The sequence below is a fragment of the Podarcis filfolensis genome (genome assembly GCF_964270895.1).
Source record: "Podarcis filfolensis genome assembly, chromosome: 7".
Lineage (NCBI taxonomy): Eukaryota > Metazoa > Chordata > Lepidosauria > Squamata > Lacertidae > Podarcis > Podarcis filfolensis.
This window is the reverse complement of record NC_139603.1, coordinates 24801391-24932010: the sequence shown is the minus strand read 5'-3', so window position 1 is coordinate 24932010 and position 130620 is coordinate 24801391. Positions and strand designations below refer to the sequence as shown.

General features: G+C 44.3%; 2 protein-coding genes and 1 long non-coding RNA gene across 3 annotated transcripts; all 3 read right to left on the bottom strand.

Moving 5' to 3' along the window:
* Positions 1-50993: 50993 nt before the first annotated feature.
* LOC310767189 lies at positions 50994-54605 on the bottom strand. The gene is made up of 3 exons (XR_014550689.1): positions 53868-54605; positions 52490-52538; positions 50994-51333 (listed from the first exon to the last, which is right to left on the bottom strand). It is a non-coding gene; the product is annotated as an uncharacterized lncRNA (long non-coding RNA).
* Positions 54606-56964: 2359 nt separating this feature from the next.
* Positions 56965-83192, bottom strand: ZCCHC2 (zinc finger CCHC-type containing 2). The gene is made up of 14 exons (XM_083623698.1): positions 81354-83192; positions 78156-78261; positions 75846-75922; positions 74964-75035; positions 73225-73337; positions 71673-71767; positions 70579-70662; positions 70318-70375; positions 67909-68038; positions 66986-67050; positions 66046-66137; positions 62927-63055; positions 59794-61245; positions 56965-58837 (listed from the first exon to the last, which is right to left on the bottom strand). The coding sequence occupies exons 1-14, from the start codon at positions 82923-82925 to the stop codon at positions 58770-58772; spliced, it is 4113 nt and encodes a 1370-aa protein (XP_083479824.1). The 5' UTR covers positions 82926-83192; the 3' UTR covers positions 56965-58769.
* A 5160-nt stretch (positions 83193-88352) lies between these two features.
* Positions 88353-130337, bottom strand: TNFRSF11A (TNF receptor superfamily member 11a). The gene is made up of 10 exons (XM_083623866.1): positions 129873-130337; positions 113911-113992; positions 111617-111742; positions 109290-109433; positions 107331-107424; positions 106370-106458; positions 103212-103316; positions 98848-98900; positions 97310-98132; positions 88353-92630 (listed from the first exon to the last, which is right to left on the bottom strand). The coding sequence occupies exons 1-10, from the start codon at positions 129933-129935 to the stop codon at positions 92224-92226; spliced, it is 1986 nt and encodes a 661-aa protein (XP_083479992.1). The 5' UTR covers positions 129936-130337; the 3' UTR covers positions 88353-92223.
* Positions 130338-130620: the final 283 nt, after the last annotated feature.

Here is a 130620-nt window from a genome sequence, read left to right as displayed (position 1 = left end):
CCTGTTTCGAAAACAACAACCGTAATATTTTCCTGTTATCCCCAGTAACTTATTTATCACACTTAAAACTATAAAAATATTGTCTAAACATAGAAACAACCATTATTTGTCTTTTTCATATTTAAGTGGGTTATTGCCCACAATCCTCATGTTCTTGTCCTATATCCCCTGCTTTGCTATCTCCTCCTTGTCTTATTTTTAGATTATAAGCTCCTTGGGGCAGGGAGACGTGCTTGCTTTATTTTTGTGAAATTGTCGTTTTGTGGGGCACTCTTTAAACAAGTAACGACAGCACTACAACAGTGTCATATAGGCAGATAATACTGCTAATGTTTGACATCTGGGATGGGTGCTGTGCTGAGATCTGGAATTGTCTCAATAAACCTTGCACAACCGCCCTGTGAGTTTAGGCAGTATTACTATCCCCAATAACCCAGACTGGGGAGGATTGCTGACTAAGATAATGGTGGCTCCTTTAAGACCACATTCTGTGTTTGGGTCTGAACCGAGATTTGGAATCAAGGACTAGCCGGCTCACATTCGCACACACCCGACTCAGCCTCTGCAGAGATGCTGCCCAATAGGGACTCCGCTGATGTAAGCAAGCTCTGATGTTTGTGACATTTCAGGGGTGCAACACTGGATCAGTCCACCACCAAAACAAGTTGAAGGTGTTCAGTTGCGGTTTCGATTTAGTTCAGTAGTTTCAGTCGTGTTACGGTAGTATTAATTTCAATACAGATGATTCAAACCTGGGGTGTGTAAAGTTCAGTTGAGAACCAGAGATGAAATACTTCTGTGGTTATTACTGCACAATCCTACATGTGTCCACTCAGAAGTTAAGTCCCACAGAGTTTGGCTGTATATGCCTCATATATTAAAAGCGCACAGACACACACAGAGAGAAAGAGTTTATCCCTTACAGAGCTAAAATTACCAGCAGCCTTATCAAACCACAGTTCCAGTCATTATTATTATTAATTGCGGGGGAGAATGCTTTAAATGTGCTCCCAGGTAAGTGGGTGCAGGATTGCAGTCTTTGCCATTGTGCAATACCAGTTCACTGGACCAATGAATAAATATTCCCTGTTGCTCTTTTCCCTGCACTACAGGATCAGTCTTTTATTAATGACTCTCTCAGTGCAGTCTTTCCAATACTAGCTGATCATAGAATCATAGAATCATAGAATCATAGAGTTGGAAGAGACCACAAGGGCCATCGAGTCCAACCCCCTGCCAAGCATGAATGAATGAAGGAAAATTGCACAAACTGCGCCAATGCTAAAAAGAAAGGCAGATAGACTTACTTAGGTTTAGCTCACAGATTAGAATAAGCCCCGTGTCACATGAGCCTGAATGTTATGACAGGCTTTTTGGTGGTATGTCATATCTTTACCCAACTCTATTTTCTGTATCAGCATCACCACAAATACCCCTCAGGACTATCCCTATCATTAGGCGGAGTCAGGCCGCTGGTTTTAGATGTCATAAAAGGGCAGCAAATTCTATTCCATTCATAGTTGTTGCATTCTTACTCGCATGGTTCTTGTGCCAAACTCGGGTGCTGTGCTACTTGACTGACAAGGAATTTGCCTCAGGGAGCAGAATGTCTCAGGCATTTTGATACGTTTTGTTTCGCTTTTAAGCACCTTATTCTGTATTCACTCAGAAATCTGGCATTGTTCTAGGAAAGGGGTAGGCAACCTAAGGCCCTTCTAAATCCGGCTCGCGGACGGTCCGGGAATCAGGGTGTTTTTACATGAGTAGAATGTTTCCTTTTATTTAAAATGCTTCTCTGGGTTATTTGTGGGGCCTGCCTGGTGTTTTTACATGAGTAGAATGTGTGCTTTTATTTAAAATGCATCTCTGGGTTACTTGTGGGGCATAGGAATTCGTTCATTCCCCCCCCCCAAAAAAAATAGTCTGACCCACCACATGGTCTGAGGGACGGTGGACCGGCTCGCAGCTGAAAAAGGTTGCTGACCCCTGTTCTAAGGTCATTTCAACCATTCCCATTTTCCCCCCTAGTCTGAAGTACAAAGCACATATCATCCCAAATTGTTTTCTGCTGTGAGACCGACAAATTCGCACCTTGTGCTCATGCATCTCACTTCAGGGAGATTCTTGTCTTCTGCCTCTGGGCAGAGTATATACCAGAAGTGCAAGAAGTGTTGAGTTCCTCCACATCCCCCCACCATCTGCAGAAGATTCATATGGAATAAGTTATTCATTCATTCATTCATTCCCAGTGGAGTGTTTTTTTCGGCCCAACGGTCACATTTCCTTGTAGGCCACAAGCCATCACCTTTGTACAGTGGAATATATTCCATCAAAACACAACAGCCAGCCGTTTCTACACCAGTGGAAGGAACAGAGATGGATGCCAGGGAAAAGACAAGCAGGTTGTCAGAGGAGAACTCGGCCCTGGTGAAACCAGATAGCCCAAGCTGGACACCACCAGATGGAGCGGCACTTCTGGTGCCTGCCTTTGTTAGCAAGGAGGCCTCCCTCCCAGAGAGGCATCTGGGGAACAATCTGGCTTCAAGCCATCTATACTTCCAATGACGTTATGACAACCACACCAGCCACAAACAAACTTTGCAGGGCATTCTCTGCGGAGGAGTAGCTGCTTGCTGGCCCAGTCCAGAGGTTTGGGATGTAAAACCTGTGATTAGTGGTGCCCACCCTACTCTTCCAAAGGAGAGTTCATGGGGTGTGCCAGCGTCTTAGCTATACCAAGTATTGCTATTACCCTGGCTTGCTTCACCGACTTGTAACCTGCAGTCCCGCACTGGGATGCTGTAGTGATTTGCTCAATAAAGCTTTCAAAGCTGCTAGACGTGGTAACAAGTCCAGTTTCAAGCTGGGTGAGGAGAGCCAGGACACTCTGCCAGAACTGGTCCATGGCGCCTTCCTGTCCAAGATCAAACAGTGCCACCTCTCAGTCACAGCCCAACTCACGTTGCCCCATTCAGACACACAATCCTGCCTTCATCTGTTCCCCTCTCCTCCCACCTCACCTAGATGCCTTCCTGTACGGCATGTGCAGCTCTGCACACTGTTAGGGGGCATTCAACCTACACAGGACTTGACTGGTGGGAGGTAGGATGAAGGCATCGCCTGTCACAGAAAATGGCTGATGTGTTAACCAAACTAAACCTGTAGACACACCAATGACAACAGGTTATCAAGTAGATGATACTGAAGAAGCATTTTCTGACACTATATTGTACAGACGTGTGCTAGGCAAACTAAACTTCATTGCCAGATGTTCAAGACCTATCCCTCCTTGGATTTTCACACACATCCTCTCAGAGCTTTGCCACCGGTCCCTCTCTGTCCCAGAGGCAGATCTGGGCAGCAGAAAAGCCTTGCTGCTCCTTGTGGGGCGCTGCCTGAGGTGGCCGCCACATGTCACTTAATGGGCCTGGAGCTGATGGGAGTTGGCATCGAATGACATGTGGAAGGCCACAGGTCCCCCATCTCTGGGATGACCCAATTTTATGGGCTTTTCCCTTGACCAAGATACCCCTGGTTCATTAGCTCAAACTACGTCTTGAAATACTGGAGGGCATCACAGAGCCTTTTCAGATCTTCCTCCAGAGGAAGCCGGAGGGTTTCACTGTTCACAGATTGATTAATAACTGCAGCTTCTGCTTGTAGCTGCGTGCATCTCCTCCCGCCGACGATCATTGTGTAAGGCTGCAGCAAAACATTCTGCCAAATGTTTGTTCGAAAATGCTACGTTCTGTCCTAAAGTGAGAGATATTGGCAACAGGCGAGAGACATCATCATTACAGCAGACAGAAAAGAACCTTTTTCTCCAACAAGCCTTCTGAATGCATTTTCAGCCAGCAAAGCAAAGCTGACTGTTATAACAGTTAATGCAAAGGTTGGCTGCAAGGCTGAAGTCACTTACTTGCAGAAGTAGTAGCGGCATTGAAATTGTAGGAACCTCAAAGTTTGCTGCCAGAAAGAAGAAAAATACATCACCACCTCTCCAGTTTCACACTTTGGTTATTAGGGCTGCAAGCTTTATCCATCAGTTGGCTGGAGCATGGGGCTGATAGCACCAAGGTTGCAGGTTCAATCCCATAAGGGATAGCTGCATATTCTTGCATTGCAGCGGGTTCAACTAGATGATCCTCAGGGTCCCAACTCTTTGATTCTATGGCTCTATCTAAAGCTTTATTTGATTAATCACTTTTATCAGTGGGACTGAACTTTCCAAGCACACTTGTTTATATTTTGGTCTGAGTGTGTTAACATCACGAATGATTCAGAATGGTATGTTAAAACCAACCTTCTATCAACTGACCACCTAGTAATCAAAAGTTGTTCCAAAAAGGCACCGGAAACAGTTTTTATAATGACACATAAATGCATTTCGATTTAAGGATTAACTGATGAAAAGGCAATTGATTGGTGTACAGGGGGAATTAACCACAGACAACCATGGTAATTATCCTTATGTGTCCTAAACATCGAAGAGTCTCATGGCACCTTAAAGACTAACAACTTTTTAAAAATGACATATGCTTTCTCTTCAGGTCCATGAAGCATCCTCCTTAGTTGCGGGTACAGAGGACAGGGGTGGAACTGTAAGCAGTGAGGTCAGAGGGAAATGAAATGCAAAAAGTATAGACAGAGAGAATTCAATTAGAGCTTGAAGGGTGAGGAGCAGAGTGAATGTTAAGAACAGAATGAATGTTAAGTTGATTGTACAACCACACCTATCCACTGCTCTTGCAAAGGGTATGTGAGCTTTCTTTGCATAAATGCTAGCTCTAATTTAATTGCCACTTTCTCTATTTGTTGCATTTCATTTCTCTCTGACCTTACTGCTTACAGTCCACCTTCCAGATATATATACTTGGAACTTAAGATTATTTATATATACAGAGGCAAATTTAGAAATAATTCCTCAAATTTAAATAGAAATAGTTTTTTAAGTTGGACTTAGACCAGGAAGGCTTTCAAACAGAAGACACCTTAAAACAAAGGAATGGCATCTAAAAATTGGGACACTTGGCAACCCATCAATGTTTTGTGCACCTGTTGTGGGTTCTGTCCCCCCCCCAAAAAAGCATATGACACAATAAATCTGTTAGTCTTTAAGGTGTCAGTTCTGCTATAACAGACTCAAAGGCATCTATCCACCATAACAATTAAATTGGGATAAATAAATAAAATGTTTAGTGGCACCTTAGAGACCAACTAAGTTTGTTCTGGGTATAAGCTTTCGTGTGCATGCACGCATCTTCAGATACCAAATAAATTGGTAATTAAATTGGAAATACTGATATTTAACTGGATTTTGTGTTGATTTGTGAACTGCCTAAGTACTATGACACACCTACCGCTAATAGCTTGACTTTTTGGCCTCACTTTGTAAAATTAGTTTCTTCTTCTCTCAGGGTAGATCTATCTATCTACCAACCCATTTTGATTATCACTTTCTATTTCTGATGAAGTGGGCTCTGGGCCCATGAAACCTGACACTCCAATAAATCTGTTAGTCTTAAAGGCGCCACAAAACTCCTTTTTATTCATGTAGGCAACTGGTCAGCAATTTTCAGAATGGAAAACACACAAGCGCCAGCAAACGTTAAGCAAACAACTTCTAGCAGAGTAAAATAAAGATTGCAAGTGTTTGTGAAAGACTCACAAAGCAATACAGGGATGTAAACCCATCTAAAGATACCAGTGGCCAATGCTAACATTAGAGTCCACAGAAGGAATAATTTGCTGCCTTCACTGCATCCTTACTGTGGTACCCAGCAGAATTTTCCCAGGTAATAGGGGACCTTTTGCAGTCTATTCCAAAGAAGAAGGGAGAGGCAACAGTTGGCTCACTGTGACCTGTTGGCAAAGCAACCTGAAGATAAAATTGCCTGCATCCACCAGGACCTTGACTCCAGTTGAATCATTTGGATCTCAAGTGTCTAGTCCTGTTGTGTTGGATGCATTTCAGTTAGTAAGGCTCAAGGAAGTGGACAAGCTGCTTGATTCAGTCCAGGTGATCTTCTGTGTTCTTGCCCCTTGCCCCTCAATGCTGATAAAGACTCAGTTACTGTTATGTACTGAAGTTCTCACCCTGGGCCAGCAGGGGGATACTGTAGATAGTTCAGGTCCACATATGCAAATCAGGGATCGAAAGTGACGTTCAGTGATTGGCTAGTTACAGAAAATGGTTACTGTTCCGTTCTAGTGGAGCTCTATATAAGCAGGCTGGCTGAACTCTTCAGTTCAGTTCTGTTCTGGCCTGTGAATAAACAAGAGCTGTTTGAAGAATCGCTGTGTCGTCTGATATGTTCACCCACAACTTAACAGTTACAATGCTTGTTAGGTTATTATGAGTTCTCATCAATTATACACACACACACACACACACACACACACACACTCCTATATATCTATATATATATAGAGAGAGCAAGCTAGTATTCTCATTCCTTAGCACAGCTGAGCTTGACAACTATCCTAAGTAAGCAATTTTTGTAACCCTGGATTCCGTCCCATGGAGTAATTTTGCAAATGCGTTTTAGATGCAACTAAATATAAAACATTGCCTAGGTGCGCCATTGCCTATATGGTCAGGATGCAGCTAAATATAAAGCAGCCTTTGGCTGTGTGATCATTGGCACAAATCCTCAGGCCCACAGCTCACTGGCTTCACAACAGAATACCTTAACTTGCCTCAGCAACACTCTGCTCCAGCAGGCCACTTCACACCCGACATGCAAAGAACTCTGCGGGAGTTGACCTACAGGGATTTCTCTATGAGTAGGGAGAATTTCACTGGTGTAATAATCGTATCTGCACTGTGATAGAAGTGGTGTCTGGACAGCATTGTATGTCTTTTGGTAAAAGGATTGTTCATCATGCAGTGAGTTCTGAGGGTCAGGTTGAGAGGCCACGTTCAACCTCAAGGAACATCACCTGTGGTAATTGTTACGAGGCACTCAGTTTCTGATCCTTGTGGTTATCGGGATAACCTGAAAAGCGTATTTGTTTCTCAAGCCAGAGGGAGAAGTCTGAGAGAGAGAAAAGGGAAAGGAAAGGAAATACAGTGGTACCTCAGGTTACAGACACTTCAGGTTACAGACTCCATTAACCCAGAAATAGTACCTCGGGTTAAGAACTTTGCTTCAGGATGAGAACAGAAATCGCACGGCGGCAGCGGGAGGTCCCATTAGCTAAAGTGGTACCTCAGGTTAAGAACAGTTTCAGGTTAATAACGGACCTCCAGAACGAATTAAGTTCTTAACCCGAGGTACCACTGTAGCTAGAAAGGAGAGCTTTACATAACCAGGAACTGCAGAGATTAGGCAATTTCATGTCACGATTAGCAATTATCTACATCTAGGTCCGTAGGCCTCTAGTCAAAACATACATTGGGCGGAGAAAGCAAATTTGTGAAATCAGAATGATATATACTAAGGAGGTTTATGCAGATTTCCACAAACATTCAAACAGAAAACATTTATTTACTTTTATTTTATGGTCACAAAGTATTTCTTTCTTCAAAGCACAAGATGCTAGCCCTCCTGTACGGGGCAAACAGAGGCCTGCCACCTTCTTCTAGACATACAATCTTCAACATTACCTGCAAATGCCCCCACTACACAAAGGCATAGTAAAGATTGCTATCTGTTAGGAGAGTAGTGTTGAATTATTAGGTTATTTAATCAAAAGGAGAAGCCTTCCCTGGAGATCACTTTGCTTGCTTCGTTTCCATTTGTAATCTAATGAGAGTTGGAACGGCATTGCACTCGCCCACAGCTCTGCAAATAAATGAGCTGGACAAGAAGACTCCAGCTTTTTGCAAAACATTTCAAAATCCTCTCTCTCTCTCTCTCTCTCTCTCTCACACACACACACACACACACACACACACAGGTTGTGCACTCCCAAAACTGGGGTCTGAATCCAAGGAGACAGAAGCCGCACAATCCATCAGTTTTTTGTAATTTCTTGAGAAATGCTGCAGATTCATATGATTTCCTTGAAACCAGCTTCCATCCAATTTAAAAAGGTAAGGTGCAGATAAGCAGAGGTGTGTACACTTCAGGCATCCATTGCAATTCCACAGATGAAAGCTTAATCGAATAGGATTTTTTTGGGGGGGGGGATACAGGTGAGGAAAACAAATCAGGTAGTGATGTGTACAGCAACGTAAGATGCAACTTGAAACACAGTCAGGAGTGTTAGGAGAAGAGTAGTAAAGGTAAAAAGGTAAAGGACCCCTGGACAATTAAGTCCAGTCAAAGGCGACTATGGGGTTGCGGCGCTCATCTCGCTTCAGGCTGAGTGAGCCAGCGTTTGTCCACAGACAGCTTTCCAGGTTATGTGGCCAGCATGACTAAACCACTTATGGCGCAATAGAACACTGTGACGGAAACCAGAGCGCATGGAAACACCGTTTACTTTCCTGCTGCAGCAGTACCTATTAATCTACTTGCACTGGCATGCTTTCGAACAGAAGCTGGGACAGAGCAATGGGAGCTCACCCCATCAAGCGGATTCGAACCACTGACATTCTGATCAGCAAGCCCAAGAGGCTCAGTTGTTTAGACCACAGCGCCACCTGCCTAGCACCCACCTAGCACAGCCTTAAGCACTGCCATAGCAGTCAGAGGTGACTGAAAATTGCTTGCAGGTGAGTCCATGGAATTCCATGCAGGCAGGGGTGGGCTTTGGTCATCTTTTGAAATATTTGTGCCTTGTGCGAGGCCAAAGTTTGCACGCCCAAATGGATCTTCTCAATTTTGCGCCCCTGCAGTGGCGTAGCGTGGGGGGTGCAGGGGGGGCCGGCCGCACCGGGCGCAACATCTGGGGTTAGGGCAAATCCATGGGTTAGGGGGCGCAAATCCACGGGTTAGGGGGCGCAAATTACTTGCCTTGCCCCGGGTGCTGACAACCCACGCTACGCCACTGAGCCCCTGGGCTTGGTGCCCTGTGCGGGGAACTTCCTGCATCACCCTAAATCTGGTGTCAATGCACTCTAGTGGAGGGGAGATGAGGTACTCTGCCTGTCATCATCACCAAGTAAAACAACAATAATTACAATAGCAGCAGCAACAAGAAGGCTACTGCAGCTGAGACAGAGTTCTCCCCTCTTCTTCCACCAGCTCAGCAGGCTGGTAACTTTTGTGGGTTTATTTACTAGGCTGATCTAACAACGGGTTTTGTAATTACAAAGTGCATGAGTTGAGGCTTTGCCTTTAAAATCCAAGAGAGATTCTGAAATGGACATAGGACAGTTCAACCACCACCCCATTTTTGTATGAGTGAAACGGCAGGGAAGCATTTATCTTCACCTTGGTTAAAATTAGGTGGAACTACCACAACCCAAGGGGACATGGGTGGCGCTGTGGGTTAAACCACAGAGCCTAGGACTTGCCGATCCGAAGGTCAGCAGTTCGAATCCCCAAGACGGGGTGAGCTCCCGTTGCTCGGTCCCTGCTCCTGCCAACCTAGCAGTTCAAAAGCACAAAGTGCAAGTAGATAAATAGGTACCGCTCCAGTGGGAAGGTAAATGGCGTTTCCGTGCACTGCTCTGGTTCGCCAGAAGCGGCTTAGTCATGCTGGCCACATGACCCGGAAGCTGTCTGCGGACAAACGCCAGCTCCCTCGGCCAATAAAGTGAGATGAGCACCGCAACCCCAGAGTCGGTCACGACTGGACCTAATGGTAGGGGGTCCTTTACCTTACCACAAGCCAAACGAAATTCCTTTGGGGTTGCGGATTTGATCCACAGACTACTGGATGACCATCCTCTTGAAAACAGAGTGAATAGATGTGGAGGCAATGAAGGAAAATATTTCACTCTCCACCAGGCTGAAACCCAATTTGAATATGGTTAATACTGTTTGCATCGGAAGCAATGCAAATGCCTTTTAAATATCGGGTAGCTACAAATAACCCATTTTTGTTACATAATCAAGTGCCAAGACTGCCAAGCTTTCATTGTGTACTCAGAGCTGAATATATTTACTTGGAGGAAAACCAGATTGATTTCATTTTCCGGCATATTTATTAATGCCTGAGCAAATGAATCTAGGGCACACCAAGTCAAGATCAATATTTATGCAGCCTACTTTAGGGAAAGAGAGATGCTTCTGAACAGCAGGGGGGGTCTTAGCATTATGATTATTATTTTCCTGCGATTTTTTCCCTCTGTCTTAGATTTGGTTTCATGTGCACCATTTAAACTACTTAGGTACTCACTGTAAGCTAAAGAGAGCTCTGCTGCTGACACAGAGAAAATAGATGGGCGCTTGAACCACCAACTACTAAACCACTATTTCTTACTAGCAATATTCTATCCATTTAAGGTAAGTCGTTTCCTCTGCAGTGGACTCCAGAAAAAACCTTGCATCAGGCTTATAATACTTGGTGGCTATTTCTAAAATAGCCTGAAACCACTCCAAGCTGTAGTGAGGGTGGCGCTGTGGTCTAAACCACTGACCCTTTTGGGCTTGCTGATCAGGAGGGCAGCAGTTCGAATCTGTGCAACGGGGTGAGCTCCCGTTGCTCTGTTGCAGCTCCTGCCAACCTAGCAGTTCAAAAGCACGCCAGTGCAAGTAGATGAATAGGTACCACTGTGGCGGGAAGGTAAACGGCATTTCCGTGCGCTCTGGTTTCCATCACTGTGTTCCGTTGCGCCAGAAGCGGTTTAGTACTGCTGGCCACATGACCAGGAAAGATGTGTGGACAAATGCCAGTTCCCCCGGCCTGAAAGCGAGATGAGTGCTGCAAACCCCTAGTTGCCTTTGACTGGACTTAACCATGCTGGGGTCCTTTGCAGATCCTAACATGCCCATTTCCAAGAATTTCCTGTGCATTTGCCAAGATACACAAGTTCCATTGGTTGCTTATTCCTTCCCCTCCCTGTCAAGAGTAAGACACCAACTTGGCCTCTGCTTTAGCTTCACCCTTAAGTCCCAGTACTGTAGTAGCTTTGTGAATGCAGATCAGACAGAGTTTGCAAATGAGGCCAGACTACAAGTTAGGTTAGTCATGTGTTTTGCTCTTGAGTGTAAGATTTTTATCTCACAGATAATGGGCACAATGAAGATCAGGATCCTGGTGTAAGTGGGGAGGGTTTTAAGCCTCTCCCTGCCCCCATCCCAAGACAAATCAGGTCCCCACATCTGCTATTTGCACAGAGGGAGGGAAGCTCCCATTGGAGAAAATATGAATGTTTTTCCCATGCTATTTTTTATCTAGCTATTGTGCATTTGGCTACTAGATGAAGTTCCTTTCCTATTCTGTTTTATAATTCTTGTGCTAACCTATTTATTTAGTTGAGAAACAAATGGAGAATATGAATATGAAATAAATGAAGAAATATATAAGCTCCCCTTTCAGCAGTGGTCTCTCACTAGACATTTCGTTTTCCAGAGGCAGAAAATCCAAATATTCACAAGGCTGCTGAAAAAGTAATGTGCGTAGCCTTTTTGAGTAAAATCAGTTCCAGAAAACTCTGATATCTTCAGATGAATTCACTACTGTGGTGGTATACCTGTATCTGGATCATGCCACTTCAGACTGATTGAATGCCCATCTTACAAAACAAAGAAACAAATCACAGCAGATAGAAAACTATACGTTAAGAGAGAAGGCTATGTTAGAATTCTCTCCCCTGATGCCTGGCATTCTACAAGAATGAACTCCAACTCTGAGTAGCCTCTGCCAACATAGTCAGTGTTCAGGGAGGATGTGAGTTGATATCTGACAACATCGGGGGGGGGGGTGGCGGCTACAGTTTCCTCATTACTTTTTTATATATAGACATTTCAAATGCTTTTCATTACGTAAGTTGCACAACAAACATAACCCATCAAAAATTGAACAGAAGAGAAAAAGGACATTACAAAATCTGGAGCGTGAGCCACCGGGCAAAATCAGAAACAAAAATACCAAGAGTCTCCTATATGCAGACCCTGCAGAAAATTTTATAATAAATGCAGTATTTGAATTAATACAAAGAGAAAAGAAACATTTAACAAATCCATACATTGGAGCACACCCTAAGGACTTGCCTTCTGTTATCTGAAATACTTGCATAAGCAATAAAGCTCCACCAATCTCTTGCAAATGTGCCTCTGTGCTTATTTCCTCTAGCTATTCTTTGTTTACATTTAACTTTCCCTGTTAGGGCTATCTGCCAAAACCTTTTACAGCGTGCTGTTAAGTTAGCTCCTTTAAGAACCTTCCAAAAAGGGGCAACAGTTATACACGCAGCTGCCAGTCAGCATCATGTCAGGGGGTTCATCTATAAAGCCCATAAAAAGGTAAAAGTAAAGGACCCCTGACAGTTAAGTCCAGTCGCAAACGACTCTGGGGTTGCGGCGCTCATCTATCTTTACCGGCCGAGGGAGCCGACGTTTGTCCGCAGACAGTTTTTCCGGGTCATGTGGCCAGCATGACTAAGCCGCTTCTGGTGAAACCAGAGCAGCGCACGGAAACGCCTTTTACCTTCCCGCCGGAGCGGTACCTATTTATCTACTTGCACTTTGACGTGCTTTTGAACTGCTAGGTTGGCAGGAGCTGGGACTGAGCAACGGGAGCTCACCCGGTCGTGGGGAATTGAACCGCCGACCTTCCGATCGGCAAGCCCAAGGCTCAGTGGTTTGCACCACAGCGTCACCCACGTCAAGCCCATACAGATGACAAATCTGTAAACAGTTTCCCCATTCCACTGGTACACCAGCAACAGTGGGATGTGAGTATGTATATGTTTGTGATGGTAGTGGTACCCTCTTGGAGCTGCAACCATTGCTCACCAGGACAGGGTGGGTGGGACTAGGCAGCAGTGAGGTCAGGGATGCTCCTGGCTGATGATGGCCTCAAAGCTGTGTGCACACCTGTGGTACAGCAAAGGCAAAAGCCCCCCTGAGCTTGCCACTGCCATAATAGGGTGACGCTATTGTTCCAACCCGCCCACAGACCCTCCAAGTGCCCCAATTTTCCAGGGACAGCTCTGGATTTACAGAAACCGTCCCAGTTTCTGATTTGATCCTGGAATGTCCCTCTTTTCCCTAGGACATCCCTATTTTCATCAGATAAATGTTGGAGGCTATGGAATTATGTGACCCCCCGAGCCAAGGAGATAAGTAACTATACAACCTTTCGAAGACACTGTATAGGGAGGTTTTTGAAATTTTCAATGTTTTGCTATATTTTCATATACAGTGGTACCTCAGGTTACATACGCTTCAGGTTACATACGCTTCAGGTTACAGACTCCGCTAACCCAGAAATAGTACCTCAGGTTAAGAACTTTGCTTCAGGATGAGAACAAAAATCGTGCTCCGGCAGCGAGGCGGCAGTGGGAGGCCCCATTAGCTAAAGTGGTACCTCAGGTTAAGAACAGTTTCAGGTTAAGAATGGACCTCCGGAATGAATTAAGTACTTAACCCGAGGTACCACTGTATGATGGAAACTGCCCAGAGTGTCTGGAGCAACCCAGTCAGAGGGGTGGGGTATAAATAATAAAATTATTATTACAGTGGTACCTTGGGTTAAGTACTTAATTCTTTCCGGAGGTCTGTTCTTAACCTGAAACAGTACTTAACCTGAAGCACCATTTTTGCTAATGAGGCCTCCCACTGCCACGCGATTTCTGTTCTCATCCTGAAGCAAAGTTCTTAACCCGAGGTATTATTTCTGGGTTAGCGGAGTCTAACCTGAAGCGTCTGTATCCTGAAGCATATGTAACCCAAGGTACCACTGTATTAGGAATGGGACATCCCTATTTTCACTGGAGAAATGTTGGAGGGTATGCACTGCAAAGAGGAGACACACCTTTCTGGGTAATGAATTCAGTGCCTCATGTTGTTTTCCTTAATTCATGTGAGGGCAGTTTAATAAAATGACAGGAACAGGTAGGATCAACGAGACTGTAAGGCCTGCAGAATATTTCAACACTTTGCCAACACTGTCAAAAGAGCTTCAAGCAACCACAGCCCCTTATCTAACAAAGCTGAGAAGAGGGTGAAGACTTCCTGAGGGAAAGCCGGGAGGGGAAGCTGAATGGAGCTGAATGAATTATTGTTCTTAGGTGACTCAACGGCAGTCATCAGAGGCTTAATTCCTCCCTGATATTAGCAATCCGGAGTTAAACCGATCTGAGTAATAACAAAAGAATTTGGTTCAGATCCAAATGCCTTTCCCCTCTGAGTTGCTCAAGTTTCCTTTAATATTAATTCTGTAACTGCAGGAACGGAAATTGTTGGAATTCAATATGGTCCCCTTCTTAGTTGACCACTGGCTCTCCTGCACAGAGGTGGCTGGCAACCTTGGAAAATAGTGAACAGGCTTGAACCAGAAGCATCCTTCCTCCTCCCCCATCAGTGTCAGCACAGCAGCAAACTTATGAAGAGCCTGGGAAGATCTCAGAGCGGCAAAACTAGTGGGCTCTCTAGGATATTCCAGCTGTTTCACGATCTTTTGCTGCAACAATTAACACCTTTTCCTAAGAGACTGTGTGACTTCCAGAAGGAAGAGTGGTAATCCCACCTTGTTTTTCCTCCTCACAGAACTTCCTGCAGCTGTTCTTTGCTCTTGCAGATTGCCCCATTATATTTTGTTTAATGCTGTGTGTTATGATTGGTAGGTTTCTTCGTGTAGTGGTTTTATTTATTTATTTATTTATACATACCCCGCCCATCTGGCTGAGTTTCCCCAGCTACTCTGGGCGGCTTCCAATCAAGTGTTAAAAACAATACAGCATTAAATATAAAAAACTTCCCTAAACAGGGCTGCCTTCAGATGTCTTTTAAAGATAAGATAGCTGCTTATTTCCTTCACAATTGGGGGGAGGGCGTTCCACAGGGTGGGTGCCACAACCGAGAAGGCCCTCTGCCTGGTTCCCTGTAACTTGGCTTCTCGCAATGAGGGAACCGCCAGAAGGCCCTCAGTTCTGGACCTCAGTGTCCTGGCTGAACGATGGGGGTGGAGATGCTCCTTCAGGTATACAGAATGATACCAAATTGTATGGGAAACAGCCCTACTAGAAAAATTAACCAATAAACTGAAACTGACACGGGGACAAATAGAAGAAGACACCTTCACCCCGTTACGGCTCCCTTTTATCACATACACAGCCCAACAAGGCAACGACAAAAATCCACCAACAGCATACAAATCAGTATGGCTAACCTGACCCAAAACGCACACCCCCCCCCACTCACACATGAAAACAAAGACCACCACAGCCAACCACAAATGAACAACCACACCCTAGGCCAACCCCAACCTCTCTCACCACCAAAGGAACACAAGTGAACAGCAAAGAACCTGCACAAGCAATGCTGACACCAAATCCTAAATATAGTAAGTAAAATAGAAACATCGCCACCCAACCCCCTCATCTTCCCCCCCACCTCTTTCCCCCTTTTCTTCCTAATGTCTCAACAAATGAAACTGATTTGTAAAAATGTTACATGGGGGGGGGGGGAAATATGAAAGAGAGACATTGCACAAACTTTTGTAAATCAAGAAAATCTTTAATTAAAAAAATAATAATCATAGAGTTGGAAGGGACCCCCAAGGGTAATCTAGGCCAACCCCCTGCAATGCAGGAATCTTAGCAATAGCGTCCATGACAGATGGCTGTGTTAATAGTTGTGAAACGATTTGCTAGACCCCACCCCATGATTCCAGTGACATTGTTCTTTTTGGTGTCCCCACCAAAGATCTCTCACCTGTGGCTCCTAGAAGCTGTCAGCATGCGACAGCAGCCACACCCAGGAAATGGCTGACTAAATTAGGTGAGGGTAGTTGTGGTGTTTGCCTGTTCGTTTGAAAATGTCTATACAGGGGGAGAGAAAGAGTTAATAGGTAGACCAATAGAAAAGCCAGAGGCGGAGCCTACCTGTTTATAAGAGAGTTTAGCCCGAGGTTTGGTTGGTTGGTTGGTTGGGAAAAGGCAGTTGGGAAAGCAGTTGGCAGACAGATGGAAATAGAGAGACAGTTAGTGCAGTTGGTTCTTGTGTGAGGGGAGGTAGAACAGTTAGAGACAAGATAGAAATAAGACTAAGAAGGTAAAGAGTAACAACGTTTTGAATGCAGTTAAAGTTTATTTGTGTCTGCAATAAACTACACTCTTCTTTGTTAATTTAAGAATCTGACTGAGACTAAGTGATTTACCGGGGAGGACCTGGTTGGTGGCAGCGGATTAGTGGTGTACAGGTCAATAGTCCGTGAGACGACCGGGGGCTCCGTACGAACGCCACAGCAGCCGATTGAGACCTATGAGTTTGGGACTTCGTCTACATGCAAAGACAGACCCCAGCAGACTGAGCAGACAAGACCAGCAGTAGGTCCAGTGATCATAAAGGCTATTTCTGCACATGCTGTAGAGGGAAGCGTGAGGCAGATGGGACTCATCAATCTGGGAAGGTAGCTTATCTAGGATAAGGAAAACTCTGATCCTCAACTTCTGCTGCCTTGTGGAATATCTTTGGGAGAAGGAAAGGCTAAGAAGTAAACCCTGTGCAAATCTGGAGTGGAATCCCTAAGAAGGTTGGATGGTGCCTTGTATACCTCCTTTGGACATCTCCTGCAGCAAGGCTGGTACCAAATGTACTGCTCTCATGAGTGTAGCCAAGGGGGTCAGGGGGGCAGCTGTCCCTCCTCCTACATCAAGTAAAACAATAGGAATACTTAACTAACTGACCAATCAGACACCGTGTTTTGTTATAATAATAATAATAATAATAATAATAATAATAATAATAATAATAATAATTTATTATTTATACCCCGCCCATCTGGCTGGGCCTCCCCAGCCACTCTGGGCGGCTTCCATAGAAACCAAAAATACAGTAAAATATCACACGTTAAAAACTTCCCCGAACAGGGCTGCCTTAAGATGTCTTCTGAATGTCAGGTAGTTGTTTATCGCTTTGACATCTGCTGGAAGGGCGTTCCACAGGGGGAGAGGACAGAACCCTGAGGCACCCCACAAGTGAGAGCCCAGGGGTCTGAACACTCATCCCCCACCACCACTTTCTGAACACAGCCCAGGAGGAAGGAGCGGAACCACCGTATGACAGTGCCCCCAGCTCCCAGCCCCTCAAGACGGTCCAGAAGGATGTTATGCTCAATGGTATCAAACGCCGCTGAGAGATCCAGCAGAACTAGGAAACAGCTCTCACCTTTGTCCCTAGCCCGCCGGAGATCATCAACCAGTGCGACCAAGGCAGTTTCAGTCCCATGATGAGGCCTGAATCCCGACTGGAAGGGATCCAAATGGTCCGCTTCTTCCAGGCGTGCCTGGAGTTGTTCGGCAACCGCCCGCTCAATCACCTTGCCCAAGAATGGAAGATTTGAGACTGGGCGATAGTTAGCCATCGTGGCCATATCTAAAGATGGTTTTTTAAGAAGCGGTTTAATAACCGCCTCTTTCAGCGGGTCTGGGAAGGCTCCCTCACGGAGGGAAGCATTCACCACCCCACGAAGCCCATCGCCCAGTCCTTCCCAGCTAGCTTTTATAAGCCAGGATGGGCAAGGATCCAGGAGACAGGTGGTTGGTTTCACTCGTCCAAGCAGCCTGTCCACATCCTCGGAGGTAACAGATTGGAATTGATCCCACTCAACTTGACTAGACAGAACTCTAGCACTCTCCCGCCCCGGCCCTGCTCCCACGGTGGAGTCTACTTCTTCCCAAATCTGAGCGATTTTATCTGCAAAAAACTTTGCAAAATCATTGCAGGAGAACATGTGGCCCGTACTGGGCCCCGATGTTGCAGGTGGTTCCGCTAAATTGTGAACCACCTGAAAAAGTCTCCTGCTACTGTTTTCTGCAGATGCAATAGAGGCGGTGAAGAAATTCTTCTTCGCCGTCGCTATCGCCACTTGGTAGGCTCGACGTTGAGCTCTAACCTGTGTCCGGTCAGATTCGGAATGAGTTATCCGCCACCGGCGCTCTAGCCGTCTCAACGATTGTTTCATTGCCCTCAGATCCATGGAAAACCACGGGGCTGTCCGGGCTCCATGCAATCGGAGAGGGCGCTTCGGAGCCAAACAGTCAATAGCCCTGGTCAACTCCACATTCCAGCGGGCCACCAGGGAATCAGCTGAAAGGCCATCAACATGGGATAAAGCATCCCCTACCACTCTCTGGAAACCATTTGGATCCATTAAGTGGCGGGGGCGGACCATCCGAATTGGTCCCACCTCCCTGCAGAGGGGATGGGTCGCAGAGAAGTCCAGTTGCACCAGGAAGTGATCTGACCATGGCACTTCTTTCGTTTCGCTTTTACTTAGTGTCAGATCACCAACATCCATAGAGGTAAACACCAGGTCCAAGGCATGTCCGCGGCTATGGGTTGGGCCAGACGTATTCAGGGACAGCCCCATGGAGGCCATGCTTTCCACAAAGTCCCGAGCGGCCCCTTGTAAGGTCGTGTCGGCATGGATGTTAAAATCCCCTAGGACGACCAAGCTAGGTGTCTCCAGGAGAACAACCGCCACGACCCAAAATGTTAGCCCCAAAATGGAAAAGGAGCGAGGTCCCAACTAAAGAAGAATGGCAACTTAAGTTGATGGAATATGCACAATTTGCAGAGTTAACATATAGAATAAGAGAACAAGAAGAACATACGTTCAGAGAAGATTGGAAAGTGTTTACTGAATACATGGGAAATAATTGTGTACAGCTGAAAATGCTGGCAGCATTAAGATGAATTCAACAGTGTAAACAAGTTTTGATGGATGTAATAATGGAATACTGAATGGTATAAAGGTAAAGGTAAAGGGACCCCTGACCATTAGGTCCAGTCGTGACCGACTCTGGGGTTGCGGCTCTCATCTCACTTTATTGGCCGAGGGAGCCAGAGTATAGCTTCCGGGTCATGTGGCCAGCATGACCATGCCACTTCTGGCGAACCAGAGCAGCACACGGAAACGCCGTTTACCTTCCCGCTGGAACGGCACCTATTTATCTACTTGCGCTTTGATGTGCTTTTGAACTGCTAGGTTGGCAGGAGCAGGGACCGAGCAACGGGAGTTCACCCCGCCACGGGTATTTGAACCGCCGACTTTCTGATTGGCAAGTCCTAGGCTCTGTGGTTTAACCCACAGTGCCACCCGCATCCCACTGAATAGTATAGTTTTTGTAAAATATGCAGGGATTTATGATATGCAAAATGAACCATGGAAAGAGAAGAAGGCAAGTCACTGATATCTTAAAGATGTAAAATGGGTATTGTTCTGCTTTCTTTGGACCACATCAGCGAGTCTGGGCAGTCCAGGACCTCCATACACAGCAGTCTTAACGCCCCAGGGAGGTAACTTCGGTGTTCCTAATGCAGCTGTTTGGCTTCACCCCCCAGAAGCACACCCCATTGTCTCTTGAGACAGACGGATAGCAGCAACAATAACAGCAATTCTCATTGGGGGTCTTCTTTTACGTACAATAATTTGTTAGTAGGAAGGTATTGATTTTAGGATCAAACTCCTAATTACATATGCCTCTGAATTTTCATCCGGTAGCCCAAGGGTAGCCAATGTGGTACCCTAGAGATGTTTGGGACTCCAACTCCCATCAACCCCAGACAGCATGGTCAATACAGGGTGATGGGAGTCGTAGTTCCGGACACCAGGAGAGCACCGCTTTGACTATACCTGCAATAAACCACTCAGCTCTGCCCACCTTTATGGCGCAAACACAAAGGCACAGCACAATTTCAGTTGGATGTAAATGTGCACTCGATAGAGGCCATAGTGCTTGTAGGCGTGAGTCCACAGGGACCGATGCAAAGGGTTGAGTTATTAATCATTCTTGTGAAAGTGAAATTAAACACAGAGACTATGTGGCAGAAAATTTGGCGCACGGTTCATTTTTTTACTTTGCAAATATGTAACTAGGAAATAACAAGCCTGTCACAGTTATGTTGACAAAGAGCTTTCCATTACAGAATAACCCGAGGACTGGCTCATTTCTGTTTGAAATAGATTATATAATGCTTCTCATTAGAAACTGAAAATGTTAGGGCTCCGAGTATAATTACAGTACATAGCTCAGGTCAGCAATAGAAGATATGGCATTGTACAACCTATACGCCATGTGAAATAGCTATGCAATGTCACACAGAGGTCTTTCATTTACCTGGTGACACTATCGTAGGTGAAAGTCAAAACATGCCTTTATATAGTGCCCATATTTCCATTTCAATTATGTGAGTGAAAACACGGCTGCTAAATTATATTTAATATATAATCTGCAATGTGTTAATTTGGTTACTAACAGCTTACTGCCTCCACTGTTAGAAGTATATTTCTAGGAACCACAGGAGTGAAAAATGGGACTCTGTTTTCCCAAACGTATGAATAAAATAAAATAAACTGTAGCAGTCCCGAAGAGGTCTGGGCAGTTGCAGTACAGTGGTACCTCAGGTTACAGACGCTTCAGCTTACAGACGCTTCAGGTTACAGACTCCGCTAACCCAGAAATAGTACCTTGGGTTAAGAACTTTACCTTAAGATGAGAACAGAAATTGCACGGCGGCAGCAGGAGGCCCCATTAGCTAAAGTGGTAGCTCAGGTTAAGAACAGTTTCAGGTTAAGAACAGACCTCCAGAACGAATTAAGTTCTTAACCCGAGGTACCGCTGTATTGATAATCCCGGTGCATTTTTTTGGGGGGGGGAACGCAGGGGTACACATACCCCTAAACATTTTTGTGAATCTAATGGGAGGAGAAACTAAATTTTAAAAACAATTTAGTTTCTTCTCTAGCACAGTGAATCCTCAGTTCTGCTGCTACCCCCAATGGCGGCCTCATTCCCTGTCACAGTGTTTCTCGAGTCTCAGACAGAAACAAGCATTTAATGTGTGAAGCTGGAGTTGGACTCTAGCATGGTGATTGGTCAGTTTCGTTGTATTTATGGTATTTATTTTTCCAGGTTTGAACTATAAAATTGTGATTTTCTTGAGTCAAAATGAGAGTAGTCCTAGAGATTTTTTTTAGAAAAAAAGCACTGGATAGTCTAGTCCAGTTTTCAGAATGAAATTGAATGTTGACATAAGAATACCTTTACTGAAAGACCTCCAGGTTTACACCTGAAATAAATTTGATCCCAAAATTCTCCTCTAGAAATTTATTACACCAAATATTCACTATAAAATATTTCATGTCATTTTCCCCCCTGAATATTTACAAGGTCCGGCATCCGAACTAGGTTTGATCTCAATATCTGACAGTTTATATTTTGGCTTTGTTTATAATGAATATGCCAAGACATCGCTGTTTCCCAACAAAAAACCAAGATCTCTGAAGCAGCAGCTCACAATATTGACAAGCAATGGTATATAGAATTTTGCATTTACAACTCTATGGACAAATATGGACAAATATGGAAGAAGAACAACAATATGCAAAATGGATAAAAACAATGTGAAAAAGTTAGATGTGATACAAAAAAACCAGAAGAAGGAAGGAAGGAAGTCAGCTCTCAGGAGCAAGTATAAATGTAAAATGTAATACAATATGTGTATGTGGGGTATGTAACTGAAAAACCAATAAAGATTATTAAAGAAAAAAGAAATATAGCAATTATTCACCAGCACAACTGGGGCTCAGCCAACTGAGCCGAGGACAGGTGAACTAATGTCAGTGTACTGGAAGAAGCAAAGATCACCAGTGTCAAAGCAACGATTCTTCAACATCAACTTCGTTGGACTGGTCATGTTGTTTGGATGCCTGATTATCGTCTTCCAAAGCAACTACTCTACTCCCAACTTAAGAATGGAAAGCGTATTGCCGGTGGACAGCAAAAGAGGTTTAAAGACGATCTCAAGGCAAATCTAAAAAAAATGTAGTATAAACACAGACAACTGGGAATTACTGGCCTGCGAGTGCTCCAATTGGAAAAGAGCCTACACCAAAGGCATCATGGACTTTGAAGAAGCATGAACTCAGGACGAAAGGGAGAAGCAAGCTAATAGGAAGGCACATTCGGCAAACCCTCACCATGATCAACTCCAACCCGGAAACCTATGTCCCCACTGTGGAAGGATGAGCGGATCCAGAATTGGCCTCCACAGTCACTTACGGACTCACTGCTAAGACCATATTCATGGAAGGCAATCTTACTCGGCAATGAGTGATCGCTAAAGAAGAAGAAAGATGTCCCCCAAAAGGAGAGTTTTTTTGGGGGGGAGGGGTACAAGAGATGCTGGATCCTAAAACCATTCAGCTCATTCACATGATCTGGCACAGAACACTATTTAAAAGCTTGTTTTCCCCCTGCTAGGCTTAGGCAGGGCGGCAGCAGCTGCGCCACTGCTGAGCAGATTTGTCTCTGATGGAACTTTACACCCAATTAACCTACACCAAGTTGCTTTGTTGTTGTTGTTTAATCGTTTAGTCATGTCCAACTCTTTGTGACCCCATGGACCAGAGCACGCCAGGCACTCCTGTCTTCCACTGCCTCCCACAGTTTGGTGAAACTCATGTTGGTAGCTTCAAGAACACTGTCCAACCATTTCGTCCTCTGTCGTCCCCTTCTCCTTGTGCCCTCCATCTTTCCCAACATCAGGGTCTTTTCCAGGGAGTCTTCTCTTCTCATGAGGTGGCCAAAGTATTGGAGCCTCAGCTTCAGGATCTGTCCTTCTAATGAGCACTCAGGGCTGATTTCCGTAAGAATGGATCGGTTTGATCTTCTTGCAGTCCATGGGACTCTCAAGAGTCTCCTCCAGCACCATAATTCAAAAGCATCAATTCTTCTGCTTTACATAAACATATTGTGTACAGGAATCTGTCCTGTGTCTCCCTTTCCCATTCTGAATCAGCTTATGCCTATTTAACAGTTCTTATTCGCCGAAATCCCCAGCCTGCAACCCCTACTACTATAAATCTCCGAAGTTACTTTTCTCTCTAATTATTGCTCTTCTTAGCTAAAAGCTAGCCTAGTCTTCTAGGCTAGTCTTCTAATGTTGAAGAGCGAACAACTGTAGCATGAAATCAGATCCCTAAACCCAAAATTATTTTTGTAATTTCAATATTGATATACCTCTGAACACTGAGAAGTGCTTGGGGTGTGTGTGTGCTGCTTACAGGTAAGATTTAAAAACCACAAAACACAAAACAGAAACCAGAATAAAACAAGCTGCAGGAGTCTAGGCCAAGGTCTTTATTACTTCTGCTGCAGCTAAAGCCATTACCAATAATATAGCGGCTGTGGCAAAATCTGAAAATGCTCCTGAAAGATGAATTTCATGCAGTAAAATCTGTGCAACTACTACCAGTTGGCAGGGTTAGAAATTGTGTCGATCCCAAAGGCCTAGTAATTTAAAAATATATTAAGTGGAGGGGGAGGGAAGGGAGCTTAGCACGAAAAAGCAAGAAAGTTAAACACCCACACACCCAAAACTAAAAAAAGGAAAGAATCTCAGTGGATGTTAAGATCACCCAGGGGCAGAGGAAGGGGGGTACAGTGGGTGCGGGCTGCCCCGGGTGTCACCACTGAGGAGGGTGACAAAATGCCAGGCAGCACTCACCGCAGGGCCTGCAGCGGACCTGAGCCATGCATCTCTCCTGGATGGCTTGGGCGCACACAGGCTCTGTGCTGCCCGGACGGTCTGCCTGCTGCCTCCCCTCCAAGCTGTAGGGCAGCTGAGTGGGAGGAGGCAGGCAGACTCCGGAGGCCCCATGGCATGCCCCAAGATCCTCTACCACTGATATCACCTCTTGTATTTTTTTTGATCAATATAGGAGAACACTGTCTGTTGACACCAGATTGTAAAAGAAGCAAATGAGGAAATTTGTTCCTGAAGGGGCACATGAAACCAAGCTGCAAAAATGTTGCATTGATTTAAATACGCTTTACCCCAGAGATTTGCAAACTGTGTGTCATGACGTTAGTGTGTCAACTGCAGTGTGTAGCTGCATTGCACAAATGCTCTCCACGCTCCTCCCAGGGCTGGGAAGGGGTTCTTTTAACCTCTGGTTTGCTACTAAAACTGAATTACTGTGTTGCAAAATGATGCATGTCCAAAAAGTTTGTCACCGACATGAAAAGTCTGGAAAATTCTGCTTTACCTTATTCTCTTTTGAGATTCCCTCTTCTCCCTCGCCCCAAATTATATTTAGGCAGGTCTACCTTCCTTTCACTTTTTAACCCCGTTTGTTTCCTGTTGCTCCCAATGCTTTGCCTTAAATGCCACTCATTTCACCCCTAAAACGGTGGAATTCCTTTTTTAAAAAATGCATCATTATGATACTTTGTTTTAAAATGTTACGCAATGTTATCACAGTTCTGATAATTCAGTGTTGGAGCAGTGTTCAGCTCCCAAAATAAAGTTAGTCAGTGCTTATATAGATCACGGGGCAAGAATTTGAAAAGCCCAAGGGTTGCAATGACCCAGTTCGTACATTTAGTGCAAAGTGAGCAAAAGTGCCAGGTTCCTGGAGCAAAAATTGCAATCCGAAAGTGTTATTTTGGCTCCATGTTGCATCCAAACCAGGCTCATGGTTTGTCTTGCTCCGTGCAAACCACAAGCTGTAACCCAGGTTTGTTTTTGGCAAGACAAACCATGAGCCCAGGTTTGGACGCAATGCTAAGCAAACAAATGTCTTAGTCTTGGCTGGTGCTGCAGCAACAACACTAGGAGAGGACAGCTGTGATCTTTGCTACTGGAGCCATTCACACATGGCTTGGCTTAGTAGTACATACAAACTGCGACATTTCTCCATGGACCACCTAGTGAAGGACACCTGTCAATGGTGGGCGGGGCCAGAGGCAAGAGTGGGTGGAGCAACAGGTATGACTCTTCCCTTCGTACAGTAGGCTACATTCCAGCCACACAAGAGTTAGAGTTTTTTACATATACAAAACATACACCTCTATGTTTCATGGTAGACACATTCCAGTCAACCAAAAGCACTCCAGGGACCTAGGGGCTTGTACATTGGTACCTTGGTTCTCAAACTTAATCCATTCCGGAAGTCAGTTCCAAAACCAAAGCATTCCAAAATGAAGGCACACGTTCCCATAGAAAGTAATGCAAAATGGATTAATCTGTTCCAGACTTTTAAAAACAATCCCTAAAACAGCAATTTAACCTGAATTTTGCTATCTAACGAGACCATTGATCCATAAAACGAAAGCAATAAACAATGCACTGCAGTCACACAATCAATCAATCAGTAGCTGGACTAGGTTCCACCCAGCCACAAAAAAAGCCACAAAAACAAAAACGCAAAATAAATAGCAAAAACAGACAGACCTCAGTGTAACACTCAAAACGGAAGTGTGGCACTCAAAACAGAAGTGTGGCACTCAAACCGGAAGCGTAACACTCAAAACAGAGCATGTTTGGCTTCCAAAAAACGTTTGCAAACCGGAACACTTACTTCCAGGTTTCCAGTGTTAGGGTTCCAAGTTGTTTGAGTACCAAGGCGTTTGAGAACCAAGGTACCACTGTATTTGGTCCCCCTCAGCCAGGGGTTCCCCAGCCCTGTTATAAAGCAACTTACTGATGCTTCCAGTAGTGCAGTTATTGGCCTAACTATGAACTGTGTGGCTTTCTATACAGCAGCAAAGAGCTGTGGCAAAAAACCAGGAACAGGTTAATGCAAGAGTAAGGAAGTAAGCTTTGGGGGTGGTGGCGAAATCATCCTGAGATGTTTTCAGCTGTTCAGTGCAAGGATATTGTCACAGTCGCAGCTCTAACAGCTGCAATGCTTGTCTATTCCATGGCTCCCAAGAGCTCCAAAATCCTGAGACTAAAGCCAAACTGGCTGCAGAGAAGGGAAGGGAGTATTATTGTTCCAAGTCCGTCCTGAGGGTGGTCTTCGTGGCAGCAGGCTGCCGTTTAAAATGTGTAAGCACTGGCTCCAGTGGGGGAAATAAAGAAAAAAGCACAAAGGGGACTATAACATCTGTTTGCGGCCTTCTCTTGGGAATTTCTGGTTGCCTAAATTGACTGGACCTGCATAGCATGATGGAGATGAACAAACACCTTCTGAAATTAATGTGCGTAAGAGTGTTGGGCTTGGACTTTATTTTATTTGTTTATTACATTTATATACCGCCCTTCATCCGAATATCTCAGGGTGGTTCACAGGATTAAGAATACAGGATAAATGCACAAAATAGATAGTTAAGACAAAAACAACAAAACAAAACAATAGCCTCCACTCCCTCAAAACATTTAAAAGGCTATAGAATATTAATCAGCCCAAGACCTGTTTGAAGAGGAACGTTTTTGCCTGGTGCCTAAAGGTGTATAATGAAGGCATCAGGCAAGCGTCCCCGGGGAGAGAATTCCACAAACAGGGAGCCACTGCAGAAAAGGCCCATTCTTGTGATGTCACCCTCCGGACCTCCCATGGAAGAGGCACATGAAGAAGGGCCTCAGAAGATGATGTCAGGGTCGGGGTAGGTTCATAATGGACATTTGAATATGGATGATCTGCTTCAAATCATCATGTAACCGTGAAGAGTAATGCTACTTATTTTATTTGCTTACTATAATCATACCCCCACATCTTCACTACAGTCTTCCTAAGGCACCTTACAATTAAAATAAGGTTCCCTCAGGCTCCTAAACCATGACCAATTAGCTCTCTTATCTCACACAGCTATTTGTTCACCAGAGCTGTAAATGTAAAAACATAAAAAGTATTTTACAAAGGGAAAATAGGGACAAGCATGGGACTGATTACCTGCCATAGGTATTTACCAAATGCCATAGCAAGCAGAAATTCTGATAAAGTGTTTGGTGCAGAAAAGGCCCATTTTGCCATTAATGATATGATTTGCCCTTGAAATGCTAGGGAAAGCATTCTAGTTAAAAATCCAATGTTCTTTTCCTTCATCAGTGGCGTGTAATGCTACCACTCGGGCGGGAAGCATCTTCCAATTTTCCCACCAACGATTCCCTTTCAGCTCTAATCACAGGCTGCAATCAGTTTCCTCACACGCAGCTCCTGCCATTTTGATTGCTTCTTTAGCTATGGTGGACCACATTATCATCCTTTCCCAACTTTATTAGGGTCAAAACAGAGCTGGCGTTCTGTGAAGTTATCTTTCTGTGGCGAAGTGATGTTTTTAGCCTAAGGGCCACATCCCCTAACGGGCAACCTCATGGAGGCCACATGCTAGGGGTGGGGTGACCAAGGCAAAAATAGGCCAAGCAATGGATGCGAATCTTGCCTTGTTACAGTAAGCTACATTGACAAGAATGAAACATCAGTGCCAACTGATAACCACAGAGCAAGATTATGAAGTTTAATCTTCATCATATGCAAGATGTACCACTGTGGGAAGGAAAGGAGCTGTGTCGTTCCATTTTACTTTTAATTTGTATACCGCCTTTCTAGTAATATGCAAGCTGAAGAAACAAAATAGACAGTAAAGATGGCTCACATGTAATGACAATCTGACTGAATACAAAAAGTCGCGAGAGCTTTAAAATAAACAGCTTATATCAAATAAAGCAATATTCAAAATCCATCAGAATGTAATAGTAAATGGAAAAATTAAATATTAGCAAATAACAATTAAACAGTTTACACTTATCAGTTGCAATAAAGAATTACTAAACTATAATCAATAAAAATTTCAAATCCCTGCGACAGGGTGAGCTCCCGTTGGTCGGTCCCTGCTCCTGCCCACCTAGCAGTTCGAAAGCATGAAGTGCAAGTAGATAAATAGGTACCATTCCGGCGGGAAGGTAAACGGCGTTTCCGTGCGCTGCTCTGGTTCGCCCGAAGCGGCTTAGTCAAGGGGTGAAGGGAGCTTTGGACAGCAATATTTGGCATGCTACGAGCTAACCCCATTTGCTGTAGATGACATAGCTATGGTCTAGACAGCTATCACAACCACCATGAAAATATTAGCATGTAAAAGGGGGTAGGAGGTAGGAGAGAAGCAAAATCACACTTCGCAGCAATAAAAATATTGTATTGGAGCACTGGGAAACTACTGTTCTCTCACAAGAGAAGCATTTGTGAAAAACACTCTGGATTTCCCACAATAACCTTATTAAAAAGAGAAACACGTGGGAAGGCCTCTCTCTCTCTCTTACCTAAAGAGAGGGTGAGAGTTTCCTTCTTTGGCTGTCAAGGAACACGTTTTGTTAATAATTCAGAGAAGAAAAATGGCTGTTTACTCAGGGAACCTTAGCTCCTAACTTAAGCAGGCATTTGTTCAATTGTGCTAAAGCGTGACTTTTGAAAGCTACACACATACAGAGATGCCATCGGGGCTGTTGTTTCATTTTAATAGGAGCGGCAGGTTAGAGCAAACGCTTTGGCCCCAATTCTGATAAGACCAAAACAATAGCATGACGCCGGCTGATCTGCATCATCTTTCATCCGCAAGACGGGAGAAAGGAACACTTGGCTGACCTTATGGAAGACAACGCAACTAAAAATTCTGGCCACCTGCAACGCTTCCTGCCCTTTTACCCCCAAGAGAAGAATTATGAATTATGAATAATGAAGTAAGTTCTGTATTATTTATTGTTGGGGGGGGGAGTTTAGTAGACAGCCAAGCTTTCTTTTCCTGTTTTTATTTCAGCTGTGCATTCGGTTGCTGTCCAACATACCATGTGGGGTTAAAAGAATAAGCTTATATAGTGCAAACTACTCCATTAAATTCACCTTAGAGGATTTGACCCATTAAACCCTCCCAAGCTCTCAGAATGGCGGGCGGGTCCGCAGCTGCTCATGGCTTTAGAGCATGGATGGGGAACCTGCTGCTATCCAGATGTGCAGGATTCCCAGCTCCCATCATCCCTGGCCATTGGCCATGCTGGCTGAGGCCAACGGGAACCGGATCCCAACAACATCTGGCGGGTGATGAGCTGTCCCCAACCCCCCTTTGTGAGAGACACTGTTGACCAGAGGATGAGAGATTTCAGCTAGAATCTGAGCTAGGAAGACTGATGTGACATGTTCAGTGTTGGTAGAGATGGATTCAAAATATCTCCGCTCCATTAAAAAGCACAAAAGGTTCCATTCTCTCAACGTTATGCTTGAAAATCTAGGCAGGTTCCCAGCTTACGGATACTCTCATAACAATCCTGAAGCCCAGAGTTTCTTCCAAATAACATCTCTGACAACTGAAAGAGAGGCTGATGGCTAAGAGCTTGTCCAATCTGCTCCCAGGAGGCAGAAGCTGGTTTCATACGCTAAGAGTTCATCCAGACTTCCTTTTGTACTGCGTTTCATGGCAAATTTCTGGATCTTCCAAGTTTGTGTCCAAGTGGGTTCCCCCCTCCTTAGGATTTGCCATATTTGAAAAAGTGAAAATCTGGACACAAAAATTGTTGAGCTTTTTTGGCAAAGTTGTTGGGCTGCCATATGCCTTGGTTTTCCCATATATTTTAGCTACTTGTAGAAAAATCCACCTGGACGCCATTTTCGATGGGCGAATCCCAGCTATGTCTGGGAAATTCTGGACATTTGAAATCCCCACCCCTCCTGGCACTTTCTCAGGAGCAAATGTCCTTTGTGGTTTTTTTGCAGATTACCATTTTCTCCATTTCAGCAGTAAAAAGCAAGTTTTTCCAGGGAAGGCACCAGGACAAAAAAACCCAGCCTGTTGGAAATGGAGCTTTGAAGTGCTGACCTGTGCCTGGAAAGCACAGCACAAAATGATTCTGGATGAGCCATTATTTTTTAAATTAATAATAATAATAATAATAATAATAATAATAATAATATGCTGCCCATCTGAGTGGGTTGCTGCAGCCACTCTGGGCGGCTTCCAACAAATTAAAACACAGTAAGACACTAAACATTAAAACAAAAGAGTTTACTACTATACGCCACCGCAGCAGCTAGAACTTTATTGGCACAAAGGTGGAGAACAAGTATAGTACCCACTAAGGAAGAATGGTCTGGAAAATGTTTGAATATGCTGAACTGACTGGTCTGACGAACAGGATAAGAGAAAATGAAGATAAAGAATATGAGGAGGAATGGATAATGTTTATTGACTATTTCAAGAACCAGTATAGGCAAATACATAGCTTAGAAGGTCTCGTGTAAATCCAGCAGAGTTGAAATAGAGTTTTTAATAGATAACAAACTGGATGATTAAAAAGATGTGGATTATGCGGAGTAGTAGAAAAGCAAAAGGAACCAGGAAAAGTGTGGAAAGGAAGTCATATGGTATATGTATACATGCTGTATTTGGTATGAAGTTGTAAGGAGGACAGGGGGAGGGAATGGGAAAGGGAAGGGGTGGTTAAATATGCTCTCTGTTCTTGTTTTTGAAATTGCAACTCTCTCTCTCTCTCTCTCTCTCTCTCTCTCTCTCTCTCTCTGTGTGTGTGTGTATATATATATATATATATATATGGCACCGAACATTTTAAACTTCTCTATACAGGGCTGCCTTCAGATGTCTTCTAAAAACCAGATAGTTTATTTCCTTGACATCAGATGGGAGGGTGTTCCACTGAGAAGGACCTCTCCAAAGTCAGAATGACCATTATGAAAGAGTTGCCCCCACGCCATGCTCAGGCAATAGAAGCAGGAGCCAAATTTGGTCCTGGCGTAAAACTAGGATATTCTAGTACGGTGCTTTGGAGACGCAGGTGTGTCTGACAGATGCAGCTGACAGAGCGAAAGGGAGAAAGTAGAGATAAAGCTTCGCTATTGTTCGACAAGCAGGAAACGGCAGCTACCCATGTCAGACAGGATCCTGGCTGCCTTGCTTAGTTAACCAGCAACATTGCACATAGTGAGCGTGTGAGGGGAGTTAGGACTCAGAAAGCCACTTTGCAGGTGAAGAAGCCAGCTAATGAATCAAAATGTTGATTGGATATAACATTTTATCAGGGGTCAGCAAACTTTTTCAGCAGGGGGCCGGTCCACTGTCCCTCAGACATTGCAGGGGGCCGGACTATATTTTGAAACACAAAATGAACAAATTCCTATGCCCCACAAATAACCCAGAGATGCACTTCAAATAAAAGGACACATTCTACTCTTGTAAAAACATGCTAATTCCTGGTCTGTCCACGGGCCGGATTTAGAAGGTGATTGGGCCGGATCCGGGCCCCGGGCCTTAGTTTGCCTACCCATGTTTTATATCAAAGAAGACATTTTTCACCACACAGCTTAGAAGTCTGTTTGACTTCCAGAGATATATTTTTTTTTTAAAAGGAAAAAATTTTTTTACAGATGCATGAGAAAGTAACAGGAAATTAAGATTCTGTGGCCATAGGTGAGCATCAGCTATTCTGCAACCCTGGCTTTCAGCGCAACTGTGCATGGTGTGAAGTGCAGGACCACCAAGACCCCTGCTACTGCCATCTTAATTAGCCTCGTTATTTTCCAGAAAATCTTTTACATCTAATAACTTCCCCAGGTTACCTGATCTGCACAGAGCATTCTCCTGCTTTCCACACTCGTAGCACAGGCTTCGTTGAGCTGTGGTTGGCGGATATCGTGTGTGGATGGTATTGACTTTGCTAGATGGGCCAATAGACTGATTCAGTATAAGGAAGTGCTCTTTGCATTGCACAGTTTAGTAAAGTCCCTTCCTTGCACTCTCCAGTTTCCTGCATGCTTGTAAAGGGTGCCTACAAAAGCAGCCCATCACATAACCCCCAGGAAGCATGAAAGAAAAACCCTGAGACAAACAACTTGGCAATTTACTAAATGGAATGTGTTTTCAACGAAGGCTTTGGAACTACCCACCCTCTCGATAAACTCCCAAAAGGAGATTCAGCAAAAGAATATTCAGAATTTTTTTCCCCCTTCCATTCATAAAACCCAACAAGCATTTACATATTTATTATGGAGCTAGTGCCTCTAGCAAGGGAAGTGGGTGGCACTGTGGGTTAAACCACAGAGCCTAGGACTTGCCGATCAGAATGTCAGTGGTTCGAATCCCCGCAACGGGATAAGCTCCCTTTGCTCGGTCCCAGTTCCTGCCTACCTAGCAGTTTGAAAGCACGTCAAAGTGCAAGTAGATAAGTAAATACCGCTCCAGCGGGAAGGTATACAGCGTTTCCGTGCGCTGCTCTGGTTAGCCAGAAGCGGCTTAGTCATGCTGGCCACATGACCCGGAAGCTGTACGCCGCCTCCCTCAGCCAATAAAGCGAGATGAGCACCACAACCCCAGAGTCGGCCATGACTGGACCTCACGGTCAGGGGTCCCTGTACCCTTTACCTTTACTAGTGCCTCTAGCAGCAGCAACCTTTTGAGAAGAATGGTTGTGTGCAAAATAACAAGAGTAAATTTCAGTGTTCTTGTTTGCTAAGTAATTTCTCGAGATCTTGAAGCATTTCATTTCGCCCATCGTTTGCTTTTTCATTCGTCAGTTGCTTACAAAACTCATGATGACTTTGGTGCATCCAAGGCAGCAGACAAGTGTGTATAGACGGCAAGTACACACACACTCCAGCCTGCCTTGTTCCTGTACCTTGACTTGGCAGGATTCAGGAGATGAAACTCTTCAATGACATAGAGATCACCTTTATCCTTTGCTAAGGTCTGCGGATCAAGGTGCTGTTAGCAGGGACACGATGAAGGGCCAATTAAAAAAAACAAAAAAGCAGAACCCTGACTGTATTAGTTACATGACTCACAGTTAAGTAAAAGTCATTTAACATGATAGCCAATATCCTGGTGACATTTGTACACATTAACAAAGAACACTGCCCAAATTACAAGATGGCGGGGCTGGCCATTGTTGTTGTTGTTTGGTTGTTTAGCCGTGTCCGACTCTTCGTGACCCCATGGACCAGAGCACGCCAGGCACTCCTGTCTTCCACTGCCTCCCGCAGTTTGGTCAAACTCATGCTGGTAGCTTCGAGAACACTGTCCAACCATCTCGTCCTCTGTCGTCCACTTCTCCTTGTGCCCTCCATCTTTCCCAACATCAGGGTCTTTTCCAGGGAGTCTTCTCTTCTCATGAGGTAGCCGAAGTATTGGAGCCTTTACCTGCTGCTTTTGATGGGGGGGGCAGGACATAATCTGGCTAAAATTGGTGGGTTTTCTTAAGGGCTTCCTACCTTCCCCTGACCTCAAGGCCTGAAACAAAGAAACATGATAATGAAGCAGGAAGTCATCTCTCCCCTGCTGTCATGCTATGCCTAAGAGAAGGAATTTGCAGTGATCTGCACCATCATCCAAAAAAGGGATATTTGCACTCAAACCGCATTATTGATTGCTCCTAAAGAGTTGTCTACTCCGCACAATATGGGGCGGGGGGGGGTGTGTGTGTGTGGCAAAAAGCTGCCGCAGTTTCCTCCTGATCAGAGCTGCCAGCTTTGGAAGAAGCAGCCTCTGGCTGTCCCTGTAAAGGCAGCTTGATTTGCAGCAATTAACAGGTGATAAACATCTCCGTTGGGTAAAAAAAGACCTTTCATTCCTGCATGTCTAGCTATTGCTCAATAGGCACAGCCATAAAGGTCAGTTAAACTCTTTGTAATCTTGTGTCAGTGGGTCTACGGATAAGTTTTGACCATAACATCATCTCTTCACTTAATGCCTCTTTTCAGAACACATTTTCTGCACCAAGATCTATTAACATAGACCACATTTTTGCATGATCTTCATTGCACACCATTCCCATTTCACCTTCAGGCCAATGCCTAGAAACATTTTGTGATATTTTGGTTGACCTAATAATTGCATTCCTTAATATAGATTTGGGGAGTTTTCTTCCAGGCTAGTACTTTCCTTTCAGCTTCATCCTATAACTAAAACGTATTTAACGGGAGTGAGCTCCCGTTGCTCGGTCCCTGCTCCTGCCAACCTAGCAGTTCGAAAGCACGTCAAGTGCAAGTAGATAAATAGGTACTGCTCCAGCGGGAAGGTAAACTGCATTTCTGTGCACTGCTCTGGTTCGCCAGAAGCGGCTTAGTCATGCTGGCCATATGACCCGGAAGCTGTACGCTGGCTCCCTTGGCCAATAAAGCGAGATGAGCACCGCAACCCCAGAGTCAGCCACCACTGGACCTAATGGTCAGGGGTCCCTTTACCTTTATCTAATGCTAGTCCTATTCAGAGTAGACCCATTGAAGTTATTGGACATGAGTAACTTGGGCTCGTTGATTTCTATGGGTCTGCTGTGCGTAGGACTAGTGTGAGACAAAACCCAGTGCCTTTTTTTCCGAATGGTGAAAAAGTTATCCTGAAAGAAGTTCACAACTAAGGCATAGTGCAAATAGCCATTTCCTGTTGGCTTTCCACTGACTCTGATGCACAGCCTCAGAATGTTGAGGCTCTGTTTTTCTAAAAAATAAAATTTATTTTTCATTTTCATGTTTTACAAATCTGTTTGAAACAAAAACCAAAGACAAAACCTTTACAATTCCAATTTACATTTCCTTCGACTCCCCTCCCCTCCTTTCTACGGTTACTTAATTTATATCTTTTTATTACTGCATATACAATTCAAATCTGTTTATTAATTTCCCCTTAGCTTCCTACTTAAATTATTTCTTTCTGCGCGTGTTTATATCAATCCTGCTAATGTGTGGAGGCTCTATTTTAAATTATTTCTACTTTTAATTCAGTTAGAATTGTTTGCTCTGATGGCTTACGTTATGTTTCCTTCATACATATGTGTGTGTGTATTCAGTCCCAAGTGTGGTTTGTGGATACATAATAAAGTGTATGGGTTCAGGGATTCACCCTGCAATGGCAATGTGGGTTTGATTTTGAGGTTTGTTGCATGCATAGAGGTTTGGTACATGCCCCCATTTGATGCCACTAGCATCCTCACTGTACTCTAAATACCTGTCCCCTTTTTCTCCTGGCAAATGACCTTCTGCACCTCTAATTGCAATGCGGCCAAATTCCTCATCCCTTGTTATCTCTGTTGCATGAAAATGTTTACCTGCTGGGGAGAAAGTGGTTGCCTTAGAATATTTTGCGAGACACGTGTGTCTTGTCAGGTGCCCATTCCTGGTAATTCTCCCTGTTCCTCTAACCCACTGCTTCAGTTTTAAAGTGAAGCACTCCAAAAATTTGCCCCTCTTGCAGAGTTCCAAATTCTTGAAACTGAAACTCTCCAAGGGCTACAAGAGAGCAAAGCTGTTCCCAATTAGGACAGAAGTGCCTGCCAACTCACTAATCTTCTAATGGAATTACAGAAAGAAAGAAAGAAATCTTATAAAAGAAAATATTTGCCCTTGGCTTAGCAGGTATTGAACCCTCAGCTTAAGAAATGTGTTTATTGTGTTGTTCTTACACATTCATTGGCCTTAACACGAAGCAGCCAGTCTTACAGATTCCAGCAAAGGTGCCATTTTCCTGCTTTCCGACTTTTTCTTATGTGTGCCATTAAAATAAGAATGAGCTCCAGTCCAAACTGAAGCACTCTTCCCCTGGCAGAAGCACCGTGCCTTTAAAAACTGAACAGCAGGCAGAAATTTAACAAGCATTGTTGCTTTCTTCCATTACTGTATCTTCATACTGGGATGAATTTCTGCCTGTGTTGACTCTGTTAAAGGCACAGAATCTCTCCGGCAAAGAGAAATAGTCATGTTTATTTCACCAGCTCTGAAAATATCTCAAGCAAGTACCTTTTGTGCCATAAATTGCAATAAATCAGACAGGTTGGAGGGAGATGGAATTCAGCAGCAACTGAAAACAACTCAGGCCTATGTGTGGTAGTATACAAGGCTGCATAAAAAGGTAAAGGTAAAGGACCCCTGACAGTTAAGTCCAGTCGCAGATGACTCTGGGGTTGTGGTGCTCATCTCGCTTTACAGGCCGAGGGAGCCAGCGTTTGTCCGCAGACAGTTTTTCTGGGTCATGTGGCCAGCATGACTAAGCCACTTCTGGTGAAACCAGAGCAGCGCACAGAAATGCCGTTTACCTTCCCACCGGAGCGGTACCTATTTATCTACTTGCACTTTTTGGCATGCTTTTGAACTGCTAGGTTGGCAGGAGCAGGGACAGAGCATCGGGAGCTCACCCTGTTGCAGGGATTTGAATCGCCAACCTTCTGATTGGCAAGCCCAAGAGGCTCAGTGGTTTAGACCACAGCGCCACCCGCATCCCTTACAAGGCTGCATACACATGTTTACAGGTTACATACACTTCAGGTTACATACGCTTCAGGTTACACACTTCGCTAACCCAGAATCAGTGCTTCAGGTTAAGAACTTTGCTTCAGGATAAGAACAGAAATCGGGCTTCGGCGGCACAGCGACAGCAGGTGGCCCCATTAGCTAAAGTGGTGCTTCAGGTTAAGAACGGACCTCTGGAACGAATTAAGTACTTAACCCGAGGTACCACTGTATTTGCATCAGACTAACATGGCGATCCCTTCCTCATTTCAATATGAACGCCTTAGCTTTAGTGCTAGCTTCTGACGTGGCAGTGATTACACTCATGTTTAATTGATTATTAGATTTTAAAAATCTAAGCATGTATGTTCCAGACCCTCCAAGTGTTCAGGGGAGCTTTTAATGTGTGGTGTTTCATGGTGTTTTTAATAGTCTGTTGGGAGCCGCCCAGGGTGGCTGGGGCTACCCAGTCAGATGGGTGGCATAAAAATAATAAAATAACAATTTATTATCATCATCATTAATGTCCCTGTTTTCCAGGGAAAGTCCTGGATTTACAGAAGTTGTCCCAGTTTCTGATTTGATCCCAGAATGTCCCGCTTTTCCTTAGGATGTCCCTATTTTCATCAGAGGAATATTGGAGTTATGTGAGCCCTGAGCCTTCTGAGGGCAGCCCTATATAGAGAAATTTTAAGTTGTTTTTCTATATGTTGGAAGCCGCCCAGAGTGGCTGGGACAACCCAGTCATAATGGTGGGATATAAATAAAATTATTATTATTATTATTATTGAATAGGACGTCCCTATTTTCATTGAAGAAATGTTGGAGAGTATGATGTTCAGGGTTTGCTACTAAAAATGAAGAAATAATATTACATAACAGTAAGTAGCTTCCTGTACTTCATGTTCTGACATATAGGGTTGTGCTTCATAATGCTGGTGTTCAACAAAAGAGGTTTAAAAACTGTCTCAGGGCAATTTTTAAAAAATGTAGTATAAACACCGACAACTGGGAAACACTGGCCTGCGAGTGCTCCAATTGAGGAACAGCCTTTACCAAAGGTGTCATGGGCTTTGAAGACACTCAAACTCAAGACACAAGGGAGAAATGTGCTAAGAGAAAGGCACGCTTGACAAATCCACACCGTGATCAACTCCCGTCCAGAAACCAATGTCCCCACTGTGGCAGGATGTGTGGATCCAGAATTGGCCTCCACAGTCACTTACAGACTCATTGTTAAAACTGTGCTTATGGAAGACAATCTTACTCGGCAACGAGTGATCGCCAAAGAAGAAGAAGGTGAACAACAAGCATCTCATTCTCCAAGCAGTGGCGAAGCTGCATGCTCCGCTACAGAGGGTGGAGATCAGGTGGGGGCATAGCTGGCGCCCCCGGGGCCATGACACACTGTCCGGGGGGATGTGGTGCGCATCTCGGGGGCGTGCTATGTCACCTGCAAGGGCGTGGTGCAGTGGCGTAGCGTGGGGGGTGCAGGGGGGGCCGGCCGCACCGGGCGCAACATCTGGGGGTTAGGGTTAGGGGGGCACAAATCCATGGGTTAGGGGGCGCAAATTACTTGCCTTGCCCCGGGTGCTGACAACCCACGCTATGCCACTGGCGTGGTGTGCTGCCTGTGGGGGTGTGGTGCCAGGGGTGCGTGGGGCATGTCTGGGGGGAGCGGTTGCGATGGCACCCTACCACAATAGTGGTGCCAGTGGCGGTCCACTCCCTCCGCACACCCGTTCCTCCGCCAGTGTCTCCAAGACATCCTCCCTGTGCTGCAGTGTGCATACAAAAACATTCAGCAGCTCTCAAGGACGCCTGTGTGTCCTTTCAGGAGTGCAATTTTTATAGCCCCAATTCAGCAAAGGAAAGCAGACATCAACATGTACCCTGCGTGTGGCTGCTACTCCTTATCTTCATGGCAATGCGGATTGGGAACTTGAACTCGCAAAATCGGTCCTCAGATATGGATGGAGAGGTGCGTGAGTGCGCGCACACACACACACATCCCCTTGACCAAGACCTATGTGTTGATATCAGAAAAACCCAGGGAAAATAGATTGCAGCAACACAATTGACACTTGATGAGCAAAGTAGCCCTGAGATTTGCTGGAGAAAACTCTCGCAGCTAAGACCTTCGCCCTGAACTCAACAAAGGGGGGAGGAGGGGAAAGGCCTGCTCAAATCATCTTGTGGATTTTTTTTCCGGGTAACGCCTCCTCTTTCCAAGAACACCAAGTAGAGTCCTGAGTTAGTGGTCTAAAAAAAAAAGAAAAAAAGGAAAGGAGTAAAGAGACCAAACTAGGCAACTTATGAGACTACTTAATGTGTTAATTTGACACAGGCTTTCCTCTGAGGGTTAATAAACAACCCACCGAAATGGCAAACATGTATTTAGCATGACCTCACACAGTATTTAACACTAAGCCCTTTATCCCAACGACTTAGGTTATCAAGCTTGTTGCATCTTTATGGCTGGGCTGTTCCTGTGTAAACTTTGTTCTTTTCGCTTTTCAAATTAGTCGGATTGTTTTTTAACCAGATAAGGTCTCTATCCAATTGACTGACGTGGGTTCTAAAGGTCCCTTTCCCCATGATGTAGCAAAAAAAAGGGGGGTGGAGGATGTATATGGCAAAAAAAGGCAAGGGACCCATCTGTTTCAACGCCACATTACACAAAAAATGCTTGTAACAAAGTCCCAACATCTTTTCTCAATGTACACCAAACTCCACACAGACACACACACTGCAGACCCTCCAAGTGTCCCTATTTTCCAGGGACAGTCCTGGTTTCTGATTTGATCCCAGAATGTCCCTTTTTTCATCGGAGAAATGTTGGAGGATAGGGAGTTATCCGACCCCTGAGCCAAGGAGAAAAGTAACGATACAATCTGTAGAAGACATATGAAGGCAGCCCTGTATAGGGAAGGTGGTTTTTTAAAAAATGTTTAATGTTTTGTTCTGTTTTTATATATGTTGGAAGCTGCCCAGAGTGGCTGGGGCAACCCAGTCAGATGGGTGAGGTATAAATACAGTCATACCTCGGGCTACAGACACTTTGGGGTGTGTACCGCGCCGAACCCGTAAGTACTGGAACGGGTTACTTTCAGGCTTTGGCGCATGCGCAGAAGCGCTAAATCACGCTTTGCGCATGCACCGAATTGCGACCCGCATGTGCGCAGGTTGCGGACGCTGCAGGTTGCGAACGTGCTTTCCGCATGGATCACGTTCACAACCCAAGCATCCACTGCAATAACATTATTGTGTATCTGAAGAAGCGTGCATGCACACGAAAGCTTATACCCAGAACAAACTTAGTTGGTCTCTAAGGTGCTACTGGACAATTTTTTAATTTATTTCGACTGTGAAGGACCAACACGGCTATCTACCTAAACATTATTATGCTGATGGAAAAGGACATCCCTATTTTCACCCGAGAAATGTTGGAGGGTCTGACACTGAAAGTTTATAATTGGGGAGGAGAAAAGCCTAGGGAGGGACGATATTGAGCAGAAAAATTGGATTTGACAGGAGGCTGCCAAGGCAACCAAGAGGATTTTCTGAGTCAATGATGTACTCTCTTAAAGTATGGCACAAATATGACCTCCGTGTCTTCAAAGTCTGCCTTTAGTATGTGAGTGTGTGTTCACACACACATCTGGATTTCCCTCCCCTCTAGCCAGAAGGTTGGGCAAAGGGGACTGATCTGATCTGATCCTCAGCCAGTCATTTTAACTCCCATGGAGACCAATCACCAGAACAGAGAAGATGGCCAAGAGGAAATATTGCTAATTGTGCTTACCTCGGGACTTCTTATTTTTCATTAAAAGCTATCACACATAGTGGTAGGAATTCAGGCTGGATCCATGCAGGCTCCATTAGGAAGTGGTGTGGTGTTGGGGGTGGGAAAATGGAATGTAGCACATCAAACTGCAGGTAGGGGGATATCCGACTACAGTCCCAAATACTCAGCCACATCTTCTGTCTATATGTCTGTCTGCCTGTTCACTGTGGGTTTGGCCACCTCTTGAGATAGGGTTGCCATTTTTCAAAAAGGGAAAATCTGGACACAAAACTTGGCCAAAGTTGTTCAGACTTTTTTTTTGCAAAATCTCAAAACAAAATGAAGTTTTTGAGCTATTTTTAAGGAGATTCGCCAAAATCTACACTTCCGACATGGGTTGCCATATGTCTGAATTTTCCCAAATATTTCAGTGATTTCTGCCCGGACACTGTTTCCAATGGCTGAAACCCACCTATGTCCAGGAAATTCCAGATGTATGGCAGCCCTACTTGACATAACTTCTCCAAACTTGGCACAAAGGTTGCCACATAAAGGTGGTGTGGTGGATATTGTCAATATTTGGACCCCGGGTGCCATTTTGAACCAAGAGAGCAGACCAAAACATTACTTTAGTGTGCCTTCACCTGTTTTTGGAATCAGTTGGTCCGCTGCTCAAGATATGACCACCAAACTCAGCACAAGGGTTTCTACAGAGTGGGGATGATCTTCATTGGCATTTGCATGCCAGGCACCATTTTGAACCAAGATAGTGCACCAAAATCTGACTTAGGCATGACTTTGTGGCCCCCTTCCCTGCCCAATTGATTCAGGACCAAGTCAGGTTGGAGCCCTGGGCAGGTATGTGTTTGTGTGTGCACAACCCTCAAAGTCACAAAAATTACACTATCCATTGAAATATTGTAATATTTTTTGGTTTCTCCAGATTGCTGGGCAGCGCTGGGTACTTCCTCCTAGCTAAGAAAATACTTCCCTGGAAGTAAGGACACATGGAAGAATGTGCATGGGTATAGAAGAAGAAGAGGAGTTTGGACTTGATATCCTGCCTTTCACTCCCCTCAAGGAGTCTCAAAGCGGCTAACATTCTCCTTTCCCTTCCTTCCCCACAACAAACACTGAGGTGAGTGAGGCTGAGAGACTTCAGAGAAGTGTGACTAGCCCATCAACATGTGGAGGAGCGGGGAATCGAACCCGGTTCACCAGATTACGAGTCCACCGCTCTTAACCACTACACCACGCTGGCTCTCTAGCTAAGTTGGTTAGAGTGTGGTGCTGATAACGCCAAGGTTGCAGGTTTGATCCCCGTACGGGACAGCTGCATATTCCTGCAGGGGGATGGACTTAGATGATCCTCAGAGTCCTTTCCAACTCTTATCATTCTATTATTCGAATGCCCCGGTCACTGCTGTTCTCGGTTGCTGGAGTTTCCCTCCCACCCAAACTGTGGGATTATTTTTAACACGAGGGAGCATTTTCTCTTTTAAAATGTGATTCTACATCTGAAGTGTCACTTCAAGCTTTTACCCACTTATTTTATTTTGCATGTGAACATTCGGCTTCAGGACTAAGCTGGACATTATTACCCTGAGAAGCAGGACATCTTATCAGCCCTTCTTTTAACAGGGAAAAATGCTGCCATGGGGCAATCGGAAAAATGGTGGGAAGGAGCATTTGCTGCCACCTGAAGGTCCAAACTAGACACTACACAGAGATGCGTGCAACACCGTCCTTACAGACTTTCCTTCTTCCTAACGTTTTCTGGAGTGGCAAATGGCGCTGGACCAGTGCCGGATTTACGTATAAGCTAAACAAGCTATAGCTTAGGGCCCCCAAGGGCCCCCCAAAAAATTGAAAGGAAAAACCCACTGGATGTACATTTTTCAAAATATAAGATAAAAAACAAATAAAACAAAACCTACATACAGCAACAGTGTTTTGTGTTGTGTAGGATCCTATGATGTAAGTAATGGGCCCCACCTGCTAGCCTGCTCCCTCAAATATCACTGGTTTGCTCATTTCTATATCAATTACTTTGATAAAATACATACTGTGGTACCTTGGGTTACAGACACTTCAGGTTACAGATGCTTCAGGTTACAGACTCTGCTAACCCAGAAAAAGTACCTCAGGTTAAGAACTTTGCTTCAGGATGAGAACAGAAATCGTGCTACGGCGGCAGCGGGAGGCCCCATTAGCTAAAGTGGTACCTCAGGTTAAGAACAGTTTCAGGTTAAGAATGGACCTCCGGAACGAATTAAGTTCTTAACCCGAGGTACTGCTGTGTTTTGTTATATGCAAATGGCTTTAGATACCTATTAGGTCCATAAATTACCATATAGCATGTATTCAACACAAAAAACAGTGACAATTTGCTGTTGACAAAGGACAGCTGGACATATAAAGGGCCCCATTACCTTCAGTAGCTTAGGCCCTCAGCAAACCTAAATCTGGCCCTGGCGTTGGACAAGGGAAAATTAAAAGATACTTCACTCTTTTGCCCAGCTACCATTTTCTGGCTTTAAATCACCCATCCCTAAGTATTTCCCTCTTGCAGAGTTTTCAAATTCAACACTCATTCGGGGGGAAAATATCACCAGGGCATGGCAGGGAGCCACGGAGAAGGTTTTAAATGAGGAAATTGGAAATTGGGAAAAGATAGAGCGTTAGGGTTAAGCTCCTCCAAACAACCTGTTTAGTGAGCATTCGTCCTGATTTGCTTACATGAAACTCTCGGCTGAGCATTTGTTCTGATTTATGGGGAGGTTGTATGACAAATGCTATTCATTCCGATTTGCTTGGTGTTTACATGTCTTCCCATTCAACACTCATCATCTCACACTTTTCAATGCATTTAGTCTGACATTTTCCATACTGCAAAAAAATAAAAAAACAAATCCCTTTTACGTGGATCTGTTGCACTGCGGTGACAGTGTCCTTCAGTCCACTTAATTGCACAAACCTAAAGTTATTGAGGGGATGCAGGTGGCGCTGTGGTGTAAACCACTGAGCCTTGGGCTTGCCAATCGGGAGGTCGGTAGTTCGAATCCCCACGACGGGGTGAGCTCCTGTTGCTCAGTCCCTGCTCCTGCCAACCTAGCAGTCCGAAAGCACGCAGTGCAAGTAGATAAATAGGTACCGCTCCGGCAGGAAGGTAAATGGCATTTCCGTGCGCTGCTCTGGTTCGCCAGAAGTGGCTTAGTCATGCTGGCCACATGATGCAGAAAAACTGTCTGCAGACAAACACTGGCTCTCTTGGCCTGTAAAGCGAGATGAACGCCGCAACCCCAGGGTTGTTCGCGACTGGACTTAACTGTCAGGGGTCCTTTACCTTTAAAGTTATTGAATCCCTCTCCCAAAATACTGACAAATCCAGAGGCAGCCTAAGCACCGCCCCCATTGCCACTTCTAGGTACTCAGTAACCCAGGGGTAGTCAAACTTTATATACCTACTGCCCACTAATGCATCTTTCTTGATGGTAAAATTTCCTTACCGCCAACCAGTGCTCGATGGAAGGAGGATTCAGCTTGAGGCATAGAACCCCCTACCGCCCACTGAGAATCCTGAAATGCCCACTAGTGGGAGGTAGGGACCAGGCTGACAACTCCTGGAGTAGCCCCTTCAGAATAACATTTCCCCATTTTACAAGGATGGCTGGGGAATACAGTGGTACCTCGGGTTACAGACGCTTCAGGTTACAGACTCCACTAACCCAGAAATAGTACCTTGGGTTAAGAACTTTGCTTCAGGATGAGAACAGAAATCGCGCGGCAGCAGCGGGAGGCCCCATTATCTAAAGTACCTCAGGTTAAGAACAGTTTCAGGTTAAGAACGGACCTCCAGAACGAATAAAGTTCTTAACCCGAGGTACCACTGTACTAAATGCATTTGTGCAGAATGTCCAATTTGGCCCTCCGATCACAGAAAAGTCAAGGTACACATTTTTTAAAAAATAAACTCACAGAAAACCGTAACAGACCCCCTCATGTAGAAGATGGACACAAATAATGTTTATTATGTAGATAAGTCTCTCTGATCTGAGCACATCTCTGTTTTCAGACACAGAGGACTTGAGTCCTGTATGTGAAGGGCTGTGCAGTCCAAGTCTAGTAAGTTTAAAGGTAAGAAACCATATCCTGCTGTTTGAATTTGGTTAGAAAAATGGTGTCCATATCTGGATGAGCTTTTTCATGAGGTTGGCTGGTTTCCATTCCACACAGCTAAATTTAGTGCCTTCCATTGTATTAATTTCCAGAGGGGTAGCCAGGGAGGTCTCTCAAAACTGCTTTCACACATTTTACAAGCCTCTTTAAATGTTCACGATTTATTATGATGATGTAGAACATTTTAGTACAAAAATGGGAGTTCCGGCATTAAAAAAAAGTCAAATCATTAGAATTCCCAAGCCTCAAACTGACGGATGAGTCACTCTGATTGATACCTGGAAGAAAAAGTCAGACTTCTAGCAAAACTGGGCTTCTTTCCTTTTTTGTACATGAGGCTGCTGGCAGCTTTTAAACAGCGTTCTTATAATTGCACTACTTCTACACGTCAGAAGCCATGACATTTAGATCGACAAAGCTCTTCAAATGTGACATAGTATTACGCTTGCCGTGTTCGTATTAACACGGGGAACAGAACAAAGGCTAAGCCCAAACTGACGTCCGTGGAAGACAATTGTTTCTTTGATCCAGTAGAGCAGGTTGAGAGCCTGTGTACGTTGCCAAATTTAAAGAAGATGAGACCCTACCTATCAGCTGCTTGGCAAGGAAAGCAGAGTTGCGTCTCTCAGTCCTGCTCCCTGAACTGTGGCTGGGCACATTTAAAACACATTCTTTCCCTCAAAGAATTATGGGAACTGTAGTTGACCCATCACAGACTTACAATTCCCAGCAACGTTGAACAAACTCCAGTTCCCAGAATCCTTTGAGGGAAAGAATGAGCTTTGATATGCTTTAAAGGTCTAGTGCATTGTTGTTGTTGCTTAGTTGTTTAGTCGTGTCCGACTCTTCGTGACCCCATGGACCAGAGCACGCCAGGCACTCCTGTCTTCCACTGCCTCCCGCAGTTTGGTCAAACTCATGTTGGTAGCTTCGAGAACACTGTCCAACCATCTCATCCTCTGTTGTCCCCTTCTCCTTGTGCCCTCCATCTTTCCCAGCATCAGGGTCTTTTCCAGGGAGTCTTCTCTTCTCATGAGGTAGCCAAAGTATTGGAGCCTCAGCTTCACGATCTGTCCTTCCAGTGAGCACTCAGGGCTGATTTCCTTAAGAATGGAGAGGTTTGTTCTTCTTGAAGTTCATGGGACTCTCAAGAGTCTCCTCCAACACCATAATTCAAAAGCATCAATTCTTCGGCGATCAGCCTTCTTTATAGTCCAGCTTTCACTTCCATACATCACTACTGGGAAAACCATAGCTTTAACTATACGGACCTTTGTTGGCAAGGTGATGTCTCTGCTTTTTAAGATGCTGTCTAGGTTTGTCATTGCTTTTCTCCCAAGAAGCAGGCGTCTTTTAATTTTGTGACTGCTGTCACCATCTGCAGTGATCATGGAGCCCAAAAAAGTATAATCTCTCACTGCCTCCATTTCTTCCCCTTCTATTTGCCAGGAGGTGATGGGCCCAGTGGCCAGGATCTTCGTTTTTTTGATGTTGAGCTTCAGACCATATTTTGCGCTCTCCTCTTTCACCCACAATAAAAGGTTCTTTAATTCCTCCTCACTTTCTGCCATCAAGGTTGTGTCATCTGCATATCTGAGGCTGTTGATATTTCTTCCAGCAACTGCTCCCAGGTCCCAGTCCAACACTCTAACCACTCCACCTAGCTGACTATGTATAATACAAATTAAATGACTTCCTCAGGCAATATTTGTGCTGATAAATTCCTACAGTATTGTTGCTGTGTTGTGGTGGGATTGGGCTTCACAAGCTGGCTAGTAAAAACTAACTCTTGGCTTCCAAAGCCCAGCCTATAATTCATAGGAACCCCCCCCCCGTGTGTGTGTGTGTGTGTGTGTGTGTGTGTGTGTTATTGATTTCAAAATATTTAAAAATAAAAGCCAAAGGCAGAAGACAATCTCTCAGACTTGTTGGGGAAGAGCTAAAGCTGATATCTGAAGCAATTTTATACATACATTTATCGTCAAGTGTAAGTGAAAAGGCTGGAATCAGATTGTGGGTGATGAGCACATTCTGCCCTCTAACATTTTATTATTTCGGTCTTCACTCCACGAGAAACACACTGGTGCCTCTTAGCAGGAAGAGAAATCGATTCATTTACATTCTAAGTGGTCTCATTAGGTTTTAAAGTGCTCAGAGGTGAACAAGAGAAATCTATACATCATCTTTTAGCAACATCTGTTTCAAGTGGCCCGCAGACAGCAGCCATAATTATATCATATTATTGCGTTTATTGATTTCTTAGGCTATTTAAGATGAGAGCCGCTTGTTTTGCTGCGTAGCTGCGATCGTGTTACAAATTGCAGAATTTCGTTCCGCTGCAGCATATGTTCATCAATCGGCTATCTAACTCCCCTTTGAAAAGGCAGAGCATCCATTTGTTAAGTGGTAGTGGACCACGATGCTCCTATAACCATGTCATCAGCCAGTCACCGGTATTGCCTTGCCAAATGGTGGAGAGAATCTTACCACTTTGCTGGACTGACAATCTCACCACATTTCTGCAACTGGTTGACCCAATGAGCCCTTTAAGTGTTGCTGAGGCACTGCTTTTCTGCAGTCAGTTTGAACCAGAATTAAAACTGTAATAAAATAAATAAATAAATAAATAAATAAATAAATAAATAAATAAATATTATAATAATAATAATAATAATAATAATAATAATAATAATAAATTATTTGTACCCTGCCCATCTGGCTTGGTTTTCCCAGCCACTCTGCGCGGCTTCCAACGAAGATGAAAAATACATTTAACTGTCACACATTAAAAACATCCCTGAACAGGGCTGCCTTCAGATGTCTTCTAAATGTTAAAGGTAAAGGTAAAGGGACCCCTGACCATTAGGTCCAGTCGTGGCCGACTCTGGGGTTGCGGCGCTCATCTTGCTTTATTGGCCAAGGGAGCCGGCGTACAGCTTCCAGGTCATGTGGCCGGCATGACTAAGCCGCTTCTGGCGAACCAGAGCAGCGCACGGAAACGCCGTTTACCTTCCCACCGGAGCAGTACCTATTTATCTACTTGCACTTTGACATGCTTTCAAACTGTGAGGTTGGCAGAAGCAGGGACTGAACAACGGACGCTCACCCCGTCGCCGGGATTCGAACCGCCGATCTTCTGATCGGCAAGTCCTAGGCTCAGAGGTTTAACCCACAGCGCCACCCGTGGTAGTTGTTTATCTCTTTGACATCTGGTGGGAGGACGTTCCACAGAGTGGGTGCCACTACCGAGAAGGCCAACTGCCTGGTTCCCTGTAATTTGGCTTCTTGCAGCAAGGGAACCACCAGAAGGCCCTCGGCACTGGACCTCAGTGTCTGGGCAGAACGATGGAGGTGGAGACGCTCCTTCAGGTATACTGGACCGTGGCCATTTAGGGCTTTAAAGGTCAGCACCAACACTTTGAATTGTGCTCGGAAACGTACTGGGAGCCAATGTAGCTCTTTCAAGACCGGTGTTATATGGTCTCGGCAAACACTCCCAGTCACCGGTATAGCTGCCGCATTCTGGATTAGTTGTAGTTTCCGGGTCACCTTCAAAGGTAGCCCCACACAGAGCGCATTGCAGTAGTCCAAGCGGGAGATAACTGTAGTTCTGAACGATGACATGCTATCTAATATAGCACTCTATTCCCAACAAGAGTTGGTGCTACCTGGCTCCATGGAAAAGGTGCTACTATATGTTTATTCAGAGATAAGTCCTGTTAACAGTCAAGGTCCTGTTCTTCCTGTCATCCCCTTTAATTAGTAGCTTTCTGCCTCACCCTCTTTTCAAGCTGCTTTTGCACTTGCAATTAATTCCTTCCTGTTCATTTAGTATGGTCACAGACTCCCCAAACTGACTTAGTTCGCTTGGGAAATTGGAGATAGGAGTTAATTACTGGTTTACTCCTTGCAGCCAGATAATTGCTCTTTATTTCCCTTTTGTCTTGCAGTTGCAAAATACAGGAGCATTAGTTCCTTTAAGAGAAAGGGGGCAAGGAGGGAGCTACTTGTTAAACTTCTGTGCACCCTGAAAGGCTGCAGAGAAGACCCAGGCAAGGCTGGGGCTACAGTCACACTTTAAGATTCAGTAACAACAACAAAAGCCCCACCACAAACCAGTTCTGTCTGAAAAATAATGGGAGAGTAACAAAGAGACCAGGGAATGCAATTATTTGGCACCCATGTCATCGGGATTGTCATTGGAAAGGGTGAACTAATGATGTCCTCTTGCTTGAGGCTTAATATGTAAGACCTTTACTTTTAATCGCTCTCTGGTGAATAGACAAAGCAGCATTGCAGTATAATTGCCACTGCAATGCACAGCTGAAGAATTATTTGCCATAAAAGCGCACCTATAAAACTCCATGCCCTTTTCTGGAAACACACAAGGGGACAGATTTGGCACAGGAGGAACTGCAGAACAGTCCGGTAGTGCTTTTGCAAAACTACAGTATCCAAGGAGCAATCTGAAAGTAGTTTCCCTGGAATGGTTGTGTCAGCAAATAACAGGCTCACTTTCATGCACTGAACCAGTGGTCCAACCCAGAGACCCACCTCTGACTCCCAAGCTAAAACACAGGAGCCAGTGTGGTGCAGTGGTTAAGAGCAGTAGACTCGTAATCTGGGGAACCAGGTTCGCTTCCCCGCTCCTCCACATGCAGCTGCTGGGTGACCTTGGGCTAGTCACACTTCTCTGAAGTCTCTCAGCCCCACTCACCTCACAGAGTGTTTGTTGTGGGGGAGGAAGGGAAAGGAGAATGTTAGCCGCTTTGAGACTCCTTCAGGTAGTGATAAAGCGGGATATCAAATCCAAACTCCTCCTCTTCTTCAATTTTTCTGTTTTGACTTATACTTAATAGCGCTAATAAGGTACATTAATTCCCTCATTTTCCCCCCATTTGCAAGATGTCTATGACAAAAGTGTCTCTCACTACATGTAAACAAATTGTGGGAAAGACTCTATGTGGTTGGCCAGAAATATGTATTGTTATAGGTTTTGTGGGGAGATGCTCCTAAACCCTGCAAATTAATAAATGGTAGAATTTTGATTATTTGGCGTATTGAAGGGAAGATTGCAAGCCAGTGGAAAAATATGGGCTAAGCTCCCTTTCCAAGCCAGCACCTCACCTGGGATAGAGGCGTTAACATGATCAAAGGTGTTGATGGTCTGTCTAAGACAGGCATAGGCAAACTCGGCCCTCCTGATGTTTCCGGACTACAACTCCCATCACCCCTGACCACTGGTCCTGTTAGCTAGGGATGATGGGAGTTGTAGTCCCAAAACATCTGGAGGGGCGATACCTGATCTAAGAGGAATCTTGGGCCTGGGCAGACAGAGGTTGCCAAGGTGATGACGGGGTTTGTGAGAAGAAGTGACAGAAAAGAATGTCTTAAGCAAGCTGTGCTGGGAAGGAAAAGACAGAGGTCCAGATTGGCAGGCTGGCTAAAGGCAGGCTAGGAGAGATGCCTTGGTGGGGAACAAGCCCCTCTTGAGATAACTATGCTGTAAGATCTGGACCCCCTCCATCTAAACTCAGGTGGAAATATGTGAATAAATCGTCCTTCTTAAAGCTATGACGGCCTCCGCCCAGTGGCGGAGGAACCCTCTCCAGCACCTGCGGCGGGGCAGCCTGTACAGAGTGCGCATGTGTGGCATCCTGTATGGATTGCGCATGTGCAGCATCCCGTATGGAGTGAGCACGCTCAGCAACCGTATAGGCTGCCGCGCATGCGCACCCCGTACGAGCTGCCGCTCTTGCACGGCGACCACACGGGCTGCCGCGCATGCGCACTCCGTACGGGCTGCCGCTCTTGCATGGCGACCACACAGGCTGCCGCGCATGTGCACCCCGTACGAGCTGCTGCTCTTGCACGGCGACCACACGGGCTGCCGCGCATGCGCACTCCATACGGGCTGCCGCTCTTGCATGGCGACCACACAGGCTGCCGCGCATGTGCACCCCGTACGAGCTGCCGCTCTTGCACGGCGACCACACGGGCTGCCGCGCATGCGCACTCCGTACGGGCTGCCGCTCTTGCACAGCGACCATACAGGCTGCCGCGCAAGCGGTGCCCATACAGACTGTGCGCGCCCTCGGCCGCTCTACAGCTGGGGGGAGGCAGGGGCCATCTTGTCACACACACCCCAGAGTGGCACCCAGGGCATCCCGCCCCCTCCACCTCCCACTTCATACGCCCCTGCCTCCGCCACATCTTAAATTCTCCAAAGCAGCACAGACCCTGGTTAAGGGCCAAGATCCCTGGAATCCTGTGCATGATCTTGGCAGGGATTGGGGTGGCCGGGGGAAGTTCATCCACAGGAAGCAGTCGTTTGTTGTTGCTGGCATCTGTCGAGTTGTGCCTTGCATTTTCTATAAATTCCTTCTTTTTTTATTCTTAGTACCAAGCACCTTGTTGCACCCTTTTGCTGGGGGAGCTTTGCTAAGATCTCACACCTTCTCCTGCTCTGTTAGGAGACACAAAAAGAGTTGCCGGCTATCATGCAGCTGCTGATCTCTCCCCCATCCCTTTGTCCCTCTGAACTCCCAACCAAATCCTGATATCAAAGGCGCAGCCCAGCTGTAAAAATAACATTTCGGCAGAGATGAAACAATTTCTGGGCAATATGCAAATGTTCAAACAAACACCACCAGGTTTGTGTGGAGCATAAAAGAAGCACATTTCTGAGCAGAATTAATTTTGCAGAAATCAAGGGGCTTTCCTTGCCTTCAGAGCAGCAACACACTCAGCGTGCTAAGAGATAACCAGCTATCAAAGAGAAGCAAGACAAGCAAAATAAAGGAAAATGCACAGCTAATATTGCAGTATGTTTTCTTTGAGACAATGGAATCAAAACAGTGTGAGTTCAAAGGGAAAGCTAGATTGAAGAATGGACAATAAAGAGGACTTTCTTTTCTTTTCTTTCTTTCGTTCTTTCTTTTTAATGTTTAAATGCATTTATTAAATCACAAATAATTGTGCCCTCTACAGGCATAGTATTAGTATATTCCAATAAAAGCTCCAGCGAACCCATGGCTGCTCCCAACTTTTCAGCGGAGGATTTAACCCAGCATCTCTACTCCTTTCTCCATTCTTTTGGGGTAATTCGACCAACAGGAGACAAATTCCATTCTATCCCTGTTTGTGTCACAACATAGCTCCAAATGGAGACACAAAACAGAGCCCCACCAAGCAAAATCAAGTTGCCATATTTGTCATGAAAATCAAGCCCATGTTTGCTGTGAACTTGTCTTGCCGCAGTACGCTGCACGCCACGAGCCGCGAAGGCCAGAGCTCCCCTCGCCAAAGGAAAAATCATCTCTCCGCCTCAGGATCGAACTCAGCCCCTCCGACTTTATTTTCTATTGAAAGAATAACAATTGGGCTTCAGTGTGGCTTCTAAACGAGGTAAAGTACAAGATTCAAGTTCTCGAGATATGAGAAAGGAGGTGCAAACAACACATTTGGAAAATCAGGTGCCACAAAAGCTGAGAGCTTCCTCTCAGCCCAGCACAACACCAGAGGAGCACCATCTGAAATCACAGATCTAGCAGTACCGTTTCTCTCGGACTGCTGTAACTTTGTGCTTCCCTTACATCCACCTCTCCCCTCATCTGAACGCCTCTGTTCAAGTCATTTCCTCCACTTCTTCAGTCAATTAGTTCTCTATCTCTGCTAACTTTCCCCCACAGTTTCTGTGTCCTATCCGCAGCACCACTACCAAAGACTGATTCACCCCATGCACGCGTTTCTTGGTACAGAAGGATTCTCTTAAATGAAGGTAGCTTGCATGCTCAAGTCCACAACTGCATTCGTAGCAAAAGGCTGCTTTGCCTGCGGTTTGGTATGGGGTAGCAACCTACAGGAGTAAAATTGTGTGCCATGGAACAAATCCCACTCGCCAACTTTTTTGGGGGTGGGGGGATATTACAAGCTACCCTGGAAAGGGTGAAAATGTAGTACAGACCTTTCTAGTTTAAGTTCTATTTGGGTCCCTGCCCAAATAATAGTTATCTGCATCATGGCTGCTGCTAATGCAGCTCTTTGACTTCACCCCCAGAGGCTCATGCCATTGTCTCTCCAGACAGATGGATGCCAACCAAACACAAACACACACACACACACAGGATGAATCTACACATGGGGGGGGGGGGGAGAGAACCATAGGAAATTAAATTGTTAAAAGAAAAAAAAACCGCTATGTAAAAATTGCATAGAATTTTCTTTTGCTCTCTGGCGCCATCTGGTGTTGCATGTTTATAACAGTCAAAATATTTTTGGTTTTTTTACTAATGTCCACACAAATATATTTGCATATAAACACACACAGGTTACTTAGTGAGTGGGATGAACTGGCCAGTGATTCTGGCTATCAAAACAAGAATGGAACTGTAAGGAACACTGGCACAGGATATTTCAAGCCTGCTGCCTTTTTAACTGTGCTTTTGCTTCCAAGTAAAATGCACTGTTAATTAACACTGCATCCATTTAAACAACCGGATGTGTTTCAGTACCTACCTTGCTTTCCGAAGGTTGTGTCCGGCTAAGTTCTTCTTACAGCTGACCCCTAAAAATAGGAGCCAAGTAGGTAATTTCCATCCATTTCCATGGGTCTACTAACACTGCATACAACTCTGAGAAAGCTACAGTGATGCAGAGAGTACACTTTGGGGTAGAGGGGGAAAAAGGGACGTCATATAATGATTTTAAAGCAGATTTACTTTACAGAATTCATAATTGCTTATGAAGCATAAAAAACCTCTAAAACTGATATAAACCCCTCTTTCAGCTAATGAATGTAGCATTATTCTAAGAAAGGTAAGTGGCCTTCAAGAGCGATTTGATTTCTGTGCCCTGCACTAGAGGAATGAAACCATGCTATCTATAGCACCATGGCAAAAACGAAGACAGTAGAGCGACACAACTAGGAAAGGAGGGAGAGATCTTTCATAGCCTCTCCTCCGCCATACTGAGATTAGAGCACCGCACTTCCATTCCCACCCTACCGCTCTGGAAGACCCTGCATTCAAACCCCCTGACCCTACAGTTCCCAGCACACTTGTGTACACATAGAAAACAGCAATAAAGAACTGCTATATATTTCAAAAAACAACCACCACGTGTATGCATTTACTTACCACAAACCACTACTGGCCTTCTGTTCCAAAGTTGTGCTCCCCCACCATTTTAAAACCAGTGTCAAGCCTTTGTACTTGCACCTGAAACATCATTAGCTACAGCTTCAGGTTTTTCCAATCACTAGTAGTTTGAACTTGCAGGAGTGCAGCTGAGCGCTACTAACATTTAGTTTGCTTCCTTCCAGAGCAAGCATATTAGCTCTTGTGCAGCCCAGTCATATATACATTCAGTGCTTTTTTCTGGGGGGGATGCATACCCCTAAACATTTTATGAATCTAACAGAAGAAACTATTTTTTTTTTTACTTTTTAATTTCTTCTCTAGCACAGTTCTGTTGTAGAAGACTTTACACAGTCGTTCATTCACCTAGATTTTAAGATCAGAAGTCATTCAGCTGCACCACTCATGTTAAGCAGTTCTGACCTTACATTTGGGATAATGTCATCAAGAGCGTGTAAAATCTTGGCTTGTAGACTTTGCTCTCTTCTCCAGGTGCCAAACTGTCTTGCAACAGACCACCTTAGAGCATATTTAGCTTAGCAAACCACTGCCATCATAAGGAAGTATATAACAAAAGCTGCAGTCAGGAGTCTTAGTACCTTCTTCTTATAGACCTCAAGTTTGCAGTAAAACATCAGGGTACTTCTGATACACCTACAAATGTCCAGTGTGAGAACTTGAGTGGGAAAACTCATAGCTTTATCCAGAGAAGATGGTCAGGTGAAAAGGAGTGAACTCCTGCAACCATGCATGCTTACCTGGAAACACCTGTCACAGGTGGAAATCACAAGCGAAGCCCAGATGAGTCTCCTGATCCTTTTCAGACTTACAGGTACTTCAAGGTAGCTTCTCTTTTATAATCCTCTTGCCCAATCCTCCAGTGTCTAAATGGCTGACAGCAAGGGACAAACCAAGTTGCATGGGGTCTCTTCTCCAATTGCAGAGTTAGACTGTACCCCCAATCCAGTCTGAATGGCAGTAGCTGTTTGATACGTCTGCAGGATCATTTTTCACCATAAACTGAGCAACCCTGGGCACGCACAAGGCTAAGCAGAGCATACTCCATTGATATTGCCCATCTACTGATGACTTGAGTGTAGCCTTATTAGAGTTCACCGATTGGGTCTGCGTTGCTCCGGGACAGGAGGAAGGAAGTCAAAATGACACCGAGTTGGTTCAAAGAAAAGAGTTTATTCTGCTCTCCGGATAGCAGAAGGCACTTGCGTGGTGAGTCCACAGCAAGTCCAAAGAAATGACAAGTTTCATGCAGTATATATATCCTCCAGGCATCCTCTTCCCCTTCCCTAGCTACGTCAGCTTGTATATGCAGGTTGACATCACATATGTTCCTGCTCTGGTACTCTCAACCATAAAAGGATCTTCCTTCCTGTACTTCTGACCATAAAAGGATCTTCCTCTTCCTACTCTTATCTGGGAAGAGGTCATGATCTCCGGGAACACGCTTTTGGCGTTTCCCCCGGACATTGGTCTTGTGCGTATTTTGTGGTCAGCACATAAGATAAAGTTCTGACGTGTCTTCTCTCTGTTCTGTTCTACTACTGGTACAGTGAAGGCCATAGCTGCCGTCACAACTGATAAAGGAGAGGGCTCTGAGCACTTGTCTATACAGCCGGGCTTTTTTTATGCATTGAGCTCAGAGCTCAAGTTAATGGATTTTAGCTAAGGAAAAATAGGGATTTTGGTGCAGTTTCAAACTGCCTGCACAGTCAGTTTTGGGTTTTGGAAACCCATTCCTTCATGAGCAGGAATAAATAGGGTAGTGTGGTTAGCTGCCTTTGGGCTGATAGCGGAACACTTGAATTTATATAATGCTTTTCCTAAGGGTCTGGATGATTTCAGCATATAACCCCCCCAAAACTTACCACAAACGTGTTTGCTGGCTAGTATCCTCACCATAAAAAGGTAAAGGGACTCCTGACCGTTAGGTCCAGTCGCAGACGACTCTGGGGTTGCGGTGCTCATCTTGCTTTATTGGCTGAGGGAGCCGGTGTACAGCTTCTGGGTCATGTGGCCAGCATGACTAAGCCGCTTCTGGCGAACCAGAGCAGCGCACGGAAACGCCATTTACCTCCCCGCCGGAGCGGTGCCTATTTATCTACTTGCACTTTGACACACTTTCAAACTGCTGGGTTGGCAGCAGCAGGGACCGAGCAACAGGAGCTCACCCCGTCGCGGGGATTCGAACCGCCGACCTTCTGATCAGAAACCCTAGGCTCTGTGGTTTAACCCACAGCGCCACCCACGTCCCATACTGACCTCACCATATTGACCACTATATTTCTGCACGTGCTGTAGAGGGAAGTGAGGGGCAGATGGGGCTTGTCAACCTGGGAAGGGAGCTCATCCAGAAAGAAAACTCTCATTCTAAACCTCTGCTGCCTTGTGGGATATCTTCGGGAGAAGGAAAAGCTAAGGAATTAACCTCACACAAATCTGAAGTGGAGTCCTGACGATGAGTGGATGGTGCCTCCTTCTGGCAACTCCTGCAGCCAAGCTGGTGTCAAACATACCGCTCTGCTTTCCTTTGCGTTACATCAGCAAGGCTAAGAGGGGAGGGGGTCTTGTTGTCTGGCTAGCCCAGTGCCTCCATACACGCTGCCCAGGATTGCACCGAGATCACTTCGGTGCAGCTAATGCAGTGGTTTGATTTCACCCCTGGAGGCACACTTGTCTCTCGAGACAGACAGATGTTAACAACAACAATTACATACGAGTGTTTCAAGCTGCAAGATCAGGGCTTGGCTTAAACCGCCTAGTGATTTTACCACCAATGTAAACCATGGAATTCCAAGCCACAGCTCATGCTCTTAACCAGTATGCTGCACCAGATCACTTATTCATGAAGCTGCAGGACAGTGAAGTCATCATTAACAACTACCTCACTTATTGATTTGCATGGGAGCAATTTTGCACTCAAACATGAAATGAGGCATTTATTCCCTGTCTAGGACATGCAACAACTATTCATTGATTTGGGCCCAATTCATACAGCCAGCCACATGGTAGGTTACTCAAGTTACTGTTTAGTGGTGGTCCCACAATGTTAATCATCTGAGTAGATTGGTTAGACCAAAAGGTTTTCACTATGCAAAATTTTCAGTAGTTTAGCAATGTGATAAGTGCGAGCAGAATGACATGAAGAGCTATTGCACTCAGTAACTTTCCAGCAGGGCCAGCTTTGTAGCTGAAATCATGCCTTTGTGCCTTTTTGGCAGCTCCGATACTTTCCATTTACTCTAGATTGTAAGGTACAGTAGCTATTGCTGTTTGGATACTCCTAAGCTGCTTTAACAACATCATCATCATTATTTATACCCCCACCCATCTGGCTGGGGAAACCCAGCCACTCTGTGTGGCTTACACAATATCTAAAAACATAACAATAGCAAACATTTATTTTAAAAAAGGCAACTCCCAGCCACTTGTGGTTAAGGTATACTGTATGATTGTATTACCACAGCAGTGATTAAATTCTCAATTAATGAGTAACTGGTGTGGATCATAAGAAAATTTGAGAAAAACTGCATAAGCATTACTAGGAATAGTGTGGAAGTAAGTCCTAAGTAACTAACACACCAATAATTGTAACCTGTAAGTGTGACTTATCCCTTTGAACGGTGAGCCACAATATATTTTCCCAGCATCTCTGATTTGAACCAGTTTTGAGTAGAGTTATGCAGTGATTTGTACCCAGCCTCTATCAGTTCAGTGTATAACTTTTATTCAAGCTTAAGATCTTTGGAGCCTGCTAAAACAATCAACTCTCTAAACTTCAATGTAGGATATGGGTAAGACAATTCATTGCCTTGAATAAAAGTACAGTATTTTCAAACATGATTTTTTTCTCTTTTTATTGCTGTTAATTCAAGGAAAGATGCTGCATAAAATCCAATTTGTTCTAGAAATATAAGTGAGCTTTCCCATACATAACATTTCAAATATCAAAGTATATGGTAAACATACAAATAAAGAGAAGGCAACATACCTCCCATTTACAGTACAGTATCTGAAATCATAAAGTTCCATAAAGTAAACTGGCAGATAATTGAAAATGAAGTCCACTGGTGCTTTCAACACCCTCACTAAACTCAAAAGCAATTATTTCATTTTAATGTGGTCCAACATACCCAGAGCAAATAAAAGTACTTTTTATAACGGAGATAATTTCCTATGCTAATTTTCTTTTTTAAATTAAAGCTCTCATCTACCCCTTTACTCCCTCACTTTCAAAATATATTGGTGCTATAAATATAAATGCTATCTATGAAGAAATGTAGTAAATCAAGCTTCTTCAAGTTTCTTGTTTAGCAATTAGAAATGAAATGAAAACTGTTTTGACTGCTTCCCATCTGCTGCATATCTTTTTTTTTAAGCAAAATCTACATTTCTTCTATGAATTGTGATACCTATGGGTACACAAAGGATGGTAGTTCAGTGTTGATTTCAACAGTCAAAAGCTTTCTTCCAGATAAACTCAGTGCACTTAAGAAATCAAATATTATCTGGAAGCAATTTAGTACATCTTGGCTTTGAGAAATAAAATACAGCAGTGTTAAAACTTTGTGATATAACATGATCAATCTTTACACTCATCAGAGCCTTTCACATTATATCGTGATCACACAGTGGTAAAATTGTCATAAGAAAGTGACATTGCTATTTGGTAGACTGGTTCTAGTATACAAATACCCGACGGTTCTGTAGAATACATAGATTTTTGACCAGATTGAAATAAACCAGTTACATTCTAACACAACACTGTAACAGTCTAAAGGGGAAGATGTTAAAAATCAAGTCATTTTTGTATCAACAATGTAGTGTATATGTTTAATAAAGGGATTTGCTGCCAACTGTCATTACAAATGCAGACACACAAACTAAGGCATTCATACCAGTTACACAATTTGAACCAACAGGCTTAAAAAAGAATACTACAACAGAAGTAAAGTTGTTCAATGTATTTCTATTTCAGAAATCAGTTAAAGGTCCACACACAGCTTTAAGCCTTCCCCATCCTATGTTTTATTTGTGTCTTTTAGGCACATATAAGCTCTTTATTTTTGTCCGTTTTTGCACATGTACTATTGTGAATTTCCAAACTCTCTCTCAAAAAAGCAAGCAATGCCCCCATCAGATCAAAAGCATAGGAATTTACTAGTGTTACGGGCCAGAAATAAACGGCTGAACATCAAACCAGTCCCATGGAGAGAGAATGACCCAGCAAAAGGTGGGAAAGAACAATAGCAGCACGAGAAAATGAGGGCAAGGGGAAGGTGGCTTGTGAGAGCATGCTCCAATTACCCCTTTCAACCGTATAGCTGTTCAACCAGTGTAGTCAGAGGTTAAATGACCTTTTCTTTAAAAAAAAAAAACTGCAGTAAACATTGCATATCTTCAGTGCAAAAGTCTATTCATTCAAATACTCTTTTGATTGATTGGCCGAGATAGCAACATGCTTTATGCAAGTCAGACCAGGAGCAAAACCGCTTTCTTCCTTTGTATTACAACAGACATTCACGAGCAATGAAAAAATGCAAAAGGAAAAAAAAAATAAACACACACAAGGAATCTCTCAAATCCAAAGAACTCCCCAGACTTCCCAACCTTCATTTTGGTATGTAGGCAATGTTTACTTGGTTTCAGTCAGCGGAATCCAACGTATCATTAGAAGGGGGTGGGGGAGGTGCATATCTCAATCTGTAAGTGCCTAGAACAGGAAAAAGAACTTACTAAGTCACTGCTTACACTTAATAATAAAGTTATAAGAAAACCTACAAAACCCCCAAATGAACATACCCTTCCTCAAATCCTATTCTTCCATCCAAATGGAAGCTACATCTATATAACCTGCCTAGAAGACAGATTTTAGATAAAAGGAAAGTCTTAAGACAGTTTCTTCCAAACAAACAAGCAAGCATACAGTATACTGGACTTAACAACTGTAGAGCAATTCCACCTATTTCAATGGGACTACTCTAGAACACATAGCTTCAGTCTACCAAACTGATCTTCTCTGTTCAAGTTTTACCAGATATAAACACACACACACCAAAACAACAACACAAAAAACCCCAAGGGGTGGAAATGGATAAATCACAGTTACAAATATTAAAAAGAATACTGCTATAAAACAGATGGCACCCTACATTTTAATGGTTTATCCACACATTTTGAAATGTCTAATCAGTCACATTAACAGGGAGAGGGAGATTTGTTGTTGTTTTTTAGTTATGCATAGGGGTAAGTGAGTGGTTGGTTTTAAGTTCATAACATGTAAAGCATGTGTAAATTACCAACTTTAAAAACCATGTTTTGTTTTGTAACTGCTTTGGGATGTGCTACTAAAGAGATACAGAGTCACATTTTAACAGTGCAAAAATCTAATAAACCAGGGAGGTGCACTGCAAATTTCACTTGCTATTCCCTTACTGGTGCCGTGTGACCCAGTTTTTTGCTTGGTTATCTGTGAATGCCATTATGACAAAGTAACTTATTTGGGCCCAATTACAAGCTCTTAGATGACATTACTGACAATCATGCATGCACACGCACACACACGCACACAAAGTGTCATACAACCCACAGATAGCAGGATGGGAGCAGCAGGGTCAAGAATAGAAGCTAAGTGAATTCAGAAGCAACCGTGTTGGGAGTTAGGATTACCTTGTTGACTGGCCTCCAAAGATGACTGCTTACAGTCCTGTGCATAGTGCCCACTAACACCACAATTATAACAGGACACATTCCCATTCTTCTTGGGCCCTGATCCATTAGTATTGGCAACTACATTTGAAGCTTGGTACACAGGGAACAACCTCCCATATCCTGCCATTTGCTGCATACCGTAGTTGGTTTGGCTCCCCATTACGGGGTCATGCATCAGATGCCCGTTTGCATAAGAGGCCCGAGGCACGAAAAAAGGAATCTGTGCTCCATTGGTTTGATGCGGTTGGTTGAGGTAGCTACCACTGCAAAGTGATGGCAGAGGGATGAAAGATGGAACTCGGTAGAACTGTCCGTGAAGTGGATTGGTATAAATGTAACTGTTAATCTGAAGACTTCCGTTGGTCCCACAGCTGCATCTGCGACCACAAGACCCACACGGCCCGCAAGGCCCAGACCCCAACTGCGGTGGAGACAAGAGATTCCCACTGGCGTTAGTGTTCCCAACAGCGCTAATGTAGGATGTGCTGTCACTCTGGGCGGTGCTGTGGGTTAAAGCAGGGCTCGGACTGGGTGCAGGACCTGGTGTGTGGGTAGGAATTGCAGGAGGAACAGTAGGCTGGACCTGACTAGCGCACAGACCAGATGATGGAGGTGGTGGTGTTGATGCCACAGTGTTCAGCACAGTCGTACTCTGATTGGGCAACACACTGGTAGCATGAAGAGTCACTGGAACAGGAAACGGAGCTGGTGGAAGTGCTGGGGAGAGGCCAGCTGCAGGAACAACTACTTTTAGACTGGGAGGTTGAGGGATCACTCCTGCGTTCCCCTCAACGTGAGGCACCATTTGATTTAAGCCCATCACATGGGGTGAAGGTTTTGAGATTGGGTCTGTAGTAGGAACTGTGGGCCCGTGGAAGTTACCTGGGTTGTGGACTGGGATAAAGGCAGTGTTTGGTGATCCAATACTTAAGTTTCCAGTTTGTTGCTGTGGTCCACTAACTGCACAATTTTCAGACGGCGCCTGCGGCGAAGGTATCTTCATTCTGTGTATTGCTAGATGCAATGCAGGGCTACCAGACTGGACTGCGGGCGGGAGGAAAGTGGTAGACAAAGGCGAAGACAGAAGTTCAACATGTTTCTCAGATTCACCAGTGGAGCCCATTCCAACAGGAGCTGCATTTGTGACCACCATTCCCAAAGTTTTCCCATCAGCAGATATGGGTGGTGGGACTACAGTTTCAGGCTTCTGTGCACCATTGTGCACCACGTAGTGCAGAGCAGGTATAAAGGAAATGTGCTGAAACTGTGGATTCAAAGGATCCTCTACGATATTTCCATTGTCTGATCTCACCGAAATCTGTGCAGGTGACTTATTGAGGTCCGTAGCACCGTAACCAGCAAATCTCATCACATTTTGGTTCCCAGAATCTTCAGAATTGCTGTCTGTGTCTGCGGGGAAACAGGGTATAATTAAGCACTTAAACATTAAGGGTTCTATAAGCAATATTTTCCAGACCTAGCCACTTCAAATAGCTTTAAAAGGACTAATAATACAATAATATTGGGGGGGGGGAGAGACGGACAGGTAGATTAAAGTTGCCATTTATAGTGATGATTGCTCCTTGCTATTTTTCAGTTTCCCATTTCTTGCTCACAGGAAGCATCCAACTTTGTACCACAATTGAAAGCTACAAAAATCACCGTATGGCCTATTATGTCATCATTTGAGCATCTTTAAAAATACGCTTGCCTGGTAAGGCACTTCTGCTCACAATTATTCAACTGCACTGTGAAAGTATTATCTCTTATTTAGTTTATGTTAATGAGAAGTGGGTAGTCCTTTTATCTGTGAAACAGTCATGGCATTTGTAAATAAAATTTCAGTATCTTGAATAGACACATCAAGTGGTATTCAGCTAAATAACTGTATGAGCAGAATGACTTCCTCTTGTTTAATGGTTTATTCCTATCCTCCATCACACCACCCCAAAATCTGTCCAGAACAGATTTAGGGGGCACATGGAAGAAGGAGAAGTCCTGTTGTACAAGGGAAGTTGTTCCGCTCACACAATGAGGTACTTAGCACTATACGGAATACAACCCAGGAAATACATGTTGGTTAGAGCATGGTGCTGATAATGCCAAGGTTGCAGGTTTGATCCCTATATAGGACAGCTGTGTATTCCTGCATAGCAGGGGATTGGATTAAATGATCTGCAGGGTCCATTCCAACTCTACAATTCTATGAAATCCATTACTTTCTCAGTTACGTTACTAAAGTGGGAAAGTAGTTATGTAAAAACATTTTAAATGACTGAAAATAAAGTCAGTAAGTTTAAGTGATTTTGAAAAGCAAATTGTATATTTAAGGTTATAATACATAATATGCAAGTTTGGAAAATTACATCAATTCAAGAACAGATAAGGCAATTCAGATTTTGTGGGACTTGAGTAAAGCTTGAAGCCCAGCTCTAACTATGCCTATATTTCTTTTCAAGCCTTTTCTCTCAGGAACCCACAATACATACAGGCAAAGATTACTGCATTGCAGGGGGTTGGACTAGATGGCCCTTGGGGCCACTTCCAACTCTACGATTCTGCTTAAATTAAGTCTATTTTTAATGACCAATATAAAACAAGAGTTGTCGATGACACTAATAGAGAGTAGAGATTTGTTAGTATATGAGGCAGATGGAATGGATGTGCAGAATAGTCACCTCTTCATCCATGGGTTCAGAAGAGGCATTTAAAGCCACTCTGAACATAGTCACAGAGGTATGAAAAAGAAGTTATTTCACAAGATTAGGTGCAGGTTACATTGTGGTATGATGTTCTGAACCTTTGCAAGTATGTCCTGCAGTTTTCACAAATACATTTATGGTTTAGTTAGACAAGTGCTCCCAAACAGGGAGGGAGAAAAGATCTAAGAAGAAGGCTGTCCCCCTCTGTGCAGAGGAATCCAGATTTTAAAACTTCAGTTAGAATGCAGAATATAATACCTAGTTATCAGTGGAGTTGCTAAGGCTATTTCTGTGTCCCTGACCTAGGCACACCAATCCAAATGAAAGGAGAAGCACACTAAAGGAATTATATATATACTCTTATTATTTTAAAAGTACAGATATACAACCTCTGTCTTTTTCGTCTTCACTTTCAAAGCTTTCCCTTCCATCATGCCGTGGACTAGAAGGAGAACTGTAACTCTCTGAAGAGGTTTCTCCACACGTGTCATGTCCCATTGTAATGTCTAAATTTGAATCTAGAAGAGATTTCATTTCAGCAAAGGTTACCACTAGACATGGTCAATTAATTAATATGCATATTAACTTGCCATTTTCTGCAATGTTCACCTGCTACCTAGTCAATAGCTCCCTGAAATCAAGTCCATAGTAAGGATCTTTTGTTTGTTATCCAATAGTAAAAGACAAGAACCTTTACACAACTGTACAATGCCATTGCCATGATATACCAGAATCTACGGCTGAATTTCAAAGAGCTACTTTAGACACAATGGCCATGGGCATGAACAGTGGGAGCTTTTTACTTTCTCTCGTTGAACAGTTAATCTCCCCACCATGTACGAGTGCTGCTCAAAGTCCTCTGATTCAAAAGTAAGAAACAGAGGGCTAGTGTTCAATTATTTGAATTCTGGCCCATGTAATTTTGGAAGAAATACACGACCAATTCAACTCTGCAAAATAAATCATCATCATCATCACCATAATCCTGAGCATCCCCACGATACATCCTGTCCTATCTAAACATGGGATTGCCATTGTTTAAGTAATTATCTGGGCAGTTCCCAGCAGGGTTCTGCACCAATGCAGGGCCAACTCTGGGAATATTCTAGAACTTTAGGCCAGGTTGCTAACACTTACGTTTCCTCCTCTTTAGAGGACCTTATCATATGCATGTGTCTTAAGCTGTACCTATGGCAACCTGAAGAACACAACTGGCTTGCCGACCCCTGTAAGAGGATGCAGGTGGCTTTAGGTCCAAAAACAGGCTATGAAAGACATGCTCTGCCAAATGCTACATCAGCTTTAGGAAGTACGCAGTGGCACACCTTTTCAAGAGGTATTTCTATCCAACACACACACAGAAAATATAGCCATTCTCCAGATACTATAATGCCCAAGTCTTGGCAGAATCTATTATGTGGTAGCTAGCCATCAAGAGAATTGGAGGTTGGTTGGAATCACAGACATCTTAAGAGTGACGTAACAAATGAAACAGATATCCTTCCAGAACTATGACTCTTACAAAGGGGGGAAGACCAGAGTGATTCACAGATATGCAAGACTTTCCTGCAAACAGAAAAGTTAACCAATCAAAACCTGCGACAAATTTAAGTTGGAGATCTTTTTTGAAAGGCAAGGGCTAAGTCAGATTGCGTACAGATACAGAGGATGCAGTTTACTGGGCAGACTAGCAAATATAAAATTGTCACTAGGAAAAAAATATGTGCCCTGCTCCATCCAGAGGTTTTGGCACTGGAGAAGAAGGTATTAGTGCCAAATATGGTAAGAATGTTGTCACTGAAAATCTGGACCTGTTGGGACCAAGGAAGTGGTCACTATGGCTGAACCTATTCCATAGAATAGAATCAGAGATGAAGGTGATGGAACTGCTGTATCAAGTGGAGTTTTATTGCTTGTTTTTTGAGTGCATATCAAGACTGATCTTCCTTTTGCTCCAGGATGCCACTGAGGCAACTGTTCCAACTGGCTCAGCAGAATTTCAGATTTCTGAATGTCAGTAAGATCAATAATTTCATGTAGCTACTCCATAAAGAGAAAACAGAAGTGCTTTCCCCATACCTATCTAGTCACTTGAGAAGAAAAGGGGTATCCAGACCCCAAATCATTAATGAACGTTCAAACTAGATCCGTACTCTTAGTTTTGGAAAAATTAAAAAGAATATTCCATAGCTCCTCTGCTACAGATATTTCTTAGCGATTTAAGTGTGAAAGGAAGGAAATGGTTAACTGTGACAAGTGCATGCTTGTAACAAGTGAATCCCACAGAGTATGCTGGCTCCACATCAGAAAGGCTTTAATCAGAAATATTTAATTCTCAGTGCAGAGTTGGAAGTAGCATGCATAAGTACTGGTTCCAGTCGTAGATTGCACTATGGTACCAATATATGGCTACCATTTAGGGTTTTGAAGCATCAACAGTTTTATATGTGGGAAGGTAAGATGGTTGGCTTCTCAAGCAAGTGTGACTACAATTTTTTCTGTGCTCTAGGGGTTTATGGTCTCAATGGTAGGACAAAATACGAAAGTGAAGGCAATCTTCAAGAACATCAGTCTAAACAGAAACACTATGCACAAGGAGGACTGCATGACCTGAACATTTGATGCAACACTGCATCCAGGAGTGTGTGTTCTAAGGAGATGCAGCAGATTTTATCAAGGATCAGTTCTGGAAGGCTGGGCTTTGATGAAACAATTACTGGGGCAGAATTCAATTTCTGCCTGGAGGACACTAATACTACAGACTAGGAACCAAGTCTTGTCAGTGAATCTACTCAATTAGATTGGAGGAAGAGAAAGCTGGTAGAGGAGGATCAATGCAATAGCTTGACATGGCCATATTATCCTTTTGGGCAGGCATCCCCAAACTTGGCCTGTCAGATGTTTTGGGACAATTCCCATCATCCCTGACCATTGGTCCTGTTAGCTAGGGATGATGGGAGTTGTAGTCCCAAAACATCTGGAGGGCCGAGTTTGCTTATGCCTGCTTTTGGGACTCATTAAGAGGATCAAAAGAAGACGTTTGCCATTTCAGATCTTCATCTAGACCTTACACAGGTGCCTTGTATTCAAGTATCACCTTGGAGTCAGGTGACTCGAGTTGGGGGAGAGATCAAACACAGTCCTCGAGTTGGGGGAGAGATCAAACACAGTCCCTTTACAGTACTTGCAGCCATTTACCCACGGCAGTATCTCAAGTGGAATAGTGACCATGTCAAGATCATTTTTATCTGTTAGTGTAGGGAACAGCCTACCATATGCCATTCACTGACACAAACCAAAGCACTGGTGGGTCCCATCCAGAATGGGTACTCTCTACTAACACCTTGATAGCCACAGTACCTTTTGAACACCACACTCCCAACTGTGCCATAGACATGCAGGACAACTAGATTAAACCACAAATTGAAAGAAAAATGAGTTCTATCTCTTAACTAGAATAAAGGGAAAAAGCTTCTCTAATTTAATAAAAGTGAAGAACATTTCCTACCTTTTACTGTTCCTGGGTGGAGGTGAGCATCGGCGACTCTCATACAGCTAGTTCTGATGGTAAACCTGGCGTCAGTTCTCTTTATTTTATCTCTGTGTGAGAATACAAACATAGTTCATTTTCCAAAATAAGTGGTCATGAAGTCTCTCATAGGACCTCGAGGTTAGTATTTTCAATTCAACTTCAAAATTATTCAAGGATATGGATTGTGCTATACAAAACTCAGAAGTTTTTAAACTCTTGGTTTAACATGACCGTAGTTACTGGTACACATGCATATATTAATATATGTTAATACATTGCATTATATTAACAAATTGTATTTTGTATGTCTAGGCAAACCTCTGATTAGGCTATTAGATAGTAAGTCAACATCTGCATGAAAGACCTGGTGTGCATATCACGGTAAGCCACCGTAAGGTCACATCCACACCATACACAAAGAATCTTAGGCACTGCAGTTTGTTGAAGAAGTGGGAAGCAGTTGAGAGGGGTGTATTACAATCCCCAGGATTCTTTGGGGTAAACCATGACTGTTGAAGTAGTACAAATGTGCTTTAAATATATGGTGTGGATGTGACCTAAGAAACAATCAATGACGTACTGTGAATGAGCATCGTGCTATTGCATGCTGCTCAATTGCTGCTAGTTTATTCTACCTTGCCTGGAGTTGGAAGAAACACACCATAAACTTGGCTAAATGTGTGTGAACCAGTGATCGTGATCTGTTTCTCTCCAAACAAACCTGCAAGCGGAAGCCACGGTTTGTACTCTGTTTACCACTCATAGTAAACAAAACAAAAAAACCTCATAGCAAATTCTGAAAAAGATCAGCTTTCCTCTAACATAAGCCAATAAATTTGAATGCTATACTTAATGCCTATATTTTGATAAATGCATAAGCTATATTCTGTTTCTTTTTAATGTGTGTAGTACTTACTTTTCCGGTTGGAGCTTTCCTTTCTTCTTGCTCATTACAGGCAAAATTCTCTTCTCCCCTGTATACTGGAGAACGAAATAGCAGATCAAAAGCCTCCCACTTCAGAGACCGACAAATGCTACAACTGCACTTAGACCAAAGGAACAACGTTGACACAAAGTTATTTTCCTCCCACATAACAGCTCATCATTTGGAATGAGATGTACAAGTTCTCACAATTTTCTATGCTTATGCTCTGCTGGTGTTCCAGCACACTCAAGGAACCTCTCTGTCTTAACTGAGTCAAATAAATATTTGCATATGATTTCCTCTTTGAAAGTCCTATCTAAGCTTAAACATGCATTTCCATTGCTTAAAAATGGGAATGACATACAAGGCTTTCACTGCTTAAAATTGTGGCTAATTAACTGGTGGCTTCTGGGCAGTATCTTGCTTGGAAGATGGGATGCAGATGATCTAACTGTCTAACACTCATCTTAAAGTGACACAGGGAGTGGCACAATTCAATTCAAAACCAGAAGACTATAGATAGTGGTTTCAGCTCTTTTGCTTTCCAACCACATTCAGATGAAGAAAAGCACTACCTAAGTTTTTTTTTTTAATGCACACATGGTATTTATGAACTGTCACGTTCCCTTCCATGAACATTGCAAATTATGCAAAAGCCTCTGGGTCATGTTTCTGCTCTCTGTAGCTTGCCCCACCCTGCCCATTGCTCTACTCCTTCCATCTCTTTGAAATGCTACTGCTGGCACCTGTCACTCAGCCTATGGAGGGGTAAGAGGTCTCTTGTGAAAAGTGGTGTAATTCATCACCAGCACTGTCACTCCAGAGAGGTTTCATTAAAAATAAGACACGTAAATTCAATGGGGTTCTGCTGCCACTTAAGAAATATGTGCTTTTAAGACACATCAAATAAATACCTGATCAAGTAACGTGCAATGCTCTGGATGCTGCTGAACAGCACAGCCTTTTCTTCTCCAGTCTGCCACACCGTTATGCTCAGAATTTATGTTGAAGCCATCCAGTGAAGAACATTTAGTATTAACTGTGCTGTTATAAGAAATACATGAGTTTATGTCACTGAAAGTACCTCTAACATTTCAATTCATCCAGGAAAATGTCCACCCATGTACAACCCACAAGGCTAGTTCTTTTTACTAAATTTCAGAGACTGGATTTCTATAGATAGACACTAATCTGCACACTTGGGACAAAGTAGCAACTGCATTTGTTAATTCACTCATTTCACCTCCCTTAGCACTGGTATGTCTGAGCCTTTTAAAACTGAGATACTTAATCCTCTGCCTGCTATTTGTTGTCATATTTTGTATGTTTTTCTTTTTATATTGTATTACATAAACAAACTGGGAATCTCCCAAGCAGGCAGCAGCACCCATTGTTCTGCCAGTCTTAAAAAGCTAGGTTAGCAAGTGTCTTCAAGGTAATTATTGTGCATCAATAACACTGTGATGCATTTTTCCTGTTGAAAGAGCACTGCAGCCAAGCTAATATGGGCTACCACACCAGAGATGGCTGAAGAGATTAGACAGTGGGAATGTGTGCAAGTAAAAAGTCGGTGAAGTGTGCTCATTCAAGAGGTCCTTTCAACCTTTGCTCATGTTAATTTTTTCCCAAAGAAATAAAGACTGCCTGCTATTTTGTGCTGCGCATTGGAGGTCATAGGAAAGTTAAAAGTATAAGGAGATGTTTTGCTCAGCAAATTGTTTGCAGGAGAGTCAGAAGTTTAAGAGGGGATTTCAAGGAAGCCAGAGAAATTATTATCTTCTGACAGCTGCGAGGGTGTCTATTAGGCATAACAAGGTAAAGAAGGAGGAAGTGTCAACAACTTTTCAACAGTTATTGAAAGTTTTGGATGTCAAAATAAGGTAAGAAAGACAGGATGGTAGCATATTTATGGAAAAGTGGAACCTGTTATGTTACAGAATGTGGGAGTATGGAGTAATTTACAACCATGTAAATATGATTACTTTCACAACAATATTCATGTTGACACAAACATTTCTCATTTTTATAATAATATGCACAAACTATTTTTATTGTAAATATTAATTTATTGTAATATTGTAAATATTTAAAAAGTGTGTTGCTCATTAACCTGTGCACAGGAAGATCAAATACCTACCCTAGGAACTTGGCAATTAATGGGAAATAGAAATTTAATCAAGACTCTATTCTCTAGATGGTCTAGAGCACGCCCATCCAACTCCCAAGAGACTGCAATCTACTTCCAGTATAAAAAAACTGGCGGTGATCTACCCACTGTCATTGAGGATTGTCGAGCTTTTTGGGGGGAGAACAGAGTTGTTGAGCTTTTTTGAGGAATTGACCACAGTTGCTGAGCTTCTTAAAAGGGGAAATAACATCAATAACTCAACTCAAACGCCACAGCTAACAAGAGCAGGCAGTGCTGAAGGCAATCATAGTATCCACCATCGCAAATAGAAGCTGCAAAAATACGCCTGCTTGATACGACGGAGGGACAGAGCAAGGGGAAAGAAGCATTCATTCCAGAGTTTTTTTAATCCCGCGATCGACAGGGATCACCAGGGGATCTACCTGTCGATAGCGGTTGACTGGTTGGATATGTCTGGTCTAGAGAAATGGTCTACAAAGTGATGCTAGAAAATAGGGCAGTTAGTGACTGAAGAGCTGAATGAAAGCTGGAATTGTAGAAAGTTCAGCACTGCAGCAAAAAGGAATATGAAGAAGAGAACAATATGGCCCAGAACTGAATTAAAGGATTCAAACTATTAAAGTATTGGCTTAGTTAGGGAAACAACCTAGAACAGGTATAAGCTGGATGCATTTATTTCTGTTACCTACTCAAACTGTAAATAAATGTTTTTTTGTCCGTGGCTTACTAAAATCTTAAGTGAAAGTATAGTTTGTTTTTGAAAAACGTCATCTGAAATCTTGTTATTCAACCCATGACCAAACAGTTTGCCACTCTATCCAGTGTTGGGAGTAGGCTGGTTGAATTAAAGTCCAGAACTTTAAAGGACTTCTCTGTGGAAAGCAGTAAGGGAAAATAAAGATATCCACTTGGTGGCAGCAGTGAATAAAAAAAAAGGGGGGGTTGGCTTAACTGGTTTGTCTCCCTTCACAGATGCTGTTTCCTTGAATTACCGGTATATGTAGAAAGAAAACTGTGCTGTAGCAAAATTTTCCTAATACTAAACCTAAGATTTACAATTTGCCACAAGAGGTTCCCTAGCAATTTCATAACAGCAGTATGACAGATATTTCTCCCCTCAAAAAAACCAAGCATCAAATGGATTAGTTTAAATGAGAAAATAACAAGGACCTACTTCGTAATAGGACATTTCCCATTATGTTTCTTGTGAATCACTGTGTGCTGTATCATTTCTGGATAGGAAAGAATAGTAAAAACATTATTGATCAAGTTAATTTTAATTAACCAGAGTGGCTGGGGCAACCCAGTCAAATGATAAATAATAAAATTTCATCCTTGGCCCTCTGCATTTTCACAAGAGCAAAAATACTACTATAGTAGGGGTAAGGGGGGGCAGGATAATGAACTGCAAGTTCATTTTGAACTGCATGCTTACCTTCCTCCTGACTTGAAGCTTCTGAGCTGTCCTCCTTGAAATGTTCCGGTAGCTTAGATGTCTTCAGAGAAGATTGGAGATTATCTGGAAGGTAAGCATCATTGAGCAACTTCAAAAGATATTACTCAAAAGGTTAATTTTAACAGCTACCTAGTTTTACAAAGGGCTGTAGAAAATTTGAAGTTACGGAGAGTATACCTTGCAGATAATTGCGTTAATTTGCTTCAAGACTCCATGGCAGCTTAACCAGTCTAACATTAGGAGCATTTAGAGAACTCCTGTACTGGTTTGGTGTGAGGGATAAAATTATGTATTTAAAAGCAGAACTATATACATTCCAAAGCCTCTCACACATACACTCTCCTCCTCTTGGTTTAGAAGTCCTTGTCTGCCAATACTGCAGCAAGTTAATTTTATTGTAAAACAGTAAGTTGATAATTTTAGCTGGTTATCTGTTCTTAATATGCTAATCTCTAAAACTGCTAAGGACCTGACAGGATGGCTCTGCTTACACCATCGGTTTTCAGTCTTCATTTAATTTCATATCTTCTTTTTTACTGGCCAGCTTTCAAGATACAGTATATCATTAGATAGCTTATGTCAACCATCTATTCATTTTTGTACAAAAGCTATACAGTTTTCAGCATACTTGGAAATAGTGTTTTCCATGAGTTGCTTTCCAAGGGTTATTATCTGAAAGCCAGAACTCTAGTAAGAAATTCTAAGAACACAATAGATAGGATCAGTCGACTATGTTGATAAAGCACATGATGGCATTTCTGGAGCCTGGAATCAGATGACATCAGTTTTACAATGTTTAAAGGCTTAGGAGAGTTTATAGCTTTCTACTGAAGTGTATGTCTGGACCTCAAAAGTTAAAAGGGCCAGGGGGCGGGCAGGCTGTAGCATTCAAACTTTAGTGGCTATCAAATCTTGATACACCAGTCTGAGACTGCACACTGTCTCAGTTACATCTATTACTCCTACTGAAGTCAATGTAAGTGTATCTTAAATATAAGTGTGTAAGCTTATCTGATACAAACACTTTGTATTAATCTGTAAATCAATCAGAAGTGTGTTTAGAAATTTCTTACTGTGCACGTGCAAAGACTCCGAGGACAGAGATTGAAAGAAGCTGTTTACTCTTTGATTCTGCAGAAAAGCTTGAGATGTTGTTGAAAACAGCTGCCTAAAAATAAATAAAAAGTAAACAATCCAATCAAGGTTACCTTAACCTATATATTACTTTTTCATTCATTCAACTTAGCTTTTATTTAAACCCAAACCAAACACCCAGAAATGGAATGTGAACTAGCCATCCCCACACACAAAAAATGAGGGGCTGAGAGGACATATATTATTCTGATTGCTCCCTTGCTTTTCTCTGTTAAGATTTGTGATTTAAAAACCAAATTTAAGAATACGATTCTACCCATTGCTAATTCATATCCTATTCTGGGTAGGGGAGCAGATGGAAGTGAATTTCTAGGCTTATGTTAAAACACTAATGCTTGACCCAGAATAAGAATTGCATTACACATTACGTTGTGGCAAAGCCAAATTTGGCATGACATGTACACACAATGGACAGGTACAGTTTATTTCAGGTGTCTGGTACAAGACAGAAGATGTACCTATGCAACTTGGCTAGTTTGCGTTGCTAAGGTCTTAGGTGTGATAGGAAGAAAGGCTCATACCCAATTACTAGCCATGCCTCTCCTGCCCAACAGGATAAAATGATAAAGCAAGAAGGTAAGAACTACTTAAAATCTCAGAAACAAGAGTGGTGGCTCAGTAGAATGCATAGTAATTCTCATGTCCATATCTTATGTGTTGGATGCAACACTTGCATAGGTCCTGTACTCTATGGGCCCATGTCTTATGGTCAGCAATGCATATAAGAACTAATAGAATTGGATTTCATTCATATTGGCATACAAATTTATTGTTCTGTTCTGCCTTAAAGGGCCAGACCTCCCAGAGCAGCTTAAAATGAAAATCAATGAAGTAAAAAATGCAATTCAGAACCCTAAAAGCCAGTATTTAGAATAGGTCAAAGGCCTAAAAGGATATAAACATTTTTAGCGCTCTCTCAAAAAAGTCAGAAGAGGTGAAACAAAATTCTTTGGAGAGGATATTCCAAAGATGCAGGAACACAAATGTTCTCTCCAAGTGAGGAATGGAAAAGTTATGCTCTCCTTCCTTCCTCCTCGGCATTCTTAGGATTCTGGAGACACCAGTTTGAATATGCAGTTTAATTACAGCTATGCAGACTCAGCAATGCCTTGTTTTTCATATTCTGAAGTTGCAGAACTATAGTTCCATAGGTGCAGATTAAAGGAAAGGAGTGAAGCTCAGTGACACAGCACATGTTTTGCACGCAAAGTGTCCCAGATTCAATTCCTAGCACCTCCATTCCTCCATTTCCTGGCATGAAAAAGATTCTCATCTAAAAACCTGGAGAGCCACTGCCAGTCAGTGTAAACAATACTGAGCTAGCTATAACAATGTTCTGATTTGGTATAAGGTGTCTTCCTATGTGAATCTCTAGTTTAAAAAGATTAACCACATGCATAATATGGAGGGTGAGAGCACCACATCAAAATTAATATATTAAACACCATATTAATTTCCTCAAACTATTACCTTATCATGGGTTCAAAGTCTAGGTGTCGCCTTTCTTCTTGCTTCTGGAACCCTTGATTTAATGCTCCTAAAATAGTATTGTCAAATGCTTCAGAAGAAAGTTCCTTTGGAAGCTGGTGAGAGGGATAATGTTAATTATTGGCAGATAACAGCAATTTGTATCAAAGTAGTCATGCAAATCATCATAAGGCGGCAACAGCTCCTTTTACACTCTATCAGCAGTGGCTTATATCCAATGCAGCACTAAGCAAGCATCCCATCAGCACAAGGATTCCCACTTATACAATGTGCCCCCCCCAATCTCTACACAGCCATACACCCTCCTCAAATCTGCTCCGAAGAGCTGAACGCCCAAACTAGAACAGCAAGGGGGGGGGGGGACTGTGCCAGCAGGAAATCTTGTGCTGATAGGATGTTTACTTAGCACTGCATTTCATTTCCCCGTCCCAATAATAGACAGACCATTGATTAATGCAATTTTTAGGTTTTTTTAAACACAACCCACCCCTTCAGACTAGAAATAAAAGCAGGTTAATGTTAATTAAAGCTTAATCCCTTCTCTAATTAGAACCACAACTTCTTCCAGGCATGAAAAAAGCTATTACATTGTGCCTATTTTGCAGTAGTCAATTTTACTTTGGCAACCACAGGTTTCATGGCAAATGGAATAAATAATTTGGAAGCCTACTTGTAAAATCTTTCAGTGTCTAGTATTTAGAAGTTCCCAAGCAGTTGAGGACAAATAAACTCCTTTCAGTGTCTGGGCTAAAATTCTACGTATTTTACAATAGAATAACCATAAACAGCTTTAACACATTGAAGATGCCGGAAAACATTTTGCTATTTTTTCTTCTTAACAGCCACCATTATACTTCCCCCAACTATAAGCTGACCATCAACAACATACTAATTTTTAAATTACACTTGACTTAATACATTATTTCAAATGATAGTATAGACATGATAGGTTCTTTTAAGAGAACATCAGAGCTCATGTCTTAATACAAGTCAGCCATACTGCAGTGATGATTGTAAGTCAATCGACACTTTGTAGCAATCACCATCTTGCTGTCCCTAGTTCAGACGTGAAAAAGAGCTCTCACAAGGATTGTGATCCCTGCATCATAGGAAGATCCACTTCTACCCTGCATTCCCAATACTGAGCTCCTCTCTTCTACAACATTCCTATGCCCTCTGGTTCCCAATGCTACAATCCCAACCTACAAATCCTAAAGCACTGTTATATAGATATGTCCTCCTGGAGACAAATTCTCTAAAGCTCTAGAGGTTTAGGACATGGGAGCAACCTGCCTGGAAATTTTCCTCACTCGGCCATGGAAGTGGCAGTTTAGCTAATCTGACATCTGCCACTTTAGATGTAGAGATTACAGAGATAGAGGACCTCAAATGGTCCCACCAAATTGACTCTAATATTAGACAGTATTGATATAGATATGTATGTATGTAGTTATTGCTGAAACAAGCAGTCCCTACTTGATAAGTTACTTGCAGCTAACAACTTGAAATTGTTGCTTCCTAACCAATTTAAACTGTCAACATTCTGTAATAAGCACAAACTCAAATTGCATATAACATCTGAACATGTTCACCATGTGTATGTATGTTTTAAAGTCACTGGTAAAATAGTAGCTTTTCAGTTCTACCTTGAAGATCAAATACATAAATCTCAAGCTAGCTTTGTACCTTTGAATATAATACAATCCCTTTCAAATACGTACTTTTAGTAGAAATTCCTGTAAATCTTGATGTGTTTTTGTTACACAGGATATAGAATGATCAGACCAGATTACCTGATGAAAAAGAAAATATAATTATATAGCCACACATTGCTTTTACAGGGTACCATGACAGATTTGATACCAATGTTCCATGTAATCAAGGTAGCCTTTCCTATTCTGGTGCCATCCAGACTAAGTTCAATCAGCCTGTTGGGGAAGCCACTTTTAGAAACAGAAGGTATTCTAGCATTCCCAAACATGATAAAAAGACAGATACAAGAATGAATCTCATCCCAAAACTGATTTCATTTGGTGTAATATCTAACCTCTAAACCACTGCCCTGACATATTACAGTAAGTTCACTGAACATGTATCAAGTACTCTTTATATATAGTACTTGATTCATGATTTTTCTATTCTCCAAATAGTATGACTAATAGAGGACAGATAAATCTTTTTATCCAAATTAGCATTTTTAGTTGGGAAATATCATCTTCATATATACTAAAATATATTACGGTGCCCCAATTAGCCCATTTCAAACTACACATTCAATTTGATGGTAAGCATTTCTCTTTTAATATAACAAGGTAACAGTGTTTTCATAACAAATTACAATACTCATACAACAAACTGGCATAAAAAACTCTGTGAATCTATGCATAGGTAAGTGTTGCTTGATTAAGCAAGAACATCCATCTGACATTTTAACCCTTTTCTAATGTATTCTTATATTTTTAGACCACCCTTCAATCAAGCTTCTTAAGGCAGTGCACAAACATTGTAATGAAATACAATAGCAAAATCTCATTATTTTATACCTAAATAACTCTGAACTGCAATCAATGCAAATATTTGTAGCCCACAGATAGATCACTTACTTTGAAAGTATACTCCAGATGTTTGTCAGCTCTTTTCCTTGGTACTCCTTTCAGCATTATCTTTTCAATATGAACAGCTGAAAAACACAAACTGGAAATGTAAAAATGTTCAACAATTCACAAGTACTTTTCATGATTTAACCTCTCTGTATTAGGTACCTGCCCAGGTTGATAAAACACTAGAAAGCTGGACCTGGAATTAGATATTTGGAAACACCACATCACTGCTTCTTTCTAACTACAATGGTAGTACCTTGGGTTAAGTACTTAATTCATTCCGGAGGTCCGTACTTAACCTGAAACTGTTCTTAACCTGAAGCACCACTTTAGCTAATGGGGCCTCCTGCTGCCACCGCGCTGCCAGAGCACGATTTCTGTTCTCATCCTGAAGCAAAGTTCTTAATCTGAAGCACTATTTCTGGGTTAGCGGAGTCTGTAACCTGAAGCGTATGTAACCTGAAGTGTATGTAACCCGAGATACCACTGTATATGGTTTTTCAAAGTCTTCAATTTACTACCCATCAGTACCACTGTGCAATGGGGGCTAGTCCTCTGTTGCCCATTGTATGCTGATCCAACTATATCTGCATAGGCTACACAGCGATATCTGCCAAAATGAATTGTTAAAGGCCTATTTGCACTAATTCACTGTTTGACTTCAAACTGTATTACAGCTGAGCAACCCAAGAAATCAGCAAGTTAGAATTAATTAAATCATGAGTTATTTCTCAGTATTTCTGGAGTTATCTCAGTTATCTCCCAGTATTTCTGGAGAATTAGTGTAAAAAGAACAACTCCACAATTTTAGACAACTACTTCTGTCCTCCTACACAATGAAGACATTGACTGGGACATCTTTTATCAAATGTAACAGCTCTCAATTCCCCTTACTCATTATGAAATGAAGAACAGCAAGGAGAAGAGAGAACAGAACAGAAGCAAGGTAGTTACCACAACATGGGAACACATTTTATTTATTTATTTTAAAACAGCTATAAACCACCTAATATTTTAATACCTCTAAGCAGTGTAAAACATAAAACACAGTTTGAAACATAAATACAACTTTAAAAAGTAAAATTGCAATATACCTGGCTGGACTGCACTGCAAAAGGGTCAATGAACCTTTAAAACCAAATCCAGCCATTCCTCTTTTAAATAGTGTTTTAAGTTATTTGTAGCATTACAATCCTGCCCACTTAATGAAACACCACAGGCTTAGTCCCAAGACAAGAAAAAGTCAGACTTCATTAATTTTTGAACCATAGTTCCTTTTAACTTAAACAGATGCAAACACAACTACATTTATTTATTTTTTAAATACGTGCACACTTATCCCACTTTGTGTTTAAACACTAGTCTAGCAGCAACAGGAAACAAGGAATTACATACAGGCAGGACTTAAGGCCAGTAGAAAAGGGCCTGAGTTCTTTTTCCATCCTCTGCATGCAGCACATAAATAAACTGGACTACCAGGAGGAAAGCCCTCTTTTCTACACCCTGTACAGAAATGTAGTGGGATGCCGCCGAAGGGTTCTGTCCCTCCTCTGTTAGTTCCCAGAAATTTCTAATCCATTAGCTGTACTTAAGAACCATCTTAATTAGCTCCTATTAAAAAGCTTTGCAATAGCAAAAATGGATATTCCTAGTTTGTGAATTTCATCAACTCGAATTACCAATGAAAGTTGGGGGGCAGGGGCTGGCGGGAGATGATTCTTTTTATTTTCCACTGCCAGAGACGTGATGTAGCATATCTGTTTGATTTATATAACATAAGCAAATATACAAAAGCAGTCAAAGTAAAGTATTATCAGAAAAAAATGAATCAATGGAGGCATACTCAGTGTACCTTAAATGTTATAATCAAACAAATTCAAAGCTTTAGCTGGAAATTATGTTATTGGTTTATAAATATTCAAATACATGGCAACTTATTAACACACACTGCCCATAGTAGCAATTTAAGAAGAAATGGAAGACACGGAAAATACACGCATTTGAGCATACCTGAGGAGCTGTGCACGTAAATTTGTTTCTAAGTAATAGTCTTTTGAAAGTTAATTGTAACTTGGTTTTTACATTTGATTGATACTCTATTACAATTGCCCAATTTGACTTTGATTCATTTTTTATTATACCAATTGATATTACAAAAGCTACATATTTCCAAAAATGGGATGTTTTTAATCAAACAACGTAACAGTGTAAACATTTCCACTTCACCACTAACTGAGAGCAAAAGACATAAAATGGGGATAAAACTTTGCTAATCTGTTAGCTACTCAAAATATGAGATTTTGATCTACATACCTTCTTGTTGTGGTCTGTGGGAGGCTACCATATGCTTATCATGAAGTGCTGCCCTTTGTTCAAGTAAACCGCTCTCATTCCTTGCCATGCAGTTATGAGAAAAGTTCTAAATTGAGGAAAAGAAATAAAAATATTAAATATAAACCTGATTACATTTAGTGATATAAAAGTATGACAGTAGAAAGACAACAGGAAACAACATGCATGTGAAAAATAATGCAAAATGCATTATATATGCAACTTAGGGTCTCTAATTAAAAATCTGTTCCTTTTCTAAATGTATGTAGCATTATCAAATAAGTTATTTTAAATTGGAGCAGTCATTTCAAAATTTTAAACCAAGTCCTATAGCTGGAGCGAGAAACCTCTAGCTAGGGGTCCAATTGGGCCTATTAGGCTATTTCTCCAAACCACATTCACCAACTGACATAACAAAGCAAAGCAAGAGTCCACCTCTCACCAAGTTTAAAAGGCCATAGATTGTTTAAGTAGCCAAAGGCCTGGGAGAAGAGGAATATATTTGCCTGGCTCCTAAAAATATGTAACGAAGGTGCTAGGTGAGTCTACCTGGGGGAAAGCATTCCACAAGCAGGAAGCCAACGCAGAAATGTTGCTACCCTCCGGACCTCTCAAGATGATGATTGCAGAGTCTAGGTTGGTTCATATGAGAGGTAGTCCTTGAGATATTGCGGTCCTGCGCCATTTAAGGCTTTATAGGTCAAAACCAGCACTCTGAATTGGGCTCAGAAACTAACTGGCAGCCAGTGCAGCTGGGCCAGGATTGGAATTGTATGCTCAGTCGTACTCTGGTGAGCAAATTGGCCACTTAATTCTGCAACAGATGAAGTTTCCAAACCGCCTACAGAGGCAGCCCCACATACAATGCATTGCAGTAATCTAATCTAGAGGTTACTAGAGCATAGACAACAGAAGTGAGGCTATCCCTGTCCAGACAGGGACACAGCTGGGCCACCAGTCAAAGCTGATGGAAGGAACTCCACGGGACTGAGACTACCTAAGCCTAACAGATCCTGCGTACTCGCTCCTTTGGTGGGAATGTAACCCAATGAAAAGCAGGCAAGCTCCCATCCATCTGGTCTAGGGAACCACTAACAGTGCCTCAGTCTTATCTGGATTAAGATTCAGTAATGGCTCTCATCCAGTCCATTACTGAGGCAAGACACCAGTCCATCATATCCACTATAAAGAAGATGTAAAGGTGCAGTAGAGCTGTGTGTCATCAGTAGATTGCTGATAACGCACTCCAAAACTCTGGATGACCCAACCCAACTCCGCAGTTTCATGTAGATGTTGAACAGTATGGGAGAGAAAACTGAACCTTGAGGAACCCCACAATTTAACCTCTGATTCTGCCTGAGAAGTCCATTTCAAACATGAGGGTACCTCCCCAATTCCACTTCCCCTCTGTTTTCTCTGGAATTGTCACTCCCCTCATCCACCATTGCAACCTTCCCCAACCTAGAGCTACTCAAGATGTTCAATTCCAAAATGAACAGCACCATGTACTTTTGTGTATATAAGCCAAAGTACGTGTAATGGAACCATATTCTTCCTCTGTCTAACCTGCCTCAATTTCCCTCCCCTTCTATGTGCCTGTAAGCCCCTGGGCTAGGAACCTGTCACATCTGTTCTTTGGAAAACAGACAGATGATGCTATATCAATGAAATAATTATTTTAAAAAAAGTGCATGGAGTGAAGACAAATATTTTATTTTCTCTCAAAATACTAAAATGTAGGGTCCTATGTTCAGAAACTGCATAGTGAACTAATAGTTTTACGGGGCCACACACTTCAGTTGTGAAGAACACACTTAACATTTATCTTCCTCCTCACTTATTCCATGGATTATAACTATTTTGACATTCATAACGTATAACAGAAAACAAAAATAGCAAAAATATACCCCGAGGAGATGCAGTTTCACATCTGAAACTTGCTTAAACTGTAACACAATTAGAGGAAAGAAATGGTGTTCGCTTTTGCTGCCCTGATGCTAAACATACTTGGGAATAGAAAAGGATAATTTATATATAAAATAAATGCACACCTGTAACTATGTATGTGTAATCTCCCCAGTGTGTGTGTGGATATTGTTTCTATGGCAACTAGCATCAAACTTGGTGAGCCCCAGCATGCCCAACACCAGTCCAGGTACTGACAGCAGCCTTGTTTACCATTAAACTTCATCCCAAGCCACTCTCTGCATGGTTTTTTTTTGCCTCCTTCCTCTTAGTGTGGTGTCCTTGACTTTGGCCCTGAGGCCCAGACCTAGATGTAGCACTGTATCATATGCTCAGAACAAATGTGGGAAAATATATTGCCATCATCATTTGCTGAGGCATTTTGGCTCTTTCACCACTGGCAACAGGAAATCCCATTTCAACTGCGCAAGGGCTTTTAAGTTACACCTGCAAATCCTTTTGCTTGTATGTTGATGCAAACTAAAAAAACGGCACCATCGTTGTGGCCTTTCTATGCCCTCATGAAAATAGCAGGCTTGCTTTAGAAATAGAAAATGAAGTTCTAAATGGGAGTTAGTACCTCAAGCCTCCTGCAAATATGCCTCAACTTCCGATTTTCATGCTGTTCTAATTCTGTGCCACCAGGTCTATCTAAACCACAGCCGTTGCACGTACCAGTTGCACGGTCACATAACCAGCAACGTATATTTAAACTAACCCCCCCCCCCATATCCTGCCTTTCTGTGCAACGCACATCCGCGGCAGCTTGTACCAAAATATTTTGTGGAAAAGCAGCGGTGAGGCAATGGGAGACTCCCTTACTTCCAGGAGCAGAGGGATAAACTGGGTCAGCTCATCCTGCTAAGGACAAGAGGACCTATTGCAGCAGACACACACACTGCAGCTCCCCCCCACGGACTGAGCTCCCCCCCCCCAGATTCCTCCTCCGCAAATAAAGGGCCACTTTGAGGAAGGGATGGAGCGCGGAGGGCCTCTAACAGCTCATCCCCTAACTCGAGACACTGTTATGTCACAAGGAGAAGTTCTTCCGGGCGCCTGTGCAGCAGGCGAGAGCACCGGGGGGGGGGGAAGCTCGGGAAGACTCCATTCATGACGCGTGGGAGGGGGGATTAGCAAAAGGCGGGGGCGGGCTATGCGAGAGACGTGTGTTTCTCTCTTTTTTCTCTCTCCGCGCGTTCAAAGCGGCGCCCTTACCCGACCCCCGCGGCAGGTGAGCCCGCCCGCGTCCTCCGCGCCGTCGCGGCAAAGGGCCCTCCGCAGCCGCTCCAGGTGCTCCCGGAGGGTGACCCTCTGGTGGAAGGAGAAAGCGGGGTGCAGGGATGCCATGGTGAAGAGCAGCAACAGCTCCTCCTGGGCCACCAGACCCAGGCCCTCTTCCGACGACGCCTTTTCCTCGCCTCTCCCCGCCGCCGCTTCCTCCTCTTCCTCGCCGCCGCCGGGCCGGCAGCTCTGCAGGATGGCGTCCACGCGAGGCAGCAGCCGGTGCAGCCGGCTGGCCGCCTCTCGGTTCTCGGAGCCCAGCAGCGCCAAGTACACGATGAGCTTGGAGCGCACGGCCGGGTCGCGGAAGTCGCTGCCCCCCGGCGGCGGGGCAGGCGCGGCCGGAGGCGGGGAAGCAGCAGCGGCTGCAGCAGCGGCGCCCGGGGGGGAAGGCGGCGTCGGCGTGAGGGCTTGCGGCGGCTGCTGCTGCTGCTGCTGCGCCTGGGCGGCGGGGTTGCCGGTGGCCGCCGGGGCGGCGTCTCCTCCGTTGGCCTTGGCCTCGGAGTCCCTCAGGCAGTGGTAGTCCTTTCGGGCCAGCTCCTCCAGGCAAGAGCCCAGGAAGCGCAGCTCGAGCGGGTTGAGCAGGTCCAGCAGCCCCACGGCGAACTCCAGCCGCTGAGAGGAGCCCAGCGCCAGGCCGAACCACTCGTAGACCGCCTCGCGGGCGCCGCCGGCCGAGCAGCCGCAGAGGCACCGCAGAGGCGGGCCTCCGGGGCCCGGGGAAGCCGCCGCCCCTGAGGAGCCGCTTCGGCGCGGGTGGCAGGCCAGGCCGCCAACCGCCGCTCCCTCGCCGCCGCCGTCGTCCGCCTCCTGGTGGCTCATCGTCTGCCGTTGCTGCTGCTGCTGCTTCACCGGCAGCTTCATCTTCAGCATCCTCGGCGCGAAGGGAGGAGGAGGAGCGAGCGAGCGAGGCGGGCTCAGCGGCGCCGCCGTCAGGAGCCGCCGCTGCCGCTCATGGCCCTCCTTCACCGGGCAGGAAACCTGAGGCGCTCGCTGAGGAGCCTGCGATGGCGGCGGCCTGAGGGAGTGCGTGAGGGCCTGCGTGCCCGCGGAGGGCGGGGGGAGGGAGGGAGAGAAAGTCTCTACTGCGCAGGTCAAGACGCGACGCTCCGCCCCCTTCTTCCCTCGTTCTGACTGGCGCGAACGGAAAGGAGAAGAGACGGGGGAGAGGGAGGAGCGTGTGTGGTGGGAGGGGGCGGTGAGTGGGAGGAGCGAGAGGAGTAGGGCGGGCGGGCTCCGGAATACAAGCAGAACCTTCCCCGCCCCGCGGCCAATCGGAGCGCCGCCTCGCGAATCGCGTCGCCTCGCGCCGTGACGATTCCGTCTGACCCCGCCCCGCCTGCTGGGTCCTAAGAGGAGACCCCGGGAGAGAGGGTTGCAGCGCTCTCGAACCAGCGCTTGCATGGCTTCCGTAGGGGCGGAGAGAGATGGCAGTGTGTTGCTGCACAAAAATGTCGAAGCTGGTATGTGTCTAAGTGGGTGGGTAATCCGGGCCGGCCCACCCATGAGACAAAGTGAGGCAACTGCCTCAGGCAGCAGGAGTCACAGGGGCAGCAGATTCAGCCTTTAATACTACTAATAATAACTTTTATTTATACCCTGCCCTCACCCGCCAGAGCCGGGCTCAGGGCGGCTAACACCAATAACATTTCAATAAAAGCATAAGGGGAAAAAATTAAAAAATTAAAAGACAGGTTAAAATGCAATTTAAAATGCAGCCTCATTTTAAAAGTCAAAACCATAAGGGGAGGGAAACATAAGGGTCAGACTGAGTCCAAACCAAAGGCCAGGTGGAACAGCTCTGTCTTGCAGGCCCCGCGGAAAGATGTCAAGTACCACAGGGACCTAGTCTCTTGTGACAGAGCGTTCCACCAAGTTGGGGCCAGTACTGAACAGGCCCTGGCAAGGGATGCTGCTGCTGCTACTGTCATGGTGGTGGTGACAGCTGTGACTTGCTCCTTAGAGCCAGATCTGCTGTCCCCTCAGCATCCTCTCCTTTTATTTTACTTATTTGTTTATTTGATTTATATACCACTGTTCATCACAGAATAATACTGCCTCTCAATGAATATGATGTGCTGCTGGTCTTCTCACACCCTTAGGCAGATCTTTATCTCCTCACCCCCCACTTGTTCCTGATGTAGAACTTCACTCGCCCCTTCTTCCCAGGTGGGATGGGGGGGGACCCCATTTGTAGTTCGCCTCAGGTGGCAAACTGTATTGGGCGTGTACAGTAGTTTGCTGCAAGGGTGTTTATTCCACATCATTTTAAGAAACACAAAGGGAACAGATCAGGTCACGCCTAATAATTGCAGCAATTAGCACCTGTGTTTTATGAAAACTGTTATCAGATTTCAGCACTAAACTCTGTGCATTGGATCTCGACAAAAAAACCTTCCACTTAAAAGCCTGATCCTGTTTATGCTTCCTCAGATGCTTGTTAGCTTCCCATGTCCAGTCCTGCTTCCTGTTTCCCTTCCTGCCGTCTGCTGGTTTCCTGTGTCTTATATTTAGATTGTAAGCCTCTTTTGGAAGGGACTTGTTGAACCTGTTCTTTGTGGGGAAAACAAGGGCATATGGATGGTGCTTATAAGGATATTAACAAATTCTGTCAGGCTTTCCCCTATCTAAATCCACAGGATTACACACCCCAAGAAGTGAATCTTTGGTTTCTAACAACCAAGGTGGTCCTATCTTGTAAAGCAAATGGCTCATGATGACAAACAATAAATGCACAACCTCATGAGGGGATGTTGTGGTTTTTTGTGGAAATGTTCTCTTAGTGGTGCAGTCCTATATCGGCCTGTCTACCCAGAAGTAAGATCCAGTGAGTTTAATAGGGCTTATTCCCCATGTAGGGACGCGGGTGCCGCTGTGGGTTAAACCACAGAGCCTAGGACTTGCTGATCAGAAGGTCGGTGGTTCGAATCCCCTGCTGCTCCTGCTGCTCGGTCCCTGCTCCTGCCAACCTAGCAGTTCAAAAGCACGTCAAAGTGCAAGGAGATAAATAGGTACCGCTCCAGCGGGAAGGTAAACGGCGTTTCTGTGCGCTGCTCTGGTTCGCCAGAAGCGGCTTAGTCATACTGGCCACATGACCCGGAAGCTGTACGCCGGCTCCCTTGGCCAGAAAAGCGAGATGAGCGCTGCAACCCCAGAGTCTTCCACGACTGGACCTAATGGTCAGGGGTCCCTTTACCTTTATATTCCCCATGTAGGAAAAGAATAGACTGCCAATATTATAATGCCATTTGGAATACTGTGTCCAGTTCTGGTCACCTCAACTGAAGAGGAAAGGGTGGAGATTGATAGGGAATCAATAAGGGAAAGACAGGAGGAGCCTACACAGTGAAAGAGAAATGAAACTTAAAACTAAACTGCTGTGGTAAATGTGAAATGAAAGTGAAACTCAGAGCTCAGTGCTTAGTTTGAAGTCCACAGCCAAAATCTCAGCCAACAAAAGCAAGGGAGGGGGGAGTGGCTCTTTGTGACTGCAGTCCTGAATATCTTCCCTTGGAAATAACTTCCATATGGGTCAACAGGACTTGTATGTTCAGTTATGTATATTCCTTTTCAGTGCAAGCCCGTGTATGTTTGCTGAGTAGTTGAAGTCTCATTGTGTTTAGTAGCACTTGCTACTAAGTAAGTAAGTGTGCTTAGAATTGCACTCCTATGATCACAGTGCAAATAGAAGCCAAAATGCACCCACCCACCCATCCCTACTCCCAAGTAAATGTGATGCGATTTTATCCAAATAGTCTGCATATTTTCTCAGAAAACAAGCCTTACTAACAGGAAAAAAGGGTTTGCATCTGAGTAAGTGGGTACCTGACACGTGTGTGACATCATGTGTGTTGTGCACATGATGTCACATGCTGTGGTGGGGCGTTTTTGGAGGGCGTGATGGGCCCTGTCAGACTCTCCTGTGGCTGTGATGAGCCCAGTCAGGCTTTGGCACGCCATATGACATCATGCGTGCACCATATTGGGTCGTCCAGCTGGGCACTCACAGTAAAATATTTGTGGGTACCTTGGCCCCCAGGGGCCCCCAGAGATGGTGCCTATGGCCCAGAGAAGTGTGAAAAGTCAGTTTAGTTCCTTCATGGTATTGGAAAGTGTGGATTAGGTAGTTTTTCGTTAAAATTTGAACCAGCTTTCTCCCTCATGCCTAGCAGGGAAATGCCAAGAGTGCAATTGCCTTTTATTTACTAGGGAAAAGCAGTGGAGGTTGAAAGAGCGTCCACCTTTTGCATGATCCAATGAGGGTTTGCAACACTCCGCATTATCAGCGATGCTGCCAGGTTCCAAGATGCCCTGAGAAAGGTCTCTTCCCACCGCCACAGAGATGTTGATTGTTTACTCCTGGTGGTGGTCATGGAATTATTTGCGCAACATTGAATTGCAGTTACGTGTGACTGAAGGAAAGACACTCTGTACATACTTAGAGGCACTTACAGAGGCTTAGAGGGAACTTCAAGTACGCAACAAATAGAAGGTATAATTCAATAACTGCGAGGTGCTCAACGTGACGGCACTCTTTCTCACAGTTGTCTGGGTTCTTGAAACTATTTGCAAAAGCACACACCTTTTGCTCCCATGGGTGTAATTTTGTTCCAAATAGAGCTCCAAACTCATTTGTGAAATGCATATTTGGTTTTTGAAGAGAATCGGGTGTAGGTGCTAGAAACCAGGCAGATAAGCTCTGCTAGGAAATAGTTGAGGCAGTTCAGGCCAATTGCAATATCTAGCCGAAAGTTGTTGAGTGCAGAAAAGGCGTCTCCTGAGCTCTGCAGCAGATGAAAGAAACGGCAGATGTTCCACTAACATACATGGTTTTAAATGGTGCATGCCGCAGCCGCATTCCTGAGGTAACTGGGACACAGATGTAATCCCAGTGAGGTACCAAACTCCAGCTCATCGTTATAGCTTTTGGCTTGTTAGTCATTTGCATTCATCCAGATGTCCCTGGAAATTGTATAAGTGCTTTTCATTTCTTCTCCCCAACTTAAAGAACGCTTCGAAAGATTCATGAAGTCATCTGCTTTATTAAAATGCATTTGCTCGTGAGTGATTTATTTGGTCACTGTACAGCAAACATAAGAGAAGTGTATAAAATTATGAATAGTGTAGAAAAGTGTGTAGAGAGAAGTTTTTCCTCCTCCAAATAGTAGAACCTAGGGTCAGGGCTTTTTCCCCAGCTAGAACTCACAGGAACTCAGTTCCGTCACACCTCAGGTGGGTGCCATTGCCATTAAAAGAGAACAAGGGAGACATTCATGGTGAGTTCAGGCACCCCTTTTTCTAGAAAAATAGCACTGCGTAGGGTCATCCAATGCAGCTGGATGTTGAAAGAACCAAGGCAGACAAAAGAAAGTGCTTATTCGCACAGTGCATCACTAAAAAAAAAAAAAAAAAGTACCGTATTTTTTGCTCTATAAGACTCACTTTTTCCCTCCTAAAAAGTAAGGGGAAATGTTTGTGCGTCTTATGGAGCGAATGCAGGCTGCGCAGCTATCCCAGAAGCCAGAACAGCAAGAGGGATTGCTGCTTTCACTGCACAGTGATCCCTCTTGCTGTTCTGGCTTCTGAGATTCAGAATATTTTTTTTCTTGTTTTCCTCCTCCAAAAACTAGGTGCGTCTTGTGGTCTGGTGCGTCTTATAAAGCGAAAAATACGGTAATTCTCTCCCACAAGGTGTAGTTGTTATTGTTGGCATCTGTCTGCCTTGGGAGACAATGGAGGATTGTGCTCAGTGCATAGCACCCGCTAATCTGGATGGCTTTAAAACGGGGTTAGGCAAAGAGGATTACATTGGCTAATTTTCATGATGCCTATATGTTCCCTCCGGGATCTGAGGCAGTGTGCTGGGAATCACAAGAGTGGAAAGTGATTGCATCCTTATTTGTAGGCTTCCCATAGGCATCTGATTGGCCGTGTTAGAACAGGATGCTGGGGAGGGCAATGCTTGCAGGTTTTGTTTATTACAATCAAGCAATATATAATATAAATTCTGTGAAATAAAATTTAAAAATAGATGGGTCTTTGGTCCAATCCAGCAGGGCTCTTCTTATGTTTACAGGGATTGGATGAGAAATAAAGGTGATCTACTACTGTGCACCGTTCCTGCATCGAGTGGTAATTAAAACAACAACAACAACGTTTGCTTTTCTTCTGCTGCTGAGGAGTAGATGAGCTCATACCATCTGGTGTTAAAGACAGATGAGCGCTTAGGGCTGCCTTTCTGTTTTTACAGCCTTTTTCACAGAGATTTTTTTTCGGAGAGAGGTCTTAAGGCGTTTTTGTGCGTGCAGTAAATGTGGACCAGGAACTTCTAAAAGAAAACCCATGCCAGCCTGTCTCAGCAAAGCAAATCAAAGCACTGCTTTGCATAACCACTGAGTTCGATGCTAAACAAATCCAGCCCCCGCCCCCAAAATCCAGTTCCAAGCGCCTTCCATTTGTTAAAGCAAAAGGTTGTAAACTGAGCGGGCAGAGACACTGTTTTCTGCACTGTGCTTTGTCCCAACCTTTCCCATAATCTTCAGATAGAGATCCCAATCTGAGCATCAATTGAGCCCAACTTCTTTGACGATGATAGTTTTTTTTAAAAGGGTGGGGTCTGTTTTTGAACACTTTTTAATTCCTTTTTTAACACAAAGTTTCGAAGATGCAAATTGAGAAAAATTATCAGCATCTTAGTGTGAATTTCTCTTCATATACACATTTTTGTATGCAATTGTCCCCAATATATGCATTTTTACGAAGTATGCAGTTTGCGTGTTCTTTCCTGTAATATATACACAGACTTTAGCCCTAGTATATGTATTCTTGTGCCCGGAGCGTTGCATTGCAAAATTCAGATAAGCCTGAATTTCAAAGAATGGCTGTGTCTTGATTCACAGATGCTTTTAGAAAGTGAAAAGTAGGGAAGTAGGCTTTTAAATTCAAACTGAATTTAATTCCGCCCCGCCCCGTCCCCCCCATCTATGGCAGTTTACATCTGCTAAATTTAAAGATGAAGCATGAGAGGAGCTAACATTCAAAGGCAGCATTTCCATGTGCTTGGAAGTTTCATGTTGCACAAGTTTCCTGAGACATAAAAAAATGTAGTGGCTGAGGCCCCATCTCTGCAGGTATCACTAGCTATTACTCGTTTCTGCCTGCATGCTTGTGAGAAATGCACAAGTTCATTGGAAAGATGAGGAACAGGGAAAGAAACTAGGTGGTGCTTACTTTTTTCCATTTTTTAATGAAGAAGAAGAAAGGACAATGTTTTTGGCCACGTCATTGTTGTTGTTGTTGTTTAGTCGTGTCCGACTCTTCGTGACCCCATGGACCAGAGCACACCAGGCACTCCTGTCTTCCACTGCCCCCCACAGTTTGGTCAAACTCATGTTCGTAGCTTCGAGAACACTGTCCAGCCATCTCGTCTTCTGTCGTCCCCTTCTCCTTGTGCCCTCAATCTTTCCCAACATCAGGGTCTTTTCTAGGGAGTCTTCTCTTCTCATGAGGTGGCCAAAGTATTGGAGCCTCAGCTTCAGGATCTGTCTTTCCAGTGAGCACTCAGGGCTGATTTCCTTCAGAATGGATAGGTTTGATCTTCTTGCAGTCCATGGGACTCTCAAGAGTCTCCTCCAGCACCATAATTCAAAAGCATCGATTCTTAGAAAACTGAAAATCCTTAGAATTTCACCTTCTCCCCCCCCCACCAGAAGTCCCCAAATATCCCATCTCCATCTTTTGCAAGGAACAAGTAGGCCAACGAAAACACAGAGGGGCGATTAAGCATGCTTTTTGCATGGCGCAATGGGTCAGTGCCTCTCGCTGTTAACCAGAAGGTTGGTGGTTCAAGCCCCCCCCCGGGAGGATCCCTGCATTTCAGGGGGTTGTTCTAGATGACCCTTGGTGTCCCTGCCAGCTCTATGATTCTATGAAAACAGTATTATAAACTCCTCTTCTTGAAGTGAAGCAAGGCATAGTTTCCTCTCTAATGATTATTGATAGGCTAACCATTTCTCTTCATCCCCTCTTTTCTATGAGATGCTTCTTGCACTGAGTTCCGTAAGGGTATCATCATATATAAGCTAGGTTTTATATCTATTCCAGACTCTCAAAACTCCAAATATAACCTTGTCACACCACAGATACCCATGCCCTCAGCAAGGCATATTTTCCTTCTTCAGTACCTAATGCCGCTGTCTCATATTCACATGAATAGGAGGGAGGGATGGAGAGAGGCCAATGTCCTCCCTTTTTTTAGGGCATTAAAGTGCATGGTGATGAGTCAGCTGCGTCAGCTGAGAAGAAGAAGGCCAGCAGAGGGCAATGTGAGTAGTCTTGTGAGCATTTTTGCTCCTGACTGATGAGAGTCTGCAACGGAAGGGTTTACTTTACGCAGCCAGTGGAAGGCGACCCAGTCTTGGCAGAAAAATCTTCCTTCTCCCTGTTAAGGTCAGGGCAATTTGAGTCCTGTAATATGGGCAGTTTCTTTAGGCCTGTAGGTTGAGGTTCTTGCACAGGCTCTTAAGAGGCTCCTCTGAATAATAGACCCTCCAAGTTTCCCCATTTCCCAGAGCCGATCCTGGATTTACATAAGACGTTCCGTAATCCGTAATTTACATAATCCCGTAATCTCCTGCTTAGGACATCCCTGTTTTCATCGGTGAAATGTTGGAGGGTATGGAGTTATGTGACCCACAAGCCAAGGAGATAAGTAACTATACAACTTTTAGAAGACACCTGAAGGCAGCCCTGTATAAGGCTTAGGTTTCTAAACGTTTAATGTTTCATTATGTTTTTATATATGTTGGAAGCCACCTGGTATAACACGATAGTGGTGGGGATTTGATGAGTGTTGGGTGGTTTGCTAGCAGGTGAGGCTGTACGTAAGGCTGCTGAGCACCATGGCACAGCCGTGTGTGTGTGTGTATCTGTATATATCTGAAAGGAAGCAGGGATAATACCTGAAGGAGCATTTCCACACTCAACATTTAGCCTGGACACTGAGATCTAACTCCAAGGGCCTTCTGGCAGCTCCCTCACTGCGAGAAGTGAAGCTACAGGGAGCCAGGCACAGAGCCTTCTCAGTAGTGGCACCCGCCCTGTGGAACACCCTCCCATCAGATGTCAAGGAGATGACATCTTTAGGAGACATTTGAAGGCAGCTCTGTATAGGGAAGCCTTTTAATGGGCAATGTTTTATTATGTTTTTATATATGTTGGAAGCTACCCAGAGTGGCTGGGGCAACCCAGTCAGAAGGGCAGAATATTAACAACAACAACAACAATTACTATTATTATTATGGAACAGGACATCCCTATCTTGGAGGGTATGGAATAAATCTCTTTTTTTATAAAATGTTTCCTCATTCTTGTTGATTGTTACTGGACCCAGCAACATGACACCCACAGGCATTCAGAAAAGAACTGGGGCAAGGAAAAGGCTAGTGGGAATTTAAAAATAACCAAGGCTTGGGAAGAGGAGGAGTCAGAGCCAAATGCAGCTGGTAGCCCCCTTCCTTGGTTATTTGGCGCCCAGCCCATCAAACTTGATGGAACGATATTAGCTACAAATAAACTATGGCTGACAGTCTGTGCTAAAACGATGTTTAAAATTTTAAAATTCAGAATCCGAGGCTATGCAGCAAATGAAATATTGAGCAGTGGAGCTGTTTTGGGAAAAAAACCCATTATGTTCTGCTCAAACAAACCAGTCTTCTCCAAGGCTGAGCTCCTGGTTCTGTAAGTTTGCACCAGAAACCAGCTGCACAGAGCAGTGATTAGCAGGAGCCTGCAATAGCCCAAAGCCAACCAAGCCTAGACCCAGAGTAGCTCTTGCAAACCCCTTTAAAAACTGGATTTGCTTTTAAAGGGCAAGGTGGTGAATGGACATTTAAATAAGAAAACCTGTCTGAAACCTGTCTGAAACCAGTGGCGTCTTTTCCATAGCCAAGGTTAACCTCAAGCCTATCAAATGGAAAAAAACACATGACTCCTGTTTAAGAGACGGAAGGGTCTGTCAGTTGCGGTTCTCTGAGGTCATCATTTCTCCAGTCTTAAATTCAGTTCTCCACATTTATGCAGCAATTCGTGATTTTACAAAAAAAAACAACCCTATAAAGATTCTTCAGCATTTTAGTGCAATCTTCTCCTAATAAACACATTTTTCTCTGCCGTTTTGACTAATCTGCCCATTTTTGCAAGCTGTTTCTCCTGATATTGTGCATTTTTATATGTTTCTGCACAAAGGTATTTATTTCTATACACATTCCCCGCTAAGATATGCATTTTTGTAAACATTTGGTTGGAGAACTGAAGTGCACCATTTAAGTAAGTGTGGATTTTGAAAGACGGCTGTGTTTTGGTTCTCCTATTGTTCCAGAAAGTGCAAATTCAACTTTAAAAGCAAACTGAACAGAGTTTCTCCCTAACAGCCGGTCTACCGTTCTAACAAGATGCAAGACGAGATAAGTTTGGCGATATGTACAAGATGCTCGGGAGCTTATTTCCCGAGACATTTGGAGCATTTGGAACAGCAGCAATGCCTCTTGCATCTGAATCCTGAAATATTCAGCTTGTTGTGAGAGACGTACCCTATAGCACCAAAGCGTACTGAAGTTTCCTGCTTCCTTTTATAGCAGAGGGATCGTCATCCAGAAAAGACCCTACTTCTCATCGGTCCGCCGCAGCGTTCTGACGACGACAACAAATAGAAGATTGCTACCCAGGTGCTGTTTGCTAGAACACATTCAGTCATTGTGTCCTTTTGACCAAATGCCAGAAACCAGCAATTCAGGCCTTGGTTCCATCAGTGCAATGATTGCTTTAGAAACTGCCCTGGCTTTCCCTCCTCTTGCACAGGCGGCGAGGCCTCACTAGAGAAAAGTTTCTGACTCTCATGCATCTCTTCTTGAGCTATAGGCCCAGCAGTTCTCTTGTACTCTCCCACAATGCTCGGCGGTTCATCACCCACACTGTGATACGAATTCATCTCAGCACATTTTTCCTTATATTGGCGAGCGTTGCCCACAAAGGTCTCGCAGCGGTCCAGATTTTCCTCTTGCACTGGGCTGCCCAGGCTGTCGTCACTCGATCCGGGAGACATAGACCCTTCTTGGGAATTCTGACTCACGTAGACGACGATGATTTCACCTTTGAAATTCATCACTTGCCCGCTTGAAATGAATGTAGAGTTGCCATTTCCAGTCACATTTCCTAGAGAGGGTGTTGGAACAGGAGGAGGAGAGAGAGACACACACATTTTCCCATTAATATATGGGCACTGTAAGGAATTTACAGTGCAGGAGTTTACAATCGCAAGCAATCAATGAAGATCCAAAGTAACAGATGCAGAAGGAGAATGCTATGGACAGGCCAATGCAGATTGAGCTAAAATGCTGTTTTCATAAGGGAATACTCAAGTTTCTGGAAAACCTCTAATTCAGATGACAACTGTACAGCTCCCGCAGATCAATGATAACAGCCTTTGCAACTGATACTGACAGAGTGGTTTACGCTGCACCAGAACAAGCAGCGACCTGTACTATTGAAACCAAAAGTTTCCATTTAGTGTTGATCCATTAGACCAGATGTTTATATGGCAAGTGATAATTTTAAAGGGCAGTGATAAATGTCTGATACAGAAAAAAATCAAGAGGGAGGGGGAAGCTTTGGGCACCCCAGTCCTGGTCTAGAGGCTTCAGACTTCTGCAGTCTTCACTTTGTTTACTCAAGGCAGGGGTGGAAAAGCTGTGGCTTTTTCCAGATGTTATTGGACTACAACTCCCATCATCCTCAGCCAGTGTAATCTATGGTCAGCAATGATAGGAGCTGTAGTCTGGTGACATCTGGTGCACCACAGGGTTCCCACCCCTGATTTAGAGGATCAGAGGGGGTAGAGAGGCTACAGGTTTCTATGAGCCATGCTCCTGTACAGAGCATCTTTAAGATGCTAAGGATCATGGGAGATGTCAATCAACTTTACCAGATGCATCACACATGTGTAGAGGGATCCAAGGTCAGGTCCCCAGAAGCCTGCATGCTTCATGCCACAAATGAGGTCCTTTCAGCTGTTCCTTTCTAGCCTTTGATAAACAACACAAAGTGGTAGAAGAACTAACTAAACGAATCTTGCACCAGACGTGAGCTACAGATTGCGGTACCTGATCAGAAATGAATCCATGGATAATTTCTGTCTCTAATAGTTAGGGTCAGAGTTTAGGAAGAGATTTGTACTAAAGGTACAGGACCCCTGGATGGTTAAGTCCAATCAAAGACTATGGGGTTGTGGTGTTCATCTCGCTTTCAGGCCAAAGGAGCTGGCGTTTGTCCACAGACAGCTTTCTGGGTCATGTGGCCAGCATGACTAAACCACTTCTGGCACAACGGGACACAGTGACGGAAACCAGAGTGCATGGAAATGCCATTTACCTTCCCGTTGCAGTGGTACCTATTTATCTACTTGCACTGGCATGCTTTCGAACTGCTAGGTTGGCAGGAGCTGGGACCCAACAATGGTTGCTCACCCTGTTGTGGGGATTTGAACCACCAGCAGGGCAAAATTTTTAAAGCTACAACCTCTGAAAGCAGTGGGACTTACTTCCAGGTAAATGTATGTAAACTGTTTTGGATCCTAGAACTCATTTTTAATCCATTGCATCATAGGATAACTGTCAAGACATATAATGTACCAAACGATGTTATGGTTGTTTTTCAAGAGTTCACATACAGAACAAAAAACAACAACAATTGTGACTAATGCTTTCATCTGGTGAGCTGAAAATCTTAGTTTGTAATTGGTAAAGGGATTTTCTTTTTATTCCTTCTCCACCACCACTACCATAACATTTGGCCTGCCAGCTAGCTAGCCAGGGCTGCAGAATGCCAGAGAATGGGTGGAGAGAAACCACTGGCACCAGCATGTGACCGTGATGGGTCTAGACCATTTCCAGAATCTCAGGAAAAAATAGAAGTTCCTGGCTCATTCATAGCATCCTTGAATTAACTGCAAGATTAATAAGCAGGGCAAGCCTTACTCTAGGTGCCTCCAGACTGTCAGTATTTTGTAGGAGGGATTCAAGTGTGTATTGGAACTTTAGATTTGCACCATTAAAGTGGATTAAAGGGCTCTGTCACCCTAGGGCAACAAATAAAAAACAAACAAAAGCCGGATGCTTTTCATCTTGGAAAGCGATAGGGAAACACACTGAAAAGTGTGGAACAAATGAATGATGAACAGGAAGCCCTGTAAACACCCTGCAAGCAAATCAGAACAAATGCTCATTGTCATATAACCACCCTGTAAACAAACGAACAAATGCTCAATAAAAGCCTGGCATGGTCTAACCACTGCGTAAGCTTTGTGTAAGCAAATCAGGATGAATAAATGAACAGTTCCTCTGCAGGAGCCCTGTGAAGCATCATAAAGGTATTTGCATTGGATGACATATCCCAGGTGGGGTTCCATTTTGTTGCCTCCAGCTTCCATTTCTGTATGGCATTTAAACAAAAAAAGAGAGCCAAGGACAAGCGCCATTTTGAAACTTCAGAGTTGAACATATCTAAGGCTCCTACTGCACAGCCTTCATGTGATTTGTCTCCTTCCTGTTATGCACTGAATTTCACATTTATCGACAAACTAAGTTAGGAGTAGGAGTGAGAGAAAATGTATGTGAGCATAGCATCTGGGTAAAAGTCAGATCCCATAGAATTAAAATGGATCCCCCTGATTTTGTATGCAATAGCCTGAGTCTCAGAACGTGGGGTCTCAGAAAACAACAACACAATAACATAATCAGTTAAAATCTTACATTGGTAAACTGCATAAATTCACAGATCTGGTGCTTGCTAGAACCACAAAATCATCAACCTACACTATGGATACTCATGGGATCTTAGGAGATTTACACAGGAATGGCAATTAAACCCACCAGCAATTCACATATCTGGGCACTCAGAGAGGAAACCTATCATTTGATGGTGGCTTTGAATGGTTCTCTTGTAAAAATCATCAAAATCCCTAAGAATTTGTATCAGATCCACTTTTTTTTCACTGAAAGACACCAAAGCTTTGATTTTTACAGTTCAGTCAGTAAAGAAAAATACAATCTCTGATTTGATGAGAGTTGGGCAGGAACCTGTGAAATAAAATTGCAGTTTCAATAGGATCCATTTTACTGGATCTGATGTGTGTTTGTGTGCAATACGTGCATATATTTTCTCTCTCTGGCCCTCCATTCTTGCTCTTTCTTGACCTTTAGGGCATCCCAGATTGCTCTGCTTTCCCTCTCACCCTCCCCTTTCCTCTTCCCTTTCTGTTTGGTTGTTCAGGTGCTGATCTCAGTCTTGAAAAGCACACTGCGCTGAAAAAGGAAGTGAGGCACTCTTCCCATTTCCTCTTTCCTCTTTATGTGCCTTTCAAGGCTCAGATCAGTAGCCTCGAAAAGCACATAATGGTGAAAGAGGAAGTGAGAAACATGTTGCCCTTTCCAACTTCCTCCTTTGCTCTACGTACTTTTTCAAGAGGAAAAATGGCAACACACATATCTAAAGGGGCAGTGAGGGTGGCACAAAGGCTCTGGGGGTGCCAGGGGAAGTTCCCAAGGATGCCAATATGTTCATGGGCACAATGCTGGCCACTCCTGTTTTCAATTTCAATTTACACCAGAAAAAGAGGAAGATTTTACCCTTCAGTCAAGGGACTGCTGGGGGGCAGGAATTCTAATAATGATGATATGCAGGACTTTTATGGACTGGATCACTCCATACATTAACCTCCATTGCTCACCTTAAGTCTGCTTTCAAATGAATATCCCAAAAAAGAAAAAGAAAAAAAGAGTGTCTGTCTTAAATGGTCCCCCCAAGTCATGATTCTTGTTTAGTTGCCATAAATATGATCTGTGCAGAAAATTTTGAAAAACATATGGGAGGAAAAACCAAAAGCAGATTAGCTGCCTGGGGCCTAAGGGGATTTGTTAATATTTGGATGTTACTTTCCAGTAGCCTACACATATTTCAAAGCTGCCCCTGTGTCCGTCATGAGTAAGAACGCAACAATGTCTTTGCCTGGTCACATCAAACATCTGTCTAGCCTGACACATGTCTCCTACAGAGCTTTGCAAGTTGATGACCCAGGTAGGTACATGACAGAGATGGCCACTGTGATGGCCTGGGATTCGGACTCAGATGCTGAACCTGAGGGATCCCAGCCTGCACAGGATTCCCCGCCTCCAGAACCAGCTGAGCCAGGGCTGGGGCATGAGCCTGAAGGGTCCTCACCTGTGCTGGATCCTCAGGTGCAGGCACCAGCCGAGTCTGCTCTGGCCCCTGAGGTGATGGAGGACCCATTGCCTGCAGGTGCTCCACTCTCAGTCCTGTCAGGGGAAGAGGAGGTTGCCTCTGGGTCCGGTAACCCTCCAGCCTCTCCTGAGGTACAGAGGCTCAGGGCAGAGAGACGGAGGGAACTAAGTTCCCGCAAGAGGAGTGCTCACCTTCAGGCCAGGAGAGGTGAATCACCAGAGGATCGGGGCCGCCCTATGCCTCGGGGCAGATAGAAGCCAGCCAGCCCCAGTCCCAAGTTGCGGGAGCAACATTGTTGGTTGCTAGTTCCTGCCTGAGCTCCTGACCTGCCCTGGCTCCCTGCTTGCTTGCCTGTTCCTGACTTCACCTGACACCCTGCCCTGCACCCAGCTTCAGCTACTATGGACTGCCTCCACATTGCACCTTGATCACGGACCAGACTTGGACCTTGCCTCTTGGGTTACCCACGGGACCAGCACAGCCACTTTCCTTTGTACACCTGATTTTACAGATGAGATTGAAATGCTGATGCCACATGATGCACACCCAGCCTAAAGATTGCCATGCAAGCAACATGCATGTTGTTGTAGGCTTACCAGATGCTGCTGGGGGATCTGAAGTGCTGCCGTTTGACGACTCAGGAGCTCGTTTTGCATTATGGTCCTTTGTGCCGTTTCCGTCAGATGGATCACTTCTGACACCATTGTTGCTTGCCGAACCACACTGATCCACAGAGGGAGAGTCCAAGCAACAGGTGCACAGTGGAGAAGGCCCACTTTCTTTTAAAGAATGCATGGTGTTGCCAGTTTTGCTGGAAGATTCTCTGCAGGACACACAACAGGCAGCACACCTCATTTCCTTGGGCACTGAGAGGGAGACACCTATGCCTCGGTTATCAGCATCTCCCATGCTACTGCAGGCGGATTGATGAAAAGAGTTCTGCAGGCATTGGTGTGAGGAAACTTGAACAGGGTCCATTCCACATGAAGGGTCTGAGCAGCAGCAGTTTGCCGAGTCTATCAAACTCTCAGTCCCCGTGAAGCACTGACTCAAGCTGTCATTCTCTCCTACTTCCAGTGGCTCTGAGAACGGCGACACAGGCTTGCTTTCAGGTCTACTCAGTAAAGGGAAATAGCAAGGTCCCTGGGTCGTTCTGTCCGTATACTCGTCTTCTGTGGGTATCTGCCTAAACTGGTCATCTTCAGTCACAGCTGCGGGAGGCAGCGTTGGGAAATCGTCTCCCAATTCACAGCAGATTGCATCAGGGCTTGCTTTCCTATTCAGGATGTCTCCATGTGGGTAACATGCATCCTCCGAAAAAGAATATTCGTCAAGGTCCAGCAAATATGTGCCCCCCAATAGCCGAAGTCCAGCCGGGCTTGCCACACTTCTGTTCACAAATGTACCATGAGGAGAGTCCTGTGTAGAATCCAAAGGGAAAATGCACTTAAAAAAATAGGAAGTTTTACAATGCAACCATAACAATTCTGGCCTCTCCTCCAACAGCTGAGGAGCCTTAACATGCATCTTCAACAAGGGAGGGGGACAGGTTCTCTTGCCCAACACCCGGTAGGTGAATTCAGAGCAGTACAAAAGGACCTTCTCTGAATCTAAAGATATCTGTGCTTCCATAAACACTGAGGTCCTCATCAAGCCTGCTGTTTTGGCCACATAAGCAGCAGCACGAAAACATTGGAAAGGAGCAGCAAAGCAGTACGAGATAACTACATTTGAACAAAGAAATACAACTTAAAATAGATAGCATGTAATAATCACTGGGTCACAGAGGTTTTGAACTGTGTATGGACTGTGAGCCCAAGGAAGCCATTGAGAAATCCACAGTGATAAGACTGTTAGTAATAGTGATCTTTTGCTTGTGTGGAAGCCTCAGAGCCGTTGCACAGGGCTAATTTCTGACTATCCGCGACTAAATGCCAGGCGACCTTCTTTGTGGTTCTTTGTTCCTTGCAATCTCGCTACCCCCCTCCCGCCCTTCCTTATGTGGCCTGGCAGCTACCAAATAGCTGCTGACAAACCTATGTCCTTAATTCACCACTTGGGTTCCCCAGCTGCCAAGGAAAGCAAGAGGGAGGCGGCGAAGTGTAACACAGTATGTACAGCCTTAAGACTTCACCTTTGTCCCTTTCATTTGCTTGCACATGTCATTGGCCCAGTACTGTAGATTTGCTGGAGGGGGAAACAAAGAAAATAATGAATTAGATTTTTGCACGCTATAAGTGAGTCACAGATAGAACCACATACCCAAAGCCATCAATTCAAGCTGGTTTTGCTGGGATGCTTAACCCTTTAGCATGCCGTACTCCTACCAAGTTGGGGGGGGACGACGGTTGTATCTGTGTCATTGACTCCAACCGTTTATAGATTTAACTATCACTTGAACGGTGTGGGAAGAGTCCAGGACATCTCACACTCAGAGTTGCAGAAATGGAGGTACAGAGGGTACACATGTAGCAGAACCCAAGCTAGCAGGGGCCACAGACTCTGAGCTTTCATTAAAAAAAGAAAAGATAAGTCAATCGTACATTTCTACCAAAAAAAAAATTAAAAATTGTAAACCAAAATACAGAAGACAGCACTAAGGCTTTGGAGCTCAGCAGGTTACAGTACCATTGCTAAAGACACTTAATCACAGTTGCTAAGCTGTCAGAGGAAGAAATGTTGACTTGTGGCATATATCTGCATTTTGCTTTTTCAGCCAGGAGCTCGGGTTTGTGTACATTATCTTCCCCTTCCCCATTTTATATTTTCAACAGCCCTGTGAGGTAAGCTAGGCTAAGTTAGTATATGTACATACTGTAAGCCGAAATTCTTGTCAATAGATAGGTGGGGGGGTGTAGGGGCCCCAATCCACATACAATGTACATGGGGAAATTCTGTTGGTATTCCTGCCCACACTATCGCCAGTTATCTATCTATCTATCTATCAATCATCTATCTATCTATCTATCTATCTATCTATCTATCTATCTATCATCTATCTATCTATCTATCTATCATCTATCTATCTATCTATCTATCTATCTATCATCTATCTATCTATCATCTATCTATCTATCTATCATCTATCATCTATCTATATCTATCTATCTATTTATCATCTATCTATCTATCATCTATCCTAACTAATCTCAAGCCCAAGTACTTTAGCCCAAATTGATTGATAGACTGTCTAGTCAATATCTATCGCAAGAGTTGGGTGCACATCAGGCAGCTGATTTCAGTAGACTGGTGCATTTAATACTGGTCAGTGTCCTTAATAGGTTAAACATTAAAAAAATTACAAGGCAGCAAGTATAGGGCTGGATCCAGACCCAGTTAGTTTAAGTTTTTAAAATTAATGGGACTTAATAGTCCAGACTAACTCAAATCTCATTGGATTTCAGTGGGTCTACTACGAGACTGACAATGTCTGGCTACAAGCCACAATATTCAATTCACTAAATTAAAGTGGGATGAAGTTGTTTAATTTTAAACCAACTTTTCTCAAAAACTGAAAAATAATTGTGTGTTAAAACAATCATTGCAAGCGCTCTCTCTCTCTCTCTCTCTCTCTCTCTCTCTCTCTCTCTCTCTCCAAATGGAATGTGTGTCTATTTGGACCATCTATGCCAAAAATAGAACATTCTACATCCACTGTGTCTTTGTTCCATCTCATGTGCCATCCGCCTATGACTGACTTGTTAATGATCTAACTGGGTGCAAATGATTGGTTGGATCGTCTGTTGCAAGATCACATGAAATGACAAAGGAACAATTATATACAGCTCTGGGGAGACATAAAAGACACACACACACAAAATCCATTAAGATAATCTCATTGGCTCCATTGAAAGAAATGGTGTTTCCATGAGTTATGTGCATTGCTTGGGGGCTAAGGTGCAAATGAGGGCATTTTCTGAGGATCAAGGTACAGTGGTGCCTCGCAAGACGAAATTAATTCGTTCCGCAAGTTTTTTCTTCTTGCGAGTTTTTCGTCTTGCGAAGCACGGTTTCCCATAGGAATGCATTGAAAATCAATTAATGCGTTCCTATGGAGACCGCCTTCAGACCAGGTCCGGGGACAGTCTGTCCGCTGACCTCTTCTGAAGGCTGGCGGGGGGAGAAGGACTTTTCTCCCCACCGCCAGCCTTCAGAACAGCCTTCTGAAGGCTGGCGGTGGGAAGAAAAGCCCTTCTCCCGCCGCCAGCCTTCAGAAGAGTTCCCCCAGGGCTGCCTAGGCTGCGGATAGCAGCCTGCTGCCCCACACGAGGGGCGCTCTTAAGCAGAGCGCCCCTCGCGCGGGGCAGACATTCGCAGCTTGGGGAGCCCTGCAGGACTTCCCCGCAGGGCCCTCCAAGCCGCGGATAGCAGCCTCCTGCCCCGCGTGAGGGGCGCTCTGCTTCAGAGCGCCCCTCACGCGGGGCAGACATTCGCAGCTTGGGGAGCCCTGCAGGACTTCCCCGCAGGGCCCTCCAAGCCGCGGATAGCAGCCTGCTGCCCCGCGCGAGGGGCGCTCTGAAGCAGAGCGCCCCTCGCGCAGGGCAGACATTCGCAGCTTGGGGAGCCCTGCAGGAGTTCCCTGCAGGGCTCTCCAAGCTGCGGATAGCAGCCTGCTGCCCCGCGCGAGGGGCGCTCTGCTTAAGAGCGCCCCTCGCGCGGGGCAGCAGGCTGCTATCCGCAGCCTAGGCAGCCCTGGGGGAAACTCTTCTGAAGGCTGGCGGCGGGAGAAGGGCTTTTCCTCCCACCGCCAGCCTTCAGAACAGCCTTCTGAATGTTGGCGGTGGGGAGGAAAACCTTTCTCCCACCGCAAGCCTTCAGGACAGGTCCGGGAACAGAGGAGAAGGCGCGCTGCGCTTCCCCGCTGTCCCCGGAGATTTCCCTGTGGGCTTTCGTCTTGCGAACCAAGCCCATAGGGAAATTCGTCTTGCGAAGCCGCTAAAAAATTGGAAAACCCTTTCGTCTTGCGGGTTTTTCGTTTAGCGAGGCATTCGTCTTGCGGGGCACCACTGTAGTAGCAACTTCTTGCTTCCTATGAAGAACAGAGTATCTGTTCACAACAGTCCCTTAAGGTATGCTATGTATATGCTTAATTATTGTCTAATTATTCTGCACCTTGAGTCTCAGATAGCAAAAAATTGCAAGAAAACAAGGTAAAATATCTGTAAAATGGGTCTCAAATGCTAACTGGCAGGTATAGAGAGGTTGAATCCAGACCATGACCTGACCGACATTTTTAAGAGTTTGTTATGCAGCAGGGGTCATTGTTATTTTCCAATCCATCCGAAGGATTCTTCCTGGAGCGTAGTACAAATTTACAGGGCTGGCCACAAAACCACTTTAACCAGTCTGACATGCTTTTAAGTTGACTCAGCAGCCGCACCCTCAAGTCACAACCCAGTAAAGTTGAAGCGCTTGGATTTAGGCCCATTTAGACCGAAGTTCATGGAATCAAACCAGCTCAGATTTCAGCTCATGAATTATACACCAATACACAAGTTCCATGGAAGCTAATAGTCCTGATCCAGCAACTGCTATCAAATGCACAAGTTATGATGCACAAAGGGAGTTCAAATATATATTAAAAAAAAAGTCCAGTAGAACCTTAGAGGCCTGCTAAGTTTGTTTTTGGTATAAGCTTTCATGTGCATGGACATTTCTTCAGATACCCTTGGTAGAAGAAGAAGAAGAAGAGTTTGTATTTGATATCCCGCTTTATCACTACCCTAAGGAGTCTCAAAGCGGCTAACAATCTCCTTTCCCTTCTTCCCCCACAACTAACACTCTGTGAAGTGAGTGAGGCTGAGAGACTTCAGAGAAGTGTGACTGGCCCAAGGTCACCCAGCAGCTGCATGTGGAGGAGCGGAGACGCGAACCTGGTTCACCAGATTACGAGACTACCGCTCTTAACCACTACACCACACTGGCTCCCATAAGCTTTCGTGTGCATGCACACTTCTTCAGTTAAGGTCATCTCATTCTTCTCAGTGGAGGAAGCAGACCTACGTGTACAAAGGAATGTACAGGCCAGTGTGCTCCCTCCTTAGAAATAGGCAGAGATGCTCGTGTGCATGGCAATCTCTTGTGTACAATTAAGTGCACACACTGCTCAGGATCTAGGATGAAAATTGTATGAGTAGCAGCTCTTACATGAAAGTGCTGTTCCACAACTCGTTAATTTCATTGGGTTTACACAGGGTAACTTCCAGACGGATTGTGCCCATGGCGTATGAGCACATTTTGCATTCTGAGTATGTCTAAATAAATGGGTGGGATTTCATGTATGAGAGTTCTGTGTTTCAGATCCAAAACGTATTATTTGCGAAAGTTGCAACATATTCGCTAAAACAAAAAGCACACTAAAGATCAGTTTAAAAGATTAAAGTGGTGATTTATACACTAGCTTTTACGAAGGCAAATTAGGAGGCTGAAATAGGAAGTGTGCAGAGAACTCATGGCTTTCGCAACAGATCGAGAAAGACATAATTAAATGCTACGTACCTGTCAGTGCTTTCCCTTTCTTGCGATAGAGTATCGCAAAGATGGCAATGCCAACCAAGGCAATGAGGAGTGGAATAATCAGTATATAAAATAATGTGTTGGTTTCTGGAAAATAAAAGGACAGATAGGTGTCAGAGCATTTTGTATATTCAGGTAGGAATATATTCCTGGAATTTGCCATTTTTGTTATTCAAAACATCCCTTTAAAGCACCAATTGTGTTATGACTGAAATCCAGCAAAATGGAAGAATAACTGGAACATTTATTCCAATTATTCCTGTTAATTTCCACGGTCTTTCAGTGACCCGGTTCACATGGCAAAGTGTGAACACATGAGCATGCAGGTACAGTGGTACCTCGGGTTACATACGCTTCAGGTTACAGACTCCACTAACCCAGAAATAGTACCTCGGGTTAATAACTTTGCTTCAGGATGAGAACAGAAATTGTGCTCCGGCGGCGCGGCAGCAGTGGGAGGCCCCATTAGCTAAAGTGGTGTTTCATGTTAATAACAGTTTCAGGTTAAGAACAGACCTCCGGAACGAATTAAGTACTTAACCCGAGGTACCACTGTACTTGGAATTGCAGTTGCTTTCATCCCCCCATTCCTGCTGCTGCTGTGCTGCCCACAGCTAAACCATGGTTTGGCTTGGTCTTATGTTTGACCCCAGATTTGTCTCCCCGAGAGAAAGCATGACTGGTAAACCAAGAAATAGCATTGGCTATGGTTTGTCTGTAGCCTCAGTTAAGATGCAATGCTAAACCAAACCAAAGCTGAGCTCTGGGTAGCACAGCAGCAGCACCAAGGGGAGAGCAAGAGTCATGATTTCCACAGCAGCCATAATCCATGTTTTTAACGGTTGATGTCATATTATGTTTTCATATGTGCTGGAAGCTGGCCAGAGGAGCTGGAACAACCTAGCCAAATGGGTGGGGTATAAATAGTGCAATGATGATGATGATTGTCAGGGAACTGCCATCAGCTCAGAGGCGAGAGGTGGAAGAGCAGTTGTGTTACAGGGAGCCTCCGAAGATCATGTGAAGCAGCTCTTCCTCCGGAGAGGAGGGAAGCCATACCTCCAGTGGGGAAGGCATGCAGGAGTCAGATGATGCAAGAGAGAGCTGCAACACCAAGCCTGAGCAAAGCAAGGGGGGCAGGCCCCCCTTTTCCCACGCCCTATCTGCACAGTCGGTTTACGCGCAGAGAGGGGAGGCGTAGGATGGGGGTCAAAAGACTGCTCTGCTGGGGAAAGTTTAAGGACTGCCCACTCCCAGATTCTGCTAGCGACTAAGCAGACATGGAATTGAGACATTCTGCACTATGAATGTTTTGCACAGATAATAAAGCCTTGAAAAGACCAATGGGGGTCTTGCCTGTTCGCTCTCGAGCAACCACGCTGGCACACTTAACAACGATGATGAATTTCCATCCCTTAAAAGTGTCTTACTAGAAGAATGATGGGAAACTAGTTGGGAGTCAGGGATGGCAGTGGCGTAGCGCGGGGGGTGCAGGGGGGCCCGGCCGCACCGGGCGCAACATCGGGGGGGGGGGGGCGCGCTTGCACTGTGGAAGAGACTTGAGTGCTAAAATCCACGGGTTAGGGGGCGCAAATTACTTGCCTTGCCCCGGGTGCTGACAACCCACGCTACGCCACTGAGGGATGGCACTCTCCCCGAAGAGCCCTTTTGGGCCTATGGAAAGACCTGATCCCTGTCCTGCTTGTCTTTTCCCATCTGGCCTGGGAGGGTAGGGCCCTGACAACAACAACAACAACAACAACAACAACAACAATAATAATAATAATAATAATTATTATTATTATTATTATTATTATTATTATTATTATTATTATTATTATTATTTATACCCTGCTCATCTGACTGTGCTTCCCCAGCCACTCTGGGCAGCTTCCAACAAAATATTAAAATACAGTAATGCATCAAACATTAAAAGCTTCCCTAAACAAGGGAACTGACTCCAGCTACAAAAGCTGAGTCAAATGCCTTGGCTGTTTCTTACTGCAGATCCAAGACATTGAGCCTGAGCTTCCACAGCCACTGCCCTCCATGAACCACCACTGGCAGCAACAGCAGCAGAAATGTTCTATGCTTATGACAACATTTTATTCTCTTGCTTACCATGCTGTTTAAAATGTGCATTTTATATCTGACTTCCTTTAGTAATGTTTTCTTTTGAAATGCTTTAGATCATTTTTTGGGGTAACTATGCATTGTTAAATGTGCATTCTGTAGCTGACCTCCTTTGCAATGTTTTATTCTGAAATCTTAAAGATAATATTTTAGTTTCCTGTTAATTATGTTGCTTTGAATGTATACTTTATATTAGACTTTCTTCGGTAATCTTTTATTCTAAATTGTTTTATTTGATGTCTTAATGTGTTGTAAACCGCTTTGAGGTTTTTTCTTAAAAATATAAAGCAGTATAGAAATGAAAATAATAATAATGATGATGATGATGATGCATCTTTACATTTAGCTATGATTTGGCATGGCATTACATGTGAATAAGGACACTGGTTGTCATAAACTTCACTGGAAAGTGCACAGAGCACAGTTGAAAATTGCAGTTACTGTTTAGGGTCTGTGCAAAGCAAATTTTAATCCTGGATAAATCCACTCTTGCGCGAATCATGTTTAATTATATTTGGAAAATAAAATATTAATCAATGAGATTAGCCTTTGGCCCATTCATTTTCATGTTGTGAAAATCTTGTTGAGGATAACATTTGATAAAGCCCTCAGGGTCTGAGGAACTGCTCCCACTTAAGCCAAAATGAATGTCAACTTAAGTCCTACAAATAATACACAATTTTTCTTTAAAAAATTGCAACCCTCTGTGGTCCCATCATTGTTGGTCTTGTTATGAGCTTTTTTCTATGCCTGAGCCCCCTTCTAATTCCTTGATCCAGCACAGATTCAATTCCTGGAATAGCCAGGCTAGCTTGCTGGTGAGGTAACAGCCCTCTAAATTTGGCCCATTAAGGTAACAAAGGAAGTGGCTCATCGTAAAGACACCACAGTCTCCCTGGCCCTTATTCCGAAGAAACATGAAACCTGGTTAAGTGCCTGAAGCCCCCCAGAATCTTACAACTTCTTGGAGTTTGGGGTGGCATGCAACAGTATATTTTTGCATTTACCGTCTTGCGGCTGCTTCAGTTGCTTCTCACAAACGACATCAGCCAATCTGTTCCCAGGAATTTTTTCCTCAGTTCCTAGAGCTGTGCAGCTAAGGAAAGGAAGGAAGGAAGGAATATATTGACCCCTGTAGTATACATCTAGGGTAAACAGAGAATCATAGAACTGCAGACTTGGAAGAGACTGAGGGCGTAATCTATTCCAACCCTCTGCAATGCAGGAATCTTTTGGCCAATGTAAGGCTTGAAACCACGACCCTGAAATTATGATTGGAGAGGATGTCAGGAAACAGGGAATTATATTCACATGTGGTGGGGGTGTAAATATGTACAATTTTTTTTGGCAAAGGGTGTTTAAGGAGATAACAGAAATCACTGAGTTAAAGCTGGCCAAAAGTCCAGAGGTAGCATTATTACCAATTTACGATGGGATGGAAGGTTGCCAGGCTACGAAGGACTCAATCACAAATTTATTGACAGTTGCACGAATTATTATCGTTAGGAAGTGGAAGGGCCAAGCAGAATATAAAATGGAAGAATGTATAAAGAGGTGTGGGATATAGCTATTAATGATAAATTAACATGTGCCACTAAGGTAAGATGGGGAATATGCAGGAGGAATGGTTTTGAGGAGATATGGAGGGTGCTTGTAGAATTTATACTGTTAAAACGGAAAGGGGTCAAACCATCGCAGGAGGTGTTGAAATTTTGGGAGGTTGGATAGTTACAATGAAATGGTCTCGGGGGTGGGGTGCACATTTTCATTCTTATTCATTTATGATTATTACTTTGCTAAAATAAAATAAAAATAAGAATGTATAAAATGTAAATATATGTATAAAATATAAATAAAAGAATGGAAAAGAAGAAATTGTGAGTCTCATGCTCACTTCATGAGCTATGTGATATTTTTTATTGATTTTTTTTTACTATTATTTTACTGCTATAGATTCGTGGCACTTACTTGGTCCATGTTTTGCATGCATCAGTCGCGGAAGAGATGTTAGAGAAGGATCCTCTTGGGCACGGCATGCACACTGTGTCCTTATTTTGTTGTACTGTGGGAAACATAACCAGCAAAAGCACTGAGAATAGAGCATCACTTCATACATGAAGACCTGTTGCTAACAACCCTATTTTGCAAATCTTAGGAGCAGGCATTTGGTGCAAGCCAACGATGAAAACCATTGACGAAAAGGCTGAGGGACGGTGGGCTGCTTCCCACATGCTGCAGAAGCAAACCAACTTTTAGAAAATATAAATAAAAGCCAAGCTGTGCCCTTCCGTGGTAGCAGGACCTGAAACAGGAGCTGCAGCGAAACCTCTGGTTCTGCACAACGGGATTTGCTGTGCTTGCATGCTTCAACATGGGATTACAGGTATGATAGACAAACGCAGTGGATTTTGAAGGCTTTGAAGCATCCACATATGTGTGTATGGAAACACACAAACCCTATCCAAAATACACATAGCAGAGCAACAGAGGGACGTTTTTGCCTGGTGGCTCAGATCGTTAAATCCCGCACCAAATTTGATGGGTGGGCAGGACTACCCACCTGTTATTTATCTCATGCCAAAGGTAAAGGTAAAGGGACCCCTGACCATTAGGTCCAGTCGTGGCCGACTCTGGGGTTGTGGTGCTCATCTCGCTTTATTGGCTAAGGTGAGCCAGAGTACAGCTTCCGAGTCATGTGACTAAGCTGCTACTAGCGAACCAGAGCAGCGCACGGAAACGCCGTTTACCTTCCCACCAGAGCGGTACCTATTTATCTACTTGCACTGTGTGCTTTCAAACTGCTAGGTGGGCAGGAGCTGGGACTGAGCAATGGGAGCTCACCCCGTCGCGGGGATTTGAACCGCCAATCTTCTGATCGCCAAGCCCTAGGCTCTGTGGTTTAACCCACAGCGCCACCCGCGTCCCATCTCAAACACACCCAAATCAAACAAGATTTACTTCCTCACACACCAGCTGATGGGCAGGGGCGGGTCTGTTCCTGCTTTCTGCAGGTTTGGGTGTGTGAGGCAGCTTCCCTGTGGGAAATTCTCTATTGCTGCCCCTCAACCAAGCAGGACTGTACTCCCCATGCATCCGCTGAGGGACAGGAGGAGGTTCAATATTTCTCTCTGCAAGGATTCATGCTCTGTAGGGAAAGCAGACCTCTATCTGCCCCACACATTAAATCACATGTGGTGTCAGTGGAAAGGCGGGCAAGTGTGGTTTGGTGGAAACGGGCCAGTAGGCCAAATTTGGCTCTCAAGCCAGAGGTGCCACACTAAGGTTACCAGACGTCCCCGTATCCTGGGGGCAGTCCCCAGATTTACAAATCAGTCCCCATACAAAATCCATTAAAGATGAAAAGTGTCCCTGGATTCATTGAAAAAAATCTGGTACCCTTATGCCACACTCTTGACATGGCGTAAAGTATGAGGCAGGTGCGTCTCCATACAGTGGCACCTCGGGTTACATACGCTTCAGGTTACATACGCTTCAGGTTACAGGCTCCGCTAACCCAGAAATAGTACCTCAGGTTAAGAACTTTGCTTCAGGATGAGAACAGAAATCATGCTCCGATGGCGCAGCAGCAGCAGCAGCAGGAGGCCCCATTAGCTAAAGTGGCGCTTCAGGTTAAGAACAGTTTCAGGTTAAGAGCAGTCCTCTGGAATGAATTAAGTTCTTAACCCGAGGTCCCACTGTATAGCGAATTGATTTATACTTTTTAAAAAAATGAGGAGGAGAGATGATGTGAGCAATTCAGGCCTCCTCCTGGAGTGCTTTCCCACGTGTCACCTGAAGCTGGGAGGGGATCAAGTGGATCACTAGCCCAGTGAGCATCTAAAACAAGCCGCTGGCATTTGCAAAAGGCTTTGGGCACAAACTGGACCAAAAGTTCCCAGGGTGGCTTTGCGAAATCAGAAATCTTACTGGGATGCTTGACTCCAGAGCCAGGGGGACATTTCTTGTTTCTTCGGCAGCAGTCGCAGTCTTCATTCCAGTGGTAGCCTGCTATGCAGGCACACTGCCGCTGGTTTGTGCTGTTTCCCGGGTTCACTTCTATCAAAGCTCTTCCTTCGAACAGAACAAAGTGGGGAAGCAGATGGAGGTTACAAGTTGTGCCTTCACAGCTTCCTTCGGAGCCCTTAGCCTGACCTCGATCCCGAGAACCCCTTCCTAGTTGGCAAGAGTGGCTTACGCTGGACTGCAAACCATGCTCCCTTGTGACTCCTGGTGGGACGCAGAAAGGGTACAACTGCCTGTTGTGCCCGTGAGTAAGGAGCAGGGAAAACCCCAAGCTCTGAATCAGCAGAAGAGGAAAATACAGGGAAACAAGTACAAATGTCGGGGGGGGGGGGAGTTAGTGCGGGGTAAGGTGTGTGGATAATCAGAAGGATGGTTGTGGGAGTTTAGCAGAATGCAGTTTGTTCATGGTCGGTTGCATAAGGGAAGCCCCCCCAGAGTCTAAGTCCCAGTTAGGCACGCCATCTCTCAGCCTGCTGTGGGAGACTGTGATGGTTGCCAATTAAGTTTCACAAGCAGGTTCAAAGGGGTGTTTGCATCCCACAGATTATCTTGCTTTCTCTCTCTCTCAGTTCTCCCTCTACCCTTCCAAAAGTCAGTTCCCTCACAGATTTTAAAGGGCCTACATGGTTAAGCACCGCATATACCGTATTGGCCTGAATATAAGCCTCACTCCCCCACACCCAAATCCCGACCGTGAAAAGTTAAAGTGTGGCTTAAATTTGCAACCTTACAAAAATTGGCTTTTACGATATCACTGCTGAATCAGACATACGGTAAAACAGAACGGGTGTGAGTGCCTGATGAATTTTAAGGGAGTGGCTTATATTCGGGTATTGTCTTTTTTTTCTTCCCCCCCTTGAATTTTAAAGGTGAGGCTTATATTCAGGTGCAGCTTATATTCGGGCCAATATGGTAAGTAAAACAAGGTGAGTCCTCTCTACAAGCTTTGGGTCTCTTTTCAGGACATGCTCAGAACCAGCTGAGTTGGTGGTCCTTGGGGAAAGGTGCCCTCACCAGGGCCCCTTCCTGGCTGGGCTCCCTTCCTCCTTCTCGGCATCACTGGTGCCCATTAATCTTAGGGAAGTAGGAAGTTGCCTTATGCCAAGTCAGACCATAGCACCAACAAGTTCAGTATTGCCTACACGGATTGGCAGCAACTCTCCTGAGTTTCAGGTTGGGGACATTCCCAGTCCTACTTAGAGATTGCAGAGATTGAACCTAATAATAATAATAAATTTTATTTATATCCCACCCTCCCCAGCCGAAGCCGGGCTCAGAGCGGCTAACAACAGTAAAATGATAAAACATTCTAAAATCATTTCATTCTAAAATTAATTCAAGTCAAATTGATGGCAACCATTGGGCTAGATGTTCTGTGAAGATTGCCAAAGGAGGGAGTCAGGCTGCGCCCTGGCCAAAGGCCTGGTGGAACAGCTCTGTCTTGCAGGCCCTGCGGAAAGATGTCAAGTCCCGCAGGGCCCTAGTCTCTTGTGACAGAGCGTTCCACCAGATCTGAGCCACAGCCGAAAAAGCCCTGGCTCTGGTTGAGGCCAGCCTAACCTCTCTGTGGCCTGGGACCTTCAAGATGTTTTTGTTTGAAGACCGTAAGTTCCTCTGTGGGACATACCAGGAGAGGCAGCCCCATAGGTACGAGGGTCCTAGGCCATATAGGGCTTTGAAGGTTAAAACCAGCACCTTAAACCTGATCCTGTACTCCACCGGGAGCCAGTGCAGCTGGTATAGCACCGGGTGAATGTGATCTCGCAGCGAGGACCCTGTAAGGAGTATCGCCGCGGCATTCTGCACGCGCTGGAGTTTCTGGGTCAGTCTCAAGGGCAGCCCCACGTAGAGCGAGTTACAATAATCCAGTCTGGAGGTGACCGTCACGTGGATCACAGTGGCTAGGTCAGGGCGAGAGAGGTAAGGAGCCAACTGCTTAGCTTGGCGGAGATGAAAAAATGCTGCCTTTGTTATAGTTGCAATCTGCGCCTCCATGGAAAGGGAGGTGTTGAAGATTACACCCTAGAACCTTATGCATGCAAAGTACATGCTCTACCACTGAACTATGGGCCTTTCGGTTTACAATCTAGTACGGTACAGTATGCTTAACCGTACGGCAAGGTAAGTAGCACCTACAATTAACAATCTAGTATTCTTCTCCTACTAATATGATAACGCAAGTCAAGGACTCAGATCAGAGGCACAGCAATGCCTTAGCTAGTTTCCCTTACCTTGGTCACATATTTTATGAAGCGAGCACTTTTCTTCTTCATTCCAGGTGTCCATATACTCATTTGGGCCACAGGGCTGGCATACGGTCTCTGAAGTGCGAGTGCATTTGGCAGACATGTACTTTCCTTAACAGGGCAGGAGAAAAGGCTGGTTACACCTCAGGTTCTGCAATGCTGACAAGGTAGCACTAACAAAGGCTTTTAACTCTGGTGTGAGAATTGTTTTCCTCTTCCCAGTTAAGGTATTGCTCATCAAAATACTGGAATGAGGGCTGTCAAATCTATTTTGAAAGGACAGCTACTGTATTTTTTGCTCTATAAGACGCAACTAGTTTTAGAGGAGGAGAGCAAGAAAAAAAATAGTCTCTCCCTCTCTGCGCAGCGCCCCTTCAGCGAAGTGAAGCCAGGAGAGCAAGAGGGATCAGTGCGCACCGACCCCTCTTGCTCTCCTGTCTTCAGCGAAAGCAACGCGAAGCCTCCAGAGCGCAGCGGGAGCACTGTGCTCCAGAGTCTTCGTGTTGCTTTCTCTGAAGCCATGGAGCCTGCATTCGCTCCATAAGACGCACACACATTTCCCCTTACTTTTTAGGAGGGGAACAGTGCATCTTATAGAGCGAAAAATACGGTAAGTTCTACAGCCATGGTGACCCAGGTAGAACCTGCTGGATCTGGATCAACAATTTGACAGAATGGGGTCAATGATGAGTGGTCAACACACACAAGTGGATTCTGCACGATCCACAGGAAGCCGTTTCCACAGCAGCAAATTTTTGCCGGTCACTTCTGAAGCTTACTGGTTTTGCGGATTCTATTATTATACAAATTTATAGACCGCTTCCCAGTGACAAGCCATCCAAGCTGTGTTTGATTTTAAAAAACAAAAACAAAGTAAAAACAGAAACACAAGCTTTACAAACAATAGAATCAATTCAACAATCTCTTTAAAAAACCCATACTCATCAGAATGTAATTTAAAAATAGCACTTGATAATGTAAACTGACATATATTGTTGATTCTTGGGCTCTGTTTTGATGTCCTGACTACTGGGCCAGCCCTGCCATTAGGTAGACAGCAGCAGCCAGCTCAGGCAGCAGATGCTGGGGGAACGAGAGTCCTGGCATGGTGCCAGAGGACAAAACTGCATGTGCCTGTCCTATGCTCTCTAATCTAGCCTGCAGTCCTCAGTGGTGGCAGAGAATGCTAGCTAACGCGTTGCCAGTGTTAAAGTATGATTCGATTGCCAGTCCAGTAATGGACCAATCTCCACTGTTCAACCAGTTAATCTCAACTCCCAGATATCAAGTTGAAACTTGTGGCTGAAATTTTTGGTCCTGGTCTCTGATGTTCAAGAAGAACATTCCACTAAGCTTAGCGCAAATCAAGATGATGGTTTTACAAAACAGAAAGACCTGGTTAGCTGTGGGGACTTAGGCCTGTCATTTCCTGTGAACTACCTGAGAGTATAGGGCAGTATAAAAACAAACAAACAAACAAACAAACAAACAAACAAACAAACAATAAACAACAACAACAAAGAAACTGGCACCTTCCAAAGTTTTCTTGCATGCCACATAAACCTCAAAACTAAAAGCACTGGGAGGGACATTTTGTGTGAACAGGTGACCATCTTGGTGGGACTGTGGGGAACTCGGCTCCATCTTTTCACCTCTTCCTTTCTCCATCCCTCCATTCCTTTCACATTACAACCCACCTCCCTCCTCTCCTATTGCTCAGCTTTCAACATCCCTTTTCCCCACCACCTTTTCTGTATGTTACAAACCCCTCTGTTTCCTTTTAAACCCTGCTCTCTATTTTGGCAAGGGATGGAGGCTCTCAGTGATACCATTCCTCTGAGAGATCTGTGCGCTGTTGTGGGCACCTAAGGGGAAAATCCTGACACATGTATATGAGCCCAGCTTCATTCCACCCAAACAAAATTTCCAGGACAGGCATCAAAATGTAGTCTGTATTCTGTATCAAACGGGAGCACCCCTCAACAGAAACTAAAAAGGAGTATCTGACATGTTTTTCTTACACGAGTGCTCAATTTTTTCCATATTTTTTTTTTGGGGGGGGAACAGCCACCTTAATACTAGGTCGGATCATCAGTCAATGCAGCTCATATTCTACACTGACTAGCAGTGCCACACAAACACACACTGGGGTTTCAGACAGGACAGGAGTCTTCCTCAGCTTCACCAGATTGAATCTGGGATCTTTTGCATGCAGAGCATGTGCTGAGAGATGGGCCCCTCTTCATTTCCTGGAAGAAGCACGTCCTAGGTATCCTTACCTGGCTCACATTTGGTGCAGCACCGTCCAGAATATTCATAATGTTGCTCGCTGCTACAGGGAGGGGTGATTTGTAAGGACAGCTGGAGCACGGGGAAAGAGAGAAATTAGGACACCGTCAGTTAAAGCCCTCATAGTTATGAAATATTTCAAGGCAATCCCAAAGTTTCGCATCTGAATGTGGATTCAGTTGGCTGTGACTACAGTCGTGATGTCTCGCAGTGAAACCATCAGGCAGTAAGATTTAACCTGCCTGAAAAGTTAAGGGGAGGAAATAACAGCTCAAAACAAGCAAATAAATGAATAAAACTTCATTAACATAGAAAATATATTTACAATGTATTATTATTATTATTATTAGTAGTAGTAGTAGTAGTAGTAGTAGTATTTGTATGCCACCCGTCCTCTGTAGATCTCAGGGCAGTTCACAAGACCCGTTGCTCGTCTTCAGTCACTAAAACTGATGCTTTTGAATTACGGTGCTGGAGGAGACTCTTGAGAGTCCCATGGACTGCAAGAAGATCAAACCTATCCATTCTTAAGGAAAACAGCCCTGAGTGCTCACTGGAAGGACAGATCCTGAAGCTGAGGCTCCAATACTTTGGCCACCTCATGAGAAGAGAAGCCTCCCTGGAAAAGACCCTGATGTTGGGAAAGATGGAGGGCACAAGGAGAAGGGAACGACAGAAGACGAGATGGTTGGACAGTGTTCTCGAAGCTACCAGCATGAGTTTGACCAAACTGCGGGAGGCAGTGGAAGACAGGAGTGCCTGGCGTGCTCTGGTCCATGGGGTCATGAAGAGTCGGACACGACTAAACGACTAAACAACAACAACTGCTATGCAGGAGTGCCAACTGGAATAAAAGGGCTGGCACAGTGCAGCCACAGTGTCAGAGCCAAGTGTGTGGTGTTGGGAAGCCAGGAGAGCGAGGCAGCCCTACCCAGGCAGCCCCGCTGGCCACTACTGGTGAATTGTCAGGAGTCCAGGTTCCCAGCTTGATAACACAGTAAGCGTAGCTAATTAAAAAGGTGGATTTATTGCAAAAACAAACAGATAGCTCTGAATGGCTCTAATAAAGCCTCCGGCACCATTACTCAAGATGACCCTTCTGAAGACTCCTTCTGGTGTCGACAGAAGATGTTGAACTTACAGACCTTACGACTCTTGTTTTGCTTCCTATCTAGCAGCCCTCCCATTCGCCGACTCTTCGGATTTAGTTGATCAGCTCCCACCCCTTCCTTTTCTGAGAGGCTGTCTCTGAGTTCGTTCACACCTGTTTGTGCTTCCGGTGAGCTTTGGCTGCGTTCTAGCCTGCTCTCAGCTACAGCCTTATCAGCCTGCCTGTCAAGGTCAGGAAGAGCCGAAGTCTGCACCTGCCGGCTCTCCCCTGCCTAACTAACATCAAAGCTTCTCTGTTCCTGGCGCTTTCTGCAGTTGGCTGCAAACCTTCGCTGGGAGCTGGCTCATTCCTGACACCAATTTATTAAATTTGATAGCCGCTTTATTTTAGTCATACTGTAGCCCAATATTATGAAGTGTCAGTGGAATGTATTGTCATAAGTTTTTTTGGAGGGGGACAGAACCCCATAATATCTACATTCCGTGAAGGGTCAGAATTTGAGCAAACTGCATGGAATGAATTTATATCATAAATGTTCCCAGCTTAAGACATTCTCCCCTTCAGGCTGAGTGGGATGTCTGGGGCTGTGTGTTAAAGGATGAAGAGGTGGCTTGGCCAACGGTATCGCAAGACCTTGAGCAGCACTAGTTGGGAAAGGAGGGGAAACCCTTCTGCCGGGCAACAAGCCTAGTGGCTAGGGAGTTAACACTCCCCCCACCCACCCATTGCTGCCTTCAGTTTTACAAATACACCCTGGTTGGCAGTGGTGGAGCCTGAGAGAATCATGGCCAGTCTGCCTTTGCTTGCAGAAGGGTCTTCGCTTGCAAGCAAGGGAGGAGAAGTTTCAGAGACATCCCATTTCACTCCAGGGACTTTTGACGCCACATCTGTTTTGCTGTGAGCTTCCCAAACGACTCAACTGCTAAATATGAAACTGAATTATATATATATAATTTTAAAAACCCTGGGACATGCACATCAACAAAAAAAAAAAGGTAAATCCAGGTTCAGCTTTCTAATGTTGTGCAAGTTCCACACTGCAAGAAAGAAAGGAAGAAAGGAAGGAAGGAAGGAAGGAAGGAAGGAAGGAAGGAAGGAAGGAACAGCATGGGTAGGCAAACTAAGGCCTGGGGGCCAGATCTGGCCCAATCGCCTTCTAAATCTGGCCCACGGACAGTCAGGGAAGCAGCGTGTTTTTACATAAGTAGAATGTGTCCTTTTATTTAGAATGCACCTCTGGGTTATTTGTGGGGCATAGGAATTTGTTCATTTTTTCCCTTCAAAATATAGTCCGGCCCCCCACAAGGTCTGAGGGACAGTGGACTGGCCCCCTGCTGAAAAAGATTGCTGGACCCTGCATTACGGCTTTAGATACTTATTAGGCCCATAAATTACCATATAGCTTATATTCAACACAGAAAACAGTGACAATTTGTTGTTGACAGAGGACAGCTGGACATATAAAGGGCCCCATTACCTTCAGTAGCTTAGGGCCTCATCAAACCTAAATCCGGCCCTGTTCCCGGACATGTAGTGAGAGGAGAATCGTTCCACATTTGCATCCCTGGATTTAGTGGCGCTGTGGGTTAAACCACAGAGCCTAGGACTTGCCGATCAGAAGGTCGGCGGTTCGAATCCCTGCGACGGGGTGAGCTCCTGTTGCTCGGTCCCTGCTCCTGCCAACCTAGCAGTTCGAAAGCACGTCAAAGTGCAAGTAGATAAATAGGTACCGCTCTGGCAGGAAGGTAAACGGTATTTCTGTGCGCTGCTCTGGTTCGCCAGAAGTGGCTTGGTCATGCTGGCCACATGAACCGGAAGCTGTACACCGGCTCCCTCAGCCAATAAAGTGAGATAAGCGCCGCAACCCCAGAGTCGGTCACAATTGGATCTAATGGCCAGGGGTCCCTTTACCTTTACAAATTGTGTTATGGCAATACAGATGAGCCACTTATCAAGTAACCACTTCATAAGTTTATGGACCCAAAGACTCGTCAGAAAGTCTGATCATGATCATAAAAAGTGTTAGTTTCTTCCTTTTCGGCCTCCGCCTGCAGGTTCCTCTTTATGTGAGGCACTTTAGCGGTGATTTAGATGGAGTTTGACAGGGGCAAAGTCCCCAGCTTTAAGGAACAGCATGCAAATCTACAAAAGCACACAGAGCCAAACTTGTGGAGAATAGCAGGAAACCTCTGCATTGTATCCGAAGGTATTTCCTCTTTTTTGAAAAAAAAGAGAAAGTAATAGTAACTCACAATACTCTAACCTTTATAACAGAAGGTTGTTTGTGGCCCTGTTTCAGTCACCCCTGCACTTTGAAGCACAGAGGTTGAGGACAATGGGAGTGCTTTGTTTAGTCCTATCATTCACCTCGCTGATAAGGAGCCAACAGTAAAGCAATAAAAAGCCGATTCCTTCTTTGTACAGTTATGCACAGAAAAGAAAAGTAAACATTCAGCACTTTCTTATATTGGCATGGTTCCCATCTAGACTCAGTGCTTTACAGTGCAATCCTGAGGCGCCTACTTAGAAGTAAGCCTCGCTGTGTTCAGGGCAACTTACAGCACAATCTTCTATGGGTGGTATTCAGGGCTTTTTTCAGCCGGAACTCACTGGAACTCAGTTCCAATGGCACCTCTCAGATGGGCGCCATTGTCATTACAGTGGTACCTCGGGTTACAGACGCTTCAGGTTACAGATGCTTCAGGTTACAGACTCCGCTAACCCAGAAATAGTACCTCAGGTTAAGAACTTTGCTTCAGGATGAGAACAGAAATCGTGTGGCGGCAGCGGAAGGCCCCATTAGCTAAAGTGGTACCTCGGGTTAAGAACAGTTTCAGGTTAAGAACGGACCTCCAGAACGAATTAAGTTCTTAACTCGAAGTACCGCTGAAGAAGAGTTTGGACTTGATATCCCACCTTTCACTCCCCTTAAGGATTCTCAAAGCGGCTAACAACAATCTCCTTTCCCTTCCTCTCCCACAACAAACACTCTGTGAGGTGAGTGAGGCTCAGAGACTTCAGAAAAGTGTGACTGGCCCAAGGTGCATGTGGAGGAGCAGAGACGTGAACCCGGTTCCCCAGATTACGAGACTACCGCTCTTAACCACTATACCATGCTGGCAGAACAAGGGTGAATTCTGGCACCTCTTTTTCTAGAAAAAATCGCACTGGTGGTATTCAATTAGATTTTACTGCAGAAATGAAAGAACATGACTCAGTTCATCTTAGTCAATTTTTGCTTGCCTCAGTTTCTAACCCCCACATCTTAAATGTAGTTCTTCACATTTCCATATCGGGGAGGGTGATGGTTGGGGAGTGTTGTTTAGCCCCATGTATCCTTCAATGAGAGCTTCCTCAGGGTCCGATTCTATCCCCCATGCTGTTCAACATCTACATGAAACCACTGAGTGGCGTCATCTGGAGTACGTTGCTGTTAATATGCTGATGACACCTGGCTCTACGTCTCCTTTTCATCTGCAGGTGAGGCGGTGGATGTGCTGGCCAGATGTCTTGCCTTGGTAATGGACTGGATGAGAGCCAACCAACTGAAGCTCAATCCAGATAAGACTGAGGCCCTGTCAATGGGTGGTTCCCTAGACCAGATGGATGGGAGGTTGCCTGCTCTTGGTCTGAAGAAGCAGGTCCATAGCTTGAGGATACTTATGGATCCATTACTAATGTTTGAGGCTGAGGTGGTCTTTGTGGCTCGGAGTGCCTTCCCTCAGCTTTGGCTGGTGGCCCAGCTGTGCTCCTATCTCTACAGGGATAGTCTCACTTTGGTTGTCTATGCCTTGGTAACCTCTAGCTTAGGTTACTGCAACACACTATTCATGGGGCTGCCTTTGAAGACAGTTCAGAAACTTCAGCGGGCGCAGAATTCAATGACCAGGTTGCTCACGGGGGCAAGACAGCTTAAGCGTATCACAACAATTCTGGCCTGACTGCACTGGCTACCAATTTGTTTCTGGGCCCAGTCCAAAGTGCTGGTTTTGACCACAATACCTCAAGGACTGCCTCTCTCCATATGAACCTATCCGGACCCTGAGATCATAATCTGAGGCCCTTCTTTGTGTGCCTCCTCCACGAGAGGTCTGGAGGGTGGCAACGTGAGAACGGGCCTTTTCTGTGGTGGCTCCGTTTGTGGAATGCTTTCCCAAGGGAGGCTCACTTGGCACCTTCATTACATATCTTTATGGCAGGCAAAAACTTTCCCCTGTAAACCTTTAACTATCTGTAACCTTCTGGAAGTAGGTGGGATGTTTTAAATATATCCTCTCACCTTGGTTTTAATGCGGGGTTTCGTTTTTGTTTGTTGTAAGTTGCTTTGAGTTTCCTTGGGCAAGGTGAAGCGGCTAACACATTTAATAAATAATGATAATATATATTTTGTATGACTTCAAGAACATTCGCCAGCATTTCAGTGCAAATTTCTCCTAATAAGTACATTTTTGCTGAATATGCACATTTTTGCAGAGGAATTTCCCTGAACATATACTATTTCCACTCATCTATGCATTTACTTTTGCCCATTTTATCCCAGTGCACACATTTTTATACATTATTTGGCTTGAGAGCTGCATTACAAAATTCGAAGAAGTGCAAATTTCAAAGGATAGCTTTGTTTCAATTCCTGTACAGTGGTACTTCGGGTTACATACGCCTCAGGTTACATACGCCTCAGGTTACATACGCCTCAGGTTACATACGCTTCAGGTTACAGACTCTGCTAACCCAGAAATATTACCTCAGGTTAAGAACTTTGCTTCAGGATGAGAACAGAAATCGCGCGGCGGCAGTGGGAGGCCCCATTAGCTAAAGTGGTGCTTTAGGTTAAGAACAGTTTCAGGTTAAGAACAGACCTCCAGAACGAATTAAGTTCTTAACCTGAGGTACCACTGTACGGTTTAACAATGTGTGTGGGTAAGTTCGCCTTTAAATGTGAACTGAATTGAATTTCCCCCCATACCTAGTTCCATATGAGTCACAGTCACACGTGCACATGATTAAAGCATGCAGGAGACCCAAAAGGCACATGAATGTGCAACATTATCCCAAGCAGTTTGTGCATATCTTTGTCCTTTGCACAATTGCAAAGAATACTGCCACCGTCTTCAATGAGATCGCTCATGTGCATTCACACACTGCCTATGTGTTTGCAACAGGTTGAGCTAAGAATCCTTGCAAGTCTCCGTCACAGCAAGACAAAGAACAATATTGACCATACTACATCCCTGTCCTCTCCTCTTTATGAACACTCTCTACAAACCCTCCATATGTAGTAGAGAAACACATATCCACTCCAAACAAATAGAAATAGAAGAAATGGGCAGAATCGGCAAAAATCATTTAGCTACTCTTAGAGCGGCTTATTTATAATGTTATTGAGCAACCTGATTACAGAAGAAATTGTGTGTCATGGCTTGCTAAAATTGCTTTTCGCTCAAATGACTGTTCGGAGAGAAAGACACATCCCTGGCAGAGGATATAATTGCTTGGGCCCCTTTCTTTTTTTCAGAGACAATGAAACCTGGAAGAGCAACCTAGGGGGTTTCCATGGGCCTCATGACACACAAATTCTGGCCAATAACCCGAGATTATTCTATAGCAATAATCTCATTGTTTTGAAAGCTAACGTTTATTTAAAGTGCGCCCACTGTGTGAAGCTAACCAAAACCATCTGGGATTAGGGGTCATGGCCTGCGCTCAACAGGTGTAACTTAGCTCAAAAACCTGGAACTTTCCCCCCATTTTTTTTTTGCAATTAATCATTCAACAGGACAAATGAGAACCAAAGTTTTCAGTTTAGCACTCTAGATGCAAAGTCCTTACAGCGACCCTCACTATTTTATTTTATTTTAAATTATATTGAAAACTGGTTATGGCAGGAACAATTTGACCAAGTCATAGAGCGTGTAGAGATCAGTTGTCATTTGAGATACTGAGCCACATCACGTCAGAACCGTGATGCTCTTGTTCAGAGCACAAGAAAGGGTAGTGTTACTGGTCATTTGTCTTCTTCTGAAAGATTACTATGCAAGTGTATCTGTGCCTGTGCTCATATACCTTTTAAAAATATCCCCCGCCCCTGCCAGGTGTCAGGAGTGCGTGCAGGAGCCAGGCCCTGTGACCAGTAGGGCTTCGCAGGACTGGGGCCTTCCTAAGTTTGTTCTGGAGAGGCAAGGTGCGGCCGCATAGGTGAGGTTGCTTGGTAACTCACTGCACCGGGTGGCAAGAGCCGGGAAGGGATATAAGGTCAGCATTTCCCTTCTGCTCTTTGCCACAGCAACACGTTCCCTGCCCTGTTGCATTTGGTTCCTTGCTTCTTGATCCTCGGACCCCTGACTTCGTGACTCCTTGCTTCTCAACCCTCGGACCCTTGATTTCATGACTACCTGCTTCCTGACCCTCGGACCCCTGGCTTCTGGACTCTCGTTCCTGCTCCCACCCCGCCATCTTGCTCCCGGTTCTGACGTCCTCAGCCGGGACTTCGATCACCCATAGACTGGACCGTGACACCAGGAAGGGTACAACAGCGAATGTTACCAGCCTTGGTTCTCATGTTTCATAATCAACCAATGAGGTTGTGTTTTTGGGTGAGGGGAGAGCCATCTCCATTTGTTTGTTTGTTTGGACTTTTAATACAGTACTGAGATCTTGCACAAGAATGCTATTTACCTGATTAATACTTGCACAAGTGATAGAAGCCTTGCACAATACACCCCCCTCTTTTAAGTCTGATGGATGTGCCACAATTAGTCTCCAAGGTGGGATAGATCTTGAATGAACAACTCTTCCTAACCAGATTGTTGGATTTGAACATGGCTTCAGCATGCAACCATCTGTGGAAACAGACACACTCATATAATTTGGACCACCAGAAACCAAATGGCTAGATTGTGCTAAGATAAGGAGTGAGTGGAATAGGGGTGTAACATCAGATGAAATGTCACCACATATCTAGCCTATTAGATTAAATCCCCATGTTCAGGTGTTAAGTATTCAGGGGTCTGTGTTTGAGTCTGCATTATGAGCTCCTATGTTCTGATTCGATACATGATATCCAATCACAGAATGTTTCAGGATTTGGGCCACTGCCATTGGCCCTTAAACTCTGAGCTATGATTTGCAGCTTGGAACTTTAGATAGCCAATCACGTTGAGAGTGGGAGTGGCCCAGGTCTTCAGAAATGTATATAAGCAGTTGCTTTGCCCGTGTTGTCCAGTTCTGTTAGTTTGATAAAGGTTCTTGGTGTTATCATTGTGTCTTGCTTCGTGGGAACCCACCTATACTGCAAGGGGATTTTTTTAAAAAAGTATGAGCTGGCATTTTGATGACAACAATATTGTGTGGACACTACCAAAAAAGAAAAGAAAAAACTTAACATGCATAAAGTGTTCAGATTCCATAATTAATCCTAATCTGGAAGTATCCTAAAACTGCAAAAAGGGCTGTCATCTATGCAAAGTCAGAGAAAGACCACTTAAAAAGATTAGGAGCCAGTTTGTTGTAAACAGTATCTTGAGCATGGGTAGGCAAACTAAGGCCCGTGGGCCGGATCTGGCCCAATCGCCTTCTAAATCTGGACGGTCTGGGAATCAGCATGTTTTTACATGAGTAGAATGTGTCCTTTTATTTAAAATGCACCTCTGGATTATTTTTGGGGCATAGGAATTCGTTCATATTTTCCCCCCAAAATACAGTCTGGTCCCCCACAAGGTCTGAGGGACAGTGGACCGGCCCCCTGCTGAAAAAGTTTGCTGCCCCCTGATCTTAAGCGTTCTCAAACAGGGCACAGCAGAGCCTCTGTAGCTCCAGAAGTTCACTTCCAGGTCTTTAATTCAAAACAACTCCTAAACCGTGAAGGAAATGGTTTTCGTGATGTTGACTTTCCAATGAGACTTGTAAAAACCACATCACAAAGTTTCCATCCCATAAAGCAAATACACGGTCAGGAAATGCAAAGAGCTGAAGCAAAATGAAGGGAAAACAATATTTCTGTCTGAAAAAAACACAAATCTTAAGATTGAAGAGCTTTCTATACGCTGAAGACTGAAATATAAAATGGGATAAAAATTATAAATAAATAAAAGATGCTCAGATCCTGTCAATAGTTCCTGGAAAAAGAGAGAGTTCTATTTCTCCAACCTCTGTGCTTCACAGTATACTTGGTTGACTTTTAAAAAGGAAGAGGTGGCCAAACTACTGGTTGGAGAATTTGCCTGATATCAGCAAACATACGAACAAGAAATATAAATCCACAAGAGTCCTTGCTGTTGGACTGGAGATTTGAAGTAGTTAAGCTACTGGCCAATCACTGTCCATAGAGGCCGTTGTTTTACATCTAGAGAAAGGGCCATAGCTCAGTGGTAGAGACAGTACATGTACAAAGTCTGCAACATCTCCAGTTAAAAATGATATTGGTAGGAGGGCTAGGAATGCAGCTACCTGCGGCCTTTGAGGATCACTTGCAAATTTGCAGAAACTCAACCAGACAAAGAAGATCAGGAGTCTGACTCAGAATAAGGGAGTGCCATGTATTCATGCAGCATACAAAGAGTGGCACAGTTAACTAATTTTAGACTCTGGATATAGTGGTTTTATGGGAAGTTATTTCACATAAAGGTACATTATTTCACATACTTCCAAATGCAGTTAAGCCTGCTGCATTTGGGGGATCCATCTGCTCATTCCTCTGAGTGGGGCCCTGGACTTGTGCCCCCAAAGACCTACCCTGATGATGCTACTGAATCCAAAGCCAATGGAAAGGAACACACAAGAAAGCCAGCTTAATACTTCTGCCTTAACTGGAAATAAAATGGCTGGTCATAATGGAGCCCTTCCATTTTCCATTGATTTAGCAAGAGTTCAGCATGGCGCTGTGGGTTAAACCACAGAGCCTAGGACTTTCCGATCAGAAGGTCAGCAGTTCGAATCCCCACGATGGGGTGAGCTCCAGTTGCTTGGTTCTTGCTCCTGCCAACCTAGCAGTTTGAAAGCACATCAAAGTGCAAGTAGATAAATAGGTACCGCTCTGGCGGGAAGGTAAACGGTGTTTCCATGCACTGCTCTGGTTCGCCAGAAGCGGCTTAATTATGCTGGCCACATGACCCAGAAGCTGTACACCGGCTCCCTCGGCCAATAAAGCGAGATGACCGCCACAAGCCCAGAGTCGGTCGCGACTGGACCTAATGGTCATGGGTCCCTTTACCTTTTTAAGCATATCCCTCTTGAAAATTCAGTAAGATGCATTTATTACCACAGAAATTAATGGACTTAAGGCATGCTACACACTCGAGTAAGCTCCACTGAACACAGTGGAGCTTACTTCCAAGTAAAAAAATGCATGGGGTTGCTCAGCTTTGCCCGTATTGTGCCTATCATGATGAAGATTATCGTAGTATCTGTAGCGTCTTCCAGCAGCGGAGGATAAATGCCACTGAGTACATAACATAAGCTTGTTGCCAGTTCATCATGGAATTAAAACTGTGCCCACAGAGAACAGGAATATGCATCCAGTCCATATTTGAGGAACCACTACCATCATGTAAAGGACAATGGTTCTAGATGGCACTTGTTATTTCTTGGAACTTCAACAGATTTCCTTGTCTCCCATTGCATTATGAAGTAGATTTAACTATAACTACTGTAGATTCTTTTGTAAAAAAATGTGGTTTTGTTTAAAACCAATAGGACTTGCGTACGGATTCCCCGCCCACCCCTACATGAACCATTTTAGGGCACGGGATGGAAGATAATATTCTTCATATTCTTCACAAAATTAGAATGAGGAACTTGTTGCCAGGATGTGGTTGAGGCTAAGGATTTCGCAAGATTCAGAGAGGAAGCAGTGATTTATAGGGCCGATAGAATTATATGCAACTTTAAATGACTAATCCTAATTTGGGGACGGGATGGATTTTTGGCCTTTCATACATACGGTACCAACAAATAAAAAATTAAATTAAACTAGCTCACCTGGAAACCCCCGTTCTGTACGCACCGCAAGCCAATTCAATATGCAAAATTAATTCTACAGTGCAACTTTCATGTTTGCCTGTCACACATTTATTCTGAACCAGCTGCAGGTCTGTTTGGCAGGAAGATGGTTCCATACCACAACCACTTCCCAACGGAAGAATAAAAGCAGATCTGCTCCTTGCTCCATCTTCTACCACAAACTCCATGATTCTTTTGAAGAGGTGGTTCCGAAGAGATCTTCAACCCATCTCCTCTTCTGCCAACCAATGTTGAGGCCACCGACTTGGGCAAGCCCCGGGGAAAAGGAAGGCAGGAGCCTTCCAGAGGTACAAGCGAACATTCCGTTGGACAATGAAAAGTTGTACTGTGCATTGAAGATCTCTTTCTTTGCTCTCCCCTTCCACTTTTATTTTCATGGGCAAAGCGAGGCCAGCTTTAGCACAACTGCCCCCCGCCACTCCAACGCAACCACGGCCTCTAGTCCTGAGAAGCAAGGAGTAGTCCCCAAGGCCCAGAAACCACTGAACATAGATTTCCTCCTCCATTTGGCTTCTGCATTTTGTGGGGTGGAGAACCTTCAGGAACATACAGCCTCATCTTCACAGGCCTAAAGGAGAAAGGATATGGCCTGCCTCAATGATGTCCTGGTCCGGGAGTACCAGCTTGAATTTAAAAAAGGGAGGGGGGAGGTAAGCTCTGTCTCACAAGACACAGTGCATGCACACCGTTTGAATGACAATGCCCATCAACGTGCACCCCCCTCAGATATTGTATTGGGGGAGCCAAAGGACCACAGCCCCTAGAAATATAAATCTCAAAGTTAATTTTCATGGTGTTTCAGAATGGCCTTTACCCCTTAATCTCACATTAAGGCTCAACCACACTTCCTTTTGTCATGCTGCTTTCCCCTAGGGAAAAACTGCTCTTTAGTGTTCAATCAGAGCAAATGGCAATTGGGGTTTTCTCTGCATTGATGTTTGCTCTGATTTAGCAATAAAGAATGGGTTTTCCCTGGGAAAGGAGCAGCGCAATGGGGAAACTGCTCAGACCCATGCCTAGAAAGTGTGGGTCAAGCATAAAACTGTTCAGTTTCATGCAACAAACAGGTGGCCAAGAACTCGCACTAGGTCCAGGCAGCATTCAACCCATGTGTAATTTATAACAGAACAGTCTGAATTAAAGTGTTATACTATATTAGATATTATGTTGCATTCAGTTTTACGGCTTTATTACCTTTTTTTGTATTCACTTGTTTTACGTTCTCTAGCTGGCTTCCAATAAGAATATATTATTGGATTGTAAACAAAGAAACAGCCACACTAAATGGCTGTGTTCAGACACAATGCTCAAGCATGATATAGCTGTATTATGAAGGCCAGTAAAAATAGGGTTGCCATATTACCAAAAGTGAAAAATCCAGACAAAGTTGTTGAGCTTTTTTGGGGAACATCTCCCCCCAAAACCAATTCACTCCCCTTGCCATATGTCTGGGTTTTCCTGGACATTTTGCCGATCCGGCGAAAATCCGCCTGGATGCCTTCTGCTGCCCGATTCTAGAATAGAATAGCAGCCCTAGAAATGAATCTCAGGCTCACATGCTATCCCACTATCCCTCTGGCATTGCTGTTTGATGAAAATAGGAAGGTTACACTTTGGTTTTAGCTTGCTTTCTGAACCCTAAACTACAATCAATCTTTTGCACGGTTTATCGAAATTGCACGTAACAGTGAAACAAAACCGAAACATTGTGCAAAATCTTAATGTAAATAATGCATAGTTTAGTGTTTTCACACTTCTGAACCAGTTTGGAGAGAGTTGGCTAAGTGCTCTTATCTGCCTCAGTCTCCATTACTGAGCCTGGTGACGCCAAGAAGTGCCAGCCCACCTATGAGGCAAGCAGATGTACACAGGTCATTGTTTTATATTTGAATTCTTTTATAGTTGTGCTGAAGAAGATTCCAGAGAAACAGTCAGATTATCTGGGATCACTGTCCTACATTGTTCTTCACTTACTACTTTGGCACCATGAACGCCTAAAAAAAGTTTTACCGCTTAGCCCACAGGATAGCATCTATTACTTTGTTTCAACCATAGACTTATTATACTTCTACGGACTTTCAAAGATTGACAGACGTGTGTTCATTCGCTTTCAAATATATTAGAGAATTCACAAGTGTACCCATTTTCTTTTGTTGTACTAAATCATGTATATTATGCAATAAGAATTGCAGTGCTATCTAGTAAACTGGTCTTCATGTTGCTTGTATTGTTTGTTGTGCTAAGTTTGCAATATAGTGGTGCCTCAGGTTAAGTACTTAATTCGTTCCGGAGGTCTGTTCTTAACCTGAAACTGTTCTTAACCTGAAGCACCACTTTAGCTAATGGGGCCTCCTGCTGCTGCTGCGCCGCCAGAGCACGATTTCTGTTCTCATCCTGAAGCAAAGTTCTTAACCTGAAGCACTATTTCTGGGTTAGCGGAGTCTGTAACCTGAAGCGTATGTAACCTGTAGCGTATGTAACCCGAGGTACCACTGTACAGGGGTTTGTTGTTCTGTATTGCTGCAGCTGCAATGGCAACACAGCTCGTTGGAGGCTAGATCTGCCGTCCCCTCAGCAGCTCCCTCATACTGCCGCCTCTATAACAGCCTCTTGGTGAATAGGAAGCGCAGCTGGTTAATAGGAGGTGCTGCTGGTCACCTCACATCCTTGTTCCCAATGTAGGTCTTTATTCCATCCCCATCCCCTTGTGCTTGATATAGAACTTCACTCAGCCCTTCTTCCCTGGTGGAGGGCAGCCATTTTGTGGTTTACCTCTGGTGCCAAAATGGCTTGCGCCAGCCCTGGTTTCAGGCAGAAATTTCTCCCACCTGGAGATGTCAGGGGTTGAACCCGGCACCTTCTGCATGCAAAGGCCCCTCCTCAATGCAAACAAACAAATAAAGTAGACATGAGGCCTGGTGGTTCAGTGCTTTCTTAAAAAAAGAGGTGGCAGAACTCACTATGAATGCCTTCCTTGTTCTCTTAGAATGGCAATGGTGCCCACCTGAGAGGTGCTGGAACTGAATTCCAATGAGTTCCGGCTGAAAAAAAGCCCTGTGCATTTATGATGGAGGTGAGATTTAGCTTGGCTACTTCCTGACTCAAAGCCACTATGCAAGACTAGCTATATATTGGTATGAACTAGTTTTCCTAAAGAGCTAGGCAGTACCGCCTGGCAACGAATGGAGCTGTACTTAATAGGAGAGCTGAATTAATGCTTTGGTTTCCTTCTGATTTTTTGTTTCTGTTTTGGATTTTGTGTGCATTTTGCACCCAGGGCTGCTCAATATTCACTGGTTAAATATTGAAAATGGAAAAACACACACACACAAAAACCAACCAACCAAGAAAGATACCCAAGAAAGTATATAATTTGAAGAAGTCAAACATTAGGGAGATTTTTTTTTTTTTAACAACACCAACCCTGTTTATAAAAAGCATTTTAATGTTTAAGCACGGAGTATAGCTTACAGGATAGTTTCTCAAGGGAAGTGGTGAAAGCCACATCACTGGAGACGTTTCCAGTTTGGAAGAACACGAGCGAAGGCAGACTTCAATGGAAAACCACCATTGGGTGAAACTCAATGGGTCGGTTCCAAAATGATTGGAAAACACAAAATATGAGAAATCAGATAGCCACCCTTTGCTTGAATTCTGCTGCCGGGGTTTGTTTTTTCAGCACATGCAAATTACATCCCTCGATAGCTTTCCTTGCTGGGCTCGCCTATCTCGACAGGGCTGAGGTGGCTTGTTTGCCTCCCTTACCTTTGCAACTCATCGGAATGGGGAAACTGCACTAGGATGATATTGATTTTAGATAAGGAGCCGTAAGAAATGGAAAGTATTAAAAACAAGAACTGCAAGCTGTGCTTTGCTGCTGTATCTTAGAAGAGGGCTGCATCCAAGCCACACATTTAAAGCAGCACCCCCTCCCTGAAAGAATCCTGAGAACTTTAGCTTGCTAAGGGCGCTGGGAATTATAGTTCTATAAGGGGTAAAGTACAGTTCCAAGGATTTTTTTGAGGGCGGAAATGTGTTTAAATGTATGGTGTGTATGCAGATGGAGTCTCCTGCCATGTTTTCTTACATAACTTACGATCACCTGAGGAGGCCCACTTAGGGTCTCCCAGTTCATGAGGATGCAAACTGCGGAGGCAGGATCCTGGGTCATATCTGTAGGGGCACCTTCTCCTTGGAAACCCCCTCCCCTTTGAAGGAATCATACTTTTGGGAGCTTCTGTCGATGAGCTGAAGCTTTCCTCTTTTTAAAATTACATCAGGGTTTATTTTGTGTATGCTCCGCTTTCAATTTTGCTGCTTTCCTGTAAATGCACTGTAAATTGTGTATTTGTTATTTTTTCCTGATGGTTCCAGAAGAGCAAGATTCTCCTGCTGCATAGACAAGTAGCACCCCCACACTGCAATCGCTGTGGCTACCTGTGGCAACTGGAAAACTCAGTCTGCTTACTCAGATGTTAACACTGTCAAAAATCAATCGGATTTGAACGCATTTCAGGCGGCAGCGTTGTTTTGCAGTAATGAGTGTTCTGCTTTCTCTTCCAGAAATCCAAAAACGTGTGCAGCAAAGCTCACCCTGCCCCTTCCAAAAATGGACTTTGCCCCCTTCAGTATTTTTTAATTGAATAGGGTTTTATGTTTGTGAAATTGCACTGATTTTTTTTAATAGAGTGGGGGAGCTATTGCAGGAGCTTTTGAACAGAACAGTAGAACAAATTAAATTCAAACATACCTTGGGGCTTCAGGGACTGAAGGACCCACGTTATACCCTCGCATCCCTCCTGCCACCCCGCCTTGAAGCCTTACCTGTTGTAGTTCAGTGATGAAAACGGTGAAAACAACAAGCCAGAAGCTTCCTGAGATAGCCATATCCAGGAGTGTTTTGCTTGCAGCTGCTGAGCAGGAATAAAGTCCTCCAAACTAAGCCTCAGGCAGAGGCACATTTAAGTGACTGATTCCTCTCCTCCTGCCTTTCAGCCACAAGGGAAGAGAGCTGGCGAGAAAGAGACAGCGCACAAGTGAGGGAAACAGAAAGTCCCTCCCCTTCTGGCTACAGTTCCCACAGCATTTCCTCAGGACTCAACTTGCAGAGTTGCCACTTTCTCAGTATGTGTGTGTGTATTAACTCCCTCGTGGTCCGTTCCTTTTCCTCGCTCCTCCTAATTCAAAACGTTTCATGGCATCTGCGAATCGAAGGGTGCCTCGTGTAAGGAAAAGGAATAAGGGGCCCGCCGGCGACATTTTGCGCCCCGAAGCAAAGCAGCTTAAGGCCTCCTCAACCCACAGCAACGCCACATGTCATAGCACTCAAGTCCAGTCCAGGCCTTTTGGTGTTGGTGCAAAGCAGTAATCTTTCGCCCCCGCATCTCGAACCCATGACTCTGAAATTAAGTGTCTCAGGCTTCACTGGCTGAGGTATCCCTCAAGGCTCAGTGCATGGCGGGAAATGAGTAGGCTTCCTTTCAGAACACTTTAGCTCCAGTGCTGTCAAGCATAATTTAGCCATCTTTTCCACTAAAATCAAATCAAATCTGGTAACCTTGCGTTCCCATGC

What these genes read in the sequence shown, in the direction of transcription:
- ZCCHC2 (XM_083623698.1), bottom strand. Translation starts at nt 82,925, where the DNA reads ATGGGTGGGCCGGCCCGGATTACCCACCCACTTAGACACATACCAGCT. An exon ending in TCACCTGCCGCGGGGGTCGG is followed by an intron (nt 78,262 to 81,353) that starts GTAAGGGCGCCG and finishes TCCTCAATTTAG; the next exon opens with AACTTTTCTCATAACTGCAT. An exon ending in GGAAAGCTCCAACCGGAAAA is followed by an intron (nt 66,138 to 66,985) that starts GTAAGTACTACA and finishes ATTCTCACACAG; the next exon opens with AGATAAAATAAAGAGAACTG.
- TNFRSF11A (XM_083623866.1), bottom strand. Translation starts at nt 129,935, where the DNA reads ATGGCTATCTCAGGAAGCTTCTGGCTTGTTGTTTTCACCGTTTTCATC. An exon ending in TCATAAAATATGTGACCAAG is followed by an intron (nt 109,434 to 111,616) that starts GTAAGGGAAACT and finishes TTCTGTTCGAAG; the next exon opens with GAAGAGCTTTGATAGAAGTG. An exon ending in AGATCCCCCAGCAGCATCTG is followed by an intron (nt 92,631 to 97,309) that starts GTAAGCCTACAA and finishes CACCCTCTCTAG; the next exon opens with GAAATGTGACTGGAAATGGC.